Source organism: Pinus tabuliformis, chromosome 3_1 (assembly GCF_031772625.1).
Source record: "Pinus tabuliformis cultivar Carrire ecotype Pingquan chromosome 3_1, CPIR1, whole genome shotgun sequence".
In the NCBI taxonomy this organism is placed as follows: domain Eukaryota; kingdom Viridiplantae; phylum Streptophyta; class Pinopsida; order Pinales; family Pinaceae; genus Pinus; species Pinus tabuliformis.
In genome coordinates this window covers 64,792,910-64,937,088 of record NC_142301.1, presented here as the reverse complement: position 1 = coordinate 64,937,088, position 144,179 = coordinate 64,792,910, and the positions used below count along the sequence as shown (strand labels likewise).

Here is a 144,179-nt window from a genome sequence, read left to right as displayed (position 1 = left end):
CAATTCCCAAGCAACTCCTCCTCAAGCCTTTGAATTTGTGTCCACTCCCCTCAGCCTAGTCATTATTTGTATTCCCACATTATTTTACATGAATTACAATTCATAATGACATTTACAAGAGGGGTAGCAAAAGAGATGTCACATTAGCAATCCAAATATTCGTTATTCCCACATTGATAAGTTGACTTTGGCGATCATTCTTGCTATCCAATAGCTAGGAAATTACATACTCTTATGAAATACTACTATAATCACTGACTCCAACCCCATGAAACAAATTCTTAGTTGTCAGATCATTGGGGGCAAATACTCAAAGTGGATTGTTATTCTTTAAGAGTTCGATTTGGTGTTTGTGGTTGCTAAATCCAAGAAATCCTTAGCGCTTGCTAAGTTAATGTCTGAGTTACCTCGATTTGATGAAGAAATTGTGGTTGAGGACTTGTTTCCTAATAAATCCTTATTCCTCATTAACTACTCTAATACATGGCATGGAGATGTTTTGATTTATCTCCAAACTCAACATTTTCGGTCTAAATTGTCTCACGATGAATGTCAACATATACGCCATCAAGCTAGGAAATATGTCATTATCATTGATACGCTTTATCATCTTGGAGTTGATGTGGTGTTACGTCGATGGCTCACTCATGATGAAGTCGAACAAGTCTTGAATGGTTGTCATGCCATAGCATGTGGCAATAATTTTTTTCGCTTGTCACTGCTCAAAAAATCTTGCACACTGGTTATTCTTGGCCTTCGATCTTTGAGGATTGTATCACTGTGATCCAAAAATGTCACCCATGTCAAATATTTGCTAAGAAGATTCGCGCTCACCTTGCTCCACTTCACCCTGTGGTTGTTGTCAAACCCTTCGCTATGTGGGTCATTGACTTTATGTAGTGTAACCCCACATAGGCCAAAGGACACCACTACATCATTGTAGCAGTGGACTACTTTATTAAGTGGGTTGACGCTAATGCCTACCTTCTATAAAGATGGCGCCATTGCGACATTATTCATATTGAACCACATTATTACTAGGTTTGGGTTACCCAACACTAACATAAATGATCACTGTTAACATTTTTGCAATCAAGCCCCTAGGTGTCCAGTTACATTCTCCCAAGGGATAGAAAAAGCCTATAAAAACTGACCTTATTAAGAGGAGAGGGGAGTTAAAAGAGAGAGAGATAACTCAGTCACACTACCAATTTTCCATTAGACTTCCATTTCATGCGAGATCAAGCCTGTCTTGTTGTATTTAGGAAGTTGTTAGGCCAAGGATTGAGGAGTAACAAGGAACACCTGAGGTAAAAGATGTATCAATGCTTTGATTTAATAAATATATGTGTTTTTCTTTCCTATGTATGTTTTTTGATTTAATAGAAGTATATATGTGTTTTTCCTTCCTATGTATGTTTCTTGATTAGTATATGCATATGGTTTGTGCTTTTTATTATGCATGCTAACTCCCCCTCTGGGGAGGAGGAACAATTGTCTTCTCTATTGACAACTATGCGTAAGAGGTTAAATCTAAGAGTGAGAGAAGGATCTTCAAATAGGAGCAAGATTTCTAAGATCTCTTTTAGATCTACTCCATTAGCTTGTGAGGGATTAGGTGCACGCTTATTACTCTATGATATACACTTGGTTAGCATGTGTTTGTATTAAGCCTTACAAATTCACATAAGTTACACCCATTGTCTCGGTGATCAGAAGGCTAGATCTGCGAGGCAACAACTACTCGTCTCGATAGATTTCCTTGAATAATACAATCCCCCTTTATGGCCAATGATCTCATTTCCCAAAGGGCACACCAAAGGCATAAGGGGTCTACACAATATGTAATTGAATATGTTAATAGAATGTCGTTAATTTACAGAATAAACAAACAAAAAAAAAATCAAAATTGGAAAAAATTGTGAATACAAAAAATTGCTACTAAGAGCTGAGCATACAAAAAGTTTGTTATTAAACATCGTAATTTTTTATTGTTTAAAATGATTTTTTGAATATATAAATAGATTCAGCACCCTAAAAAAACTCTTAAACACTCAAATTATACAGATTACACAATCCCTACTAAGTAAAATCAACCCAAAAATAAAAACATAAATTAATTAAAATAAATTGTTAATATTATTATAGTATCATGATATTGCCAGTATAAAACAAGTGTTACATTGTAGGTAGGTACACCTACGCTTAGGTTAAATATAGCTAAATTAAAGTAAAAATATTGTTTGGTAGAATCCAGTTAATTTAGGTTCGTTGATTGATAAGCTGAGGTATTTTATTAATTGTAATTATACATTAATAAAGGTGGAAAATCCAATCCTACCGAGTAACAATAATAATGTCTCATTGTAGAGATAATATTTTTGTTGAGAAAGTTGTCTAGAAAGTTCTATATTAAGGGAGTAGTCTACGGAGGCAGTAGAATGGCCCCTTTTCCGGCACCGGCCGGAAAATCGTCCGGCTCCGGCTGCCGGAAATCTCCCCCTCTTCCGCCACCATCGCTCCTCCCGTTCTCCGCCAACCTCCCGGTCCGCCCTGACATTCCTGACCGATCGCCGATCGCCCTGACATTCCTGACCGATCGCCGATCGCCTGACATCCTTCCTGCACAAGGGAATGCGCTGGCCGATCCGGGAGTAATTCATTCATGGGCGATCTTTCCCTCCATTCGAATTCAACACCCGCGCGCTGTGCTCCCCTACCCTTACTCTGGAGCCATTCTACTGCCGCCATTGTGGTTTCGCTGTGCTCTGATCCTCTGCGAACTCCTTCGGCCACGTACTAATACAAAATGTAGTTCTCCTTAATCAAATTCATCATTGAAAATAGGCGCGAGGGATGCTTTAATTAATGCTTCATGAGATCCTGCCAAAGCCAGGCCAGTTATGGAACACAGTTATATCGATCCTCCCACTCTATATTAAAGCTCCGGTTTATACCACAGAAAAAGTCACTTCCAAGAATTGTTTACGGTGAGTAGCAGATAAGTGCATGCAGCAGCAACCATGAAGAATGGAAAGGTTCCAGGGATTGCACCTTTGGATTTGAAAGGATGCAAAATAATGAAAAATCTGTCTATTAAAGGAAGCGCAGTTGAAGAAAATCACGATGTTTCGTTGCAGATCGAAAAGATTGAAGAAGGCGGCAGTTTTGTGAAACGACTTTTAAGCCGAGAAGAAGATATCGGTCAATCTTCTTGCAGTTACTATAGGGCTCCGGTTCAGGGAAGAGTCCCTTTCGATTGGGAAGCAGAGCCGGGGAAGCCTAAGACGAACGTCAAGAAGGAGGGTGAATCAGGTCGCAGAGTTCTGCCGTTGAGTCCTCCACCGATTCTTAGAGGCAGAAACGCTGACAATTTAGGCAAGTCTTGTAGCTGCAGGAGAAAGGTAGGGTTGTTTCAGAAGATCAAAGATTTCCTGCAGGGAAAACCCCTAGCGAAATCAAGAAAGTTGCGGCAGAAACGGCGTTCAACATTGGGGGATTTAATGAGGCATCCAGAGCAAGGTTGTAAAGATAAGTTGCGGAGTGCTAGCGTTGCAGTCGATAGGACTAGGGCATCGTCAGGAGGTTCAGATTGGGAGATCTATGGAGATACAGAAGATGAGAGTGATTTCGTTGCATTTCGATACAGTGTAGGTTAGAAATGCATTTGAATGCTAGACTGAGTCTGATTTTAAGTTGCATACTGTTCAGAAATTCAAAGTTTTTGTAATGGCGTTTGTAAATGTATTTCTACTTGTAAGGCAAATGCTTTCGTTATTCTCTGATTAATTCCACTGCTGAAGATCCGTTCCCTTCTGCAACTTTCTTTAATTTTCACAGTGTTTCAATTCAGGTTTGTGGTAACATAGTTTTTTTGAATTCAACTTGGCGGTCACAGATTTGGGGTCGTTTTGTGCGTATATGTTCATATGTTGAGTTACAAAGTTCAGAATTACAGCAGATAAGTTTTTAAATGAGTAAATCAATTTAATATTACCCTATTGTGTTTTCTCCCTTGTCCAAAAATAGTTTTAAATTTTTTACAATAGTGATTATTAATACTTTTGTTTTATACATCAATATCATTCGTATTCCATATGTCCTTATTTCTTGAATTTGTTTATAGAATAATTATTTTTATTATATAAGTTTTTTTTAATAACCGTTTTTGTTTGTAATTTTTTTCCCTCTTTATATTATAAATAAAACAATTAAATATATACACATTCTCAATTTTACCATTTATTATAATTTGTAATTTAATAATATAACAAACGTTAATTTTGAAAATATAATTGGTTATTTTTCTTTTTATTAATAAAAATAGTCCCTGGAGCTAGGTAGTTGGAACCCTAGCCACTTGGCCATAAAACAATTAAATATATACACATTCTCAATTTTACCATTTATTATAATTTCTAATTTAATAATATAACAAACGTTAATTTTGAAAATATAATTGGTTATTTTTCTTTTTATTAATAAAAATAGTCCTTGGAGCTAGGTAGTTGGAACCCTAGCCACTTGGCCCCTTGGTTCATGCCTTTGTCACATTCCCTTTGGTTGGGTTTTTCAACATTTGTAGGTGTTGTTGACATTGGCTTTTGTGGGTGGGCTCATTGCGAATGTTTTGGATGATTTGTTATTATCTTCAGTGCGTACTCGGGTGCATTGATGTGTCTTTCCACACTTTTGTCAAGGTCCCCTCTCTAATATTGCAATGTGCTTTTTGGTCAGGGTTTGGGATCTACTCAGGATTCAATTGGATGTCATCATCCAGTTTTTATGTCGCTTCTACTTGTGCCCCTTCTTCGGTGTTATTGAGTTGTTGCTTGCTATGTTGTGGCCACTGGGTTTTTGCTAGGCTTTGTCACCTAATTTTTTTATGTATGATGCTGACAAAGCCTAGCAAAAACCCAGTGGAATACGAATGATATTGATGTATAAAACAAAAGTATTAATAATCACTATTGTAAAAAATTTAAAACTATTTTTGGACAAGGGAGAAAACACAATAGGGTAATATTAAATTGATTTACTCATTTAAAAACTTATCTGCTGTAATTCTGAACTTTGTAACTCAACATATGAACATATACGCACAAAACGACCCAAATCTGTGACCGCCAAGTTGAATTCAAAAAAACTATGTTACCACAAACCTGAATTGAAACACTGTGAAAATTAAAGAAAGTTGCAGAAGGGAACGGATCTTCAACAGTGGAATTAATCAGAGAATAACGAAAGCATTTGCCTTACAAGTAGAAATACATTTACAAACGCCATTACAAAAACTTTGAATTTCTGAACAGTATGCAACTTAAAATCAGACTCAGTCTAGCATTCAAATGCATTTCTAACCTACACTGTATCGAAATGCAACGAAATCACTCTCATCTTCTGTATCTCCATAGATCTCCCAATCTGAACCTCCTGACGATGCCCTAGTCCTATCGACTGCAACGCTAGCACTCCGCAACTTATCTTTACAACCTTGCTCTGGATGCCTCATTAAATCCCCCAATGTTGAACGCCGTTTCTGCCGCAGCTTTCTTGATTTCGCTAGGGGTTTTCCCTGCAGGAAATCTTTGATCTTCTGAAACAACCCTACCTTTCTCCTGCAGCTACAAGACTTGCCTAAATTGTCAGCGTTTCTGCCTCTAAGAATCGGTGGAGGACTCAACGGCAGAACTCTGCGACCTGATTCACCCTCCTTCTTGACGTTCGTCTTAGGCTTCCCCGGCTCTGCTTCCCAATCGAAAGGGACTCTTCCCTGAACCGGAGCCCTATAGTAACTGCAAGAAGATTGACCGATATCTTCTTCTCGGCTTAAAAGTCGTTTCACAAAACTGCCGCCTTCTTCAATCTTTTCGATCTGCAACGAAACATCGTGATTTTCTTCAACTGCGCTTCCTTTAATAGACAGATTTTTCATTATTTTGCATCCTTTCAAATCCAAAGGTGCAATCCCTGGAACCTTTCCATTCTTCATGGTTGCTGCTGCATGCACTTATCTGCTACTCACCGTAAACAATTCTTGGAAGTGACTTTTTCTGTGGTATAAACCGGAGCTTTAATATAGAGTGGGAGGATCGATATAACTGTGTTCCATAACTGGCCTGGCTTTGGCAGGATCTCATGAAGCATTAATTAAAGCATCCCTCGCGCCTATTTTCAATGATGAATTTGATTAAGGAGAACTACATTTTGTATTAGTACGTGGCCGAAGGAGTTCGCAGAGGATCAGAGCACAGCGAAACCACAATGGCGGCAGTAGAATGGCTCCAGAGTAAGGGTAGGGGAGCACAGCGCGCGGGTGTTGAATTCGAATGGAGGGAAAGATCGCCCATGAATGAATTACTCCCGGATCGGCCAGCGCATTCCCTTGTGCAGGAAGGATGTCAGGCGATCGGCGATCGGTCAGGAATGTCAGGGCGGACCGGGAGGTTGGCGGAGAACGGGAGGAGCGATGGTGGCGGAAGAGGGGGAGATTTCCGGCAGCCGGAGCCGGACGATTTTCCGGCCGGTGCCGGAAAAGGGGCCATTCTACTGCCTCCGTAGACTACTCCTTTTTTATATGAAGTATAGATAGATATATTTTAAAGGGTAGTTGTAATTGTTTTGTGAAAGATTGATTTAATATATTTTTTAACAAAAATATAAATATTAAAAATGGAGTTGTTTTATTTACTTAATTAATGTTTTTGTTGAGAAGGTTGTCTAGAAAGTTTTATATTTTTTGTATAAAGTATATATTTTTTGTATAAAGTATAGATAGATATATTTTAAAAGGTAGTTGTAGTTGTTGTGTGAAACATAGATTTAATATATTTCTTAACAAAAATATAAATATTAAAAATGGAGTTGTTTTATTTCCATAATTATTTATTGTTTGGATTGATAACCATTTTAATTTATTATTAATATTTTTTTACTGATTTATTTTTTTTGGTAAGCTTCGGAGGACTACATCTTCATCATGTAATATGGTAAGCTTCGAAGGACTACATCTTCATCATGTCCAATATATCACCCCAGACATGGAATTGAACCAGTGACTTCACATCAAGGAGAGAACTACATCTTCATCATGTCCAATATATTACCCCAGGCATGTAATTGAACCAACGACTTCACATCAAGGATTTCTTATTAATATCAAGTAAAATTATATATATTTTTACTATTAATTTAATTTATTTGTTAAAATTCATTTCATTTTCATACATTTAACCCAAAATTTATAACAAACAATAAAGATGACGGCTAGAAGATCAATAGATGTTGGATCCTGCCCTTTCGTCTTAATCTTTCTTTTCTCCCCCCCCTCTCATCTTTTTCGCTCTGGACACCTTATAATCGTAACTAATATATATATATATATATATATATATATATATATATATATATATTATTTTTATTTATTTATATTTTTGAATTTATTTTATTTTAACTTTTGTTGTTTATTTATTTATTTTTATTTTTATTTTTTTTGAACCTTTACAACGTTCTTAATTGAATTTATTTATTTTACTCTATATTTATTTATGTGTTTTTATTTATTTATTTATATATTTTTATTTTTATTTTTATTTTTTATTTTTGTTACTTATTTATTTTTATTTTTATTTTTTTTCTTGTTCCATTATATAATTCTTCTAACTAATTATCATCTTGAAATTACCATATATATATATATATATATATATATATAAAAGTTAGGTCTTCAATTTAACTAATTCTTATTTAAATTACAATTTTTAAATATTAAATTATACCTTTTTAACTTAAATAATAATGTAAACACCATTTAAAATTATTTCATGTATATAATTTTTTATATATATTTTAAGGTATGGTCACCTATGATAACTAACTTCCTTTATATTATCAAATTGACTTTTTGACTCTGGTTCCAAGTCAAAATTAGCCGTTGGTCAAGATAGCCGTTGGAGGCTCTGCTCACACTATTTAACATCTATTTCTTCAACTTGTCCTAACGATGATGATGAACCACAAAGGTTGGTTCGAAACACGTCGACAAAAGTCTTTCTATATGTGATTTACCCCGAAGTTCTACTTATAACTATTATGGATCACAGAAGCCTCAATTCAACAAATTAAACAATAAAGACCTAAGTAATATAAATAAATGGTTTTTGTTTTTAAAATAATTAATTTAAGTGTTTTAGGTATATTTAATATATATTAAATAAAAATTTATGATTTGGATCAATTTTCACTTAATGAATTTATCCCATTGTATTTTAATCACAAATTGATATATGAAACTGAAAAATTAATTGTTTTATAAGGGACAAAGACTTACATAAATTTTGATGGGTAGTAACCATTAAAAAAGTATGCATGTTTACCATTTTTACCAATCATTTTTCACTCTACTTAAAGTGTTAAAGAAAAGCATAAATAATTGAAGTATTAAAGAAAGCATAAATAATAGTCTGTATCTATTTACATCTTGTTACAAATAATTGCATAAATTATAGATAGTAATTGCTGGTAAATATGGCAGAAAAATCTTAAACTACATGGCATTGTATTGTGCAAAAAAAATGCAATAGCATAATCATTACAGAATAAAACTAAACCAATTAATTATATTATTGCTGAGAAATAATTTTAAATATTAATAATAAAATAATAAAATTCATTTTAAATATTAATGCTGAACTATAAAGATCTTTTAATTTTTTTTATTAAAAATAAAACAATATATCATCAAAATAATATCATGCCTGCCACAGCTTACAAAGAAAACAAAAATTTAGTGGCTTTCAAATTTGTCAAATTATTGGTGGGAACTCATGTTTATGATAATTTATGGTTTTGTTCATAATAGCGATATGGAATATAATTATTTGAAGTCAGAAAGTAAACACAGAATGACTTCAGGTAAAGTGAGTTTGGTAAGCAATGAAACCCCACTCACACCAATAAAATTCCACTAAAACTGTCTGCAGTTTCCTTGATATTATGTAATTCTAAGAGATCCCAAGGTGTAAACAGTATACAAGGGTCTATAAATTTCTCATTTCAGTATATTTTTACTTTTGAGAAAAATGCTATATATAAAACCAGAGAGTAAGATGTTGGAGAGTCTAACATGTACCATAGTCCGATATGGAAACTGATAAATAGTTCCATAGTCAGATATGGAAAATGATAAATAGTTTCATGTGATGCAAAGCTACTAAACTATTCCCCTAATTTAAAGAGACACATGTTTGCATTATTTCCAGATGTGCATTAGTAACACCCCCCCCCCCATCAATATCACCGACTCAAAACTCCCCTCTGAAAAGTTACCATACATTCAGTTTTCAACCCTGCTAAGTTACCATACATTTTTTTCAAAGAAATTCATGAACTTTCAAGCATACCCTAAATCTGCACAAATAACCTAAAATAGACAAACCCTACCCTGAATCTGCACAAATAACCTAAAAGAGACAAACCCTACATCTGTAAAAGAAACCCTACATGTCTATGATTCCACGGCCAGAGCAGTCAGCTAAATCCAAGATAGTCAAAAACAAATTAAAGATCCATGATTTACTAAATGGCGAAACAATGGATTCAGAAATCCGTCTGAACATACAAAAATACTCTGGCCGTCGACCAGAAATGAATATATAAAGAATGCCATAGATTACATAAAATAAGAAAATAACAGCCGGATCTCCATGATCCTAAGAGAGGGGCTAAAGATCACCCATAATACACTTCAGTTGAAGAGCAGAGAAGACAAGAATGGGATGAAAGACGCGATTAGAGCGGCAAGCAGGGAAGGAACGAAATCCATTGAAGCTGTGCCTGTCTCCATTGCTGGACTGGGGGCAGCTGCCTTCACCTCATCGGCTGCTACTGTGCCCAGCATTATCATGAAAACGACAAAGAAAGCTGCAGATGCAAATTTAACTAAGCCTGCCATTCTTGCTCAGTCACAAGAAACCTGGTGCTACGGAAGATAATGGGAAATATCAAGCACAGCTCTTGCCAAACAAGCCTGAGTCTCAAACCAAGCACCGCTTGTAGGTATAATCTTCTTCCCGAGACTCGAACTCTCAACCAGTGAGACCGAGAGATATGAGTCACAAAATTTACAGACGAAAAGGTGGAGAGGTGCGCGTATTAATGAAGCTCTTCTCTGCCTCCAAGGGTCCCACTCTCAACGGGCAATTAACGCGTGTCTGAGAAATATAAAAATAAAAAATCTTGGTCCGTGCATCTAGAAAAAGTAGGGTTGTGAATAAATTGTAACGGATAGTGACAGGCACGATGACAGTCTGCGCGCCAGGCTGGTCTGCGTGGCTTCCAATGGTTGGTGGCCACTGCTAGATACTCTGTTGTGGGTTATTTCGTTTTGCGCGTTATGACAGCAGGGCAGGGCAGGACAGTACCATTCCAAAACAAACAAAGCATACGGCCTGCATTTCATTTTCCTTGAGGCGGTAGTGCCAATTCAACCCCCCACTTGAGTAAAGCTAAATTTCCTTTTTTTCCTTGTAGTTGTTTATTTGTCCCTTTTTATTAAATTAGAGGCAGCACGATACACTTTGCAAGGAAAGAGCTAACCAGCGATATATTGGGTATATTGGGTATTGAATGCCCTCAGAGTAGCACGCGACTTAACGCGATAACACGAGAGCGAGCAAATTCAGCGTTAAATAATATTTGCCCGCTCCCGTGTTATCGGGCTAAGTAGCGTGCTGCTCTGAGAGCATTAAATACCCAATATATAGCTGGTTAGCTCCAGCGCACTTTGCAGTGCGGTAAACAAAATTTAAAATTTACAATATTTGTAGAATTTCTTTATTGTTTGAATTAAAAATAATTAATTATTGTAAAAAAAAATCAAACGAGTAGTTTTTAAATATGATATTTTGGAAAGTTTTTCATTGTCTTTTCCATTTAATTTGTTTAAAATATGACACGGATTCATTGAAATCACAAGTTTGATATCATTTATAAGTGTTTGGGAAATTAGGCATACCTTTTATAGGGTCCAGAAAGAGAAATTCTTCTCAACCCTTGCACTGCACTCTACTTGAAGAAATTATACCCATAGCGTTTCTCATTGAAATGTGTGCTATTTGTTTTTATTTCTACATTTAGGTAGGTTGCATCTCCCACCATCTCATTTGTTGTCTTCTTACACCTTTCAAATGGATCCATCATCCACACCATACATCAGTTATGCTGATGATGTGAGTCGCTTCTCTAGGAATCTAGCCTCGGTAGCTTGGGCCATTTTTACCCCTTTGCATTCATTAGTCTACTCCAATGACGTCTGCATCAAATCTGCCACCAATAATCATGACGAAAATAATGCAGTGTGTTGTAGCTACACCCTCCAAAATTTTGGCTTACCCTCAATTTCAAAGCCTTCCTTGGTCTTTTACATGTTGTTGCAAACACTAGAGCTCATTTCATGAACTCTTTTGCAGTGCTTTGGTTCCTTTTGCATGTTGGGTTAATTGTCGTCTTTTGGCATGTTTGGTTATCGTGCAATGTTTGCAAGCCTATTCTTATGGTTTCGAAAGTCGATCTTTGTGTATACGAGTTGTCCTAACCATGTAAACATATGTCGCATCCATATACATAGTCTTGAGCATTGTCACATGTTGTAGGTCCAACCCAAGAATATTATAGATCAGATACAAAAATATAAGATAATGCAAATAAACCCAGAAATAATATGAAATGATTCTTTATTGATCAAACCCTTAAGGTAGGGCAACACCATACATTCACTCCTTAAGGAAGGAGAACACTCCACAAGCCATATGCTTGTTCATATAATAATCCTTCACTATATTCCTTGACTTGGAGTCTCTAGCCTCTATATAGGCCTCATACATACAATACCATGGGTCATTACCATGGTTCCCTCATACCATCAAACTAATACCATGGGCCCATTACATTATTACTAACTACTTGTGGTCCCTTACATGATATGGGTTAACCACCTTATTTATTACTATGGCCCATCCCCTTATTACATTATTACCTTGGGTACCTCACTTGGTACCCCATATTATCCCCCCTAGGTATATAACATCACACAAGTGTCATCACTATCGTCCTAAAGCCTATCTTAAGTGTCGCACTTGTTGTATCTTGTATTGAGGCAGTCACACAAAGGGAAATGTTTTGTTCATGTGTTTGTATGATCTATGTTGTCGTGTTGTCAAAATATGTTAAGTGTATGATCATAGTCAAGGTTCATCACTGATCCAACTCTTAGCCATTTTCGGAAAATCTTTCGAACAGAGCAACTTAGCTTTGTCGGGCCCAACCTGAACTGTGCACTGCGCAGTCTCAGCCCTCTAAGTTGTGGCCTTACTACTTGGAACTGTGCTTGCGCAGACCCTATATCCCAAGGTTGTTGCACTACTCAATTCTTGTGTCCGACTACCCGATCTTAAGCCCCAAAATTGTGCCTACCTTGAACTACGCACTTCGCATCTTCAACCCTCAAGCTCTTCCACTGGTTGTTGGAACTGTGTAATGCATAGATGCCCAACCTCCTTTGACATCCAAAATTGCGCAGTTGGCTTTCCTAGTATCCATTCCCTCAACCAGACCCCATTGTTAACTGCGCAGTCTTATCCTTTATGCCTCCCTAAGTTGCACACTGTGCAGTCTAAGAGCTAAATCTCTCCCCCCTGACTGCTGGAACTATGAAATGTGCAGTCACTGAGCCCCTTTCCCCAGCCTGTCACTTGTTCTGGGCTCAATCAATGGATCAGAATGCATCATCTTAGATTAGGGTGTTTTCAGATTGATGTCGTCTCGTCATGAGTGAATTGTAGGAACAGGTACACTATCATGTCATGGCAAGATGATGGAGAAGGAGAAGAAGGAGGGAAGCATGCCTAAAGACTCTCTTGTATTTGAACTCACAAGTGGATCAATCGAGAGAAAGTGAAGGGACACAAGTTTGCAACCACCATCAAAGACTAAAGATCATTAAAGATTCTGCATCACCAAGCCATGCGGAGGTGAAGAGAAAGCATATCCAAGAAGACATCCAACACTTAGCAGCAACAGTGACTTGACATTACCACATCATTAAGCAGTCCATGTCAGCAGTGTCATGTCATGTCATGACATGAGTGGTCATATGCCACATCACTATTGTGGACCATGTATATTGTATTCAAATGTATTGTAAAGTGGAAGTCCAAAGGACACACATGGAATGTAAAGAGTCATGTAAGTTGAAAATTCATAGGAAATCAAACAATCATGGGATAGTCAAAGAGCCATCCTTGGTTATATATACTCCCTCATTATATGAGCAAAATACTTTTCACCTTGGCTCCTCCCGTAAGGCATTAAAGAGATCAACTAGTTCTTTGAGGAGAAAGGAGTGGCTCCAATGTCCCACTACTGGGGCTAGTGATCTAAATTGTAAACATGTGTCTTGGAACTTTTACTTAATAACAAAAGTCTTTGGCCAACATGTTCTTCATGCATGGACTATGAATGTTTGTAAGACTATTTTGTGGATGTTTGTATTTCATGTTTTCTTTCACATGTGCTACGAATGGTTGAACTATTTTGGTTATTTTAGTGCTTATATTATTGAGAATGTGTTGTAATGGTTGTTATTGTTGTCCCATCCCTGTGGACTATTATGCGGGATACTAGAAAAACATTTCTTCATTTATTGGTTGTAACGACCATCGCATCCGTTGTGGACTATTACGCTAGATGTTAGACATGTTTTTCTGGTTCATGTGTGTCTCTTCTTGGGTGTTACTATTACCTCTAGAGGCTCATTTTTCTTCCCCTCTGCAGTAGAAGAACCTCAACACAGTTGCAACTGAACACTCACCAAGCACACCCCCTTGCTTTTCAAGGATACCTTTGCACCCGTCCCTCTTGCTGTCAGTTAGAGTTAAGGAAAATATTTAAGAATTCGTCAACCGAGCCTTTATTCCAGATGAGACTCTTACACCAAATGGTGCGAGGTCTAATTGGGATTTCACATTGGGGGGATCCCCTAATGTTGGCGGGTCCAGCACCGTTAACATAGTGATAGGTTTTTTAGCCAATGCCCTTGATCATCGCATCCTTCATCTCCATGTTCGTCTTGATTCCTTGCTACTTGTCATGCAATTGAATGACTTTTATCATGTGCGTAAGACTATCCTCTTTAGAAAGTATCTATGAATTAAACTTTTGGCGTGTGAATTTGAATCCATTTCATTCAATCATGTTCCTAGAGCACAAAATAACTATGTAGATTCCATTGAAAACAATATTCTAGACTGGCATTTATCATATGCATACACAATAAGACATCCATAAAAGAAACAAATGACGAACCACATCGTTAAAAAAAGATACATAACCATATTATGTATCCAAATATCCATCATATAATGTTTGCATTCCACTACTCTAAATACATCTGGCATTCCCATAACATGTTATCAGCATACATACAAAAATGGGGGCACGTATGCCCCTACACCTAATCACTATCCTCTGGCAAGTCTCGTGCCAATAGGTCTATTCCCTAAGCTCATAAATCTCAAACTAACTCACTGGATATCACTATGTGCCTCGTTATAGCTCACCACTCAAAGAGAAGACTAGTACACACATCTGTATACTGCTCTTCTAGCTTGTTCCACACACGCTCTATCACCCTGGTCAACAGTAAGTCGAACCTACGACGAAGATCCTCTAGTAATACATGACTATCTGATCTTTGTTATGAAGTCGACCCCCTCTGATTTGTAGCCTTAGGTGCTGCAGCTCGCCCCACATATTTTATCGGCCTCACCGATGCTATATTTGCATGTCACAAGTTTGAAAATCAGTGCCACATACATATATTTTCTAAACTATACATGTGACCAAATATAACAACTATCACTTACCATCTAGTCCCTATGCTTGTCCCGGTGATAGTGGCAGATTAGGATCCCCCTCGAAGTTCATTCCATTATATGGATAATCATCTATATAGAGTGGCATCTGATCCCAATGAGAAAAGAACTCAGGTTAGAACACCTCTGACTCCCCCCCCTCTAGCCCATCGCAATAGCTACCCCAGCGACGCATCCTGGGCTCCTGTGGGCCCCCATCACAAATCTGTATATGTGGTCAGATGGTAGGGATCTTCTCGAAGAAGAATGAGAACAAAATTATCCCAAATTAACAATTGTGATTGACCTACTACTTGCATAGACCCAATTGACGTTTCAATGATGTCAGCAACATTTGGGCCCACCTATAGTAGGTCCCTCCTAGTACACTCTCCACCAGCATCATCTTCCCTCCAAAAATGCAGTGGAAGACATGACTACCCAAGATCTGAACCACTATTGCGATTGTAGCTCATGTCTCAAGCTTCTCCAAGTCATGTACTTGAATGCTTGTGTCATTTACCCAAGTACCACGTATGCAATGACAATCCACAAACTCTCCAATATGCCTCCCACAAGGTAGCATTGGATGGATCTCACCCACCACCCCTAAGGCTAGAAACCCTGTCAAAAAGTATATGTCCAATATCATGGTCTCAATCATATGTCCCTATATCATGAACACCCATGATCCAATTCCTAATAGCTCACAATCTAGGATAAAAGTGGCTCACCAACCCTCATCAATGTGTTCTCCAAAAACTTAAGCAACCCAAACTGTGTCAGAGCCCCTTTGATAGCTTGATTCCTCTGAATCTTAGTGCGAAGATCATCAAAGTCTCGTTCTTGCTATACCAGTTTTAACTCTGCAATACATGCAAAATACCATTATATTTTTTCAATTCATAGTCATAACATCGATTTTCATACCTCAACTTCATCTTCTAGGAGACCCCTAGAATAGTTTCTCCCTCGGGTTTTGGGCATAGTTTTTCCCATAAAAATTACACTGGACACACATTTCAGTGCCTTTTTTACACCCTGGGGCGCAGAAAATGACCCAACAAGTGTGTTGTTATTGTGACGAAGAGCAAGGGTTTCCCCTAGTCAGCTGAGGCCCTAATATGAAAACTTAATCCACTGAAATTGATGAGTGGGATTAGGTTACCTACCTAAAAGTCGCAGATCTGAATTCCGGTGGTCAGTTTGTCTACGAGCTCACCAAGATTTAGGGCTTTTTCCTCCTCTCCAAATTCTCCAACAGCTCAATGTGAAAATGAATTGGATTTGGGGGCAAAAAATCCCTTTTATAAGAAAAACCATATTTTTTCGTCAACCATTACGAGCGAACTGTAGCTCGGTTTGAAGAACTGCCATCGCCATTAGAAAGCTCTCACCGAGCTTTATAATGGATCTTTTTTTTATTTTGGGTATTTTGAAACTTTGTCAGGAAGCCAATTTTTCCATGAAGTCTCACTTTGTTTCCTACCAAAATTGAATTTCTTCATATGAGTCGATTGTACTCCAGTACCACTTTACCTTTGCACTTGTTGACTCATGTGTCAATTCTTTTCATGAGTAACCATTGTTTACTCATGTTTTTATGGTCCCCTTTGGGCCTCCCACATGTGGTAGCATCATCGATTCACCCTTGTTCAGAGCATCAAAGATGAGTCACCCTTGCATCCATGGAGTCTGTTCAGAGTCCCACTGAGTCTTGTTACAGTGCATTATCCATATTTGTGTTGTATTCATCCCATTTTGCTCACATTTGGTCTCCAGCTATACCGACCTATCTTTGAAAAGGCTCTGTCTGAGTAATTGATCATCCCTTTTCGAATCAAGTCAGTCGTTGTCAGGTCAACCATTCATATTATGCTTTGACAAGGGAAGTGATCAGTCCACCACTTATCTCATTCATCCATCATCATCCCTGGTGTCAGTCTATCAGTTGCATTACTATATTCTCCGTGCCTTTGTTGAGGAATCATCATTGCCTCAACTTTGGCGAGCCTTCTTCTATCGACTTCAACACATTCATTCCAGTTGAGAGGTCTAAAGGGCAGTGTACCTTGGTTCTAGCTCTCATCATTGTTTAGTGCCTCTAATCAAGCAAAGGGAGTCATCATTGTCCGTTGCCTAGGTTGGTTCTCACGTGCTCGACTCCAGCTCATTGTCACATAATTGAGAATTGTACACTTGATGGTCTAGTGATCCAACAGATTGTACCAGCATTTCTTGTGTGTGTGTGAGAGATGTTCTAGACCTCATGAGGGGGTGGCCTTCAGGTAGCCCCCCACATGCCCTAATGTCAGCAACTCATGATCCAGCCTCAGATGTAGTTCTGTCAATTTGACTGGTTCGGTCCCCATCGATTACAACGCTCATCGAATGGATGTATCCTTTAGATGATCCATTCATATCTTCAAAGCCCTTTCCTTTTCAGCATGGCTTCTTTGGTTGCAATCTCCCCTCACCTTGCAGCTTGAGGGGAATTATGTCTCATGTACTAAGATCAACATATGTTATTGTATTCAATATCGACCATTGTTTTCTAGGCACATTATGTATGTGGGACTCATTGTATCATTGTATCACTTTCTGGCCCATTGATTCCAACATATCATGCATCATGTACTTTGTTGCTCAGACCCACATTGCTGGCACACCATTATTATTTGTAATGATTTATCTCGATAGGTATGGGTATGCCTTCCCTACCTCATTTGAGATTATATACTTACCAATAAAAGGAGACTTATATCAGCTAAGTAGGTCTCGCCCCCTCCATTTTCAATCCTTCCTTGCCTTGCTCTCTCTCTCTCTCTATGACTCCCCTTAGGTGTCTCGTGAAAGTGAAACCTATAATGTATTTCGATCATATGATTTTCTCGTGACACTCTTACGTTCAAGGGCAATCTGTTGTCACCCAAAACATGTTCACCTAGTCATTTTTTATTAGGTGGACCGAAATACACCATGTAGGATTAATTTTACCATGGTAAACTCCACTTTCACCAAAAGAAATAATTTCGTAAACCATTTTTCTAAATGATTTTTCATTAAAATCTAAAAAAGTCCATGAGAATAATTAATTAAACCATTATTTATTTAATATTCTCTAAAAATAATTATTAAACCATTATTTGATGATTATTTTTCATCACTTTTGACTTAATCCCCTTGGAATAATTAAATCATTATATTTATATTATTCCTTATTTTCCTTTTGAGATAATTGTTAAATCGTTATTTAATAATTATTTCAAATTCACATTTTTCTTAATTCTCACAAAATGATTAATAAATCATTTTTATTTGTTACTTGCTTCAACCACTTTCTAAATAAATATATTTGACCATTTGAATATATATTTCCCTCTCAAAAAATATAATAAAGTATTCACAATGCTAGATTTTGATTTAGTCAATAATATTTTATTATTTTCTAATTCCTAATTTAGCTCAATATTTTGTTATAAATAGAGGGTTTTCTATTCATTCTTCACCATGATCATTTTCATCGTCAACATTATCATCTCATAGCATTTGAGCTCCCACTTGAGTTCAAACATTTTTTTGGTTATTCTTGCCCATTGCAAATTGAAAGAGAGAAACACATTGCTGAAGCACAAGGACAAGAAAAAGACCCATCCCACGGAGGGGGAACTACAGACCCATGTTGTAATTTCTCCTCACCAGGTGTATTCATTAATAAAATTATCATTTATTCAAGTCCTCCATTGGGTTATTACACTTTAATTTTTTGTTGTTATATGTTTCTATTTGCATGATCTATTTTGTTGCAGGGTTTTCTCTCATGTTTTATTACAGATCTGAAGCATAGAAGCAACCATCTTTTGTTGTTAGGGTTATAAGTCACATATAAATTAAGTAAGAGATTTTCACTCACTTGCAGAAAAACTTTTCACTAACAAGGACATAAAATCTTGTCCCTTTTCTTGTGTATTGTGCTCCGTGACACTAAGATGACATCATGTTGATGTCATCCTACCCACATGGTCTCCTCCAGGAGCATCACGTGCCACCTATTTTTGGACCTCTTGGCCCAACCAAAAGGCCATTGACACATGCCATGTGGAAGCCCTTTTGGATGCCATGCCACCACTAATTCCATATCATCAAACCACATGACGTGGGCCCCCACTAGGTCTCTGAACCTTACGCAAAATCAAATTTCCCATTATAAGAAATTTGGTGTTTTATTGGTTTACCAACTCCTATGCCTAAGAAGACAATCTTCATCATTGTTTAACAAACTTATCCTTTATCTCAACCTACGTCTCTCACTCGAAACTCTTTATGCATGCCATAAAAAACTCTCGAGGTCCCTTTCATCTGATAATTGTAGTGATCCAAGGCATCCAATGGCCAAGATTAGAACGAGGTGTTGGCATTATGATACAGGTGTTGTCCTTGATGGCAACTCACACAGATGACAGTTCACAGTGCAACAGGTTAACAACAAAGGATTACAGATCAGACTCCAGAGATTGAAGAAAGAGAGTGGTTTAAGAAGTATACGCTAGTTCACTTTGTCCAAGCAGCGTATACACGTCAGTTAACAAAACAAAAGGAGCGTATATGTATACACGCACTTTCACAAAAGGAAAAGCGTGTATGGGATGGAAAATCAAGGTTTTGGTCCAAGGTATTGGTTCGAGGTATTTGGTCCAAGGTATTGGTCCTAAGTGGTTTTGGTTTGAGGCATTAAGAAAGGCCTAAAACTATATAAGGAGGAGAAGATCATTAGGCCAATGTGTGCAAACAATGAATATCTAATGAAAAGTGAGATAAAAAACAAATATGCATATTATGGGTTTTTGGTGCTTTGCTTGATCTGATCTAAGGATGAACCTTAGCGATTGATCAGGGATGAGATTTAATGATGGATCAGGATCAGGAGACCTAAAATGAATTATTATTATATGGTTTGATCATGGATAGTCTAGATCTGAATGCTAACGAATGATTTACACTGTAGATGTTCTGATCTGGGTATGACTGAAGTCTGGAATAGTTGTGATGTTTAAGTTAAACAACGTAAAATTTGAAATGAGAACTGATATTGTTACCTGTTTCGTAGAGATAGCAAAAAAGTGACCCGATTTTGAAAAGGGACAATGTAGAACACAATATTTTTTTAGAGCATAGTTTTTGACACTTTAAATAACTGATACAATTAACCGTTTCGTAGAAGTAGCAAAAAAGTGACCCGATTTTGAAAAGTGGTGATGCTGAATACACTTCTTTTTTTTCGGAGCATATTTTTGACACTTTAAATTTTCTTATGTATGAAATATAAATATTTGTTTTTTAATGTTAGTGATTTTCATGTTGATTTTGAAACGTGTTGATGCAACATACCTTTTTATTTAATGTTGATTACTTAAAAAGACAAATATAAAAATATATATAAAAAAAGGACCAAAAAACATAAAAAATGTTAAAAAAAAAATTATATAGTAGAGTTTAGGCTTCTGTGATCCATATCAAGTTTACAAAAAAAATTTCGGCGAAGATCACATGAGACATCATTTGTCGACGCGTTTCGAACCAACCAGTGTGGTTCATCGTTAGGACAAGTTGAAGAAACAGATCCAGCTTAGCAGTCTAAATAGACAGAGCAAAGCCCCCAACGGTTAAAAAGACTAACAGCTACTTTTGACTAGGTACCTTAAAAAATGCTACCCAGGGGGACCAGTTGATAAAAATATTAAAAATAATTAAAAAATATATAATAGTTATGTTCAATTATTACCTAAAAATAATTCATGTTAATAGTTAGTTAAAGACAAATAATTAAAAATCATAACTAAGGGGAAACACTTACCCTAGAGGGGGACAGTCCCTCAAATAATAATAATAAATAATTAAAAAAATTTAAAAATAAATAAACAATTGTGTTTAATTAGTAAAAATAATTTATAAAAATAGTTAGTTAGAGATAAATAATTAAAAAATTATATCTAAGGGAAAAAATATTTCTCATAGAGGGACCAATCCCTTAGAATAAATAAAATAATTATGTGAAAACTTTTTTTTTTTTAAATAAAACTTATATGATAATAGTTAGTAATGATAATAGTTAAATAAACATAAATAATCAAAATTATATTGAATTAAATTATCTCGTAAACCATAAAAGAAATTGAAAAAAAAACCAAAATCTAAAAAAACTATAAAATTAAGTGAGTAAAAATAGAAAAAAAAAAAAAAAAAACATTAAAAAAAAAACAAAAAAAAACTAGATTAGAAAAAAATAGAAAATTAACCCAAAAAAACGACTAAAATTAAGATTTAAAGCATTAAAAATAAAATAAAATAACAAAAATATACTCAAATTAAACAAAAAAAAAAACCAAAACAAATGAAAATTTAAAAAATATATATATTTTCTAATTAAAAAAAAAAAAAACGTTTAAAATTTAAAAACAAATATGTATTTTTAATTTTTTCAAAAAAAAAAAAAAAACCAAAAAAACTTTTAATTTTTTTAATTAAACCCTATATGTTTTCTTTAAAAACAAAAAAATTAAAAATTAAATATGTGTGTGTATGTTTGATTTTAAAAAGAAAATAAGCATTTCAATTTTTATAATAAATAAATATTTTTTATTTAAAAAAAATATGTGCATTTTTTTTTTTAAACAAACATTTCAGTTTTGTTTTTTTAAATAGATTTTTTTATTTTAAACACTTCAAACTTAAAAAAAATAAAAAATAAAAAATTAAAGTTTACATAATCTATACACTTTTTTTTATTTTTTAAAAATAAACTTAAAAACTATTTTATTTTTTTCAAAAAACAAAAAAAACAAAATTGACTTACGCCTCTGCCTCCTGTTCCCCTGTGGCGGAGGGGTTGCATGTAGCCTCCTCTGCCCAGGGCCATGCCACCTCGGGTGGCAAGGCGACGGCAGATTGATTCCTGGAATCGACCCGCCGCTGCCTGGCCGTCCGTGGTGGCACGGCCCTGGGCGGAGGATGCTACATGCAGCGCCTCCCCCCAGGGTCGCGCCACCATGGGCAGCGAAGCGGTGGCAGGTCGATTCCGGGAATCAACATGCCGCTGCCCGTGGTGGCATGACCTTGGGCAGAGGGGCTGCATGCAGCCTCCTCCACCCAGGGCCACGCCACCATTGATTCCTGGAATCGATCCGCCGCCGCCTAGCTGCCCGTGGTGGCACGACCCTGGGCGGAGGAGGCTGCATGCAGCCCCTCCGCCCAAGGCCACGCCACCACAGGCGCTTGCAGGTCGATTCCGGGAATCAACCCATGGGCGGCCAGGCGGCCGCGGATCGATTCCGAGAATCAACCCGCCGGTGCCAGTGGTGGTACAATCCTAGGTGGAGGGGGCCCAAGGCCGCGCCACCACGAGCGACAGGGAGGCGGAGGGCGTGAGTCCATTTTTTTTTTTTTTTGTAAATTGTATTTAAATATTATTTAAATTTGTTTTTTAAGTTTATTTAAAAAAAACTATTAATTTTTTAATTTCATTTTAAATTATATATATATATATATATATATATATATATATATATAGTTTTGAGATGTTTTTTTTTTAAATAAAATTTTAATTTTTTTTTGTTTTTTCTAATAAAAGAATATAGATTTTGTTTCAAATTTAAATGTTTTTGTTTTTTTTTAAATACATATATATATTTTTAAATTTTAATTGTTTTTTGGTTTTTTTTTTTGTTTTTTAATTGAGTATATTTTTGTTTTTTTTTAAGTTTTTTTTAAATGTTTTTAATCTTAATTTTAGTAGTTTTTTTTTGGTTAATTTTCTATTTTTCTTTTTAAATTTAGTTTGTTTTCAATTTTCATTTTTTTTTTAGTTTTTTGTTAATGTTTTTTTTTAATTTCCTATTTTTACTTACTTAATTTTATAGTTTATTTTTATTTTCCATATTTTTGTTTTGTTTTTTTTTTCCAAAATTTTTTATGGTTTACAAGATAAAAAAAAAATTAAACATATTTTTCTTATTATTTATTTGTTTATGTTTTAAATTTTTTTTAATCCTTATCTTTTGTAGGTTAATTTTGTTTTTATTTTACATTTTTATGAATGATTGATTTTTTTTTTTTTATTTCTTTTGTTTTTGTTTCTTTTTTTTTTATTTTATGTTTTGTTTTTAGTATATATTTTAATTTATGTTTTGTTATTTTTTTGAACTTTTTTTGTTTTGTGCTTTTTCATTGTTTTAATTTTTTTATTTTTTTTGAAATTTTAATGTTTTTTGGAGTCATGATAAAACCTTTTATGCTATTATTTCGAAATGTTGAAAATTTGCCTTTGAAAAAATAAATTGTTATCCCAACATCAGCATTTTTTGTTTTGAGGGTGTTTTTTGCACAAAATTTACCATTGAAAAAAATTGTTATTCGAACATCAACATTTTTCGTTTTGAGGGTGCTTTTTAGAGAATTTTTGCACAAAAAATTGGTTTTCACCACCATTTTTAAAACATGTTGAAAATTTACCCTAGAAAAAAAAACGTTATTCCAACATCAACACTTTTCATTTTCAGCATTGTTTTTCATATTTTTTTGGGGTTTTTTGGCTAGAGTTCCCATTTTGAATTTATAGTTCTCGTTTCAAAGTTTACATTGTTGTTAGCATTTGCAGATCTGTACGCTGGTTCGCTTTGGTAAAAGCGCGTATACACGTTGGTTCAACGAATCAAATTAGCGTATACATTATGAAATATGATGTTTGAAGTTGCAATTGGTTCTAGTTGTTGTTGCAAAGTTCTGGGTTCTTATTTGTGTTCTGGTGACTATATTCTGGTGATAGTATTCTGAATGTTCAGATTAATTGATTGTGATTTGCTTCAGTGATGATGGGTTTTCAGTGATTGATTCAGTTGTGGTTGATTTAGAGATTGATGATTGAGTTTCCATGATTGGTTGATGCAAATGTATTTGATGGTTGTATTGTAGTGGTGATTGATTCTGAGCTTCAATGTTACTGATGGGTCCAGTATGAAAATTTGATGAAACGAGGCCTTCATGTGTATTGTTGTGTACCAAGAGCATCCAGTCTGAAAATTTATGAAACGTGGTCCCTAGAGGAAGAGAGAAGGTCGTAGCTTTCTGTAGGTCGGCGCCTACGTACTGGTAAACATATTGGCTAGTACAAGAGCCAGGGGGTTGGAGCTCCCTTTTAGTAGTAGCTGGAAAACGAGTGAAGGTTGGAGCCTTCTATAGATTGGCGCCTATGTACTAGTAAATGGATCGGCTAGTACAAGAGCTAAGGGGTTGGAGCTCCCTTCTAGTAGCAGCTAGAAAACAAGTGAAGGTTGGAGCCCTGTCTAGGCTGGCGCCTATGTATTAGTAAACAGATCGGCTAGTACAAGAGCTAGGGGGATGTAGCTCCCTTCCAGTAGAAGTTGGAGAATGAGAGAAGGTTGTAGCCTTTTGCAGGTGGGTGTCTGCAAACTGGTATGAGTCTGCACTAGTACAAGATTGTAAATAGTTTTTTCTTATATTAAAAGAAGACAGCAGCAGGTGGTTTTTGTCCTGCATTGAGTTTCCACCTTAAATCTTGGTGTTCTAGTGTGAGGTTTATTCTATTATTACTGCACATAGTTACTATTTATATGATTAATGAAGTACTGATGCACTGATTAAAGATCAACATATGATGAATTAACTGAATCATAAGTTTGTTGGATATATGTTGGTTGCTTTAAAGACAGTTGCGTGTACACGTGAGTTCCTTCACTAAAGTAGCGTCTATAAATTTGATTATGAAAAGAAAAATTTATTGAGTTGATAAATACTGATTCACCACCCTCTCCCCCCCCTTCTCAGTATTATTTTCAACAATTGGTATCAAAGGAGTTCATTTGGCATAAGCTTGATCGCTTGAAGGAGATCCGTAGAAACAATGTGTTAGAAAATTATATATTACAGAGCAATGGAACACATAATATATTGCAGAAATATAAACACAGAAAACACATAAAACAAGAGAGACACAGATATATGTGGTTCATCCAGTTTGGGCTACATCCACGTAAAAACAACCAGTCCTTCTTTTATTATATTATCCAGCAAACTGAAGAGATACAACCTACAACCGATCCGTTGTAAATCCCTCTTCGCTCTCAATCTCCTCTCTCTCTCTTTCACTCAGAATACAAATCTACATAGACACAATACAATTCCCTCATATATAGTGAGAGGTTGTCTTCTAGGGCAAAAAACCCTAATTTAAACATAACTTCTACCGTCAAATCTCTGCCTAATGAACGACCCAGATTGACCTTGGACCCCCCCTCAAACTGGGGTCCAATGCGGCGATACCTTTGAATATAGAAGATAATCAAGCTCCACACCCAACACAATGGGAAAGAAGCTGAAGAAGAAAGCACCTCAAAAGAAGAAAAAATCTCAAAAGAACAATGACAACAAGAGAGACAATTGGCCATTAGGTGGAAGCAAGTATACAGATTCAGAATCACCTCATATTGAAAATGAACAAACAAAAGAAGTATTGGGTACAAATTTTTGGTCTTCTAGTGATACTTTTCTCTGTTCAAGCAATGTTGAAGATATTGAAAGTGATCGTGAAAGAAACATAGAGGCAGAAGTTAAAAGACTTGCAGATAAAATCAGAGATCAACAATATCTATTTAACAAAAGGAAGTGTGCCTTCAGAGAAGAAGTTACCAGATTAAAAACTCAGTACAAGGAAAAGGAAGATCAATGTCAAAAGATGCAGGATGAAATGACATCATTAAGACATGAAATAAATAAAAAGAGTACAACAATCAAGAGACTTAAAGATAGATCCAGTTACTATGAAAGTCTTGAAGCTAAGATCCTCTCTCTAAAAGAAGATCTTGAAAAATCAAATAAGCAGAATGAAGAACTATCTCAAGTAGATGAAGAACAAGAAAATTAAATTCTCAAATTAAGGCAACAAGTGGAAAAAGGAAGAAATGCTGAAGAAATCATGAAGAAGCAATATCTTGAAAATGAAGAACAATATCAGGTTGAGGTAAATATCTTAAAATGTAAATTAGAATAAAATGATAAACTGTTACGATTTCAAGATAGTACTAAGATTTTGGATAATATTCTTAATAGTCAAAGGTCTCCTACCATCAAAACTGGTCTTGGTTTTCATAAATCTGTTGAAGGTGAATCTAGCTCTCAAGATGTGGCAAGAAACTCTAATGCAAAATCTGAAATGCTCAACAAGATGAGAATTCAACCCCATCAACAACCAAGGGAAGAAAGTCTTCAAAGAAAATCTTTTACTCCTAACTATGGAAGTGATCTTCGGTTATTTCCTCCGATGAATAATGTTGAATGTTTTATATGTCATAATTTTGGACATGTTGCAGCAAGATGCAAAAGTAGAATGGTTCAAGACCATCACACAAAAAGATCATCAGCTTCCAGGTACTTTAAGGGATATTGTTTTTCTTGCGATATGTTTGGTCACAAAGCCATTGATTGCTATATAAGGAATATGAAACATGTAAGATGTTATGCATGTAACAAATTTGGACATATAGCAAAGGAATGTAGGAGCAAATTTCGAGCACCATACCAAAATGAGAAAACATCATCACACTCGAAGATATGGAAGAAGAAGGAAGTACAGTCAGAAAGATGTGGCATAGCATGGTGTACAGATATAACAGACTTAGGGGGATTTGAAAGTGTGAAAATTTAGTGTTCTAAATCTCATACGCAATTTTCATGAAGACAAGTCATGTATATACGTGAGTTCGAAGCTGCACAGTCACATATGTTGGTTTGTGGAAAAAGCAGTGGGACAGACTCAGAAAAAAGGGGTCTGATATGGTTCAGTCAATTATCAAATATTTGCTATGTTCTCATTGATGATGATTACAATCTGTCGATAATATGTAGAAGTGCTCTTGGCCCTCATAATTTTTTGATGACTTGACATATGTCTGGTTGATGATAATGCCTTGATGATTCTCACTGATATTTGCAATGATCAGATCTAACAGTGAACAACTAGCACAGCTTCAGGGGGAGCATATGCTTCTAATAATGCATTTTTGGCATTATGGTACATGAAGAAAACTATATTGCTTGATCCACATAGTTATTTGATTCAGGTGACTCATTTGATGATGAACAAATACACGTTGTTGATCTTGATGTTTCTAACAGATGTTGATGGTGTGGATCATATATGGTGTATGATAGTTGCTGATGACTATCGTGGTCTTGTTTATATTGTTGGCCCTTGTTATAAATTTCATGTATATAATTTGATGTAAAGGTCATGAAAAGACTTAATTTGTAACTCCAATATGCATGGGAAGGATGATGTAATAATTTCTATTGCAGTCATGTATAAACATTTGGTATATCCCCACTTGGTTGGGTGGATGAGTCAAAATTGGTGTATCCCCACTTGGTTGGGAGATTGATGTATGTATGAGTCATTGGTGATAGGAAGGTCATACTCACTTAGTTGAGTTATAGAGTCATGTTATTCTTTTGAAAAATATCTTTGCAGACTCTGCATGTGCTCAGGGGGAGCATGGACGGTTTAGTGCATCTCAACATGTACAAAGGGGGAACTTAATCAGAGAACTCAATATGTACTTAGGAGGAGCATGGACAACATAATTTATATCAAAGGGGGAGAATATCTTGGTCTGCCCTTTGCTCTTGATGTCAAAGGGGGAGAGTGTCTTGGTGTTGTTGTTGCCATCAAGTCCAAAGGGGGGGATTGTTGTCATTATGATACAGGTGTTGTCCTTGATGGAAACTCACGCAGATCACAGTTCACAGTGCAATAGGTTAACAACAAAGGATTATAGATCAGACTCCAGATATTGAAGAAAGAAAATGGTTTAAAAAGTATATGCTGGTTCACTTTGTCCAAGCAGCGTATACATGCTTGTTAACAGAACAAATGGAGTGTATATGTATACACGCACTTTCATAGAAGGAAAAGCACGTGTGGGATGGAAAATCAAGGTTTTGGTCCAAGGTATTTGGTCTAAGGTATTTTGGTCCAAGGTATTGGTTCGAGGTATTTGGTTCAAGGTATTGGTCCTAAGTGGTTTTGGTCTGAGGTATTTAGAAAGGCCTAAAACTATATAAGGAGGAGAAGGTCATTAGGTCAATGTGTGCAAGCAATGAATATTTGATGAAGAGTGAGATAAAAAAACAAATATGCATGTTATGGGTTTATGGTGCTTTGCTTGATCTGAACTAAGGATGAACCTTAGCGGTTAATGAAGGATGAGATCTAATGATGGATCAGGATCAGGAGACCTAAAATGAATTATTATTATATGGTTTGATGATGGATAGTCTAGATTTGAATGCTAATGCATTATTTACACTGTAAATTTTCTGTCTGGGTACGACTAAAGTCTAGAATAGTTGTGATGTTTAAGTTAGCATTTGTAGATCTATACGTTGGTTCGCTTTGGTAAAAACGCGTATACATGTTGGTTCGGCACATCAAAGTAGCGTATACATGATGAAATATGATGTTTGAAGTTGCAGTTGGTTCTAGTTGTTGTTGCAGAGTTCCGTATTCTTCTTTGTCTTTTGGTGACTCTATTCTGGTGACAGTGTTCTGAATGTTCAGATTAATTGATTGTGATTTGCTTCAGTGATGATGGGTTTTCAGTGATTGGTTCAGTGGTGGTTGATTCAGAGATTGATGATTGAGTTTCAGTGATTGGTTGATACAGATGTATTTGATGGTTATATTGCAGTGGTGATTGATTCTGAGCTTCAATGTTACTGATGGGTCCAGTATGAAAATTTGAGGAAACGAGGCCTTCATGTGTATTGTTGTGTACTAGGAGCATCCAGTCTGAAAATTTATGAAACGCGGTCCCTGGAGGAAGAGAAAAATTCGTAGCCTTTTGTAGGTCGGTGCCTACGTACTGGTAAACATATCGGCTAATACAAGATCCAAGGAGTTGGAGCTCCCCTCTAGTAGCAGCTCAAAACGAGTGAAGGTTGGAGCCTTCTGTAGGTTGGCGCCTATGTACTAGTAAGTGGATCAACTAGTACAAGAGTTAGGGGGTTGGAGCTCCCTTCCAGTAGCAGCTGGAAAATGAGTGAAGGTTGGAGCCCTTTGTAGGCCGACGCCTACGTACTAGTAAACGGATTGGCTAGTATAAGAGCTAGGGGGTTGTAGAGTTGGAGAATGAGAGAAGATTGTAGCCTTCTACAGGTGGGTGCCTGTGTACTGGTATGAGTTTGCACCAATACAATATTGTAAGCAAGTTTTTCTTATATTAAAAGAAGACAACAGCAGGTGGTTTTTGTCCCGCATTGGGTTTCCACCTTAAATCTTGGTGTTCATGTGTGTTGCTTATGTGTGATGGTTTATTCTGTTATTACTGCACATGGTTATTTTTTATATGATTAATGAAGTACGGATGCACTAATTAAAGATCAACATATGATAAATTAACTGAATCATAAGTTTGTTGGATATACGTTGGTTGCATTAAAGAGAGTTGCATGTACACGCGAGCTACCTTCACTGAAGTAGCATATATAAATTTGATTATGAAAAGAAAAAGTTATTGAGTTGATATATACTGATTCCCCTCCTCCTCTCAGTATTATTTCCAACAATTGGTATCAGAGGAGGTCCTTTGTGATGTAGGAGCAATCAGCTCAACAATATCATTGTATTTTACTAAGGCGTAAGGGATCTTGTGTTTCCAAGGAAGTTGGTTTCCTAATTGTGAATTAATGTAATTATTCAGGGTTTTGAGTGATTTTAATGAGAATAGGATTTAATTGAATATTGTGAGACATATTTGTAAATATTCGCGAATATAGGAGAATATGAGAGATTTAGGATAGTTGAGAGATTGAGAGATTTGAGAATTAATTGTAAATCTTAGATTAGGAGTTAGTTCATGATTTTGAGGATTAGAGAGGATCCTTAGGGATGAGGAAGAGATTTTAGGATTTTGTTGAGAGGCTTATGGATCTAAATCAGGAATTGGTTTTAGAATCCCTTTGTATAAATGTAAGCCTAAAAGACAAAGTCAGAGGTTTGATAGGTTAACTAGTTAGAGTGTGACTATAATCCTACGGATAGATTGTAAAACAAAGGCCACTGACATTAGAAGATCAGGCCCGAGAGAGGAATTGTGTAAATGTATGTTTATATATACAGAGATTAATTCAAAACTGTATGAGTGTCCAATCCAAATATGGAATGATAAATTCTGTGTGTATTAGAGATTCTGTATAAAATATGTATGCAGGAAGAGTTTGACAAACATAGAGAGGAGAATGAGACAGCGGATCGTAATGGACCTTTGAAACCATTCGAGGAACCAAAGTAATGTTCTGGAGGGACTGTGTTAAATAACATGCAAAGTTAAGCTCAGGAGGGAGTTACACAACGGAACAACGGAAGGATGGGAACCATTGAAGAAACCCGAAAACCACAGAAACATTGAAGAAATGGCGTAAATCCAAGTAAAAAGCAAGAACGGAGGAGTGGAGCCTTAATGCACAGGGGCCATTGGATCTAACAGATCAACAAACGAGATCAAGTCACATGGAACATAACTATTAATATCGCATCACAACTTATCACGTGAATGAATGAATTGGCCTTAAGGGAATTGCGATTGCGATATGCAAGACTGTTACTGACCGTTGGATCGAGTGATTGGATCAATGGTGGAGGATCGCTATTGAATCTCGCATCGCAACATTACAATGGGAGGAATTAACCTTGGGCCATAAGTCTTGCGATATGCGATTTCGATGTCTGATGCGATCGACGATTAGATCGCATCACAAATGTCCATGGGAGATGTACCTTGGTCCATAGAAACTGCGATGAGCGGTATTACGACATTGAAATGAGCGACGTTGAGTGGGCCGAGAGGACTTGTGATATACGATATAGAACGGACCCGAGAAGGTAATGAATGCAGTTTATTCGATTTGAAGTCCGACTATGTTATCACATCTCAGATGCGATAAAGAGTCATGTGTTAGTATGACCCATGAAGAATTGCGATTGCAATAAGGGAGAATCAGGTAATGTGCAGAGTTTGTGGAAAGCGCGGAAAAGGTATGGTTATGTATGCTTTGTGAATATTTCTATTATAAAAGGATTATAATAGATATAACACTGATAGAAGGTTGTGAGGTTTAAGTCCGTGAATAACCAAAGAATAAGAGTGGGAATTGGATATATGTGCGGCGTTAAGGTTTAATAAAATTTTAATGGAAGTGGATGTATAAAGAGTGCCGATAGAAAGGATGGATAAAAGGACAGACTAGGTTAATTAATAAATTGTTTCAGGAGAGATTTAATAAAAGGGGCCTTAAACCATTAAGTAAGGAAGATTTGACTCGGTAGAGAGTTAATATTCCTGGTGTAAAACAGATATATGCATTTTGACATGCATACTATGGGTATACGCGAGTTTTCTTGTGTCACTTTGGCAGAATCTTGATCACTTGAAGGAGATCCATAGGAACAATGGGAAAGAGCTGAAGAAGAAAGCATCTCAGAAGAAGAAGAAATCTCAAAGGAACAGTGACAGTGGGGGATACAATTGGCCATTAGGTGGAAGCAAGTATTCAGAGTCAGAATCACTTTAGATTGAAGATGAACAAACAAAAGAAGTATCAGGTACAAATTTTTGGTCTTCTAGTGATACTTTTCTCTTTTCAAGCAATGTTGAAATATTGAAAGTGATTGTGAAAGAAAAATAGAGGCAGAAGTTAAAAGACTCATAGATAAAATCATAGATCAACAATATCTATTCAACAAAATGGAGTGTGCCTTTAGAGAAGAAGTTACCAAATTAGAAAGTTAAGTACAAGGAAAACGAAGATCAATGTCAAAAGCTGCAAGATGAAATGACATCATTAAAACATGAAATAAATAAAAAGAGTACAACAATCAAGAGACTTAAAGATAGATCTAGTTACTATGAAAGTCTTGAAGCTAAGATTCTCCCTCTAAAATAAGATCTTGAAAAATCAAATAAGCAGAAGGAAGAACTACCTCAAGTAGACGAAGAACAAGAAAATGAGATTCTCAAATTAAGGCAACAAGTGAAAGAAGGAAGAGAGGCTGAAGAAATCATGAAAAACAAATATCTTGAAAAGGAAGAACAATATCAGGTTGAGGTAAATAGCTTAAAAGGTAAATTAGAAGAAAAGGATAAATTGTTACGATTTCAAGATAGTATTAAGATTTTGGATAATATTCTTAGTGATCAAAGGTCTCCTACCATCAAAACTGGTCTTGGTTTTCATGAATATGTTGAAGGTGAATCTAGCTCTCAAGATGAGGCAAGGAACTTTAATGCAAAATTTGAAATGCTTAATAAGGTGAGAAGTCAACCCCATCAATAACCAAGGAAAGAAAGTCTTCAAAGAAAATCTTTTACTCCTAACTATGGAAGTGATAGTCCATCATTTCCTCCGATGAATAATGTTGAATGTTTTACATGTCATAATTTTGGACATGTTGCAGCGAGATGTAGAAGTAGAATGGTTCAAGATTGTCACACAAAAAGATCATCAGCTTCGAGGGACTTTAATGGATATTGTTTTTCTTGCAATAATGTTTAGTCACAAAGCCATTGACTGTTATAGAAGGAATATGAAACATGTAAGATGTTACGCATGTAACAAATTTGGACATATAGCAAAGGAATGCAAGAGCAAATTTCGGGCACCACACCAAAAGGAGAAAACGTCATCACACTCGAAGATATGGAAGAAGAAGGAAGTACAGTCATAAAGATGTGGCATAACATAGTGTACAGACATAACAGACTCAGGGGAAGCTGAAAGTGTGAAACTTCAGTGTTCTAAATCTCATACGCAATTTTCATGAAGACAAGTTGCATATATACGCGAGCTTGAAGATGCACAATTGCGTATATGTTGGTTTGAGGAAAATGCAGTGGGACAGACTCAGAAAAAAGGGATCTGATATGGTTCAGTTAATTACCAAATATCTGCCATGTTTTAATTGATGATGATTACAGTTTGCTAATAATATGTAGAAGTGCTCTTGGCCCTCCTAAGTTGTTGATGACTTGACATATATCTGATTGATGATGATGCCTTGATGATTCTTATTGATATTTGCAATGATCAGATTTGACAACGAACAATTGGCACAGGTTCAGGGGGAGCATATGTTTCTAATAATGCATTGTTGGCATTATGGTACATGAAGATAATTATATTGCTTGATCCACATAGTTGTTTGATTCAGGTGACTCATTTGATGATGGACATATACAGGCTATTGATCTTGATGTTGTTGACAGATGCTGATGGTGCAGATCATATATGGTGTATGATAGTTGTTGATGACTATCATGGTCTTGTTTAGATTGTTGGTCCTTGTTATAAATGTCATGTATATCATTTGATGTAAAGGTCATGAAAAGACCTAATTTGTAACCCCATTATTCATGGGAATGATGATGTAATAATTTCTATTTCAGTCATGTATAAACATTTGGTATATCCCCACTTGGTTGGGTGGATGAGTCAAAATTGGTGTATCCCCACTTGATTGGGAGATTGATGTATGTATGAGTCATTGGTGATAGGAAGGTCATACTCACTTAGTTGAGTTATAGAGTCATGTTATTCTTTTGAAAAATAGTTTTGCAGACTCTGCATGTGCTTAGGAGGAGCATGGATGGTTTAGTGTATCTCAGCATGTACAAAGAGGGAGCTTAATCAAAGAATTCAACATGTACTCAGGGGGAGCATGGATAACATAATGTATATCAAAGGGGGAGAATATCTTGGTCCATCCTTTGCCCTTGATGTCAAAGGGGGAGAGTGTCTTGGTGTTGTTGTTGCCATCAAGTCCAAAGGGGGAGATTGTTGGCATTATGATACAATTGTTGTCCTTGATGGCAACTCACACAGATGATAGTTCACAGTGCAACAGGTTAACAACAAAGGATTACAGATCAGACTCCAGAGATTGAAGAAAGAGAGTGGTTTAAGAAGTATATGTTGGTTCACTTTGTCCAAGCAGCGTATACACGTGGGTTAATAGAACAAAATGAGCGTATACATATACACGCACTTTCACAGAAGGAAAAGCACATATGGGATGAAAAATTAAGGTTTTGGTCCAAGGTATTTGGTCCGAGGTATTTGGTCCAAGGTATTGGTCCTAAGTGGTTTTGGTCCGAAGTATTGAGAAAGGCCTAAAACTATATGAGGAGGAGAAGATCATTATGCTAATGTGTGCAAGCAATGAATATCTGAGGAAGAGTGAGATAAAAAGCAAATATGCATGTTATGGGTTTCTGGTGCTTTGCTTGATCTGAACTAAGGATGAACCTTAGCGGTTGATGAGGGATGAGATCTAATGATGGATTAGGATCAAAAGACCTAAAATGAAATATTATTATATGGTTTGATCATGGATAGTCTAGCTCTGAATGCTAACACATGATTTACACTGTAAATGTTCTGATCTGGGTATGACTGAAGTCAAGAATAGTTGTGATGTTTAAGTTAGCATTTGCAGATTTGTACGCTGGTTCGCTTTGGTAAAAGTGTGTATACACGCTGGTTCGACACATCAAATTAACGTATACATTATGAAATATGGTGTTTGAAGTTGCAGTTGGTTCTAGTTGTTGTTGCAAAATTTTGTGTTCTTCTTTGTGTTCTGGTGACAGTGTTCTGAATGTTCAGATTAATTTATTGTGATTTGCTTCAGTGATGATGGGTTTTCAGTGATTGATTCAGTTGTGGTTCATTCAGAGATTGATGTTTGAGTTTCAATGATTGGTTGATGCAGATGTATTTGATAGTTATATTGTAGTGGTGATTGATTCTGAGCTTCAATGTTACTGATGGGTCCAGTATGAAAATTTGATGAAACGAGGCCTTCATGTGTATTGTTGTGTACCAGGAGCATCTAGTTTGAAAATTTATGAAACGTGGTCCCTGGAGGAAGAGAGAAGGTTGTAGCCTTCTGTAGGATAGCGCTTACGTACAGGTAAACATATAGACTAGTACAAGAGCCAGGGGGTTGGAGCTCCCTTTCAATAGCAACTAAAAAATGAGTGAAGGTTGGAGCCTTTTGTAGGCTGGCGTCTACGTACTAGTAAATGGATCGGCTAGTATAAGAGTCAGGGAGTTAGAGTTCCCTTCCAATAGCAGCTGGAAAACGAGTGAAGGTTGGACCCTTTTGTAGGCCGGTGCCTACGTACTAGTAAACGAATCGACTAGTACAACAGCGAGGGGATTGTAGCTCCCTTCCAGTAGACGCTGGAGAATGAGAGACGGTTGTAGCCTTCTGCAGGTGGGTGCCTGCGTACTGGTATGGGTCTGCACCAGTAGAAGATTGTAAACATGTTTTTCTTATATTAAAAGAAGACAACAACGAGTGGTTTTTGTCCCGCATTGGGTTTCCACCTTAAATCTTGGTGTTCATGTGTGTTGCTTATGTGTGATGGTTTATTCTATTATTACTGCACATGGTTACTATTTATATGATTAATGAAGTACTGATGCAGTAATTAAAGATCAAAATATGATAAATTAACTGAATCATAAGTTTGTTGGATATACGCTGGTTGCTTTAAAGACAATTGCATGTACACGCGAGTTACCTTCACTGAAGTAGCATATATAAATTTGACTATGAAAAGAAAAAGTTATTGAGGTTATAAATATTGATTCACCCTCCCCCTTGCCGCCCCCCGCCCTCTCAGTATGATTTCCAACACGAGGATCCCCCCTCGTGACATCACGACCGGGGGGGGAGTCCTCACTTGTGGTTCCGATCATTGTGTTCCATGCTATTAAATCAGCAACAAACATTCCTCCATTTCAAATTGACAAGGTTGTCCCTTCTGAGCTTGCTTTTGATATAAACACCATCTTTCCTGAGCTTAACGAGCACTCGGCGTGGCTCACTGATTGTTATAAATATATAAAATGTCATCTCTCCTTAGCTTAATAATGTCCGTTGTCAACACTTAGAGAGTTCAAGGGCTATCCAACCTGATCTTAGCAATATATCTATGAGCTTGTTATTAAAACTGTTAAGATACAAGAAATTTATTCAACAACAAAGATTTACCCATCTCTAATTCTGAGGCAAGTTAGACTGATTTCAGGGTCATAATAACATTGAGGTTCACATATCTCTCAGGTCAGGAAATTAATGAGATTCAAGCTCATAATACCAATATAGGAATCAACCATTCCTCATAAATCACATAGGAGTCAATATCCATATTCATACAGGAAATAACACTCCTCGACATTTATACAATAAATGATATTCATTAGCATTAGCATGAGCACTTTAACAACACAACAAATATGTACACAACATTCAAATGTAGGAAAGCATAAGTAAGCACTTATTTTATAATGTAAAGTCTGGCAACTGAGATTGAGACTTCAAATCTCCACCCAACTTAGTTTAGCTTGCATTGCAGTCTTTCTTGTAGCCAATCACCCCCAATCCAAATTCAAAGCTTGAGGAGGTAGTTTAGCTAAGAATTCCCAGTCGTTGATCACATATAGTGAATGAAGCCTATTTTTCTCAAGTGATATAAAAATTCCTGACTGTTACACCATAAAAGGTCGTTAATCCAATCAACATCAAAGTAGGGGGTTCTTGCAAGACATAGAGAGTTTCAGTTTAGATTATGGATATAGATTTATAAATAATAATAAAGACTTAATGAATATGTTACTATTGTAAGAGTGAGAGCACGCTTGCCTAATGACCTCTCAGTGGTGCCATGCCTGTGTTCTCAGCCTCATGCTACACCAGGGGTTATCAACTCAACTAGTTCTAGAGTGCCTCATCCCACCAATAGCTCTCAACCAACTAGTTCCCAATGGTTTTATGAGCCCTGGAAGCAAGCCATTGCTCTGATTCTCAGTGAGCAAGCCCTCTTGGATTTCTTAGTCAAGTTACCACTAGAGCGATCTCTTCCCTCTAAATTCTTTGTGTTCCTCCCCTCTTCCGTGTCTTTTGCATCGTTGCCACTGCCTCCTCCACTGTGTATTATACCTTTCTCTTCCCACGTCTATTACCACCATTGTAACTGTATGATCATGGCGTGGTCGTACGTCCTGCTCTTGGTCAGTGTTCAACCAATGGTTTTATTTTTCATTTCATGTGGTCATGGGGGTGTTTTCATGCTAGCTTCCCACGCCACTCTCTTCCAACACCGTCCACTCCTTCATTTATTTTTTGTCCCTTTTGCTTATGGACTTGTCCAAAGGAGTATGGTCTGTTCCTCTCCCTTCATAATTGTGCAGTCAACCAAATTTCAATGCCCACCAATTAGCCCATGACTAGTATTAATAACTGCATCATCTAACTTCCCAAGCAACCTCCTCACAAAGACCTGGAATCTGTGTCCTAATATCTCAACCAGTTAATTACAACAATTATGATTATATTATTTACAATAGGGGATTAGCCCAAAGGGGTTGTCACAACATACATGGCTTTGTTGATGCCATCATCTAACTTCCCAAGCAACCTCCTCACAAAGACCTGGAATCTGTGTCCTAATATCTCAACCAGTTAATTACAGCAATTATGATTATATTATTTACAATAGGGGATTAGCCCAAAGGGGTTGTCACAACATACATGGCTTTGTTGATGCAGATTGGGTTAGAGATTTGGATAATAGAAGATATACAGGTGGGTGTGTGTTTAATCTATTTGGAGGAATTATTAGTTGGATGAAAAAGGGAGTCTACAGTGGCACTTTCAACTATAAAGGTTGAGTACATGGTAGCCACTCATCCAAGCAAGGAAGCAATTATGAAAATTGTTCGAGTATGGGGTTGGTACACAAGCTATAAGGATATATTGTGACAACCAAAGTGCAATTTTCTTGGCGAAGAACCCTTCTTATCATTCAAAGACAAAGCATATCGATGTTCAATATCACTTTGTAAGGGATATGATTGAAGGGAAGAAGGTGTTGTTGGAAAATGTGGACACTTTGAAGAATGTGCAGATGCATTAACAAAATTTGTGAGCATTGAAAAGTTCCCTTGGTGTATAGAAACAATGGGCATCACTACCTTGAATTATTAACTGTGTACTCATGTGCTCTCTGTATGCAAAGAAAACAAGTGGGAGAATGTTGGGTATGTGTTATATTGTTTACACGACTTACATGCACCACGAACAAAGGAGGGTTTTAGAGAGTATGTAGGCTACGGGAGCCCTCCTACACAAGGTTCAAGGCAGTGCCCCATGAAAAATATTTGGACTTTTTTTTGCATTCATTTTTGGCATGTTTTGGACCACAATTTTTCTAAAAGTGGTTTTTTGTTGTATGGTGGCTTTTCCCATGGTTTTGTAGTTTCAATTGTGGAACTAAAGTTGGATTGATGGTTTATATGCAATGGGATGTATATTGTATTGTATACTGTACAAAAAATATAATGAAAAGAATGTTGTTGGTTTTCACGGGTTTAGAGTTAAAACCTACACTTTCTTTATTAACATCCTTATACTATATGATATGCCCTGTTGTAGAAGTTGTCTTCATGCAACCTAGATAAGTTATCATAAAATGCTAAAAAAAAATGAAGGTCAAACATAGATGCCTTGGTTTCTACCCAATGCCTCAATACTCATTAACAACTATGGATGAATTTCTTAAACTTAATCAAACATGCCCTGTAAGAAAATCCATCGTTTAGCAGACTAGACATAGTTTGGTATATGTGCATGCTACATATGACTTCAATTGAAGCATTTCAAGATCATGGCCTTGTTTAGTGACGACTTTGCATCATTTTATAGTTTCAACCTCCTCTTCCTTTATGATTATTTTGATGGCCCTTTTTTGTTGTGGTAGCTAGCCTTTCTAAAAAATATGTAAAAGTGTTGGATCGAATATTGTAGTTTTTAGTGGTGACCACAGTGGGATACCCATAATCCTCACATCATTTTGAGTGCATATTCATGGAAATTTGTAATAGGCTTTGCATCCACTTCAATTGACACATAGTTTGCTCTTTTTGAGGGCTTGAAAGAGGTTGCACCATCTTAGTTGATTTAATTCTCATGTTATTCTTCATTCAAGATGAAAGTATAGTAGTGAAATGATCTTTAATAGCAATAACAAAGCCTTCACCTAGTGACCCTATGACATAGCATGTGCATTCATGGGATATTCAAAAATACCTCTAATTTCACTAAATATTAATTATTGACTTAATACTTCACAATTTTAAAACCTACTTTATCAATTAATATGAGAAGTATTGGAAAACAATGTGAAGCCCCCGTGATATCAATTTGACAATAATTATTGCTTTATAAAATGGTTGCATGAGGAAACCAAATTTGTAATCCATTTCCACTATCAAAAACATAACTCAAACACAGTTAATGCAAGTTTTTTTGAAATTTTTTTACCTAGATTCCAACCACTTTTGACTATCTAACCAATTCCTCCCCTATAGACACTTCCTTTCTCAATCAATCATGGATTCGTATATGATTCTTATATGTGAGGAAATAATCCTTCTCAGTTTTGTATTTGTTCGCATGTTATTCTAATTGGTGACGAATTCCTCATCAATTGTGTAATATCGCGGATAGTGCGCAACTATTCTATTTCTTTTTTCAGGAGGCAATTAGACACAGGCTGTAGCAGAATGCTAGTTTCCTGGATTATCCATGGTCATATGTATTATTATAATCCATACTAATATCACCCTGTTCACTTCTTGTAAAGCACTGCGGCATCTTTGTATGCTATGAACAAATCTATTATATAGATCAAGAACCATATTGAAGGTAGGTTAGTAAATTTCCCATTTCAGTATGTTTTGGACCGAGAGAAGAGAATATATATACATATCAGTGACTAAGAACTGGGAGACTATAACATGTCTCATGACCTGGTATGCTTTCATACTCTACTGAACTTATTAATCCACCTTACAAATTACCCTAATTAGAAGAAACACATGTTTGCTCAGAGAAATTCTTGACGCGTAAAACAGCAACACACAATAATAACAGAGACTTTAAATCTGCACAAATAACATAACCTAAAACACTGAATCAAACCCTAGATCTATATAATTCCATGGCCAGTGCAAACAGCTAAATCCAAGATTGTCGTCGAAAATAAATTATTACTTCAAAACATACAGTAGTAAGGACCATAAAGATCCATGATTTCCTCAAATGGCGAAACAATCGAGTAAGAATTCTATCACATATACAATATACTCTGGTTGTCGACCAGGAATGAATAGCCTCGTACATAAAACCATCTATACATAAAGAATATTAGACATATCAAAAGAAGATAATAACAGCCAGGTCTCCCTGAATATAAAAGTACAGGGTAAAGATCACACATAATACATCTCAGTTGAAGAGGAGATAGGCCAAGAAGGGTATGAAGGAGGCCATGAAAGCGGCGAAAAGAGAGGGAAGGAAGAGTATTGAAGCAGCGCCTGCCTCCATTGTTGGACTGGGGGCAGCTGCCTTCATCTCTGATGCTTCTGCTGCTCCAGCTCCCATTATAATCATCACAACGGCCAAGATCACTGCAGATGTATACTTACCTGTGCCTGCCATTGTTGCTTACAGTCGCAAGAAACTTGCTGCACTTACAGGATCCTCAAAATTCCAAACCCTAACCACAAAAAAATCTGAATTTAAGACAGACCAACGAAATTCCAAACCCTAAGCACAACCCTAAGTAGCAATCTTTTCCCGTGAGACTAGAATTCAGGGATGTGAGCCACAAAATTTGGGATGGAAAGTGATTGAGAGAGGCGAATGTTAAATATCCCCTTCTCCGCCTTCCAGGTTCCCACTACCAACGAGAAATTGACGCGTGTCCAACCAACAAATAAAAAATCTTTGTTGCCGTGTATGAATGATTGGTAAATGGGTTGTAGCGAGTAAAAAATTATAACGGATAGTGACAGACAGGATGATAGTCTGGCCGCCAGACTGGTGTGTGTGGCCATTGCCAGTTACTTTGTGGCAGGAATTGCGTTTGCAGGACATTGGCCGGTGACGTCTTTATCAGAATAAAACAAAATATACGTCGGTTTTTCAAGTTGTATTGTTGGAATTTTAAATGTTTTTTGTTGGGTTTTCAACCACCTAAAAATATTATATTTTAGTTGTCAAATTTGTAGTGTTCACACTTATATTTAGCAACTATCCGTGTACGGTAGCTTTATTGTTATTCAAAGAATATCACATTAGTTAGAATGTTTTGTTGGTGGTTTATAAGGGGCGGGGTTTCACTCCTCCCAAATGTCTCTAGTTTTGGGTCATTAACCTATGTGTGAATGCAGGTCGCTTCATTATTGTTATTCAAAGAAAATCACATCACCTAGAATGCTCTGTTGGTGGTTCATAAGGGGGCAGAGTTTCACTCACGTCTTTGGGTTTTGGGCCATTAACCTATTTCCTTAGGTCCAAGAGAAACAAGCTCTTAGCCAAACAGACCCATTTTTAGAACATATTCCAGACCCATAAAATTTGAAATATTTTTTTTTGTAAATAATAATGTTTTATATATCATTCCAAAAGCCGCAAATTACAAAGGTAGCTTGGCATGGCTGCCATCTAAACTTGAATCACTCAAAAATCCCTAGCTAACAGTAAACAACACCCTAGGAACAGAGAACTACTCCAACATTGGAGCAAAACACCATCAAAGATTTCAAGTGTTCAGTGAAAATAAAACACCTTCTACAATTGAGTGATACCTAACCGTGCTTCATCGAGACAAAAGCACAAAAAGAGAAAGATATGCACGTGAGCACTAAAGTGTCATACAACCAGACATCCAAAACCAACTTGATAAGTTGAAGAGAGCCACCACCATCAACACAAGACAATACATTGAAATCATGTGCCAAAAGCATCTTCAAAACAACAAACCCGACGCTCCACCACAACTAAGGTCCACCATGTAAAAGAGAATGCGATGAAGTAGTTTCATCGCAAAACCATAGAGCCAATAACCATTCCTTCACGTTGTACCAAGGAGGCACCAAAAAAAACATTGGCCCATAAGAGTCGTCCAGGACTATCCGAGGAAAAGGCAACAAAATTATCATCCAAAGTGCCACCCAGAAAACAAAGTACCACCTAGAGACCAGACCAGAAAACCAAGTGCCACTATCAAAATCCAAAACCATTTTACTCCTCATGTTCTGAGGAGATCATAGTAGGAGTCTGAACACCATCGTCAGTTGGAGGGTCATCAAATCGCCTAGCGCAAAATCACTAATAAAGAAGCCCTTTACCTTTGCCCGACGAGAATCAACATTATCCAGAGAAAATCTCATATTATGAAGCATTCACTTGATATATTTCAAGGGAGAAAAGACATTATAATTCTCAACCTGTTTATCTTTGAAGATGAGGCGCAACAAAATCGTCATCTGTTGATTAAGGGCCAAAGAACTTAGGAGCTGCAACCTCCTTCTCCAAAATCTACTAGGAGTTGGTAACCATTTAGCATCCTCACCCATTAACTCTAAATTTGAAAAATAAAGACGATCTCTTGTTTCCTTGTTCCCCAGGACTAGGATCTCTCTCCTAACTTCGAGGGGGACAACGTCAAAAGCATAGGCCACAATGTCATAAGCAAAAGGGTGAACCTTTTTAAGCCCAAAGTTACTAACACCTCCCCTCTGACTCACCATCCTCTTTCTCAAAGGCATAAGCGCTACAACAAATAGACACAAGACAATGATTTGACAGATCACGACCAATGGAATTGAACGAGGAATGAAATGGGAACCCTTATAACCCAAACCTGAAGAAAATAAGGTTGTCCTCTACAGACAAAGTAAGAGGCCCAAGACTGAGGAGGTTGTCCAATTCCCCACAATTGAGATTCATAACCCACAATGAGATTCGACTAATCAATATAACACCCCAACTAAACTGGAAACAACTATAACATAATTGGGATGTGGAAATTTCCCAAATTAGCAGAGCAAACCACACAGAAGCAACTACTAGTAGTATACTCCCTCTCAATGGACTCAGAAACTTAACAATAAAAGTTAGACCTAGAACCTCAGACCTCAGATACACAGTAGAAAGAACCCAAATTAACTCAATTAACCTGACCCAATACACAGATAATACCAAAGACTAGTGAGCAACAATACGAGCATGTAAATACCTAGAATACTAGGGGCTTGACAAAACGCACAAACCCAACTAGACTAAATTAGAAAATAAACACCATTGATTCTAGCGTGAGATTAGAGGTATCAAAAAACTCACCAGATACCCATTGGCTAAAAGCCAAAGAAATAACCAATAAAATGAACAACAACCTCCACCACCAAAAACTTACAAATACCCTAACAAATTGCTTCTAAATATACATATTCAAACCAATAATCATAAATTAACCAGAAAACCCACATAACACTCACAAACACAAACACATAAATACACACAATACACCCATAAAACCATGTGCCACCTCTACCAAAACTACCAACAATGGAGAACGAGGAAGTATCCTTGCCTCCTCTCTCGAATAATCTCCTACCACCATAGTCTCCCATCTCCGTAACCTTGGAAGATAAATACACCTCACGACACACTTTTATAGGTACCGGGAGCCAAACAAGTGTTCAATTGGCTCTTTGTCCGATGGTACCATAAGAACACCCTCATCGGGGTACAAATGAGGGATTTTGTCAATTAAATAAGTTTAATGTTTATTACGTTTTAAAAAAATAAAAAAATTTAAATATTAGGTTAAATGTTAAATAATTCAAATTCCATTTCTGGGTAAAGTCACCACCTTATCTTAAGTAAAAGTACGTTGTTCAATTCTTAGAATTATATATATGGTATTGATCTGGTTTTCAGTACGTGTATTTTGATCTGCATGAATTTGGTTATATGAAGATGATGATGATGATGGTTAACGTCAACTGAGACCAAACTTTGGTCTATCAGACCTAAAGAAACGAATTATTTAGTTTGATTTATGATTTTATTTCTATGCTAAAAAAGATTGGAGAGAAGCCTCCCAAGCTCACTGTAATTTTGACATCGTAAAAGGCTAGGAAGGTCAGTATTGCAACAAAGGTTTTGAAACTGAGATCTAATGTGGTTTACGCGAGACACTCTAAGAGGAAGTGATTTTCATCCTCGATGTTTGTATTCTCACATAAATGGAAAAACCTTTCCATCCATGGTGTATATATATATATATATATATCTATGGGGACAAAATCTATTCTCCTCAAATAGAATTAATTTAGTTTCTATTAAAAGATTGTCAAAAATATTATTAAATTTTTAATATTAAATATTAAATAATTTAGTTTCTGTGTTGATATTTTTAAAAATATTATTAAATTTTTAATAATATTAGTTAATTTTTTTATAAATTCACTTTGAATTTTCATAATTAAATTTTTATAATTATTATTATAAAATGAAATATCATACGTAATATATTTGTTTAAACAAAAGAGTATGAATTTGATTTTGTTTAATATTACAAATGATAGCAAAAAATGAATCTACACATTATTATTACATGAATTTATAATAATAATAGTGAGTCATTTTTTAGAACACCATGTTCTTCATCATTGTTTAGGTTTTACTGCTTTCTAAGAGATAGTATTATTAGAGCCTCTCATCATAACTAGTTGTAGATTTAAAGTTGTAAAATCAACAACGAATTATGTGGTTAGGACCTTTGACAACCCGAATCTACAATCAAGTTAAGGATGACCTTATTAGAATTCAAACCTTTAAGAGACCATCATTAATTTTCTCAATCTCCTTATGTTGGGATCACTACTTTGTTCACCATCATGCTTAATTCAAACCTCAAAGCCTTTAAAGGTGATGAAGTAAAATTCCTAGTGCACCCTTGTTGCACTCTACTACAACTTATCTCGATATCATCAATTAATATCATCATTATTCATACAAGAAATTGAATTATCTCTAGTGTTTCCAAATTCATATTAATTGTTATTGTTAGCAAATTCTATACAAATAAGTAGAACTCCATGCGAGAAGCACACCCTATAATCCTTCTAGAGTTAAGTTAAACTCAACTAATAATTTTGATCCCTCTCACTTTCAGTACTTTGTTTTAAAATATTGTCTCAAATTTTCACTCTACACAAAATTGGAAGAGTTTGCATTATTACCATTACCAAGTATAAAGTAGGCCAAGTAATATGCCCCTTTGTTAGAATGTTGATACATTTTTATAGTTATCTAAATTATTTACTTCACCCTCACCCTCCTAGATCTTTAGAGTGACTCCATCCTTTTGTTCCTTCCATAGGTTATCTCTTGTCAATGACATGATATGAGTCATTATAGAGATTTTTTATAGTATTAGAGTCTATTATATCGAAATATTTTATCTTTATGCTATCTCTATTTACCAACATGATACAAGTAGCAAGGCCTATTAGACTATGACTCCCTATACAATCATGAAGTCCTACACCACCTTTATGTATTTCACATCAGAGGATCTAGTTTTTATCCTAAATGTGTACAAGATCAAAATTTTCCTCCTCCTAACCTTATTTCTTAATGAGACATCCATTTGAGAATAAATCTAGTGCACAAGACGCTTACATTCATGTACTATAATTTTTTATCATCAAAATGAATATTGGAAGAATGAGAATATTTATTAAACCTTTTCCACCAAGTTCTTTGTCTTATTTGTGTTTTAGTTCTTAACATAATATTATAACTCTTGTGTTCTTAAGGAATTGCTAGATCCATAGTGGAATTAAAGGCATGACAATACCATGATAGTATGATTCTATGGGAGGGAATTAAAGAACCATGGGAGGTTGTAATGTTTCATTTATTCTTATGTGATTCAACAAGTTCATAATAAAGTGATTCATGTGGCATCTCTAGTTGATATTATGAGAAGGTAAGCCATCGTTTAAAAGTGGCAAGTTCATTGAATATCTACATATTTCAAAACAAGATTTTGTATAGTTAGTCTTGAATTCTTAATTATAGATCACATCATATCACTCTCAATGTTTGCAAATGAATGTTTTAGCTCTAAATTCTAATGTATTTATGGAAGTATTTTGTGACACATTTGAAATTGAATACCATTTGTGTACATGTATTCAATAGAGGTTATGATCAATTTTCTTATTTTAGAAACACATAAATTTGTCTAGAGAATCGCAACAAGAGCCTTGATTTTGACTTGCACACATGACTGCAAAATATGAACGAGCTCTAGGGCTAGCACATCCACCAAGCTTCAAATATGAGTAACCTCATTTCAATTTAATATGGGTGGCCTCATTCCAATCTAGTACAACTTCAATTTTGGAAAATCATATGTTATTTCATTTATGTGTTGTCATGCGAGATCATTATAGGAATTGATCCCTTAGTCCTCATCAAATGAATTTCACTATTTGTGATGAACATTGTCTCCTTCAAGAAAAAAATACTTTTATCCTTCTAAATATTTTTTTACACTCATTGTGATAATAAGTCATGTTGGTTCCTTCATGGGATGGTAATTCCATTCCATCGAACTTAAGTACATGTATAAAGAATTTGGTTCTCAAGTAGTTGGCGGTACATTATGCATCTTGTAGAAGTGTTGGTATTTGTTATGTGGAGTAAGAACAATCCACCATTAGAATCTCTCAAGGCCTATCTCAATAAGGCCACACATTTCAAAGAAAAGAATAATCACAAACTTGACTTTAATTTTGACTTGAATGAGCTGGAAACTCTTTTTGTTGCCATCATTCCATAGAATTGTTCCTTTATAGATCTATTTAGTGCATATACCAAATATACAACAAAATAGTCATGGATCTATCGCACTAATAACATGCCACTTATCAGAGTATGAAATATTCTTAGGGACAATGCTACAAATTTCATGATATAACCTTGGAAATATCTTGTCCATGGATTGGATCAAGATGCCTAAACATTTCCAATACACCATTCTCCTCAAGCCATGGTAGAAGGAAACACCAAGGCCCAAATTCTTTAAATAATTAGGTGATTTTAATTTTATAAAATAAGAAAATTCATATTTAATATCTAGCTAGGCTAAATCCTGAGTCATAAGCACAATTGAATCATGAGTTTGGATTTCCAAAACAAGTGATTATCACAAGGTTGCAATTCTTGTTGATGTGTTACAAAGAGTGAAGATCATGAATAAAAACTAGATGTTTCCTTCAACAAGGAAGAGAACAAGATATTCCCAAGCAATGAGAACACCCACAAAGCATCCAATTTGCACTTCTCGAGTGATAATCAAGAGAAAATGAGGTAAACCATTTTTTTTTTATTAACAATCTTTATCTAGCATGGGCAAGGTCATAATATAACCCACTCTTTAGTTTGAAACTTGTCCATCTTATTTACCCAATCACAAGGGATAAAACAATGAGTACCTAATTGATAGAATATCATAATGATGATCTATGTCTATTTCTCAATTAAAATATTTGGCATTATTTTAATGCAACACCAAATTTTTATATGAAACATAGTGGGAGACTTGGGCACTTTAATAACATAAGTCTCCTATTGAAGGCAAAGCCTTCACATGTAAACAAGAATGAGCTACATTGTGAATACCAACAATAACTCACACATATACACACGAGAAGAAGTAATGAGAATTAATTCCAACCGTCCTCGCATTGAAATCTTCATGTCCATCAACATCTCCCCCACCCTTAGTTCCTTGCTCATCCGAAGCAAGTTTGGAGCAAAAATATTATGTAATTCTTCCTACTTAGCCTTCACCTTCAATCTGGTAGGTGTTTATGTAGTTAATGAGTCTTTATAGCACCCATTTACTACTCACCCAACAAGGTCATATTGACCCTCTTGCTACACCACCATGTTTATCGAGCAATGCACAACTCATCCTATGCTCATCTTGCACCTGCACACACCCATTAGAGAAATTTTAAGTTCAAAAATCGATATCAAGACAAAAATGTACAACAAAAATAAACTTTATAAGAACCAATAGGATTCATTATGATGATTTCAACCATGGGGGATGATTCACTATTTTTGGATTAAAAAGGTAAAAAGATAATAAAAAAAGAAAAACTACTTTTTCAACCCGTATTTTCAACTTATCTCCCTACGATTTTACTCAAATTTCGAGCAGGAGCACTCGTTGGATGCATAATTTAATTTCACATCCAAGGAGTACCATTTTGTCTACTTTTTATGGACCATACTATACGGAAAATGTGAAATACATGAAAAAACGTGATTGTAATCACGTTTTTTTTTTATGTATTTCACATTTTTCGTGTAACAGGATCCATTGAATGTATGCAACATGGGTACTCTTTGGATGAAAAATTAAATTTAGCACCCAATTAATGCTCCCATTTGAAATTTGAGTAAAATAATTGGGAGATAAGTTGAAAATACGAGTTGCAACAGTAGTTTTTTTTCCTCCCTCCAAAACCTAATGAAGTAATATAATCTTATTTTATTATTTCCACTATTATTTTATAATATTCCTTAGGAGGTCCATTTTAGACCTCAAAATTTCTCTAATGTTATGGAGGAGCTCATTCCTTAGCCAACCTACCATTTAACCACTTTTTGGCTTCTAAGGTCATAACCCAAAGAACTATTTTGCCTCTCTTATACCAAGGGGATTAATCAATTCAATTTTCTGCTGTCATCATCTTGTATGTTCAGCTCTTTGTGTATTTGTTCAACTTGTCTGGTCTCGTTCTTCCCTGTTTTCTTTTCTCATCACACGTTGTAAGTATTTTTTCCAAGAGTTTATGTTGCTTTTCTTGGATTCTCTATCAACTCTATTTCAATCAATGTGGTTTCTTGAATGTTTTCTATTGATAATGACTACTCATGTTTGGCTACATAATCAAGTCTGTTTTCTCTACTGCTTGTTGGATTCTTTGAAGTTTCTTATCATGTATGGACTCTGCATTCTAATTTAATGAAGGATACTTTTAACTGACTTTACTAATAAAGCTAATTTTTTTTGCGGTACTAGGATTTTACAAATAGTGCCAATTTGATATCAACATATGTCAAAAAGAAGCTGAACAACTTACAATTTTACTTAATTGACTAAAATTTTACAATGATTTTAACTTAACATCATTTGTCTTCTTACTCAACTGTAGACTAGACTAAATTCTATCCTTTATATAATTATCTTGTACAAATTCCAAATCTAACATGAACAATATAGTGCAATAGATGAAGCACTAATTCATATGCCAACCCTAAGATTCAAATCTTTATATATGATGGATGTTGACCATTTTCCTTGAGACCTCAACTGGCTTGGCAATCGACCAACGTCCCTAGTTGACCAATGAAACTTTCGTTCAACTAACACATCAACCAAGTCAACCAGGACTCGGGTGATTCTTCCTCATTCTTGATTAGTATACATTGTAATATAAGTGATCCACTCTTGCTATGTTGTAAATATTTTCCAAATATAGTATCACTCTATAGTCTTTCTTCGCATATTACAGTAGTTGACATGGTCTAGCAAATCACAAGAAGGAGCACATCATAGAATAATGTTGATAGCTTTAAACAATCTCACTTTCTCTTCACATAGGAATAAAATCCTACACACCTTAAGTGGTTAACTTCAATAATTCATATATCTACCAACGGTCTAGCAAAGATCGACCAAATCGACTTGGTCATCTAGTCAACCAGGTCAACTAATTCTTTGTCGACATTTACTTCACTACAAGTTAATGCAATGTTGATTGTTTCAACATCAACTCTTAAACATTTTGTCATTCTTGCTATGGCTGGATGTCGAATTATTGCTATGATTATCACACGTTGAAAGGAATTAATGCATCATAATGCATTAGTGCATCTGTTGCACTGAAGGAATAAACTCTGTTGATAGTATGTGATATGCACTCAAGCCCTTGAGGAAACTTATTAAAACACATCACACAAGAACATATATGTCGTAGTGATTAATTACAATTGCGCATAGAAGATAGTACCCTTAATTCAACCTTGAATGGGAAATCCAACTCTTGGAAAATATTGACACAGACATGCATTTGATCTAGCTTAAGTGACACCGATGGTGGGAACTTTTGATAATGCATTCACTCAAAAGTTGTTAATGATATAAAATTTCCAAAATAATGCTACAAATTTGCAACTAAAACCTCTTCTTTTTTAAGTATAACAGTTTGATGTATACAAAACTAACAAGATTGATACTAGGGCCCATCAATGTGTAGCCTTAGGTATCACAGTAGTTTGTCTAGGCCAAGCACCAAACAATGTTAGTTAACTATATATATAAATCTTGGAATACAATTTACAAGAATGTTGCAAGAAGAGTTTATGAGCAATGTCTCAACAAAGGTTGCTTCTTCAGATTCCTCCACTTGAGGGAATGTGTTAATAATAACACTACATTGATTTCATCAATCAATAAACAATACAAATTAGACTGTCATGTGTTAGACCATCACAAACTTTATTCATTTCCATTGATATGCTTAAGTCAATGCTCAATTGCCTATACCACGGTTTGAAAAAATTGGAAAGTCAGGTAGTGAGCATAGTACTAAAGGATGGTGAGCAAGAGAAGCACCAATGTTAGGGTGCTTGCATGAGACAAGAGTGGCATTGCTACTTCAGAGCTCTCCAACATTGTAGATGGTAAAAATAAAATTTATGGTTGGGAGTTTTTTTTATTTAACCCTCCTTTGATACATTATTATAACCGCACTGGTGCAGAAGATATCTAAGAGCATTAAGGTTTTTTTTTTTTTTTTTTTTAAATTAAAAAATATATAATAATTCTTTTGTTAAGACGCCCCAAGGTGTTCTAATACAGGTACCGCACCAGTGCTTTGTTTGACTATAGCACTGCTCTTTTAAAAAATTAAAAACTGCATAGCGATGCTCTTTAGAAGACGCCCCAGGGCGTTTTAGTACATTTACCACACTGATGCATCGTTGGAAAATAGCACCACATTTTTTTGAAATTTAAAAACTATAGTGGTGCTCCTTCTTGGTATGCACCGGGGCATTTTACTACATGAAGGGCATTGGTGTTGCGGGTGTATATAGCATCGACAATTTTTAAAAGTTAACCTTTTTCTGGTGCTATCGATTATTCAAGCACCAGTGTGTTGTGTTATTTAGCACACCGTGTTTTTTTTATTTTTTTAAAATAAATTTTCCATAGTGCACCATGTGCTATACAACACTGGTGCTTGTTTGAATAGTAAAGCACTGGTGCATTTGTAGATTGTAGACATAGCATCCAAAAAACATCTGCTAAAACATTCGCCCACCCACCTCTGCTAGTAACCTACGCTACAAATGGATTTTTGGGCTATTTTGATAGGGGCTTCTGTAAAAACCTTCACTAGAAGGTATTTTCTTTATAGTGAGTGAACACTCTGATCTAGTTTCAGGTGGAACCAAGACATGATCATTTGATTACAGTCATGGGGGCTTCACTTGGGGAGCAATACCATATCACATGGGTTCATATTGGGGAATATATATTGAGGAAAAAATGACATAATATATTGGGTGATATATAGGGGGTACAGATTTTTTATATTGGAAGGTATAAAAAATGGAGTTCAAAGTTAATGAAAAAATATAAAGGGGTATAAAAAATGTTAATGAAAAAATGGATACCTTCAATATCTAGTGAAAGTAAGGGTTTTTTAAATTGGGAAGGCTTATTGGGTTTGTATTGGTAGGGGGTTAAATAATGTGATTTTTAGAGATATTTTCCAATATGTAGTCAAATTAAGGTATTGTTCAATATGTCATGAACACACATGATATGTCAGAGGTTCATTGAGTGAAGCCCTCGTGATTGCAGCAAAGTATATATTGATATATGGACGTGGTATAACTAACTATGGTTTGAGATACATCTCAAATAGTGATATATAGCTATAGGGATATACAGATTCAGGTTTGGTAGGGTGTGTAGAAGAAAGAAAGAGTACATTTGAAGGTTGCTCCAGTTTGGGCTCTGTTATGATTTTGTGGATGAGAAGGAAGCAAACATCTGTTGCACTAAGTGCTACCAAGGCTAAGTATATTGCAGTCAGTTTAGCGAGTTTTGAAGTAGTGTGGCTTTAGAATCTACTCGCGAGACTATTTTAACAGGTTTTAGAACTGACTGTGATATACTGTGGCAATCAAAGTTATGTGAAGCTTTTAGATAATCCAATTTTCCTTGAAAGTTTGAAGCACATCAAGATCAAGTACCATTGTATCCATGACATGGTGCAGAAGGAAGCAGTAAGTATCCAATACTTCTCTATAGATGAGCAGATAGTTGACATCCTCACAGAGCCTCTATCCAGAGAAAAGTTTTTATGCTTCAGGGACAAGCTTGGACTTGTTGAAAATACATCCCTCAGTGAGATGGAGTGTTGATGTGATATCATTAGGGACATACATTCTCCCTAGGTAAATTATGATTGAAAAATATTAGGGAGAATGGTTTGGAAGAGGATATGCATTCTTTCTAAGTCAAGAATGTTGATCAGGATTAGGAAGAATGGTCCTAGAGGAGCAAAATTACTCAACCATAAAGCTGAGTAGATGCCTTTCAACATTATGCTCATATTAATCTCTAGATAGGTTGAGTGAGCTCATTCAAAATCATGGCCTAGAGTGAGGCCTTTGGATTTGGGACCAGAGTACTCAAATGGATTAAGCATGTCCCTAGGGTTTCACCACAAGTCAAAGAGATTCACCAGGATGATGGTGAACCAAGACTATTCAGTATACCATGGGTAAGAGGAACTGACCAAAATCATGGTTATTAGTTGATGTTAATGATGTACCATAGGTCATAGATGCTGACCAGAATTATGGTAGCTAGTTGATGTTGTAGATTTTACCATAGGTCAAATATGTTGGCTAGGATTATGGTGATTAGATGATGTTTATGTTGATGATAAATGATGAACCTTTTCTTAGACAAATTTGTCAACAAGATAACATTTGGTTAGTCATTATGAATACATCCCTAGCTAAGGGGAGTGTAAAATTTTGTAGATATGGCCAGTCTTCATAATTAATATTTTATCCCTTGAAATATATATGATGAAAAATTAAGACATGTTCTTCATGTAATTTTATTTTAGGCCTTAAAATGATTAATATAAGACATGTTATTCATGTCAGTTTCAAAATAGAAAATTTTGAATTTTGAATTTTGAATTTTTGGCTCCAAAGTTGTCAAGTCTATCCTCCCTCAAGGAAAGTCAACCCCAGTTGAAGAGACACCCATTTAGTCTGTCCAAAACACTATATATAAGGAACTCGACCTCCTCCTTCAAGACAATTCGATCTCTCACATAACAAGATATATTTTGGGAATCCAAGCGAAGGAGAAGAAAACAAGAAGACAAGAAGGACAAAGATTTTTCTATCTCTATCTCTTTGACCTCACATGTGTGGTTCTCTCTTAAAACCCCCTCCTCCCACATCTACCCAAGTAACCGGACAACCAGGGTAAACATGTGATGACAAGTTACTATGATATGATTCGACTCCTTATGTGTCAGTTAAGGAAGTGGAACCGATGGAACACATCACACAGAACTTACACCTCAGCAACAAAACTCCCAGGAGTCATCCCAACCACTCAGGTAACCAACCCCTGAGACCAATTGAATTTTTAGTGCATCAAACCCTTGGACTCTCCCTTTATATGGACAAGGGTGCATTTAGGAGGATCTAGAATCTCTCACAACAAGGGCAAGGGAGCTTCCAGGGACTTTTTACCAATTGTTGTGCCTACAACTTAGGGATTTGTGCCACTTTTTTAGGCCTAGAGCTCAGGTCACTTCCCAAAACCCAATGGAACTTCTAGAAATGAAAGATAACAATAGAATAATGGTACAAATATAATTACTTGAACAAGGACTTGACTGGACCCCTACTAGCCATGATAGGCATTTCGTCAAAAGTGTCACAAAGATGCAATCTATAGGTTTAAACAACATATTTGAGCATAGGGGTCTCATACTTATTTGAGAATCACTAAGAATCATTGATATTTCCATCTATTAAGCCATATATTCATTGTACATTCAATGATTAACCAAAACATGATGAGAGCCATACATTTCCATTGTCATAAAACTCATTCATAACTAACATATAAACAAAAAAATGTCAAGGATATAGCATCCATATAAACCTCATATAAACAAGTATATTTATCCATAACATACCAAGGATAAAGAGAGCTCTTAATAATGATTGCATAGGATGACCAAGTATGGAACTTCCATGAATCACCCGGTTGTAGACTAGGTTGAACTAAATCTTTCTTTCAGTGAGTCACCCCCGTGCCATATTCCAACCACGAATGTGGGATCTCATGGAACAATCCATCAAAACCGAACCAAGGCTTCTAGAGGCCAAACCACCTCAATCCATCAAACAATGATTCCACCTCATGGTTGGACATCACAAACCATCACCAGATTGGTATCTACCGAAGCCTTCTAGGGCTCTAGAGCGTTTGTTCCAACCAAGGATGTCAGTACTAGTAACTCAACCCACAGCTGCCTCTGAGATCCAGAGTGTTTGTCCAACCAAGGCTCTAGGACTAGTAACTCAACCCACCAAGGGCTCCAGAGTGTTTGTCCAACCAAGGCTCCAAGACTAGTAACTCAACCCAAGTTGTTACAGGGCTCCAGAGCATTTGTCCAACCAAGGCTCCAGGAACTAGTAACTCAACCCACAACTAAAGGAACATGAGAACCAACCAGAAAACAAAAGGAAAATGAACCCACAACACCATGGCTATCCAAGAAATGGCAAGGCTAGGAAAATCCATTGTCAATCTAAGAAATCCTCCATGCCAATGATAGATCATAACCAAGAAACCACATGCATATGCCATGCATGCCAAAACTAGTGAGGAAAACATACATGCAACTCAGTACCTGCAAGAAAAACATGTTGTAGCTGCTGATCCTGATGTTCTCTTGCACTTTCCTGCTCTTCCTTTGACTTCTTGCTCCAAGCATCCAAGTATGCCACACTCTCCAAGAGTGATATAAGAAAACTCTAAGTGTCCAAGAGTGAGAGAGAGAGAGAGAGAGAATAATGAGAGAGCTCCAAAACTGAACTGACAAAACGTTACATTGACCAATCTTGCCCACTAATCCTCAGAAGCCTTTTTATCAATGAGGCCTCTATTTTCTTCAATTTCCATTATTTTCCTTTCTTTTCCTCCTCACATGTAACCTGTGACCTTTCACCTTCCTTTTCTCCTAATTTCCATTATTTTCATAAATAAGTGCCAAAAATGTCAGTTTTCCTTTCCAAAGCCTTTGCCATTGCCTTTGCCAATTTCTTTTAGCCATAATAACCGAAATGAACGCCCATTAGGATGTTTTTCCCACCATTCAACTTGGAATACATGTCCCATGACCTTGATCTTATTTTTTCCTTTATTAACTTTTACATGGAATTTTGATCAGGATTGTTACATCTCTCCTCCTGCAGCTTCACACATGTGAACTTCTGGGAAAATTCTAGCAACGGGTTCGAATTTATGCACAACAGATTCTAGGTAGCAAGTTTGAATTTCTGGGTAGTAGTTTCTAGACAAGAAGGTCAAGTTTATGGGTAGTTTTTGGGAGGCCAAATTTTTCCCTAGGAAGATCAAGCAATGTTGAGTTTGTTGGGTAGAAGATTGACTTGATAAGAGGGAATTTTGACTAGGTTTGACCATTGTATTGTTGGTCAATTTAGCCATCATATTTGACTAACATAATTAGGTGTATCTCTTGTTGAATTGAATAATTACTTTAAGGAAAATGTTGTTGGATTTTGCCCCCAAATGGGTTTTCCCAGGGTAAATCTTGTGTTATCTTTGTGCATTAATATATCTATTGTCCTTATGCATTTATGGTTGAATTTATAAAGTGTAATTGCTTAATAATAAATTGGAAGTGCTAAAAGAATATCTACATCATTAGAAGTAATTATCACTTTTTCAGAAATTAGTGCTTATATCTATTGCATTGAAAATCAATATTCCATTCATCCTTGTATTGAATCATTTGTGAGGTTGTAATAATCCAATAGCAATCCTCTTAGTCATCTTATGAAGACAATGTACTTATAACTTATGCGTTTATGGTTGAATTTCTGAAGTGTATTTGCTTAATATTAATCTGAAAGTGCTAAAAGAATATATACATCATTTGAAGTAATTACTGATTTTTTCAAAAATTAGTGCTTATATCTATTGCACTTGAAAAATCAACATTAAATTCATCCTTGTATTCATTAGAGAGGTTGTAGTAATCCTCGTAATCATCTTATGAAGACAATGTACTTAGACCTTCCTCTCTTTGTCCCAATTATGTAGTTCATGAATTTTCTTAATTATTTTTATCTAGTGAGGCATTGTAGCATTGTTCTTCCTATTTCATGCATCTTTGTCTTTGTGCTCTTAATTTAAGATTTTACATGATAATTAATTTCCTCAACTACCATATGGATATTCCCCTAATTTATGAAGTTCCTTGTGTATCATTTCAGTACACAAAAGTCCAGTCATATACTAGAGAGGTTTAAATAATTAGAGTCATGTGATACTATTAGAATTTGCAAGGACATGGAGATTTGTTAAATTCCATGTAGAAAGTTGTGGTGTTGTTGTGGCATTATAAAGAATATTTTTTTGACATGTTATGAATGAAGAATAATCTAATATATTGATACAATATAAGGTCTACTGCAATCAAGAAAATTTGAGACTCAATTGCAACAAGCACTCTTACATGGGATTTTGTTAGGCCAAAAGAAAGGTTTAAGTTAACTAGTTTGCAATAGTAAAGTGAAAAATTAATTTAGATATTGAAAAATAAATTAATATATTAAACATGTAATTTCTCAAATACTAACAAGAATTCCATCATGAAAGTGATGATTCTCTTTCAATTCTAACAAGTAGCATGCAAAATGGTAGAATAAAAGGAGCATGGACATCAACGCATCTAATCTCATAATTTTGACTCTTTAAAATTATTGTAGCAACTAAAAGGTAAAAAAGTTATGAGAGGAATTGTTAAGCCCTATGTTAACCCAAAAACTCCTTATTAAGCACTAGATATTGAGTGATTGTATTTCTATTGTTATATTGTTATGTACGCTAGAACCCCTCATGGTCCCATTTTATTGATGATGATGATGATCGTTAACGTCCACTGAGACCAAATTTTGGTCTGTCAGACCTAAATAAACGAATTATTTAGTTTGATTTAAGATTTTATTCCTATGCTCAAAAATCTTGGAGAGAAGCCTTTCGAGCTCACTGTAATTTTGACATCGTAAAAGGCTAGGAAGGTCAGTATTGCAACAGAGACTTTGAAACTGAGATCTAATGTGGTTGTACATTTTATTTTACACACTAAGGAGACCAAGTCTTAAGATAATCAAATATCATATTGTACATTGTATTCTTTGTAAAAGGAAGTTTCTCACTCAAAGAGGACTATAATTACTGGTTTCTTATCATTTAAGGCACAATGATGATAACATTTAGTTTCAGAGATCATAATCATAGAGTTTTGTTACTTCAAATACGTCATCATGGGATTTTCACTATAATTTTTTTTTTGGGAGACTTCAGATGGTTGAACTTGGAGAAAATTGAGAAGAAATCATAGGGTCCTAAAATCTATCACAAACAAGTGAGTTCAAAATTTTCACTATAATTTTTTTTATGTAAAGAATCAAAACTTGAAACTTGGACCATGTTGAGTACAAAATCATGGTGAACATCTATTTCAAGTTACAGATCTTGGTTCATTATATTTTGGAGATATGACCCAAGGAAGTTAGGTTTTTGTATGCTTCAAAAATTAGTATCAAACATACCAGTTTGGAGTGTTTTCTAAAATTTATTTTCTATAAGGCTTCAGTGAGTAAAAATTGGACCATATTAAAGAGAAATATTAGGGAATATATGGTTCATGTTTCATAATTTGGTTTACCCTATGGAAGTTAGGGTTTGTGAAAAGTCATGAGATAAATTTTAAACAGGTCATCTTGGTATTTTTGCTATATCTTCCTGTTTGGGAATTTTTAGAATGTGGAATATTTAAGGATTTCAAGAGAAATATAGTAGTACATCAAGTACAAGTTTCAAAATTATATTCGAATAATTGGACACGTGACACACTATATAAGTTTTCTTGTGGGAAGAGGCCATAGAATCAACAATTTTTGGGAAAGTTGTTGTAACTTTCACTTGGCACATCAAATTTAGTTTACACTTGTGGAATTGCATAAAATACGTATCATATTATTACGAAAAAAGAAAATTAAACATATAAGGGCTCGAATTTTAGAGATATATCAATAAAACTTCAACCATTTTGATATTATCTAAATTAAGGTACGTAACTTGCTAGTGACCCAACTGTTGATTAGAAGATCATTTTTTTTGCAACTAAGAGTATTAATAAGTAAGAATGTTATTATTATATTTTCCAATACGCCTCTAAAGAAAGCTACCACACCAATTAGATCTGTTGAAGCCTCATATTTTATTCATGAAGAAAGGGAAGGCTTAGAATTTAGTCTATTTCAGTTAGAGAAGAAAGGAAACGAAATGGATGGTAGTATGTTAAAGAAGGTGGAATTCTTAGGTTCTCAAGAAAATATTAAAAGAGAAATGGAAAAGAAGATGAATTAAAATAGGGAAGGAATAGAAAATAAGATGAATGAAAATAAGGAAGAAATAGAAAAGAAGATAAATGAAAATAAGGAAGAAATACAACATGTAATATTGACTTATATGTTGATTATGGGTATGCCTCCCTCAACAATGATATCATGATGATAATGTGTATTGTAATAGATGATGATATCAACCTATTTTTTCTTGTTCCAGACTTGTCACAAGGTAAAGAACTTCAGTCCTCAGCCATTTCTTTTGACTTTGTACTTTAGGGGGGAATTTTTTATAGGGCATTTTGTCACATCAGCCCAAAAGGCTTGAAAACTAGATCAATCAACATTCTTGAACACTTTGTCATAATCCATTTGCAAAGCCCTAAGAATCAACTCTCCAAAAAGTCTAATTTTCTGGTTCTATCTGCTAAAAAACCATGTTTTTAGCCCAAGCGCACCATGTATGCCTATCCCCATGCATTGGGTTCAAGTTGCATAAGTGAGTATCTACGCTGATCAGGGCAAGTTTCTCCATTCTATAGGTGCGTTGATTCTAGAATTTTGGGAAAATTAAAAATTATTTTTGAATCTTCCTCGTCAAAATTCTAAGATGGTTTTAATTGTTTACCATGGATAGAGATCTCGAATTCCCATATGATATTACCTTGATGGTTTTATCTCTTATCCCTAGATCTTATCCTCCCTTGTAAGTGGATCTCAAGGCTATATTGGTAAATCCTAAACTACCATGTTTAGCCTATAAATTTACTACCTGCCATGGAGTCTGGGTTGTCTTTTGGAGATTTCTAGTGCCCTCATGCTGCTGCTTTGAGCTTAAGGACTCATATTCCATTTGCATTACGGTTGAGTGTGAAGTTTTTCTTTGTGGCAAGGAAGGACAAGACAAGTTGGGAGACATCTACAAAGTCAACTTCTATATATGGTTGTAACTCTCTCCTTTATTTATTAATACAACAAGCACTATGTTTTCCTGTACTTGTGTCATGTTGATGCTTATGTATTTTAATTCCATGTTGACTCATTGAATAGAGATATTGGATTATGCTATGTGGATATTGTAGTTCATTTACTTGTTTTAGTCATTGTTGCAAGTTCCATTTATAACGTGTGGAGCTAGGATTGTAGCTTATAAGCAAAGAGAAGAGGAGAAATTACTACAAATTCCAGGTAGGTATCTTTTCTGTATTCTAATTTCTCTAAGGAAAACTTAGATCTTTTTGTCCTTTATTGTTCTAGATTAGTCCACTATATTTAGGGAGTTCATTTTTTCCACATAAGTGAATTTTCCATATAAATGCACATATCCTCATGTAATGAGACCTTGCAAAAGGTCAAGTTGTCATACTACTTTACTAAGAGTTTTGTCGTTTATTTGATTGTCATAGATGGTTCTATTTTTGTTGTCCATATATTCCCTCATGAATGAAAACACTATGTGTAACATCAACTTTTGGAATTGTTGAATGTGATATGTAACTAGACCTTTTTGTCAAATATTTACCAACTGAATAAAAAAATTGATGTTTTTAATATCCTCATAATGTGCGATCAATTACTCTATAAAAATGGACCAAGTTATAACAAAATCCTTTTTTATTTCACAAATCCATTGATACCATACATGTTGGTATTGTTCTAAAAACATGGATGAAATATTTACCTTTTGTAATGATGCCACTTGGTGCAGATCAAAGTGTTGCTCCATCTAAAATATCCATGTTATAGGATCTTTACCATCAAACTTCCTCATATCGATCTTCGAAATGTAGTAGTTCCTTGGTGCCAACTTGAAGTCCTAATGATGTAGATCTTGTATTGAAAATTCATGATTATGGTTCTGTGATTCTAAATTTGTTCTCTCCAATTGTGATGGCATATTGCCCATATGAGATTGATTCTCAACAACATGCTTCTCCTTATGTTCATGATTTCCTTGGATGTCCATATCTCTTTTAGGAAGCCTCACCAAAAGAATATTTTCCATGACAATCATGGATTTTTGTATTTCTTCCTTATTTTCATTCATCTTCTTTTCTATTTCTCTTTTAATCTTTTCTTGAAAACCTAATAAATCAACCTTCTTTAACACACTTCCATCCATTTCATTAACTTTCTTCTCTAATTGAAATAGACTAAATTATAAGTCTTCACTTTATTCATTAGTTAAGGATGAGCCTTCGGTAGATTTAATTGGTGTAGTAGCTTTCTTTATTACAATTTTTAGTCACAAGAAAAGGGATCTTCTAATCAACAGTTGAGTCACTAGCAAGTTACGTACCTTAATTTGAATAATATCAGAATGGCTGAAATTTTATTGATATATATTTGAGATTTTAGCCCTTATAGGTTGAATTTTACTTTTTGTAATAATATGATATGTATTTTATGCAATTCCACGAGTGTAAACTAAATTTGATGTGTGCAGTGAAATTTATGGTAACTTTCCCAAAACTTTTTGATTTTATGGCCTCATCCCAAAAACAAACTTGTATAGCGTGCCGTGTGTTGTAGGGAAAAGTATCCGACTCGGATGACCCTATCCCACTCTAAGGGTGATAGTACCTCAGCAACAACTGTAAAGAAAACTACTTAAGGTTTACTTCTTTATGAAAGCAAAAGAGAATGAAGAAATGCACTAACCGTTGCCTTGCGCTTAATGTCGAATCCAAACTCTTCTCTTTGCTTGCTTGCTCCCAGCTCCTTGCTCTTTTGCTGGCCCAGCTACTATGAGATCCTGCAAAATAACAAAGAAGGAAACTACAAGAAGCATGCAATCATAACTGATTCAAGGATTAGCATAAATCAAATATACAATCATCACAACATAACATTGAAACAAGTGCATATAGAAGAACCTCAATAGCTTTTATTAATGGAAGAAGTAAAGTTCTGAGAGTGTTACAACCATTGAAGGCTCCAATCCAGCAACACCTCCCAGCAGAAAGAATTTCTCCTCTTCACCCCCTTCAAGCAATCACCCAATAGCTCTATAGTGAAACCAACAGCATATCATTACTTTGCACAAAATTCCAGCCTCCTGAGCTCATAGGAGAGAGCTCAATATATAGATGAATTGAGAAAGGATGAGTCAGCTTGCAACTGATGTGTAGCTACCTTGTGTCCTCTCTCTCTTCAGTTGATCTTCAGTTCTTGAGTCCACTTGGAGAACCTTGCTTCCACTTGGAGAAACAGAGCCTCTGACTCATCACAAGGTGAAATCCCTGATCCAAGTGTCATTTTTGGAAGATTCCAGAGCAATGACTCAGTGTGCCACTTGTCCCATCTCGCTCATCGCAGGTGGCCTTTGTTCCACTTGCTTTGCAACGCAGGTACACCATGGAGCAGCTGAGTTTCAGCGCAGAAGCCTAGTGGAGCACCTGCTTTGATTTCAAGATTGCTTGTTTTTGAGTGTTTTCAGGTGGAGAACTGATCTGAGAGCTGTTGGCTTGCTGACCTTGTTCCTCTAGGGGTAGGAACATCATGTTTAGGGAATTTGGGTCCCTTGGATTATTGACAATTCATGCTTGATGCTACAAGGCACAAATTTGTCTATAACACCGTGTGTCCAATTCATGGTTTTTAAATTTATATATGATATCATTGACAAATCCAATTGAGCATGACATTCAACTACTACTAGAGTAATCATTACTAAATATTGGTCTATATCAAACTTCTCTTATGAAAAGGGCTGATATAAAGAGGCAAATAGAAGAATTTTTGGATCAAGCGGTTATCAACCCTTGTGTGTTCCCGTATGGATATATTTTTGTTTGTTTCCAACTATGGGACTTGGTGGATGTGTGTCAATTCTAGGGCACCCAACAAGATCAAAATCATGAAGTGTTACCCACTTGCAAGAATTGATGATTTGTTGGACTATTTGCAAGGAGCAAAACATTTTTTAAGTTCAACCTTAATGTAGGATATCATTATGTAAAAATTAAAGAAGATGAAACATGGAAGACTAATTTTAAATAAAGTAAGGCTTATTTGAATGGATATAAATTCCATTTCAGTTGATTAATACACTGGGGACATTTATGAGGTTGATCAATGAAATTCTTAAACCCTTGATTGAATAATTTGTAGTTGTATATTTGTATATAGGAAAATAGAAGAATTGTTGCATCAAGAAGTTATCAAGCCTTGTGTGTTCCCTTATGGATATCTATTTGTGTTGTTTCCAAATATGGGACTTAGTGGATATTTGTCAATTTTAGGACACCCAATAAGATCACCATCAAGAATTGTTACTCATTTACAAAAATTGATGATTTGCTAAACTAGTTGCAAGGAGTAGAGGAGTTTTTTAAGTTGAACCTTAAGTTAGGATATCATGATGTGAGAATTAAAAAAGATGAAACATGGGAGACTACTTTTAAAGTGAGGGTTATTTGAATGGACTGAAATTCCATTTGAATTGATTAATACATTAGGCACATTTATGAGGTTGATCAATGAAATCCTTAAACCCTTGATTGAATCATTTGTAGTTGTATGTTTGGATGATATTTGTTTACAATAGTACTTGGTAATAACATTTGAACCACTTGAGGGATGTGATAGAAACTCGTGAGGAAAATAAGTTGTAGATAAATATGAAGAAGTGAAACTTTTCCATACATACATTTCTTTATATAATATTCACAATGGGTGAAGATGGATTGAGAATTGACTATTCATGATTATGGTTTTGTGATTCTAAATTTGTGCTCTCCAATTGCGATAGCATATTATCCCTATGAGATTGATTCTCAACAACATGCTTCTCCTTATGTTCATGATTTCCTTGGATATCCACATCCCTTTTAGAAATCCTTTCCAATGTTCTTATGGGGAGAAGCATCATTGATAGTTGTATATATTCAAAATAGAAGTACTCATCGAATTATGGAAGATATGAACATTGAAGAAGTGTTCTCTAGATGAAAGCTAGAGGTTGGACATATGAGAATATTTGGTTTCCTTGTCTGAATTCATGTTCCTAAGGATAAAAGGAACAAGCTTTAAGGATTCAGAAAATAAATGCATAATTGTTGGTTATAGTAAATAATCAGAGGCCTATAGAGTTTACATTCTAGAACAACAATAGAGTGAGGTCAATGGGGATACCACATTCGATAATAAAGTTGCATATTGGAAGTCTAAGGAAGTCTCCATGGATTCCTGTGATGAATTAAATCAGGAGGCTTCAAAGGAAGAGCATTGAAGTTCTACATAATGTCCTGTTGCGAAGGAAAATCCCCTCTGTGGACAGAGGCGATCTCTCTAGCTCAATGAGTGGGTCTAGCAACAAAGTAAACAAACTAACATACACTTTCCTAGCTTATGTTTAACAAATGCAGAGGGAGTGACCTACCTTGCTCTGATGCTAATCGCTCAATCATTTGGAGATGACTTTAATTCATTTGCTTCCAGGCTCGCTCATTACTTGTTATTCACGTTCAAGTACCTACACAAAAGATGAAAGAGAAATATAAGGTATAAGAGTGTATATGACATACATCAAACATAAACTACTTAATAGATCAAGGAGTATTAATCTAAAAGCATAAACATTTACACAATTATGGAAAGTGAACATCATATGTATATATTAATGAGCTAAAAAGGGAAGCATACAACCTATGCCTTAATATTGGAGACCTCCTTTTGGTTGATGTCCAAGTCCAAGCAAAGACTCTTCAAGCACTCCTTCTCGAAGTTAGAATGGGCAACAATTGGGCATAATCTTAGTATAGGAATGCAGGAAATCAATGACCAACCATTTGGGGATTGAAGGAGTTGATTTATTGGAAGGGAGAGGGAGTTAGTATGAGACACTCTTATATCTTGGTTTTTGGCTCGCACAGGTATGAGGCTCGCTGTGGTGAAGTAAAATTATAAGTGCGGACACGAACGAATTCCTCTAGCCCGATAATGGGTCTAGCCACAACATATACATTCTATGGAAGATTTCCTTAGATTAGAATCAATTAAGAGGGCCTACCTCTTGGTCGCTTATCTTGCATGATGATGTCCTCGCTTGCTCGCTCCAGCAATCTCTCGCTTCCTTCTTTAAGCTCTTGAAGCAAGTAAACAACAACAACACACAAACATAATAATAGTCAAATTGAAATTCAACCTACTTAATGAGTCAAGAAGCATCAAGACACGAATATGTAATATTACAGAACATGTAGGAAATCAATCGATAGTTTCATATATTAATATCAAAGAGAGATTACAACCATTCGTCTTGACATCGCGGTCTTCCTCTGACAAGACCAGGTTCCCACACACTTCTGCTAGCATTCCATGATGGCTTCAAACAACAATAGTTTAAAGGCTCTTCCCTTTAGACTTCACTCCAAACCAAACACACTTCTCCCTCACACAACTAGATGGCTACAACTAGTAATAGCTTGCTTGTCTAATCAAAATAGTATACTCACACTTAGCCAACACTCTAACTAGCTTGTGCTTGGGAAGAAGGGAGGTTTATATAGGAAATATGGATGGGAGATGGATCCTCTTCTCATGGGAGAAGGACTTATCCCTTGAGGTAGTTCCATCATTATAGGGGAAAGGAGCCCAAACTGTCATCCTCGACCCCATCTGGCCAAACCATTTACCAGACTTCCGTTACGAAGCTTCTAGAGCTGGAAGCTTCGACTCTAATTTAAAAAACTTTCCATAATAGGACCGACGTGATTGGAACACAACTCAGTCGCACCAATCGGCGCAGGGAATAGTGCTAATCTCTGCACATTAGTGTGGGGGAGACAAAGGTCATTAGCACCAGCCTTGTAAACTGGGAAAACAGAAGTTTCAGGGGAAATGGTGCAAAAGGGAAATGATCTGCTCATGAAGAGGGACATAATGGGAGTTTCTTCATGAAGGAAAAGCATGCGGGGTTCACTGTAGAGGTCCTCCATGATCAAGGAACAAGGAGTACAGGGACAGTGAAAATATGCTGCGTAACAGATGCCCCCTAAAGCGTGAAGGCTGAGCTGGAGTGAGTGATGAAATGCTTTATAAATCAGTGCGGGAAACTGGTCTGCTGTCGAAAAACCTGCAAGCAAGTACATATACATATACATAAACTGATACCTTTGTCAAATGATACATGAATCATGGCGTGGACACAACCATCCAGAGAATGATCACGTAAATGGATCCAGGTATGGGCGCAACCATCCATCAAAGAGGATCATATTTGATAACTCATGGTCTGGTCGTAGCCACCCATCCAAAAGAGACATGCATATCATCATAACCATGTCACATTGCTTCGCAACTTGGACTTTTGTGATCTAAGTCCAACGTCTTACGCTCCAACACGACTCGATCAAAGTACAGATCCTAGCATGCAAATAGATGTGTTGATGTCGAACATGCTAGAAAGTCACTTGATTACCAGTCAATGATGTAAACTGTTAACAAGTGCAAGAGAAACCACCAATAATGACGATGGCCCTCAAGGTACTATCAGCACAATTCACAGAATGTGAATATAAGAACTGAAGTTGAACACCTGTGAAATCACTCGATCGAAAGCCAATGATGTGAACTTGTCATTGAGTGTGAAGAAATTGCCATTAGGGCATGCAAGCTCTAAGGTATTGGAAGGGAGTCTCTCAGTCAACTTCCCGGATAATGAGTTGAAGTCGACAGAAAGCGACCGTCTCGAAGGAGGGCCATAATGAATCCCACATCATCGAAATGAAACGAGAGGATGTAAAATGATTTTGGATGATACAGAGAATCAGAGGTGTTATGCCCCTATACCAATAGGTGTCATATATCATGATTGACTTGATGAGCTATGTAATATGTCCATACCTTTACTTGTTGCAAAGGTTTTCCATATTTGTAAAAAATCAAAAAAATTAAAAAATGTAAAAAGGGTGTACCCTAAAAGAAAAATCAAAGGGTAAAAAGAATTAAAAGATGGTCAAAAAAGGAAAGAAAATGAACCCCAAAAAAAAGAAAAGACCATGAAAGTGTGCAAGTCTAAATGCCACTACTTTTTTACTTTTGTATAATAAAAAATTGTGTGTAGCTTGTCATTTATGCCACAATTCATGAATAGTCAAACAGTTTAAACTTGGCTAGTTCATATTTCAATTTCATGTTATAGAAATAGAGAATAAAGATCTGACCAAACAGTGTAATCTTGGCAGATAAGTAGATAGGTAGAGTGAAAAAGGAGCTCAAAAGTTTAATCTGAGCCCTTGGATGCAATAAGTGTAGACTTAGATAGGCATTACCATGTAAAAAGAAAAGAAAGTTTGATAAGGGTTTTCCAGTCTAAGTGCACCCTAATAAAGAAAAAAATGCCAGGTTAAGTAGGTAGGGTAAGTAGATGATGGTTGCAGAATAATATGTGGTGAATGATGAGTTCAAATGTGTAAATATTTTTACTTTCATCACAAGGCAAAGGCATGGAGTACATGAAAGACATATCAAGCAAACAAAGTCAAAATAATTAACTCCCCTCATTTCCCTAAAGTTTCACTAATTTCCCCTAAGTGCTAAGGTTTTTATTAAATTTGAGGGGCTTGGAGCATTTCTCTGACTTCTGGAGGGACTGGACCCTCGGCCCAATAATTTATAATGCCTAAGTACTTAAGACCATTCATTAATCATCTCACTCCTTCATAAATCATTCATTCCTTTGATAAAACTTTTCCTAAGTAAAATCCTATTTTACTTAGGAAAATTACAATATTTTCCATAAAAAACCCCTTTTTTCACTTTAGCCTAAGTTTAAATACACACACCAAATGTTTTATACTTAGCACATTTTCATTTCAATATCATATTAACTATTAACTTATTAATATATAAATCCCCTATGAAAATTTACCCATTCTCGTATTACTTTAAACTATGCAAAAATCCCGAAATACTATATATCCCGCCCCTTTGGTTAAGATATAACCATAATACGTTTATAAATAGGGATTAATTAGTTAATCAATAACTAATTAACAGCCCTAACCCCCGCCACATTAAAAAGGGATTAATTAACCCTCACGGTTAATTAATAGCCTTCCCAACCAATCCCGTCACTCCCGATACGATTAAATAATCATTAATTACATTGGGCCCGCCTTCATTAAACTCCCATCACTTCGCATCCCCGATAGCCGTCCGATCACACTGCCCAGATCCAACGGCTATCATGCATATCGCACGACCCTTTGCAACCATACGTTAGCGCGCGATCACAAAGCGGTTTTGTGTACAGTGCCTTCGCCACGCGTCAATCATTCTATGGAATCGCTGGCTCAAGCCCAAATACCGCCTCCCCTCCATAAGCGGTGCGATATAAATCGCTTACCGCCTCCCACTAAACGACAAAACATCATGTCGTTTTTCCGCTGACATCACCCGTCCAAATCCCGAAACCCGCCAATTCTTGACTTTGTATATAAAACAAAATAAATCATTTTTGTTGTTTATTCTGCGAACCTATACATCCATGCAAACTTAAATGACGAGGTCAACCTGCCCGTGCTCCCAGCCGCCAACCTACTTCAAAATTTGCAGTCGACACAGCCCAGAGCCATCCAGTCACACCCAGTACTTGCATTCCATTGCCTGCCCCCAATAACAGGTATTTATCAATTTCCCGACAAGAAAACCCTGCAAATACTTGTTTTCCACTGCAAATTGATATAAAAAGCCAAAATTCACCATAATTCTGTTACTACTTTTGTAATTCAAGTCCCCCAGACCCTTGGTTTCACCAATTTTACAAAGAAAACCTCAGTTTCCTTTCTGAATCCACAAGAACCAGAATGGAAACCCCGGTAGCCCTAAACGTTGCTCCCATTACCACCCCTCATCATGATTTAGACTATCTACCTCTGGCAGATAAAGACTTTCAAATAAAAGACCTAATCACTGATAAAAACCATCTGAAAGTCTTTTGCCAATGCCGAGATAACCATTTGAATGGCTATGATGCCATGGGACTGTGGGAATCCAATCTCCCAATGTACTTTCTCCCCTCTATGCATGTTTTCCCTGACATAATCCGTCAGTGCCATGCAAATTATGACCCAATCCACAGAGCAGTCATGTCTCCCAACCAAACAGTCCTATTCACAATAACTGTAGAATCAATCAATGAGATGCTGCAATTTCATCCTAGTCAGGCCCTCACCCCCATTTCCATCGGAAATTTACTTGAGAAATCAACTAAATTATCCCAATCTAAACTTAATCGCCTCTGTCAGACTTTCATATTGCAAAAGTATCAGCCTAAAGATCCCCCTCCTTATATGTCAGTTTTCTTCACAGATACAGGTAAAATCATAGTTGACATGATAGCTGCAGTCATGGGATTCAACACTAGTGAATATGTAGATGAATTGACCCTAGTGTTGATGTCTATCTTTACCCCTGGCCAGCCCCCTGCTGTCAAGTACGATTATGCTGCATATATTGCTGATGAAATTCATGACTAGTTCATGAGACTGGAGAATGAAAGGGTTTTCAAGTTTTCCACCTTCATATATCACCTCATCCTCTACCATCAATCAGACAAATTCCCATTTTTTGTCAAGAAACTTGATACTAAGGGTAATCCAAGGTCTGTCATCTTTTGGACTTCCATCTTCCATAGATCTTTTGATTGCCCTTATTCATATAATGAGTTCATTGATCAGTTTGTCCACCTAGCTACTACCTTGCTGACAGGGAATTCCCCTCCTAGGATTAGTGATGATATCAAAAGGATCCTTCAGCTCTCCAAACAGTACAGAGTAGGTGATTGGCCAGCGACTACCTTGCTGTCAGGGAATTCCCCTCCCAGGATTAGTGATGATATCAAAAGGATCCTTCAGCTCTCCAAACAGTACAGAGTAGGTGATTGGTATTTATACCAAAATCACACAGAAATCAGAGTATATGAGTGTGAGCTTTCCCCATTCAAACTACCTAGATATGTCCCAATGAGACTGTTTGCATTGGAGTATTATAGGTAGATGATAAACTCAGATTTGATTCATTTTACTAAGTCCAAGAAGAAAGCACAACTCAGAATCAAGGATCACTTAGGCCCATTTGTCTGCAACACTAGGGAAGCATGGAAAGTAGCAGAATGAATTCTAGAAGACGAGCTGAAATTAAACAAAAGTTTTAGTTGGACTCCATATGACCCCCATAGTTTCATCTGTGATAGAAGGATGAAAAATAGACTATCACCATACTTTCATCACAGAATTCCAGAGATTGAACGATTTGCTAATATGTATGAATGGAGGGAAGGAACCCTAGTAGAAACAGATAGTGAGCAGGTCAACATAGAAAATGTAATGAAGGATCTTGAAAAGACACTTGACCTAGATTCTTTTGGATAGGTGCAATTTGAGACTTCTCAAAAGTCAGCATCAGGGATTAGTGCTTCAACAACTGATACCTCTCAAAGGCACTCACAGGAGACCAGTGCACCATCTACAGAAACATCACAGGGAAGAGAAAAAGAGACCAGCACTCAGGCAACAAAACAATCAACAATGTCAAAGCAGCCTGAAACTTCTCAGAAGCAGGCTCAAACACAGGCCCACCCAACTCAAGTCAACATTAGAGAGCCTCCAATTCTACAGACTCCTCTGAATGAGGAAAAGAACAAAAAGAGAGATAGGGAATTAGCTACCCCTGCCAGTGGTCCATCAGATCAGCCTGGTGCTAAGAGGAATTTTTTGAGGAAACTACAGAGAGCCAGAGGAAAGAAGGAGCAGACAGTTAGAAGACTTTCTCAGCAAGTGGGACACCTTCTAGCTCAGAGAGACAGGAACTGGAAAGGCAACAAAGTGCTGAAGTGTCATCTTTCAAGCCTCCAGGAAATGAGAATCTAGATATTAAAAAGAAATTCAAAGAAATAAAGGCTAAGAACGAACCATTAAGAGCCCAAGTCTATGATCAGTATTTGAAAATGGCCCCCACAAATCAAACTAGGTTGATGTCAGCCTATGACATCAAAGAAGGCAAGATGCAAATGAGCTTCTTCAAGCCTAAAGTACAACAACCTCAATCAATTGCAGACTATCTCAAAACTGATTTTGAGGTCATGGCCAAGGAAATTCACCCCTTAGATCAGATTGAACTACACAAGCAGACAGGGGAAATGGTGTATTCTACATTAACCAGCAAAGCTATGATGGCCCAAAGATTAGAAAATTCTTTGAATAATACAACTACTCAATTACAGCTGGAAAGAGCCTCCTCACAGGCTAAAGATAATAGAATTAAATCATTGGAGGAGTTGGTTATTGGATTGGGTCATAACCCAAAGGATGTAAAGGCAACAGAGGCCTTGATAAAGAAAAAAGATGAAGACATAGCTGCCTTGAGAAAGCAGTTAAAGTTGCCACCATCAAGACATCCACAAACTACAGAAGTTGTTCAAAAGAAGTCTGAAGAAGAGCTTATGGACTTAGTCCTTAAGCTAAATGAACAGTTGAAGGAAACTGAACAAGAATTAGAAAAGTCATTGAAAAGCAGGCAGGGAGAGTCAACCTCTCAGCCTAAAAATGTGATACTAGTGGTCTCCACAGCAGTGCCTTCAACACTTGGAACAGCTCTGGAACCAAATGTCCCTTTGGTCACAGCAAAAGTAATTACAGGTACATCTACATGTGCAAGCTCAGGAACAACACCAGCAGGAACTTCAAGATTGAGTACAGAGGAGTTGATAAAATCCATGGAGGAGATGAAACTCCAGGTCACTGAATTACAGAAGGTAAAAGAAAACTTTGTTACCTTAGAATAGAAATATGATCTTTCAAAAATAAATTTTGCTGAAAAGGTAAGAGAGAATAAAGGGTTAGCTCAGCAGGTGAAAGCACTGGAGAAGGACCTCACCTTTGATAAGCCCTTAAAAGACATTAGGAAGATTCTTTGGACCAACATCACTCAGTCAATAAATGATGCTTGGCCACCAATAAAAATAATTTTTGAACATATTGACTTGGTAAAAGTAGCTCTTGAAGAAATCCAAATAACTAAAGAAGAGCTAGGAGGAAAGCCTAAGGAAGCTATCAGACTAATAAATTTTTTGAACAACAGAAATAAGCATCAGCTCGAAGAACTAGGTATTGAGGACAAAACTGGGACTATCCTGGAAATTAAGAAGGTATTAACCAAGAGGTCTCTGATGCAGAATTTGGAAAGAAAATGCCAAAACATGCAAGAAGACATTGATGATTCCATGGGCAAGTTTGGCATTTTGCAAAGCAAAGGACTTCCCATTCCTTTAGTTATTAATGATAAATTGATGAGGCATATAGACTATGTTGACAAATTGGCTCAATATGCAAATAATCAAGTTGGTTCATCAACTAGTGCATCTGCACCAAAGGCACTACCTACAGGCATAGTTCTCTATGACAGTCTAGAGAACCTTTTCTATGTTGAACATGAAATAAAACATTTGTTTCCAGTTCAGCCTAATTTTGTCAAATACATTGAGGCTGATGAAATCTTCAGGAAGCTTCAAAGGACCAGAATACCAAAGGAATATTGGTGGACGGATATGACATAAATTTTGTAATTTGCCTTGGTAAAAAGATAAATTTTCAGTATTTACCATAGTCAATTGTGGTAAAAGAGGGTGAACAAGGATCAAACAGGTAAAGAGTATCAAACAGGTAAAGAGTATCAGAACAGGTCAAAGAGTATCAATAAGAAGATGAAAAGTAGAACAGCCAGCACAGAATTACAAAGAAGACAACAAGATGCTCAATCATAGGGCCTGCCTCCAGCTCATTCACAAAAACAGGGACAGCAAGCCATCAGTTTACTTTATCTTCTATCTTCTAGACCATCTATCTCTACTTTTATGTAAAATATAGTTAGTCATCCTAGATTATATCTCTCTTTGTTATGAGATATTTTATTGTAAAATTTTGTATAAATACTCCCTCATTTGGAGTATTGAGTGTGGATTCTTAGACATTTCTATAGACTTATTATTTTGGAAAAGAAAAGCTGTTGATCAACTCTTGTATGGCTGGCTGGATGAAGAAATAAAGCAAGGGAATTTTTACAGGATTCATGTGTCAAACATTGGACAAATAAGTATTCTGTACCTCATGTGTTATTGTTATCTGGTTTAATATTTCATTTATGTTCCATGTCTGAATAAGAAATGAAAAGTATATTTCAGAAAGTGCTTAATTGCAATCTGTCTTCAAAATCATTTTTATTCTAAATGTTTTCTTCTAAACTATCATAGGCAAGGAATTCTTAACTGCTCTTTGCTTCTTAGTTTACCATTGTGGTCATTTAATAAGAAATTCTTAATTGCTTTTATTAGTGATCATTCACTTTCCTTCATCTTAAAACTTGTTGAAGGATTCTTAATTGCCCTTCTTCCCTTTTAAGACCATTCCACCCTTTCAAGTTACCATTTGTCCCTATTTAGTTATCTTGCCCTGTGAAGCCCTCCTTTGTTGAATCATCCAAATCCAGTTTAGCCATCTTTAGTTGACTCCATAGCCCAATGGCCTGAGATACTCTGTTCTATCCATCTGTTCCTGAATTCCACCACCAAACTCAATCAAAACCCCTAAGCTTTCCTAACTAGCCTAATATCCTATAAAACAAAGCTAAATCTTAAAGAGAGAGCTCTCTCTGAGTACAGATTGGCTAGATTATGTACTTAAAAGTTGGTTTGTGGTTACCTCGGACCCCTTTCCCTCTTCTTACAACTTCACGGAAAATCTGAGTGATAACAAGAGGTAAGTGTAATTGCAGAAGGACAACTCTTGAACATATTGGCGACACAACTGGAAGTTTGGCAGCTTTTGGATCCATGGGATCAGTGGTGATAATGACATGGTAGAGATCAAATGGAAGGCAAAAAATGAACAGCCCAAACCCAAGAAGGTCAACGGTGCAAAGGAGGATGTCCCAACCCGACACGAAGCACAGAGTGTCATGTTCAAGAGTAAGCTGCCAACATGACTCGATAGATTTCCAAATTTTCCCCCACCATTTCTGGCGAGTACCCCAATTATTTTTTAATCTCAAGCTTGAAGGGGATAGCATATGCTTGCACTGTAATTTCATCCTTTGGACGAATCTGACCTAGTAAGTTTAACGAGCCATAGGAAGGAGAATCTCGTGTTCGTCATGGTGACGAATCCAATGTTGTTTAATATTTTAACGAGTTCGACAAAGGTGTAACTCGATATCTTTTTCATGTTTATAGAGTTTGAAAAAGACACATAAAAGAAAACTCCTCATGGTCCCTTTTCGTACATTTGCGTCTGTCGAGCCCGAAAAGGTAGAAAACAATACTTGAGAGAACCGCTTGACCATTTCAGTCAAGGAGTACCTTTTTCGTAAATAGTGCCTCCCAGCCTGAAAAAGGGGTAAACTTATACTGGGTGCACGACATTTCGCATCCATTAACGAGTTCGAAACAACAAGGGCTCGACCATCTTTTCGCTTTTAAAGGGTTAGAAAAGAGCTGAAAGCGGACCCCCCATTTTTATTCTCTTTAATGAGTCAAAAAGGGAAAAATACTTGGCAATATTTTCATATGAGTTTAACGAGTCGAGAAAAGAGATGAAATGTGACTCATTGTCATCGTCGAACATCCATCACCTGTCACTGCACAAGCAAGGCAAAGTGTATTATCGAGTCCTTGAGGAAAAATAGGTCAAAAATATTTACAAAACCTGATATTTTCATGAAAAATGAATAAAAAAGGGGAAAAGTAAATATATTTTTACCATTTACCATTTCACCTTTGCAGTGAAGACTTTTTACCCACTTTTTCCCTAGTTTTCTCGGAGCAGATTACCGGAGATCCGGGAGGTCAATCGACGAGCCATCAGTTCCAGGTAACAACCGAAGCCCCGAGCTCCATTTTATGCCATTCGTTTCCGTTTTTAGCCATTTTTTAGGATATTTAGGGAGGTTTTTGAGAAAAATTTTCGCCCTCGGTCAGCGCAATTTCCGGGCACGGGATTGCCCCAGCTGAGGGTTATTTGCATAACCATCCGCACCGACCAGTGTGACTATTTCTAAAACAGGCACGTTGCCATCGTGGATAGGGAAAAATCATCTTTCTTCAAAAACTAACCGTTAGAACTTGAATTTTATGTGCCAAAATTGATGATTGACTCAAATAAATGGCTTTTGCAGGAGAGAAATTGCCAAAAATGGTGGATTGGAAGGAAAGAGAACACGAAGATGTTGACACCTAGGCATTGAATGATCCAAATTTCCTGGAGGCTTTGAGGGCTTGTGGGCTCCTCAAATTTTTCCTTACACCAGGGATGTGGGCCCAGCCCGAGTTGCTTCGATACTTGATAAGCCTTTGGGACATCAATCGTGATATTTTTGTCATTGGGGACCAGGAGCTGGAGTTGACAACTTCATATATCTACTTCATCACTGGACTATCTCGCAGAGGTGAGCCAGTGAACTTGTATGGGTCACGTCCAGTTGGGGTAAGCATATCTTCCCTGCTTGCCGAACATTGTCCTAAGGCCCTGAAATCCAAGAGTGGGAAGATAGAAATTTCCAGTGTGTGGGATTTGACACTGAGGGTGCTTCTATTGACTATCAACAGAGTGGTGGGGTCCCAGGTGGAACATGAGACTAACAAGTCAAAGTTCCTTTATGCTATTGACTACACAGCTCCTATGGTCTTCAACTGGGCAGAGGCCATGAAGATGAATATTAAGTGCCAGTTGTCCAAGGCCAAGGCGGGGAAATTGAAGCAATTTGGCTTCGGATCAGTACTTGTGACTTTCTTCCTAGAACGAGTGCCACTGTTCCAGTATCAGTTGACTGAGGTTGATCCTCCTGTGCCATGCAATCCGCGAATGGCTCGTTGGAGTCGTTTGATGCCCAGGATCACTGGGGGTCAGCATATGTACTACCGACCAACATTCTTCTCATGGCTACGACGACAAAAGATCGTCGTGGAGGACTAAACGTACAGCAACACTGATTTCCGTGGAGACCCAGATATGCCCTTACCAGATGGAGAGGACTTCGATGATGAAGGTTCAAATCAAATTTTTGATTTTGATGTTTTTTTTTTTGGTATATGCATGCTTATAACATTTTTCTTGTCTATGCAGATGTTGGACCAGAGCAGCTAGCCGGATGTCCTCGATAGCCAGGCGCGTCCCTCATCCTATTGATGTTGTCGCCCCTTATCAAGAAGGGAGCGATAACGAGGAGGAGATCGCGCGGAACCTCGAGGGGTTGACTCATGGTATCCCGGAGGATGCTCAGATAGGAGACATGCCTCAGAAGTACCAGAGGCACACAGTGGGGGTCTCAGATCGGATTCGTCGATTATAGAGTCGTGTTGCACGAGCTGTCTCATGCTATCATGACCACCATGCTGAGTAGTTCCTAGGTCCAATACTTACATATTTTTTGAGGCCTGCGTGCCATGGATGTATGAGGCCTTCGAGCCGCTGATGTTATTATAGACACACATATTTTTGGGTTCTGATGTATCAAACATTCTTACACACACACACACACACACATATATATATGTTGTATTTTCCTGTCTATTATGGTACAAATGGTTTGTCTTATCTTTCACATGTTTCGTAAATGTCTATCCAACATGTAATTAGCTAATGCATCTGTCAATGTATTCATGCGTCTAGGAATATGATGATATGTAATATAATCAAAATGTCTTTCCAATAGACGGATACGGAGATACATTTAATATTTGAGGTTTCCAGATAGAATATTGTTCGTTGAGTTGAAGGATGACAAGTTGTGAATCCAGGTTGACAACCAATTCTCTGATGCCCAGAGTGATGGCTTCTGACAACAGTTTGATGACCGCACTGTATTCAGCGATGTTGTTGGTTATACGACCTAGGTAGATACCTTGAAGTTCATTCAACTCACCGTTAGGGTTGTAGATAGCCCATGCCGCAGATGATAGGTTCCGGGTACTTCGGCAAGCACCATCGGTGAAACCAACGTGAGGAGTTGGAGACATCTGCAAAGCAAGAAAAGCATAGTAAACAGGAAAGCTGTTCGAAAACTACCACACAAAACCACGCCGTACAAAAATGAATCACACGCTAATCTACATAAGTAACCATGCAAGATGTCCTAAGCATAGTACTTTTTGAGGTAAAGCCCGTTTCGGGGCTTATCTAGAGGGTTTCCTTCATAATCAATAAGCGCATAGGCTCCTTTCTGTAAATGTGTTTTACAATATAGTGCCCATGCCACATAGGTTCAAAATTGCCTGCCCCCAGCTTATCGTTAGCTTGGTCGTATAACAGGACCAAATCACCCTTAGAGAAAGCGCAAGGGGAGACCGACTGATCGAAATGGGATTTGACCCATTTCTTTTGTGCTTCGATGACCAAGGTAGTGAAACGGCGAGTCTTGTCTAGTCGTTCTAAATATAAGAGGCGTTCCTCTTGAGGTGATGTTTCGGGGAGGAGTTCAACAGCTAACTTGAGCGAAGGAATCTCACATTTGATCGGCAATGTTGCTTCCAAACCATAGACCAGCTGGAATGGTGTGAACCTAGTTGCGTCTTTGGTTGAAGTTCGGTAGGCCCACAGAGCTGAAAAAAGCATGAGATGCCAATTTGACTTGTGCATCCCAATAGTACGCTGAAGCATGGTGACCAAAACCTTGTTCACGACTTCAACTTGGCCATTGGCCTGAGGGTAATATGGGGTCGAGCCATCGTGGCACAAGCCCAATGCAGATGTCAGCTCTGCCATCATGTAATCTCTAAAATGGGAGCCATGGTCTGTGACAATGGCTTGGGGTACACCGAACCTAGAAATAACATGGTTAAAAAGGAATTGAGCCGCCGTCTTACCATCTGCCGAATATGTAGGCATCGCTTTGGCCCATTTGGTGAAATAATCCACAACGATGATAATATAGCCATGCCCCCCGGCCAAACGAGGGTTACATGTCATATAATCGATGCCCCATTTGGCAAAGGGACCAACAGTAATGACGGGGTGTAGGTGAGCGGGTGGGGTGTGCATCTTGCGTTGGTAAATTTGGCATTCGTGGCACTTGCGGACAACAAGAATGCAGTCTTTGGAGATAGACAAATAGAAATAACCAACGCAAACGATTTTACGAGTTGTAGCATAACCAGACATATGACCACCACATGCCCCCGAGTGGCAATCATTGAGAGCTCTTTCAACTTCCCCGATCGTGAGGCATCGACGAAGGACGGAAATGACACCGACATGGTATAAAGTATCTAATACGGTAGAGTTTGGAATGATACTGAATCCTTCGATGATCATCCTTGGTCAACGCGGACCAGAACGTGGAGGTTTGGAGATACATGATGATATCACCATACCTGGATCAAAGGGTGCTAATCAGGAAAAGGGTCTCATCTGGGAGTTCTTCATCTACACCAGCAGGGAGAGATTTGGAGGGAAGGGAACAAATCAATTCAGCGAAAACAAGTGACTTCTTAGATTTGGCCGTAGTGAAGACCAAATCGAATTCTTGCAGGATAATGATCCATTTAGAATACTTGCCGCCTAGCCACTGACGAGTCAGGATATAGGTCATAGGGTTGCATTCATAAATCACTGTAGTCGTATGTAAAAGAATATAGTGCCGAAAATGTTGAACAACCTGAACGACATCCAAAGCTAACTTCTCGACATGTGCATAATGCGTTTCAGGATCAAGGAGATTCTGACTAAGGTAGTAGATCACATGTTCGCCACTTTCGTCGTTGTCTTGAACCAACACCATAGCGATGGTGCTAGGGGTTGTGGCTAGGTAAAGGAAGTAATCTCGATAATAGTCTGGTGGATGCAAAAAAGGAGCATTTATGAGGATGGCCTTAAGATCATCAAAAGATTTTTGGGCCACCTCGTCCCATGCAAAGGGCGTTCCTTGTTTGAGCAATCGGGTAAATCTTGTAGCTAGCCCAATGTAGTTGGGTATAAAACGACAGAGAAAGTTGGCCTTTCCTTGCAGGCTCTGGAGTTGGTGTAGTGAAGATGGAGGGGGTAAATTTACAATGGCCTCGACTTTTAATGGATCCAGGCGAATTCCGTCCTTGGAGATAATAAAGCCGAGGAGTCGTCCTGATTCCACACAGAAAACACATTTGTGTGGATTTAACCGAATGTTATAGTGTCTACAGCGTAGAAAAATCTGCCGAAGATGGTCTGGGTGGTCTTGGCACTTATGAGAATGGGCAGGAAGGTCATCCAAGTAAGGCTGGACAATGTTGCGAATATCATGAAACGCATAGGACATTGCCCGTTGAAATGTGGCTCCAACATTTTTGAGGCCGAAAGGGAGCTTCTTGTACGCGAATGTACCCCATGGGCAGATAAAGGCTGTCTTCTCTTGGTTGGCCAGTGCGATATTGATCTGGTTATAACCAGAAAAACCATCCATAAAGGAAAAGATCTCGCTCCCGACACATTCATCAATGATTTGATCAATGAAGGGAGTAGGATAGTTGTCTTTAGGATAGGCACGATTAAGATCTCGATAATCCATGCAAACGTGGATCATGCCTTGTTTTTTAGTCACCGGGACAATATTGGACACCCAGTCTGTAAGGGGGATGGGATAGATGAACCCAGCTTTGAGAAGCTTTTCAACTTCACCCTTAATAGCAGCGGCCTTCCTAGGGTGCACCGGGCGAAGTCGTTGGCGAACGGGCTTCGCATGCAGATACGTTGGTATTTCATGCACCACAATGCTAGGATTGATGCCAGGCATTTCTTCGTAAGACCATGCAAACACATCACAGAATTCCTGAAATAGACGAGTATATGTCTTGATCTCATCCAGAGAACAAGATACCCCAATATGAACATGTTCAACGACACCGGGTTTGATAGAAATGTCAATCGGTATTGTTTGGGTAATATTACCCAAATTTCCTTTCGACCATACTTCATGAGTAACAGTCGGTGGTGGAAATGGAGAAGAGGACTCTTCAAAAGTAGTAGACATGACTGCCGGGTGAGGCAGGAATGAGGAGCGATGATGGGTATTGATCCATGGTGGTTCCTCGAGAGACATGACTTCCATGATACCTTCATCGGCGAGGAACGTCTCGGCTAAGGGATCGGATGATTCCAAAGTGCCAAGCCAGGGGGATTGAGAATACATATCGAGAGAGGTCTTCGGCATATGAGAATCAGAGGATGCAGAGTTCAAAGCCGAAACAATTTCCACGTAATTGACTTCGACAGGACTAAGCGGCATGACCTCGCCCCAAGCATCAATAAGATCTAGTGCATATATGACCCAGGGATCAAATTTGACCAAGACCATGTTGACAAAGGCAACATGAGGAGGTGGGAGAGGAAAATTTCCCATTAAGGCAGAATCTTTGAAGAGTCCTACCCCCACACTCTCATAGGGAGCACCAGAGTGCTTGACGTACGGAATGTTGCCATCCGAGGAGGAAGAAGCAAAGAAAGACAGCTGATCGACAGTGACAATCTTCCCTTGATGGGGAAAACGGATCATGCGAAACAAAGAGGAGGCCATGGCATGCATGGCATGAGTCCAACTTCGACCGAGTAGAAGATTATAATTGAGATTGGCGTCAACAATCTCTACTTCGACTTGCACTGTCTTACCTTCCAAGGTGATGGCAAGGTTAGGTAAGACATCGAAGGGTCGCGAGTTGTGCCCATTGAAAGCTTCCAAAGTGTTCGGAGATTGGTTCAGTGCAGGGGAACCAATAGCCTTCCAGCATGCAATTGACATGATGCAGGTGGAAGCACCTTCATCTATGACAGTGCGGTGGATGGTCTTCTCGTTAATGATTACTTGAATAAGAAAGGCAATCTAATGAGGGAGCCACGGAACATGGTTCTCCAGATCGAAACAGATCAAATTAGAATTGGTGGGATCGATGCCCCCAATAGTTGACATCAAAGATTTCCGTTGTGATGGGAAGCTTTGGAGTACCTCGAGAGCCGACATGGCTAACAGCGCTTGAGCCAAATCCTCAACAATATTATAGTGCTGAGCAGCTCGGGCGTTGGGATTATACGAGGATTTCTACAACACATCTCGAGAGGGTGGCCGTGTAGCGGAATCAGGGTTAGGGCGCTCGATTTACAGAGGGCCAGAGCTCGAGGTGGAAGAAGGAGTAGCTTCTTTTTCTTTCCCAGCTATCGGAGCTAGAGTTTGATAATCTTTCGATCGGGTAGCCACATTAATGGGCGTGCTCATCATGAACACTTGAGATCCGGAGGAAGCAGATCGGGGTTGGTCTACCATTTGAGTCTGCTGAGACGGAAATGTCTCTTTAAGGATAGCAGGGGTCCTTTTGAGCAAGCAACTAACTTCGGATCATCGTGGACAATCCTTAGTATAGTGATCCTCCTCGCAAATGAGGCAAAGATACTTAGGTTTCTGTTGCGAAGATTCGACAGCAGACGATTTGGGAGGACCCTGTTTCGGGGCATTGGCTTTAGCTTTGCCTTTGCCTTTCTTTTTTACTTTCAAGGATTTGTCCACTGTGGTAGACTGGATAGTGTGGACATCTGAGGTTTTACCAGGGCCTGGTGGATTTTGAGATGAATTATTATGAGCAGCATTTGAGACTGACTTTTGTTTGGAAGAAGTTTTAGTGGGGGTTTGGGATACTGAACCAATAACTCCATCAAATCAACGGGAGGAACAACTAGTGACTTTGATGCTACAGGATCGGATGATGGTTGCGGAGCATTGGGTAACAATTCATATAAGGTGCCAGATTGAGAGTAAACCAAATCCAAGTACTGGGCATGGGCAATGGCTTGCTCTTCAGTGACACATCCACCCATAGCTATATCGCGAGCAATTGGGGCTACGAATGATTTGGTAAACCATTCAGTGAGCAACTGATTAGCTATCTCGAACTTGATCAAGTGATGTCTACATCTCCATTCATGGATATGATCAGAGATGTGCGTTGCAGTGTCTTGCTTAAGCGATGTGAGCAAATAGGTGCCAGTTTCATAATGAACCGGTAGCTGAAAATGCATGAGGAAAGCCATGGCTAATGAATTGAAGTCATGGAAAGTACTTCGAGGTAGCTCGATGTACCATTTCACTGCGGCACTTGTGAGGGTTCGTTGGAAAAGATGAAGATGAATGGAATCGTCCACATATGAGTTCGACGAGCACCAGAGGTGATATGTCATCACATGGGCCTAAGGATCTTCTTTAGCTTTTCCATCGAACTTTGGGCAATCACTTGGTATCTTGGATGACACTGGAGGCCAGTATGGTGAATGAAGGATCGGATCATTCGTAAGACGCGATATGTCTGGCAACTCAAGTGTAGCCAAGAAAGGTAATTGAGTGTTAAAAGGCATAGGAGGTCGATAAGTGGGCCCATAGGGAGGAGCCCATCCCTGCTGGTAAGGGTTTTGGCCCCACAGTGGGGGATTTTGGCCATATGGCATCTGAGGTTGCCCCCATTGCGGATTACCTTGACCAAAGGGAGGATTCAGACCTTGAATACCTTGAAACTATCCATGCACAGGTTGTTGATAGGCAACGTATGGGTTAAAAGGCTGCTGACCCTATTGACCCTGGACATATGGGTATGGGACATGTTGTCCTGGAACATAGGGCTGTTGGGCCTGTAGTCCTTGGGCATAAGGTTGATACACTTGTTGCGCTTGGACATAGGGGTTTTTTATCTGGTGCCCTTGGTCGACAAGATTCTGAACCTGTTGACCTAGGATAAGAGGATTCTACGCTTGTTGCTGCAGGACATGACCTTGACCCTGTCCCTGCAAAGGTTGACCTTGTTGATATGTATACAAGGGTTGCTGCTGCCCCGGTTGGTTTTACTGTTGCAAGGGCTGACCTTGCGGTTGAAAAATTTGTCCCTGGGGCTATAGAGGTTGGCCCTGCGAGGGTATGGGTTGAGAGGTATGCAGAGCATATTGCATCTGCTGCTGCGCGGCCTACTGCAACTGTTGAAAGGACTGACCTTGCGGTTGTTGCAAGTGACCTTGCTGTGGGATAATCTGCCCTTACTGTTGCGTGGAAAGCCCTTGCTACAACAAAGGTTGCCCTTGCAGTAACAAAGGCTACCCTGGTTGGTGCAAAAGTTGTCCTTGTTGTTGCAAGGGTACTTGAACAGTGCCCGAGAAATTACCGAACTGAATCTGGCCGTAGCCAGGCTAGATGTACTGCCTAGGTTGGAGGGTGTAAGGTTGATTAACCAATCCTTGAGAACCATATGGAACATAAGGATTTTGGTATTGGACTTGAGCCCCATAGGGCTGCTGATACTGAACATTGCTCGATCCAAACGAACCACCAGGATTCTGAACCTGTTGGTATTGGACATTGCTTGATCCAGTAGGGTTAGCAGGGTTGTAAATAATACCAGAAGAGGGTTGGTTTATACCAAGCATGTGAGCTTGTGAGCCACTCACATTAGTGGCACCTGACACCATAGAGACATTTAGGTTCTACCCCCCAGGTGGTGGCACAATCTGGCCACTGACTAATGGGACAAAAGAACTGGTAGAGACAATATTTGAAACCACCAGTTGTGACTGACGTGTAACTGGGATCGATGATACAAGAGTGTTCGAGACGGTGGGTTTCACCGGGACTGAAGTAACAACTGGTTGGGAAGTCATGTTCGTGACGAACAAACCTGACACCTGACGCCTAAACAGAATTATGGTAGAGTTATGAGGCACTAGGTGTGCCTGAAACTAAGTGTCCCAAAGACACATAGCCGGGTGGAAAATTGGCAGGAATACCTTCTGAATAAGGGAAACCCTCGGGAGGGAACTGCAACTGCAATTCTTCCCCCTCAACAGTGTGTGGAGTAGAAACTTCAGACTCATCTGGAGAAGTGACTAGGGCATCACCTTCGGGTTCCATGTCTGAAAACAAACGATGACGAATGGTCGAACATGTACTAGGGGATAGTTCCAAAGGAACACCCGGTTGGTTGTATGGACTGTAAGGACACTGCGGTGGTATCTCAACAACATTAAACAAAGGGTTCGGAGGATAGATAACTAGTCCAAGCTGACCGTCAGTGGTCGACGAGTTCTATGGAGTTCGAACAGGATTATCCGGAGATTCCTACGCAAGATCAGCAAATGACCCTGAATCAAAAGTAGGCGGAGGACGAGATGACAATGGTTGAACACTCAAAACAATTGTGAGTTTAACATTTTGGTCCTCAAGTGACTCTGGTAACTCAGGAAACAACTCCTTAGATAATGCTTTAGACGGAGGAGAGGAACAGGAATTGGGTGAACCAGATGGTTCAGCCACGATGACCTTGTCTTAGTCAACAAAACAACTTCAAGGCTTTAAAAAATGTCCTTTTAAGGGAACTCACGATTTGGTCAAAAAGACTAACAGGATGTTTTGGATCATGGGCAATCAATTATTAAGATGCATAAAAGACTGATGTTCTTTGATTTTTAAAGAGTCGAGAAAGAAACAAAGACGACTATATCAATTTTGGTTGGAAACGAGCTCGAAAGGACAATTGCTCGAATGATCTTTCAAGTTTAATGAGTAAAAAAGATCAAATGACTACTCTAGATGATCTAGGTAAACAGGATTACCAGGCAACTATGAACTGCAGAATACCTCCTGGCGAACCAAGAAGTACGAGCAGGCAATCTCCCCGAATGCTTTGTTCGGTGTATCATGCTCGCAAGGCGACCGACTCAGCTTCCTAAGGATAAAAGGAGTGCAGCCTAGTGGGGTCTCCCATTATATGTTTGACGGTATGGGGAGCACAAATCCGTGCTAGCGCTATCTAATGCCGAAGCTAATGAAATCTGCTAGGTTTACAGACATCGAAACACGTCTCTAGCCTAGACCTTCTAGATATGATCGTTAATGTCAATTGCGCCTTAGGTTAATTGAATTCATTTTAGAGTTGATATTGAGTTAAGTTTCAGTTTTCAGGTCTTAGCGATGCTACTCAAAAAACCTAAAATGCAACTAAATGGGACAAGACCCTTTCAATTCGATGAAATTCCTACACTAGAGAGGGTAGAAACTACTCAATCAAATGCAAACAATCAAGCAACTGAAAACGAAATGATCTTTCACTACAATTTTTCAAAAAATAAACTAATGAAAAATGCATTCCAATTCCTAATTTCCTAACAAGCACTTATCTATCAGTCCTTTCGAAATGAAAAAATTTCTCTTCCTTTTTCAAACGCTGATGCAATTCTAGTTTTTTAAGAGATGCAAATCATAATGATGCAACAAACTAGAATTTCATATTTTCTCATGAAACAACGAAACAAAATTTTCGCATACAATCTTTCAATGAATTTTTTTTCAAGACTATGAGCTCTTCAAGCAGATGAAAACATGAAAAGAGAAGTTCATTCAAATCAATGAAACATCGACTTTACCAAACACAAGACCGACAATGTAATCTATGCTGGAAAAATACGTTCAAACTAGTAAACAAAACTTTTTCAAACTTGTGCAAAAAGAGGTCAAAGTCATAAGAGGGACCAAAAGCAAATGCAAGGAGCAAACACACCCACAACCGGACTTGATGAGTCCACAAGCTGCTGAATGGGCGACTAGCTAGATGTCCTAGTGTCGCTAGCCATTCAATGACTCGATCAATCAAACAGCAAGATGACAAGCCAACAAGCAAGCAAAACCAAATGAAAAGTAGCTTCCTAATTAGGGAGAAAACAATCAAAAGGGCTCAAGAGGTCAAAAACACAAGAGCAGAACACACTAGCCAAGATTTGGGTCTAACCCTAATCTTCACTTATAGAGATTGGCGTGACTGCCTAACTGACAACAAGCACCAGAGGCGGGTCGGCGTGACTGTTCCTTCACAATTCGCGCTGGTTGGCGCAATTATTAGCCGATTAAACGCGCTGCTCGAGGGAACTAAGGAAAAAAAAAACAATTCAAAATAGGGACCAGATCTCTTACTATGAATTTTAGACTTAGGCCTGTAAGTAGGAGAAAAGAAACAGAACCAAAGGGAAAACATGAAACTAGCAAAGTTCTCACGAAATCATGAAATCCAAAACAAACAAAAGATGGGATCTCCCCAACGAAGTCGCCAATTTGTGGTGAAGTAAAATTATAAGTGCGGACACGAACGAATTCCTCTAGCCCGATAATGGGTCTAGCCACAATAGATACATTCTATGGAAGATTTCCTTAGATTAGAATCAATCAAGAGGGCCTACCTCTTGGTCGCTTATCCTGCTTGATGATGTCCTCGCTTGCTCGCTCCAACAATCTCTCGCTTCCTTCTTCAAGCTCCTGAAACAAGTAAACAACAACAACACATGAAGATAATAATAGAAAAATTGCAATTCAACCTACTTAATGAGTCAAGAAGCATCAAGACACGAATATGTAATATTACAGAACATGTAGGAAATCAATCGATAGTTGCATATATTAATATCAAAGAGAGATTACAACCATTCGTCTTGATGTCACGGTCTTCCTCTGACAAGACCAGGTTCCCAGACACTTCTGCTAGCATTCCATGGTGACTTCAAACAACAATAGTTTAAAGGATCTTCCCTTTAGACTTCACTCCAAACCAAACACACTTCTCCCTCACACAACTAGATGGCTACAACTAGTAATAGCTTGCTTGTCTAATCAAAATAGTATACTCACACTCAGCCAACACTCTAACTAGCTTGTGCTTGGGAAGAAGAGAGGTTTATATACAAAATATGGATGGGAGATGGATCCTCTTCTCATGGGAGGACTTATCCCTTGAGGTAGTTCCATCATTATAGGGGAAAGGAGCCCAAACTGTCATCCTCGACCCCATTCGACCAAACCATTTACCAGACTTCCATTACGAAGCTTCTAGAGCTGGAAGATTTAGCTCTAATTTAAAAAACTTTCTATAACAGGTTCGGCGTGACTGGAACACATCTCAGTCACACCGATCGGTGCAGAGAATAGTGCTAATCTCTGCACATCGACGCGGGGGAGACAAAGGTCATTAGCGCTGGCCTTGTAAACTGGGCAAAATAGAAGTTTCAGGGGAAATGGTGCAAAAGGGAAATGATCTTCTCATGAAGAGGGACATAATGGGAGTTTCTTCATGAAGGCAAAGCATGCAGGGTTCACTGTAGAGGTCCTCCAGGATCAAGGAACGGGGAGTACATGGACAGTGACAAAATGCTGTGTAACACTTGCCCGCAGAGGAAAAAGTTCACTATGAGGTGAAATTGCAGGGTACAAATCTCGCATCTTTGATTTAGGATTTTGGGCCTCAGTCGCAGGCACAACACAGTAAGCCACAGTCGCTCACACAAAAACTCATCCATGAGACTGGAGCCTTCCAATTGTATGGACAACTCTCCATCCATGTGACTGGGATTTAGGGTTTTCGCAGTCCATATATGAACATAGTCACTCGCATGCCAGGATTAAGGGAGTGTCTAGGCAGATATAGTCGCTCACATAACTCCTCCTCCATGTGACCAGGACCTAAAATATGAAATCTCAATCTTCCGAAGTTTTCACGCATTGACCACAACGTTAGACAGTTGACCAAATACAGTGACAATTCATTGCAGGTTTTTGAATCAAGGTTTTGAGTATAAGAACTGTTTGGTTCATTCCATGGATGTTGTAGTTTTTTCTATGAATAGTTGCATAGATGAAGATATGGATCATTGTACTCTCTTTTGCTGAACCATTGATGACAATCTAATAAGAAGAAGAATTTGAAAGGGTTTTCTCGATTGTGGGTTTCTCCCTATTCTCGGACGAATACTGGTGTCTCTATGTGTGAATTATTTTCTTCTATTGTTCCTTTATGTTTCGCTGCATTGATGATGATTCTATTTTTCTTTCTATATAGTTGCATATGTTGTTGAATAATGATGTAAATATGAATAATGTTATGATGTTATGGGGTGAATGTAATGTGTTAATGAAGAAATGCAATTATCAAAGCAAAGAACAATATAGCACTAAGAATAATTAACACCAAGGGCTCTAGTATAGATGATACTAGGGTTATTGTGATTCTTGAAGGAAGATTGTATAGGCTCATGATTCAACCAACTCAAGCCCTTGTACATGATGAAATCAATCCAAGTGAGCTATGGTGACCTTCATTACAGAGAATTACCTAAATTAAATCAAATAGTTTTAGGCACCCTTGAATTACAGATAGATCACGAGGGTGTTTTTAAAGGTTATGCTCTTGAAAAGAACATCAAGAAAACATTTCCAAGTACTGGAAATATATCTAAATAAGTCTTATATTTGATTCACTCATATGTATGTGATCTAATGCCTATGAAAACAATTGGAGGTTCATTATATTATGTAACATTTATTGATGGCGTCTCTCAAAATACATGGGTCTATCTCATGAAGACCAGGGATGAAGTCTTCTCTAAATCGCAAGAATTGAAAGCTGAAGTGGAAAAATTGACAAGTAAAAAGATCAAGATTTTATGATTTGACAATGGAGGAGAATACACCTCAAAATAACTTGTTTATTTATATAAGAAGGTTGGGATTAAGAGGCAGTTGATTGTTCCTTACAATCCGGAACAAAATGGTGTCACAGAATGAAAGAATAGGTCCATTGAAGATTTTTTGAAGGATATGATGCGTGATCAAGATTTTCCAAGCTCCCTATTCTCGAAGTTTCTAGCATACGAAGCTTCTCCCCCATTTTGGGAAAACTTGCCAGAAGAGGTTCAACGTGGGTTTTCATATCAAAACCCACACTGGCAGCACTAGGGTAAAGCAGTGCAACATGCCATCAACACGGACAAGCAGTGGAGCAAAGCACGCTGGCCCTAAAAATTAGGGTTTTAGCCAACCTTCTTCAAAATTGACTCAGGGCATTTTTCCTTTGATTTTTCAGGGATGTTTTTGTTTGTGTATCATGAAGGATATACTTCATAGTTGTGAACATTTTGGCACTTCGGGATATGGAACAAGAAGTGAATAGGGGGTGCGACAAAATATTTTGTAACAGATTCCCCCTAAAGCATGAAGGTAGAACAAGGAGTGATGGTTAAGATGCTTTACAAGCCAAGGCAAGGACTAGAGCAAAACCATCAGGAGACATGCAAATCAAGCATATACGTATTTGACATCTCTGATAAACATGCCTAGTGATACATGAATATGCATCTAATGATACATGAATCCATGGTATGGACACAACCATCTGAATGGAAGGGATCATGTGTATGGATCCACAACATGGTCGCAACCATCTAAATAAAGAGGATCATATATGTGGATCCACAGTATGGTCACAACCATTTGTAAAGAGGAAAAAATGTGTACAATCATGAATAAATCACAACTCCACGCAACTTGGATTTTATCAAATGAAATCTAAGGTCTTGCGCTCCGTCGTGACATGATAAATGTAATAATTCTAACATTTGAATAGATGTTTCGAAGTCGAACATGATAGAAAACCACTTGATTACCAGTCAATGATGTAAACCGTTAACAGACATGAGAGAAACCACCAATAATGACAATGGCTCTCAAGGTACAATCAACACAATCCACGAATGTGAATAATGAAGCCAAAGTCAAACACCTGTGGAATCATCCGATTGAAGGTCAATGATGTAAACTTGTCGTCAAATGCGAAGAACTTGCCATTGAGGCATGCAATCTCTAACGTACTGGAAGGGAGTTTCTAGATCATCTTCTTGGATAATGAGTTGAAGTTGACAGGAAGTGATCCATCGAAGGAGGGCCATAATGAATCCCACATCATCAACACAAAACAAAGGATGTGATAGAGTAGATAAGTGTGATCCAGGATTGTGGCAGAAAGTCAGATAGTGTTATGCTCTTAACCTGCAAAATGATACCCAAATACAGAATATGCGAAGAAAAGATACCCAGAACACAGAATAGCAATGATTTTATTATTCAAAGAGTAATGTTCACTTGCCTCTTCGAGGGGGCAACCTCCAATAGAGCAGAGCTCGACTACAAAATAAGACACGATGCTCCTCGCAGGGAGTCTCTATCCTTTATATATGACTCATACATGCAATACCACGGGCCAATACCGTGGGTTTTATTAATACCATCTATCTAATACTACGGCCCATCTGCAACTAGCTGTGGTCCCGTCATTAATTGCGGGTTAACCACTTACAAATATTAATATGGGCTTTATTGACTCTTGACTATGACGTGATCCCATGACATAAATAAGGGGGTTAGGGTGGGACCCTAACAGATAGTGTATAAGTGGTGAAGAACTGCATAGGACTTCTCTTGAACATATTGGCGACACGACTCCATAGTTTGGCAGCATTTGACTCAACATAGGATCAGAGGTCTTGATGACGAAGTGGTATAATTAGAGGAGAGGTGAAATGGATTCCCCAAACCTAGGAAGGAAATTGACTAAGTGAGGATGTCCCAAACTCGACACGAGCAATGGATGAGTGTCATGTTCAAGATAAACATGCTGCCTTTACAAAATACAAGAGATGATCGCTTTCACTTTTTCCCCCGCCATTTCTAGTGAGTACCTCATTATTTTTATCGCAATCTTGAAGGGGATAACATATGCTTGCCATATAATTTCATCCTTCGGATGAATCCATCATAGCAAGTTTTACGAGTCTTGGGAAGGAGAAACTTGGTCTTTTCATGGTGACAAGTCCTACGTCGTTTAAGTTTTATGAGTCCAACAGAGGGGAAACTCGGCATAATTTTCATGTTTAGAGAGTTTGAAAAAGAAGCAGAAAAGAAAAATCCAAAGGTCCATTTTCGTAAATAATCTCTTGAATCCGAAAAGGTAGAAAAAAATATTCAAGAGAACCTCTTAGCCATGTTCAACTAAGGTATTCCTTTTTTGTAGCTAGTCTATCTCAGTTTTGAAAAAGGTTAAACTTATACTGAGTATACGTCTTTACATTTACTTTTACAAGTTCAAAAAGACAAGTGCTTGACAATCTTTTGATATTTCAAGAGTCAGAAAAGAGCTGAAAGATGACTCTGCCTAGAAGAACGAGTGGTATACAAGGATAACAACTAGTTCTGGTCATGATGGAACTGCTGAAAACCTGTAAAGTTCAAGAGGCTGGCCAATAATACCACTCGTTGTAGATGTTCCTCAGGCAAGGGTAAAACAACCAAGTGAAAGTGTATGAACGACCAAAGAGATGGTGATGATGGAAAGGAGAAAAACCAAGGCTCATCTAGCAAAAATAAGTTGATAAAGATGGCAATCACGAGAGGTAAAGTGGGAATGGTTTCATTTTTACACAAGCTTGAAACATGGGAAACTATGCTTGAGGATATTTGAAGATAGTTTCATTTTTACACAAGCTTGAAACAAAGATAAACTATGCTTGAAATGTGTTTGCATGCCCCCAACAATAATGACTCAATCTGAGGTACATGCTCCCCAAGCCTCATCTCATTCACCTAAGTAGACTACTAGTTACTAACAGGTGGATGGAATGAAGGTTCACTTATGAGATCAAGTGAAATATTCGACTAGGATTTTACGAGATCTAATCAAAGACTCGAATTGGAAGGGGATTTTTTTCATTTTTTAGCGATCTTGACACATGAAAAGAACCATGTTCATGACACCTTATTTCATTTTTTAATGAACTTGACGCAAGCAAAAGAAATCTACTCATGGAGACCTATTTCATTTTTTAAGGAGGTTGACATAGTAAAAGGACTATCCTCATGGGGACCTATTTCATTTTTTAACGAGGTGGACATAGTAAAAGAACTATCCTCATGGGAACCTAGAGCATGGACTATAAGAGACCATGGCTTTCAAGAGGTTCTCATCAAATGGGAGAACAACACTCTGGAAGGGATACATGTCCAGGGATCCAAATGAAAAATCAGCCTTCAATGCCCCCAGTACACGACGTACTACATCACCTACTACATCATCCGTAGATGTGGGAATGGAACAGGTGGCCATGTAATTAACCTGTGGCGAGGGTGATACTGCTTGCATATAAGAACCATTTAGGGATGATGGTTGATTGGGATTTTATTCGGGACCAATGAATGTAAGTTGATCAATGATCACAATTCTTCCTTCATGCGGGATACACATCACACAAAAGAGAGAAGATATAAGAGATCCCATGACATAAAAATAGTCACAGCCAAGGATTAAATTAAAATCTAAAGGGCCTTGGACAACCATCACATTAATATAGACTGTTATGAAACCAGCTCACAAAAAGATAGAAAAGAGAGATCCACGCCTTAGAATTCAGCCTCTTCGAGGGGGCAACCTCCTTTACATTACATAAATGAACAATTCTTGGATGATTCAAATGAAAAAACCTCCTTTCTATATATAGGAGTCTAAGGAGTCACAATATAATCCAGCCGACCTAACAATAATAATATAAAGCCACAAAAATAACAATAGAGGGATTCTATGGGGCACAGAAATAACAATATGGGGGTAATAGGGGCACAACAATATAAATAAGGGGTATAACTACAATAGTAATGGGGTAATCACTAGTATTATAGGGACCCAACATGCCCCTCTCCTTCAAAAAAGTGTTGTCCTCAACGCTTGAGTAGTTCTGGATACTTCTGCATAAAATTCTCATCCTCCCATGTGGAATCTTCAGCGGATAAGTTCTTCCACTTGATAAGATACTCTGAAATTGATCGATTTCGTAGCTGTCGAGTTCTTGTTTCTGTGACTGCTTCCGGTTCCAATATAATTTTTCCTTCCTCGTCAAGTTCTGGCAATATTGTTTGAATTGGGAGCTTGTCACCTATAACCTTCTTTAAACATGAAACATGGAAAACTGGGTGCAATCGAGAAGCTGCAGGAAGCTCCAATTTGTATGCCATAGTACCAATCTTTTGCAACACCTTGTACGGACCATAATACTTTGGTGATAATTTATTATCCTTCTTAGCTTGCTTTAGGGACATTTGCTTATATGGTTGTAGCCGTAGGAATACCCAATCACCTACATCAAAACTTCTTTCACTGCGATGTTGATCTGCCTGTTGTTTCATTCTATTTTGTGCCAACACGAGGTTATCCTTTAAGAGTTGGAGGACTTGTTGTTGATGTTCGATGTGATGTTCCACTGCCTGAACCTTAGAATTTTCTCTTAAATATGATGTGATGGATGGTGGTTGATACCCATAAAGTGCCATAAATGGGGTCATTTTTGTTGCTGTATGGAAGGAAGTGTTATACCACCATTCAGCCAGAGGCAACCATTTGACCCATTGTGTCTGTTTATCAGATACAAAGCAACGAAGATATCCTTCCAAACATTTGTTTACTATCTCAGTTTGCCCATCAGATTGAGGATGATAAGATGAGCTATGAGCTAACTGAGTACCAAGACAAGAAAATAATTCTGTCCAAAAATTTCCAGTGAAAATGGGATCTCTGTCACTTACAATAATCTTTGGGTTTCCATGTAGCTTTTGAACTGTTTCCATAAATGCAGTAGAAACTGTACTGGCTTTAAATGGATGTGATAATGCACAAAAGTGTGCATACTTGGTAAGTCTGTCAACTACCACCATGATGACACTCTTTCCCTCAGACTTGGGTAAACCTGTGATAAAATCCATTGAAACCTCCTCCCAACGTTGGCTTGGAATGGATAAAGGTTGTAATAGACCCGGTGTCTTAATTGTTTCAACTTTATTTTGTTGGCAAACCAAACATTCCGCCACAAACTTTTGAATATCTGATTTAAGGCCATCCCAAAAAAATTCCTTCTTAACCCTGTGGTAAGTTTTTAAAAATCCTGAGTGCCCTCCTAAGGGAGAAGTGTGCAATTCCATAAGAATCTTTTGTTTTAGCTGGGAATTCTTACAGAGGTATAAGCGATCTTTGTACCATAACGAATCATTTTTCCAGCTAAATGTATCAGAAGTACTGGAATCTTGTTGTAGCTTTCGAATAAGTGCCCACACTTCTTCGTCATTCTTCCATTCCTCCCTTGCTTCGTTTATCCAATCTGGTTGGATAATAGAAATGGCACACAACAATGCTTCCACATCCTCATCCTTTCTTGAGAGTGCATCTGCCACCACATTTTGCTTCCCTTTTTTGTAGATGATTTCAAAGTCATAACCCAACATCTTTGTGACCCACTTTTGTTGCTCTTCAGAGGATAATCTTTGTTCTAAAAAGTATTTAAGGCTATCATGATCCGTTTTTACCTTGAAGTGTCTTCCCATTAGGTAGGGTCGCCATTTCTTAAGTGCATGGAGTATTGCCAACATTTCCTTCTCATAAATAGCTTTGCTTAAAAACTTTCCCTTGATTGGACGACTTTCAAAAGCAATGGGTCTTTCATCTTGCATTAGAACAGCACCAATTCCATTTCCTGAAGCATCACATTCCACAATAAAGGTTTTTGTGAAGTCCGGTGTAGCTAAGACCGGTGCTTGGCACATTGCCTCTTTAAGATGTTCAAAGGCCTTTGTTGCTTCCGGAGTCCATGAAAATGAATCTTTCTTCAATAATGTTGTTAGAGGTGCTGCTATTCTCCCATAATTCTTAACAAACTTGCGATAATACCCTGTCAACCCAAGAAATCCTCGCAGATGCTTTATGGATGTGGGGATTTTCCATTCCTTAATGGCTTTAATTTTGCTAGGGTCTACCTTAACTCCTTCATGAGATACAATATGACCCAAATATTCCACCTCCTGGACTCCAAAGAAACATTTGGATCTTTTTGCATATAATTGTTTCTCCTCCAATAGTTGTAGCACCCTGTCAACATGTTCAACATGATCCTTCCAAGACTTGCTGTAGATTAGTATATCATCAAAAAATACTAACACAAATTTTCTAAGGAATGGTTTGAAAATTGAATTCATCAAACCTTGAAATGTTGAAGGTGCATTGGTAAGGCCAAAAGGCATGACCAAAAATTCATAATGACCCTCATGAGTTCTAAATGCTGTTTTTGGAATGTCTTCAATCTTCATTCTGATTTGATGATATCCCGAACGAAGATCCAACTTGGTGAAGTAAATTGATCCATGCAATTCATCCAGTAATTCATCAATGACAGGAATGGGGAACTTATCTTTAATAGTGAGCTTGTTGAGCTCCCTATAATCTGGACACATGCGCCATGATCCATCCTTCTTGTGCACCAATACTACTGGAGCTGAGAAAGAACTTTGACTCGGTTGAATTATACCAGCCTCTAGCATTTCTGCAACCATACGTTCAATTTCACTTTTTTGGACATAGGGATATCTGTACGGCCTGATGTTTGGAGGAACACTTCCTGGAATCAGATGAATAGCATGATCATGATCACGCATAGGTGGGAGACCTTTGGGAGTCTCAAATACCTTGGAATGATTGTCCAGGACTTTTTGGAGATCTGGAGAAATAGATGATTCCAATGTGGAAACATCTAGCGAACATAATTGTGCAATTACACCTCTTTGCTCCTTTTTTAGAAGCTTTGTCATACCATTAGAGCTGATTATCTTTCCTGGTTTCCCTGCAATACCCCTTAATTCAACTTCCTTTCCTTCCAAGAAAATTTGATGAAAAGTTCTTGAAAATTAAAAGCTATTGTACCCAAGGATTGTAGCCATTGGACTCCTAGTACAACATCAGCACCTCCCATTGGAATGGAAAGCATTGGGCTAGTCAATACATATTCTCCCATGGATAGCTTGATATTATGGCACTTTCCAGAGCAATTTATTGTTCCTCCATTTGCAATCATCACTTGACACTCTGGTGCTGGATATAGGAAGCAATTCAATTCTTTTGCTACCCTACAATGAATAAAATTGTGGGTGCTTCCTGAATCAATCAACACTATTACCTTTTTCTTCTTGATTTGTCCTTCTATCTTGATGGTTTGAGGAGTGGTAATTCCCGCCAATGCATTACAAGATATGGTCGGATTTATTTGTTCTTCATCTAGGCTTTGTTCCTGGAATATATCCTCTTCTTTTGACCTTTCTTGCTCCTTTTCTTCTTCCTCTTCACAATCTATGTAGAATAATTTCTTCTCAGCACACTTATGACCTTTTGTGTATTTGCTATCACAATTGTAACAAAGCCCTTTTGCTCTTTTTTCTTCCAATTGTTGTGGTGTCAACCTTGTAGGTTGTGGAAGACTATGGGCAACAACACTTCCGTCTTTATAGTTGTGAGTGGTATGCTTCCTAGTTGCCATAATTTTGCTTTCCATTTTTCTTGCTAACCTGAATGCCTTCTCTAATGAATCAGGTTCCCAAAGGCGAACATCATGTTGGATATTATCCTTTAAAGACCCTATGAACACATCAATCCTATGCTCCTCTGGAATATCTTTTACCCTTATGTTCAATTTTTGGAACTCCTCAATGTGCTCCATTATTGAACCCTTTTGTTTGAGACTTATCAATTGGCTAAAAAAAGTGTTGCTTTTTGTATCCTCATAATGTGCTATCAATTCTTCCGTAAAAATTGCCCAAGTGATAAATTGTTTACGAGAACAAAGCCATTGATACCATACAAACTGATTTGGTTCCAAATATAAAGTTGCCATACGTACCTTTTGTGTGTTTTGCACATTATTGAGATCGAAGAATTGCTCCATCTGTAATATCCATGTGGCGGGATCCTTGCCATCAAACTTCCTCATATCGATTTTTGGAACATGGTGAGTCTTCGATCCAACATTAGAGTCTATGGAATCATGATTAACATTTCTTTTGTTCTCATCATGAGTTTCCTTTACTACCTTTTCACCATTAGTGACCCTTTCTTGTAGCAACTTCTTCAATTCATCCATCTTATCATCCATGCCATCAATTTTAGCGTCCATGCCATTCACCTTAGCTTCCATGCCATCCATCTTAGCTTCCATGCCATCCATCTTAGCTTCCATGCCCTTTATCTTAGATTCCACGCCATTTACCTTAGATTCCACGCCATTTATCTTAGATTCCACGCCACTTATCTTAGCTTCTGTTAGCTTTTGTGAGCGTGACATTTGTTGCACTTGTTCTTGTAATTTTGATATATCATGTAGCATTTCTTCCTCTTCTTCATGAGTCATGCTAGAGCTTTCAGGTTCCTTACTAGGTGTTTGCATTTTCTTTCCTCGGGGCATCAGTTACCGATAATAATGCTTTACTATGCCCTTTGAATTCCGTTAAACCAAGCTTACACAAAAATTTAAAAAAAAACTACACACCTTTTTTCACTTTATAGAAGCCTGATATTGAATCTGATGTATCTCTGTAATTTCGGATCATCCAGTTCTGAAATTGCTACCTGTAGTAGCCTTCTGTGTCCTCTTTCCAATGCCACAAGTCTGAGCCAAATTGGATTCTCCAAGGAAGAGTTATGTGAAATCTCCCACAGTGACTTGCTTTTAGACTGGTTCAGTAGAGCGAACTTGTACGACGTGCCACGAGTCACTGTTTCAACCTTTGAATCTGAAACACACCCACAAGAAACTAAAGTCCGTCCTCTTTCTGTACCTTTTTACGAAATTTCAATCCGATCCTCAGAGAGAGAGTTATGACGATTTTCCCCAGGTCACCTGTTTTGAATGTAATTCAGGAGTCTGCAAAAAGACCAACTTCCTCAGATCATATCTCCGAAATATCGCGCGAAAAGCTCTGAAATTCGGACCCAAGGTTCAGCGCCAATTCTTCTCAAATGGGTTTTTTTTTTCGACTTCTGAAACGTCACAGAAAAAAAGTTATAGCGAAAATGCCACGATGACCTGTTTGGAGCAGCGAAACCCTAGAATCCAAAGCTCTGATACCAAATGTTATGAAACCAGCTCACAAAAAGATAGAAAAGAGAGATCCACGCCTTAGAATTCAGCCTCTTCGAGGGGGCAACCTCCTTTACATTACATAAATGAACAATTCTTGGATGATTCAAATGACAAAACCTCCTTTCTATATATAGGAGTCTAAGGAGTCACAATATAATCCAGCCGACCTAACAATAATAATATAAAGCCACAAAAATAACAATAGAGGGATTCTATGGGGCACAGAAATAACAATATGGGGGTAATAGGGGCACAACAATATAAATAAGGGGTATAACTACAATAGTAATGGGGTAATCACTAGTATTATAGGGACCCAACATAGACAGTCTTTCCTCCCAAAGTAATTAGTAACTTAGGAAGGATGCCTAACGGTTGACTGGTTCCTCTGTTAAAAGCTAACAGATTCTAGGTGATGGGGACAAGTTGAGGAGAACCTAAAGCTTTCCAAGCAGTTGAGGAAAAAATGCTAACAGATGCGTCCTCATCTATGACTGTGCTAGGTATGGCCATATTGTAAGCATGTACTATAATCTGGAAAGGAACATAAGACAAAATAAGCTATCCTGCTAGTCGACTCCAATCAAAATAAGTGACTAAACTACTCGGAGGGGGTGTCGTAGGAACGTGAGAGTTGCCCTCTTACGCTATGGGAATAGGAGAACTGCTCTTATGCACCTCAAGAATGGGAGGATTTCCCTCTAGCTCAATTGAAACTGAAAATACTAGAAGAACCTAAGCAGTAAGAGGTTCACTCTCTATTAGAAAGATACGGTTAACTGAAAGTGGAGCCAAGTCTATCATTTTATCAACCAATGGTTGGTTGAGAATGGACTCATGAGACTCACTTTCATGGAGAGCAGGGTTGACCAAAGATAAGTTTTGATCAATCACTAGAAAAACTACTAAAGGATCAGGGGAAAGCTTACGATAACCAACCAGAAAATGAGGTTGAGAAGCTGTAAGGTTTTCTAACTCTTTGGAAACTTCATCCATAAGAGGAAAAAGGTGAATGGGATGATTACCTTCACACAACTTACAGGGAAATTTGACTTTTCCCTTTTTCCCATGTGCTTTACTGTCACTAGTTTAAGTTTTATCACCAACATGAACTCCAGAGGTTGATGACAAAGGTTGATGTGAACCAGTGGACCACACTTCTAAGACCTTGGGGACACTAGGACAATTCCTAGGAAGGTGGTCACCCTTACATAGCATGTGAGGGAATTTCACTTTCCGGGGCTAATTGGAAGGTTTTCCTTCATTATTTGCATCGATAAAATTAGTTGTTTGGTTGCCCCTATGCTTATTTTGCTTCTTATTCTCCGTCTTCTTCTTCTTCTTCTTCTTAGCTTCTTAGTTACTAGAATCTAGAATTTAACTAGGTGAAGAGGAAGAACGGGATGAAGAAACAGGCGAAGAAGGTGAGGGGTCAAATTTAGGATCAACATGAGGTTGATGTTGTTCAGTTTGAGGAGAACTCAGTTGAAAAGTAGTTTGTACACTCGGAATCACCGAGGCCGAAAATAACCAAACTGGCAGACCAATGGTCAATCCAGGAAGGGACAACATTGCCATATAGGGAGCACCAACATTTCCAAAAGAATGAAAAGGACTAGGATTCCCATCTGAGGGGTTTCCTTGGTTAGTGAACTCAAGAACTGTTGCCATTAGTCTCAACCTATGATCTACTAAGGAGTATTTCCACACGAAGGATGTTTTTCCGCGGTCAATTAATTGATTTTATAAATTAACAAAACAAAATTAAAAAGGGGGTAAGTTAGGCAATAGGTTTTATCAAGTATACATGAACCGCTATATACACCTTAGCCAAAACCAAGTACTTAACATACGACGATCGATCTCCCCTAATGCTTTGTTCGATGTATCACGTCTACAAGGCGGCTGACTCGGTTACCTATCACTAAAGGATAACAACCTAGTGGGGTCTCCCAATATATACGTGATGGTATAGGGAACACAAGTCCGTGTTAGTGTTGTCTAATGCATAACCGTCTGATGAGAGCATTCCCATATACTTGTCATATGTGGAGTGCCTCTGATATACCCAACGGTATTGGAAAACGATCCTATATACTTCCGTACATGGAATAGGATTTCACCCTCGGGATACAATGCAGGCAATTAATGAAAGTTGCTAGGTTTATAGACATCAGAACACATCTCTAGCCTAGACCTCTGAATGTTTCGTTAAGTTCCAAATGCTCCTTAGGTTAATTGAGTAAATTTTAATGTTGTTCTTGAATTATGTTTCAATTTTTTGGCTAAAACGGTGTCACCTGAATCCTAAAATGCAACTATATGAGAAAATGAAAATTTTCACTTCAATAAAAGCTAACTAACAAGGGAAGAGAATTCAATCAATTAATGCATCAAACAAGAGAATGCATCAAAGAACATGCCTCCACTAACTTTTCTTTCCAAATGCAATATGCAAAAGCAAAAACAATCTTCACTATCTTATATACAATCTATCGAAAGAAAAATAATGTTTACTTGACTAAGATGGCACTTTATATAAATGATGTTCTCTTTGATTTTCAGATACTCTAATGCAATCGAAGCTTCAATTAAAGCAAAAATGAGAGTTTGATTCAAATCCTTCTAATGCAAACAATGCATCAATCAAAGAAACACCAACTCAAATCCAAAAGCACTTAAATGAAAATGTATTTCATTTTTCTCTTTTGAATGAATAAATAATGCACCCTTTTCAACTTGTAAACTAAACAACATGATCTATGTTCGATAAATAACAAAGATGATTTTTTCAAGTGCAAGATAACCTAATGCAATCGAAAAGAAACTTTGCAAAAGACAAGCCAAAATTAATGCAAATTGAATTTTTGAATGATTTTAACAGATAACTAGATCTAATCAATTGGTAAACTACATACCCAGTGATGCTTACAAGTGGAAAGTGACAATCAGATGACCTAGAAACCCTAGAATCAATCCAATTTCACTCCAAACACTTGAAAGCTCAAAATACCAGAAATTGCTAATCATATAAGATAATCAGACAAAACATTAGTAAATCCAGTCACAATGGACAAGAAAAAGGGCCTCAGGGGCTAAGACACACTGGATTTTGACAGAGAAACCTTAATTTTCACCAATCTTTGAGATCAACATGACTGTAATGGCCAAACTCATGCTGAGTAGGGGTTCAATGCGATTGTTTTAAAGGAAATTGCGCTAGTAGCGCCACTGTCTGAGTAAAAAACACGTTGGGTAAGGAATAAGACAAAACACAAAAAGGATTTTAACAAACATTGCAGACGCAACACTCTAAGGTAGTACTTAGTGACTGTGCAAACTTATATAGGCTCAAACTAACTGAGAACTCAATGGTCAGTCAAACTGATCAAGAGATCAGATTGAAAAAGAGATTGAAGAGGCTATAGCATCCCCAACGGAGTCGCCATTTTGTTGTGAAGGAAAATCCATTCTGTGGACAGAGGCAATCTCTCTAGCCCAATTAGTGGGTCTAGCAACAAAGTAAACAAACTAACATACACTTTCCTAGCTTATGTTTAAAAATGCAGAGAGAGTGTGACCTACCTCGCTCTGATGCTAATCGCTCAATCCTTTGGAGATGACTTTGATTCCTTTGCTTTCAAGCTCACTCCTTACTTGTTCTTCACTTCCGAGTACCTGCAAGAAAGATAAAAGAGAAATACAAGGTATAAGAGCATATATCACATACATCAAACATAAACTACTTAATAGATCAAGAAGTATTTAGCTAAAATCATAAACATTTACACAATTATGGAAAGTGAACATCATATGTATATATTAATGTGCTAAAGAGGGAAGCATACAACCTATGACTTGATGTTGGATACCTCCTTTTGGTTGATGCTCAATTCCGAGCAAAGAATCTTCAACCACTCCTTCTCCAAGTTAGAATGGGTAGAATTTGGGCATAATCTCGGTATAGGAATGCAGGAAATCAATGGCCAACCATTTGGGGATGGAAGATAGTTGATTTATAGGAAGGGAGAGGGAGTTAGGGATCCACAAAAGAGGGAGGAAGGTCCACATCTCAAGGGGAAAATCCATAATGATAATATCAAGAGATCCAAATGGGAGAGCTCAACCATATCTACAACAACCAATATCCAACTCGTTGTTCTTGAAGTTTATAGCATATGAAGCTTCTCCCCCATTTTGGGAAAACCCGCCAGAAGAGGTTCAGCGCGATTTTTCATATCAAAACCTGCACTGGTAGCGCTGGGGTAAAGTAGTGCAACCTACCATCAGCACGGGCAGGCAGTGGAGAAATGCACGTTGGCCCTAAAAATTAGGGTTTTAGCTAACCTTCTTTAGAATTGACTCAAGGTAGTTTTCCTTTGGTTTTTCAGGGATGTTTTTGTCTGTGTATCATGATGGATATACTTCACAGTTGTCAACATTTTGGAACTTCGGGATATGGAACAGGAAGTGAATAGGAGGTGTGACAAAATACTGCGTAACATCCCTAAAGAGACAAAAGGTCCTTTGGAACCAATGGAATTAGTTTTTGTCCCAAAGATCAGAAATAGACCATCTTGGCTTATATATATGTTGGAAGAATCAAAAGAACATGCAACTCCTGATAGAACATCCAAATAAATTAAGAAACCTAAAAGGTTTTCTAGCTATGTAGCTCTTATGACAAATCTCGTTGATTCAAAACCTTCCACTTATGAAGAAGAAACTAGCCAACTAGTATGGAAGGAGGTCATGAATGAAGAGTACCAATCCATCATGAAGAATGATATCTGGGATATTATGCCAAGGCCAGAAGGGAAGTCAGTTGTGACTTCCAAGTGGATATACAAGATAAACCATGTTGCAGACAAAAGTATTGACAAATACAAGGCGTATTTCGTGGTTATAGGTTTCTCCCATAAAGAGGGAGAATATTATGATGAGACCTTTGCTCCAGTTTCTAGGTACACCTCCATTAGATCTATTATTTCTCATGTTGCTTCGTTGGGATGGGAATTTACATCAGATGGATATGAAGGCATCCTTTCTTAATGGTGTGACTGAGGAAGAGGCGTACATAGAGAAACCTAAATGTTTTGAGGTGCATGGAAAAGAATCTCATGTTTACAGGTTAAAGAAGGCCTTGTATGGACTCAACTAAGATCCAAGAGCTTGGTATGCTCGAATTAACGACTATTTGACAAGATTGGTATCTACCAAGAGCGGTGTCAATCCAAACCTCTATTTCAAGGTCGTGAAGAATGAACCTATGATCCTAATGTTATATGTTGATGGTTTATTATTGACAGGTGTTGACTCTTGAGCCTCTCATCATGGAATGTAAGAAGTAGTTGTATTTTGAATTTGATATAGAGGATATTGGTTTGATGCATTATTACTTGGGGATGGAATTATGGCAAAAACTTGGCAAAGTCTTCCTTGGTCAAGGAAAATATGTTATTGAGATCCTTTATAAGTTTGGCATGTCGGACTATAAATCCATGGCTACTCTGATGGTGACTAACTTGAAGAGGTTAAGAGCCTCCAAATCCACATTGGTAGATCCATCTATGTACTAGCAATTTATTGGCTCATTTATGTATTTGGTTAAAACCAGGCCAAACGTTTTCTTTGTAGTGAACACATTGAGCCAATTCTAGGTGGAATCGAGACATGAACATTGGATGCAACAAAACACATTTTGAGATATCTTAATGGTATTATGAAATATGGATTGAGATATTGTTGATAGTGCTAGACCTGCCAACATTCAAAGGATCACTCCAGTATGAAGTCCCAACTAGACCTCACACCATTTGGTGTGGGAGTCCCATCTGGTATGATGGCCCGGTTGCCATTATCTTAAGGATTTTCCTCAACTCTTTATTGTCAGTACAGGAGAGTGGTCTGCTTTGTCTTCGAGAAGTGAGGTTCACGTGCCTAGTGAGTGTAAGTGTTACTTGTGTCAATGGTTCTTTCACTATAGAGGGAGAGAGGGTGAGAGTGAGCCCCAAGCTGGTTGGGAGAAGTCCCAACTCTTCTAGGAACACACAACACAACAGGATATGCACAGCTTCTGGCAGAACAGTCCACACGAATTCATCAGTCACAACACACAAGGGAAGATAACACATATAACACTCAATGGATTATTCCGCACAAGTGCAACGGTTGTTATAGCAAGTTTTATGTGAAAGACCTGTCTGATGTCCGGGAGAGTAGTCTACACGGGTGAGACATCGTTAACAGCATATACAACACATTTTCATTAACATATGTGTATTACAACAAGTGAATTAGTTCAAGTGCTAAACATAAGTTCAAGTAACATGCATTACAAGTGTTAAAGATTAGTCTTACAACATATACAATACATGTGCGAAAAAGTGTTGGCATGTTAGCAAGCTTCTGAATTAAGCGAAAGTTCCAAGACACATCGTTACACCATACATCACTAACCTTGTGTGAGGGGTGTTAGAGTGACTGCTTACTCCTCAAAGAAAAGATAACAGACTCTCTTGGCTATGTGGGAGGAGTTGAGGTGAAAAATTCCTTTGCACGTAGAAAAGTGGGGGTATTTATAACCAAGGGTGAAACTGACCCTTGTGGCTGTTTGACTACCCTCATGACTATTTGACTTCCATGACTTTTAGACTTTACATGACTCTTTGTTCAACAAGTGGGTCTCTTGGACTTCCACGTTACATTAGATTAGTTTGACAGCATGGCCCTTACTGGAGATGTGGACAACATGACTCATGACATGACTCGACATGACAGTGCTGGTACATTCGTGCTGCTGCTAGAGTGCATGTCAAGCTGCAGTGCTGCTGGGTGGTGGATGTCTTCATGGTGTGTCACAGCTTCACCTCTGCATGGCAAAGTGCACAGAGTCTTCGATGATCGTTGGTTCACTTGATGTTGCTTTGGCACGTTGCTCCTTGCTTGTATGTTGGAAGGCTTGATAGGCTCATCTGTTCGCAAAAGGTGCATGTTTGTCTGTTCGTCCATCCGTAAGCACACCTTGCATGTTTGCTCGTTCATCTGTCCATGAACACATCTTTTCGTTATCATCCATTCACGAGCACATCTCTTCGCATGCATCATTCGTTCGTCCGTTGGTGAACCTGTACTTCTGCATGTGCTCCCTTCATTCATCCCGTTCGTTGTCACGCCATGTTTGTTGGTGTACCTGTACCTTCAGTCACTCATGATGAGATGAAATCAAATTCGAAAACCACCTAGTCTACCATGACACATGATCATTTCGGATGCAAGTGACCGAGAGAGGCAGAAAGGTTGGGAGGCGGGATGATGGCTTCGGGCACTGCCGATGAAAACTACGCAAGAGACATTGGGTGATGAAGATGTGAAATTCGAGTCGACAGTGACTGCCCATGAGGTCTGGCTTGGCTGGAAGGCAAACCTACGTAGATTTTGGGAGGGATAGTCTGGGCTACAGGAAGGCAAGGCAGAAAGAATCTGCGCATTTTCTGGAACGAACAGGCAGCAAAGGAAAGGTGTAACGGTCGTCGATGTGGCGGAAAGGGATAGGCGGACGAAGGCGCGAGATCGTTGGTGGGAAGTGATAGGCAGAAGGGGCTACGTGGCAGTAGGGGAGTGGAGGTGGAGCGGAAGTGGAGGTGACGTAACCGGGAGTGCGGGTTATGGCGGGAGTGGGGAAAACCGCTTTCGGAGGGGGGTAGGAGCGATATGCAATATTAAGAGGGGTGGTGCGAAATGATGAGGGGAGGACACGTAGCAGCGGGGAAACCACTTTTCTGACTCCTCCTTCATGGGTAAAGAGAAAGATAGCGGGTGATCCAGGATGATCTCGTCAGATCATTGCACAAGTGTTCAAGTATTGTCATCAGTGTTCAGAGTCGTCGTCAATATAGTACGGTGTCGTCAGCTTCGACAATATTGATTATGGATCAAGTTGTTCAGGTAATGTTATGATTTCATGGCGTTCAGTTGATATGGGTTTGTACCTGGCTGTCGACTTATGTTCATCGACAGTTCCGCCAGGATTGGTCGACGACATGTGTTTTTTTGTTCGCCTTCGCAGGATTTGGTGTTGACATGGGTTGTGTCATCCGTTGCAGAGGTTTGATTTGTCGACAAGTTTGTCATCATGCGATAAATGTGGCTAATGTTGCTTAGTGACGGTAGATTGTAAAAGGGGTGATAAACTTCAGGTATTAAACCCTAGTCTACAATACCTAATACTATCAAACCCTAATCTACACCTAAGTCATAAGCCTATGCTAAATCCATGTATCAAACATAATATATCCTAACTCTATACATGACAATGTGTTAAAACCTATAAAAAACCTAAGTCCTAATCCATACCTATCGCATCAAATCCTAACAAAATCCAAACCATTGCTTAAAAACCTAACCTAATGCTCTCGACCTATGTTTTAAACATTAAAAAACATTACAAAACTTTAACACATTCTAAAACTGCGCTGGTGGACTAACCGCGTCGGAGGACATGTGAACACGGCATTGTTTTGATCGTCGGGGTTTTAGAACCACGTAGATTACCTCTAATCGTGGACAGGTAACATGTGAACGATGTATTGGTTAACCATTGGAGTATTAAACCACGGAGTTTCACCGCAGCATGGAAACCACCAGGTCTTCGGAAACTGCAAACGGGCATGACATGTGAATGGCAGGATTAACCGTCAGCGGGTTGGTCGCTGGAACTACCGGAGAAGACCACAAGGTGGCATTTGGTGGTTAGACCGCCGACGCTCACATGCAACAGTTCAACCTCTGCCCGGTTAACCTGACTGCCAGCAGTTGTGGAGTTTAATGTAAAGTTTATTTTGGGTTTTTTATGGTTTTTGTTGTTGAAAGTATTGCGATGACCTTAGGAACCTAGCCTAGGTGTCATGCAACAACTAGACTGATTTCTAAACCATCCAGTTTGCAAACCAGATTCATCTGCAAATCAGCCAAGGAGGTTTCAATGTACCTGCAGGCCTATAAAAGGAAGTTTTGCTTCATTGAAGAGAGGAGAGTGGTTTTTACATTTGTTTGCAGATTCTGGAGGTCATAGGCAATTTTGTTTTCAGTGTTACGGGAGCATCCAGAGTCGGAATTAGAATCTGTAAGAGGCGTTGGAAATATGGTTAAGAGGGCTATCTGATGAAAGTAATCAGAAGTGCCTGCATGCACATTAAGACTAATCAAATATCTGTGTAATCAACTCCTTCTTTTCATTCCTAATAAAAACGGTCACCCATCTTGAAAGTGGACCCAGAGACGTAGTCCATCAGGGACGAACTCCATCATCAATCTCGCTGTCTGATATCACTGTGTTTTTCATATTTTCACTTTTGTTATGCATCTATCTTGTGTTTAATCAACTGTCGTAAAGTCTTCTTCTCAAGCAGTTTTCCTCGATTTCCGCGCTTTGAGCTAACATTCAAATCATTAATGGTTAATCAATTCTACATCAGTTTTAGTTTATGATCATTTCATATCAGTGGGGGGTGGAGGCCGAAAAGGCCTTAGAGCCATAAGATGGAAATATAATGACTGCGATCGGGGGTGTGAACTTGTGCAAGGTTTACCGCCGGCGACAAAACGTCATTTCATAGGCGTATATTTTTTACAATAAGGTTCGACCTTGGACAAATAACAATATTTACAAATAGTGCTCCTTGAGATAAATTTCATTTTTCCTTAAACTAATCTAACTAAACCAATTAGGGTGCATTTAAAAGTGCAAACCCTGATTTATTTTTCCATTTTAAAGGACTAAAAACATTTATTCAAACAATAAAACTAATCTACCAACTGCATTAATCCATATTAAATTGTTGGATTAATTTATTCACCTATTCTACCTATCTAATCTTAGCCAAGATTACACTGTTTGGCTAAGTTATTCACTCTAATCTAATTGACATAAATTGAAATTTGTCTGAACATGATTACACTGTATGTTTCAAACAAAAAAGGTATTGTGGCATTTTAAAGAAGTTGCACACAATTTCATGGATTTATTCTCTAGAAAGTTATTGGATTATCAGTGGCACTTCAACTGGCATCACTTTCACATTTTTTATTTTTTTTGTGGGGTTCTTTTATCATTTCTTTTTCTTTTTCTATTTTTTCTATATATACTCTCTTTTCAATTTTTGTTTTCATTTATATATCTTTTTTTTTGGACATCATTTGCATTATGCAATATTATTTACAATTTGAAATACTGAAAGAATCATTCAATCATCATTTGATCCTATAAATTATAGGACCCTAACAGTACCAACCAGGATATGGCTACTAACATATGTTGATGGTAGATGATGATGCTAATAATGATGATGTTGATGATGATTTGATATAACCTTTTCTTTAGAGAAATTTGTCAACTTGAGAACATCTATGAAAATCATTATGAATACCTCCCTAGTTAAGAGGGAGTATTTAATTTGTAACTATGATTGGTCTTCATAATGTATATTTGGCCACTTTATATATTTATATTGATTATTGTAAAGCATATTTTAAATGCTAGAGTCAAAATAAAAATATATTTTGAGTCAAAGTCCCATTGTGACTTTTAAAAGAAGAAAAATTTAATTTTGAAATTGAAATTTTTGGCTCCAAGTTTTTCAAGTCAGCCTCCCTCCAAGTCAAGTCAACCCAGGGTAAAGGACACACCCATTTGACCCAGAAGATCATTATATAAAGGTAGATCGACCTGATTCTTACACCAGCAATTCACACTCTCTCAAGAGGACAGTTTCTAGGCATCCCAACAATGATCAAGAAGGACAAGGAGGATGAAAATAAGGATGCATTTGATCTATTTCTCTCTCTCTCTCTCAAGATTGCACATGTGAATAAAGTCTCTCTCTCTCTCTCTCTCTATAGTTCACGTATTTATGGGAAGTTTCTATTGTAGGGGCTGAAATTTCTTGGTAATTACTGGGGGCCGAAATTTTCAGATTTCAGTAGTTGTAGGAGGGCCTAAATTCTGGGTCATATCAGGCAAAGTGAATTGTTGGATCAGGTCAAGAGACTTGACTTGGATGGTTTGACTAGGTTTGACCCTAGTTCTAGGTGTGTCTCTTGTTGAACAAAAAAATTTATCTATTGAAAAGGTTATTGGGTTTTCCCAAGGTAAATCATGTCATCTGTTTGTGCATTATGATCTCCATTGTTCTATTGTTCTTGTATGGTTGAATTTCTAAAGTATAATTGTTGAATGATATTTTGGAATAATTTAAAAGAAGATCAACATCAAAAGTAATTATCATTTTTTAAAAATATTGTGTTAGTCTCTATTGCACTTAGAAAATCAACAAGTTATACGTTCAACCCTCCAATCAATGGTAAGCAATTATATGTGTGTTGTGTGTGTGGATATTTTGTTGAATATTTACTTGGCCTTTGGTGGTCATTTTGTAGAACTTTCGTCGATTTCTCACTAATTTGTAGAACATGCTTAGGAAGAGAGTTTATGTCGAATAACTAATTTGATATATGGTTTATTATAATTTTTATGGGTTTATGGTTCATTATTGATCCAAATTGAAATCCGAAAGATGTTAGGTGATAAGGGCTCAGAGACGGATGCATCTAGAAAGGTTTGAAAATGTTTTGACTCATGTTTGATGACTAGAAGATCTTGTATGTGTTTGTAAAAGCTATGAGCATGTTGCGGGTGTTTTTGATACATGAAGTAAACAAGTGAAAGGCAAGTGTTTGAGTGACCAGATTGCAGTTACAGTTGGAACAGAGTTTTGGGATAGTAATATGAAAGCCAACAACAACCATTACAATATATTATATAATGATAGTGGTTGCAATGCTTAGAGTGAGATCAGTTGTAGGTTGTATGGCACTGGTTGCAGGTTGCATGACATTGTAATGGTTGCGGGTTGTTGTAGTTGTAGATATAATGGTAGTAAATATATGTATTGACTGCATATTAGAACATTAATCATGATTTAGTGATATATGATGACCGTGGATCCAATTTGAAAATGTGATGAAATAGATATCCCCAAGGAAGCAGAAGAAAAAGGTTGGAGCCTAGAGTAGCTTAGAGCCTTAATCAGGTTGGAGCCTATAGAAGGTTGTATTCTACCCATTGCTAAGGTTGGTGCTTTAATCAGGTTGTAGTCTACAGTGAGAATTTGCTTGCATTTTCAAGGTTGATGTCTCATTCAGGTTGTAGCCTACTGTAAGTGGAAGCTTGCATATTTTAGGGGTATTTGAATCCCACGGGTTGGGAACTGTAAACTGTTGTAAAAGAATTGAAGATTGAGCAAAACAAGAGTTGGTGGCTTTCTCCCAGTTGGGTTTCCACCTAAAAATTTGTGTCTCCTTGTGATGTGATGCTTTCTTGTATTGTTTATGCTTATGTTGCTTATGTGATGATGCATTGTGATAACTAATGCGATACTGTTTATAATCATTGTTAAATTAATTAAGGGTTAATTAAGATTGTGAAATTGTGAAATTGGCTTCGCATCGATTCACCCCCCTCTTAGTGTGAAAGTTGGGCCAACAATTGAGTCTCAGACTAAAGAATATTTTAGAGGATCATTTGAAATTAGGCCTATTTATGGGAAATTTAAAGGAAAGCATACAAATAGAGGTGTATCTCATAGAACCTAAATCTCTAGAGCATGCTTTCATTATGGCAAGGAAAGTTGAAATTGAAAATATGACCACCAGAAAATTGATCACTAATAACTATAGAAAAAACCATGCTCCCTTTTCTAAACCTATAAGGTTGAATCCTCAACAAATGGATGCAAGAAGAGAAAAGGGACTATGTTTCAACTGTGACAACAAGTATATTAAAGAGCATAAATTTAGTGAGAAGAAATTATTCTACATAGATTGTGGAGATATGAAAGATCAAAAGGTGGAAACTTGACAAGATATAAAGCTAGAGGAGACTACTCCAACAATATCATGTCATGCATTGGCCATCATCAATACTCCATGTACCCTCAATATTGAAGGATATATCGAAATCCAAAATGTAACAATATTGTTTGATTTAGGTAGTACCCATAACTTCATCAATTACAAATTGGAAAAACTTCTCAATTTCTTTGTATTTCTAGCACTAGAATTTCAAGTGATGATTGCATATGGAGGTACCATAAATTGTTTAGGGAAGTGCCATAATATTAAGCTAAATATGGGCGAGAATCTATTGGTTAGTCCCATGATTGCAATCCAAATGGCTGGTGTTGATGTTGTATTAGGGATCCAATGGTTACAATCATTGAGAATAATAGATCTTAATTTTCATGGTCTTTGCATAAGATTTTTCTCATAAGGAGAGGAAATTGAGATTAGAGGTATTCAAGGGAAACCCAATAAAGTGATAAGTTCTATGAAAAAATTACTAAAAAAGGTACACCAAGGTGTAGTTTCACAATTGTGTTTATTAAATGTTTAAACATTTATATCCTCTGGATCTCCAAAAATAAAAATCACACTAAGGTATTTGGATAAATGCCTAAGGGTCTTCCACCTATCTAAGATCGCGACCATGCTATTCATTTGCAACGTAGAAGTGTAAAACATAACATTAGGCCCTATGGATATCCACATACAGAAAAAAGTTTTATTTGTTATGTGGTGCAAGAAATGTTAGAGGAAGGCATCATTCAATCTAGCCAGAGCGCTTTATCTTCACCAGTGGTGATGGTTATCAAAAAGAAGGGTTCATGGTGTATGTGTCAGTATTACAGACAACTCAACAAAAACACAATCAAAGATAAGTTTCATATTCCTACCATTGATGAATTATTAGATGAATTACGTGGGGAAATCTTCTTTACTAAGTTGGACCTTTGTTTTGGCTATCATCAAATAAGAATGAGGCAAGAAGAAATTCCCAAAAAAACATTTAGAACACATGAAGGTCATTATGAGTTTTTAGTTATGGCATTTGGACTTGCAAATGCACCTTCAACATTTCAAAGCTTGATGAAGTTTGTTTTCAAACCCTTAAAAAATGTGTGCTATTATTTTTTTATGACATACTAATCTACAAAAATATCTTTCGAAAAGGATGTAAAACATGTTGAAAGGGTCTTGACATTGTTGGAAGAGAAACACTATTATGCAGAGCCTTCCAAGTGTGCCTTTGGAGTTAAAGAAGTAGAATATTTGGGTAATATTGCATCACATGATGTTATCAAGGTGGATCCTAATAAAATCAAAGCTATGAGGGAATGGCGAATCCACAATACCTTGAAGAAACTTAGACAATTTTTAGGATTTACAAGATATTACCACAAGTTTTTCAAGCATTATGGTCAAGTAGAAACACTTCTAAAAATATTATTTGAGAAGGAAGCATTTTCTTGGATTAAATATGCAACCATGTCTTTTGAAGAACTTAAAGAGCTATGTGTTAAACTCTCGTCTTGGTGATACCTGACTTCACAAAATATTCATTGTTGAGTGTGATGCCTCAAGCCATGGCATTGGTGCAGTTTTGATGTAAAATGGAAGGTGTAGTGTTGTTTTAATCAATCCTAATTGACTGAGACTGCAACATTTAATTATCAACCTAGGGTAGGTCTTGTTGTTTCAATGGAGTTCGCACTGTTTGTGCCGATACACTACAACCAAGAATGAAAAATAGAAAGAACAGTAAAAGATGTCGCTGAATCAATTGCAAAAATCAAATCATTCATGTAGAAATTAAAACACTCCACAAAATTGAAATCACACTTCACAATTACTAGAGTAAGGGTGCGCCACACAGTAAACTAATGACTACACCAGCTGGTCACTATCATTATGTTTAATCAAACCAGTGTAACAACATAATATAATCTAGAATAGAAGCGGATGTATTTCACAATTTGTACAACAACAACAGAAAACCATATGACAATAAAAGAAACAATAATGTACACTACTTCTACCACTGCAGTCCTTGCTAAAGAGGAGGGCCCTTCCTCCCTAGCAGGGGCACAGGAATAACATGAGATTAGTTAACGAATCAAATGAAGAGTAGTAACAACATCACCATAGTGATTTTAATATTAAAAATAATTTAGAGTTACAAGAGCAGAGTAACAATGATTTTCTATATGCTGTCCTTGTACATAGGAAATCGAGTTTCTTTTATAATTATTACATGCCCGAAATTAGGAATAGATCAATCATGAGAATCTCACGATTCTCATGCTGATAAAAAATAAAAGTAGTTACAACCTATTTCTAAATACAAATACTTCTCAGATACATTGGTTAAGATTGCAACCACTTGGGTCTGTTGCTTCTAAAATAAACAATTCCTAACACCTGACAACTATTATGTGGAATAGTACCCACAACTTGCCATCTCCGATGCAACAGCATCCTGGAAGTGAATAGCGGTTTGGGATATGTTAGCGCTCAAATCTGCCTCAGGTTGAGGAAGGAAAAACTCGAGGCAACATCAAACCAAGCTCAGCCTCGTAGCTAGCCCTACGAGGACAGGAGAGGGCTCTCTCCGGGTCTATCTCGGAAAAAGGTAATCAAAGAAGCTCGAGATGACTGAATTGATGACTAATTTTAGGCTAGGTATGAAGTACAAGGACTATGGAATTGATTTTTTGAAGTTTTGTTGAATTCAAGGGAAAGGCAATTTTGGGTGCGGGGATGAGGCACAACTTTTGCAGAGGTCTACTTGGGGCAAGATAGGCGATTGTTTTGATGCCTTTAAAGTGATTGAATGAATAGACCTGACAGGTGAGGAGCTAAGGAGAGCAAGGAAGTCTCTGGGATTCTCCTTAAACTGAAGAAAACATGGAAAATTAAACAAACTTAAAGGCAGAGCATAGCAAATTTATGGATTCTACCTTAACACTTCATCTGTTTAATTGCATAAGATTAAATAAGGAAAGTGGTACACATACACAACTTACAAGTACTGAGAGAAACACACCATCAACACATAAGGCCACATGAATCCCAAATAGTGCTGCAAAACCCTGGTCTATCCTTTGCCAAAATTGCAGAGAAAATATGTGCAATAGTGTATCAAGCTATTCCCAAGAGTCCAACCATGAAAATGACTAAGAAAATACATAATATAGGCAAGCTAACACATTCCCTTGCCTCTAGGGGTCGAGCTCATCATCCTAGGAGCTGTTTCAACCAATTCTAAACAAAGCACTACAATCTAGGCAGTCAAAACAACTTGCCTCTATAAGCTAGGAAACCAATTCATTCATTAAATTTTTGCTATTTTATGAATGAATCATCTAGAATAGGTAAATAAGTGTCAAGTCAACATAAAGTTCCATTAATTACATCAAGGAGGGTGAAAAATCCCATCACAAGTCAAAACTGGTCAAAACTGGGCGAATTCCTGAGCTGGAAGGTGACAAATGTGCAAAAAATCCTGATGCGTAGCGCGCCTGAGCCCTACGCGTAGCGCGCCTTTCCACCTACTTTTGGGGCACTTCCTGGCATCCAAATTGAGCTTAGGTTGGCTTGTTGGAAAGCCCTGGATGTCTACTTTCCAACCCAAGTGGAATTTTCCAATTTGGTGTCCATTTACCCCTCCAAAAGTGCATTCTCCCAAGGCTGCTACCTGTGTGTCCAAAAAGGGGCAGTGAGGTCATTTTTTGCATGTTTTTTGACCTTTTGGGGACCCAAACCTTGATGAAATGTCTTGGCAGTGGCTGAGCAGGTGTATTTTATCATGACAAATCCAAAAATGCAAACCTTTCGTGATTTGGACCTCCCAATTTTAAGGGTAGCGCGCGGCGCGCTACGCGTTGAGCCCAAAAACCTGTTTTTTAACCAAAAATTTCAAAATTGACAAAATTTTCTCCAAATTTTTTGAAATTTGGGCTGAAGGTGCCTCATCAAGTGACATGCTCAGCCAAAGAGGCTTCGGCCAAGATTCGGAGTCTATCCTCCCTTTTCGACATTTTAGTGCCCTCCCGGTGCATGCAATTCTGTTGTAGAGTCGTTGTCTTGGTCATATGATGTATTGGTGCCCGCCTCCATGGTATTGAAAGTCTATGCCAAGTGTATGTCAGATTTGTTGAAAATGAGGAATGAAGGCTTGATGTCTTTGTCTTCAAGTGCCAAATATGCCAAAGGGAAACGAGGAAGAATACAACCTTGGTAACACACTGTTTTCAAACCCTACAACACTTTTTATATTGACAAAAGGAGTGCTTCAAACTTGGATATCCACGGAAAACTTTTCATGAACCCATTACATTTATCTTTCAAAAGCCAAGCACAAGTGGTGGATGTGAGCCTACCTGCAAATTTGTACGGAGAGGAGGCGATTTGAGTGTGTTTCAGGCAAAGTTCTGGGCATAAACTCCAATGCGTAGCGCGCCTCACCCAACGCGCCGCGCACTCCTGATGTGTAGCACCCGTGCAAAATAACACTGCAAATTGTGGCCTGATGCGTAGCGCGCCCCTGGTGCGTAGCGCGCCCACCCTGATGCGTAGCGCGCACCCAGCTACATAGTGCATTTTGCAGGAGGCTTTTGGAGGCCTTCCTGGTGTCAAAATCGGGCGCAGGATAGCGCGTTGGAAAGGTATTTGAGTCTACGTTCCAACCCAACTGGAATTTTTCAATTTGCAGTTCATTTTCCTTGTCAAAAATCAAATCTCCCAAGACTGGTCAAAATGTGCCAAATGAGGCTGCCTCAAGGCAGAGTGCTGTTGCAGTCAACTTTTGAATGCCTTCCTCAACTCCAAATTGAGCTCATGATAGCTCATTAGAAATATCCTTGTGTCTAGTTATCATTTGACTCATCAAGAAAGTTATTTGGCCAACCAAGCTAGGAGCAAACCGGATTTTCCCAACGTCACTTCAAAGGTGCATTCGATTCTCCTGAGGCAACGATAGTTTTGACATTTCTCTAAAACCATGACACTTGTGTAAACAGTGAAGGAGGTTTTTCTTCCTTGGCATTTTTTGAACAAAAACCTCTCTCATGTTTCCAAAATTCATCTTTTATTTCTCTGAAACATCATTTGAGTGAAACTTATCCCGATGTGTGGAACAAGGGATTTTGTCGAAATGAAGCGAAATGAAGGGGATAGGGGGCTTCTAAATTCTTGAGAAAATTTTTGGAAGTAGGGAGGGATGTTAGGAAGTAGGGGAAAGTGGAATCTCAGAGATCGAGTGAGGGGAAGGGGTCCAAAAGGGCAAAACACAGGCCCAACCTAGAAAATTGCCAGGTTGTAGCAAGAAACTAGGGTTTGTGGAAAAATGAGGAATTTGGGGGATCTCAGAGATGGGAAGTGTTTGATAAGGTACATGAAGGATAGGGGAAGGTGTATGAACATCTGGATACAAGTTTTTCTAATGATTTGACCATCCAAGAGAAATTGCCTTCAAAACCCTAGGAGAGGGAAATGAACCTTGCCTAGGCGCAACTGAAGCATGAACAAGGTGTAAAATGACCTAATGGAACTTGACATGATGATGACAACCCTATGAATGATGATAGACTCAGCTGAATAGTGAAATAGATTGACATTTGGGCAATTTTGAAAGGAGTGAAAGCAAACCCTATACCTAATGCCTAGTGACCAAATTTTGCTTGAAGACTCACTGAAATGACAAAATTTGACCTTGACACTCTGGGACCACTTTGTAAGAGCATATTTGATCACTAGAGGAAGGCTGGAAAGACTGACACTAACAGGATATAACTACAATCACTAGCGACAGCACCCTTGGTGTAACAACGGTCCTCTGTATCAGCACGTAGTGTAACAACAACTTGTAAAAACATTCAGTGTGTAACGGTAACCTGTAACAACATACAAGGTGTAACAATGAACTACTCTACCTTGCTCTGAAATCGATCAGAGCTGCCTGTTTACTCCATAACCTTGTTCCCACAAGAAACACTTGAAAAAGAGAAGAGCTTCCAAAATACTCCTCCAATTCTCACCCTAGTTAGCCACAAAAAGGAATATAGTATCATATTATTCAACAAAACATGGAAAAATAACATGACAGTGGAATAGGTTGTATAAATGAGAAAAATGGTGATTAATCATGTAAAGTTTCATGGGCACGGAGGATAAGAGGATTAAAACTGGGGAAAGAAGGTGTAGAAAACAAGTAAAAAGTCACACCCAGCATCTCCCCCCAATTGAAGCAATTGCATGTCCCCATGCAAAACCTCAACTTCTCCTGTTATACCCCCAATGCAAGTCTGTAAAACTGTAAGCACCAACAGTGTCTTCACCCGGAGCTCTGTACCCCTAAGTGGCCATCAACTATCGTGGCTAGGATTCTTCTTCATAATCACATAGGTGGTAATTCAGCTGATACTCTTCTACTAGTAACCAAATCAAAGGAAATTTAAATCTGAGCTTGATCCAGAATACCCCCAATGTTTGCACGATCCGAGCATACTCGGGCACCTGTGTAACAATAGCCACAAAATTTCTGTATTCAAAAGGATCCCCTTCTTGCAACTCAGCGCTATAGGCTTCGGTGTGTTTAAGGCATCCTTCTAGTGCTCGACTTTTCATCTGTGCATGCAAATTGAGGCAAATCCTCACAATCCTCTTCCTATAGATGGCTCACTGTTACTTGATCTCTAGGGCGCTTAGGAATAGCTTCAACTCACGCCTGAGTTCATAAACTATCCCTGGTTTTGCTTTGACCCATAATGTTGTCCTTTCTTCATTAGTTTCAGTTGATTTCATGGTCAAATGTCATTCAAGGTGGTTTCTCATAAACAAAAGAAAAGCCCGCAACTGCAAATCTCCCATATAGGAGAAGACACTTTCTACTATATTTGTGTTGACATAATCACACATTATGTTATGCAAAAATAGCTCGTAAATCAAGCTCTGTTCATCAAAATCGCAATTGCGAAAAATATCAAGAAAAGTTCAGGTAGAAGAACCCAAATAAGACTTATTCTCAAAAACTACTTTTAACTAAAATAAATAATATCGCTCCCAAAGGAACACTGGATACAATGGGGATGGTCGCCTGCATGCTAGCAGTTTCATGGAAAGATCATGAAGCTTTGTATTGTCATTTGTCAGATCCAAGACCTGCCGCTGTAACAGCTGCAATTTTTCACCCTTTTTCTTCATGGCTTCCTTATGTCTCCGTGCTTCCCATTCTCTCTCCCATTCTTCCTTTAACCACTTTTCCCTGAGGGAATCCATCATCCTTTTGTGTGCCTTGAGTGAGATCACCCCCTCTTGTAGAGAGAGCGCCTGCTGCTTCCATTTCTGTAGCTCTGGTAACAACAACATCTTTTCAGAACACCATCCTTCATCAGGACCCGGTGTTCTCCCACATGCACTAACAATCGAGGGTGTAACAACCTCTTGAGGGTGAAACTGCTCCATTTCGGCTGCTAGTTCTTGTGTAACAACAACATCATCAATGGATTTTTGTGTAACAGTTTCCTTCTCTCCCTAATCAACTTCCATTCCCACTACTGGTTCTTATGTAACAATAGTGTCATCCACAGGTTTTTGTGTATCATTTTTCCCTTGGTAGGATTCTGTCTCCACTATTGGTTCTTGTGTAACAATAATGTCAATCACAGGCTCATGGATATCATCTTCTTCTTCCTTTCCTTGGTTGACTTCTGTCTCCACTGCTGGTTCTTGTGTAACAACAATGTCAACCAAGGGCTCCTGTGTATCCACTACCAAATTAATTTTTGTGGACTGCACCATCTTAGTTGTTGGTTCTTGTGTAACAACAGTGTCTTCAATGGGTTTTTTTGTTTCGGCCTCCCAGGATTCAGTTTTTGTTTCCCTTGAAATGGTGTCCTTTGCACAAACTCTAAACCCTGCTATCACTAGCTTCTCAGCACAGGCTGTGCACACAACACTCGGGACATCTCCCTTCCTGGCCCTGTCTATGGCCTTGGCCAAAGTGTCTAACCCCGAGGCTCTTGCCTCTACCTTCCCCTCTACTAGTTGTTCCCTTAGCTCTCTATTCTCTTTTTCTAAATTTTCAATTTTTAACAACAAGGATTGAGTTTCGCTCTTACCAGGTGAGGAAGGTTCCTCCAGCTGAGCCTGCTCCTTGTCCTTCTGCTCTACTACCTCCTTGTTCTTCTTAGACATGGATGGGGACTCTGGGTGCCCACTAACCCTTATTCTCTGCTTTGGCCGCCTATCACCAATTGGTTTGTCGACTGGCCTCTTACCAACCCTTACTTTCGAAGGCTGGGGCTGCTCCTTTGTCGCCGTTGGAGCTTCCTCAGACATCCTAGTTTGTTTCCTGCAGGTAGTTTTGGCCTTCTTCCTCATGAATTCCTCCCAACTCCTGCCCTGGCAGCTTAGGGCATCCAGCACAATGAGCTTGATGAGGCCATGGTTGGTGATGCATGTTTCTAGATGCGCAACTGTTTTTACGGCTGTAGCCATATGCTTGATGTTTCCTAGCAAGAAGTAGGGAAGATTTATCGACTATCGATGTCGAAGGTGGTTTAGCAACAGAAAGTGGTAATTGAACACGATTGTTGCCCCTCCCTCATAGGTGATGTACTTGATGAGGTAACAACTTCCAAGAGCGGTTGGTTTTCATATGTTACACTTATTGAAAAATTAGAATTTTGGCAGCACAGGGGGGCTTTCCCCTGTTCCTATAATCTGAAGATCCGAATTTGCGACAATGTTGATGAATGAATCCCTTGAAGTAGGTTTGTGATACAACCGAAGACGGTGCCCATTTGTAAGAAATGGTGTCCTCACGGTATCAATGGTAACCAAATTTACAGTCCCATTGTCAAAGATTGCATCTACCTCATAGGGACCTAACCATCTCGTGCAGAGCTTACCCTTGAAGTCTTTAAATCTTCAGTCATATAAGAGAGCCCAATCTCCTTTCTGGAACTTCTTCTTCTTTATGAATCTATCATGCCACTTAGCTCTCTGCTACTGGACAATCTCTATTTGCTGGATAGCAGCTAATCGTTCCTAAGGATTAATTGGTCCCACAAAATCTAGGGCCCATTTCTCAAAAGGTTCTAAGATGATTTGGGGCTGTAGCGACATCTCATCTGATTGCAGTCATTGGCCCATCCTTTGGCAACTATCACATCCTTTCACAAACTTCTTGGCATCCTAAAATATTGCTGGCCAATAATACCCTGTCGAAAGGACTTTGTACCCAGTTCGCTTTTCTGTGAAGTGCCCTCCACAAGGTTCCTCATGATAGGCCTTAAGGATGTTAAAGATCTCATCTTCTCTAACACAATGTCTGATTTGGAAATTTGGTCCAGTGTGATAGAGATTCCCATCTATCCAGGTATAGGTAGCACTTTGCTGTATGATCTTTCTTTTCTCCTTGGAGGACAAATACTGTGGAAACTTCCCTGCAGCAAGATAATTGGCTATATCTGCATACCAAGGTGAGTAAGTAGAAATAGCAAAGAGATATTCATCAGGGAAAGAATCCTCAGTAGGAATGCAATTGTCATCAATAGTTAACCTAGAAAGGAAATCAGCTACTACATTATCTTTTCCAGGTTTATCGACAATTGTGATATCAAATTCTTGTAACAACAATAACCAGTGTGTAATTCTACCATTGGTAATTGGCTTATTCATTAAGAAACGAATGGTAGAGTGGTCAGTGTGTACAAATACTTGATACCCGGTGATATAATGTCGGAATTTATTGATGGCATGCATGACTGCTAAGAATTCCTTCTCGGTCACTGTGTAGTTGAGCTCAGCCGGAGTTAGATTTTTTCTTATGTAGTAAATATCATAAGGTTTCCTGTCCTCCAGTTGGCCCAAAACAACACCTACAACAATATCAGATGCATCTGTAGCTATGTGAAACGACAGTTCCCAATTAGGTCCTCATAAAACCGGAGCTACTGATACACAAAATTTCAGCTTCAAAAAGGCCTGCTCACACTTTCTTGTCCACAAAAAGTCGACATCCTTCATGAGAAAAGAAAATAATGGTGATGCAATTTTTGAAAAAAATTCTATAAATCTCCTGTAATACCCTGCATGCCCCAAGAAACTATGTACCTCTTTTTGCGTCTTGGGGGTTGGAATTTTCAAAATTACCTCTATTTTTGCAGGGTCTACCTTGATCCCGTCAGCGGAAATGTAGTGTCCTAGCATGATCCCTTCAATCATCATCATGTGACATTTTTTAGTGCTCAAAGCAACATTAGTCTGTACACAATGTTCCAACACTTTTTCCAGATTAGTTAATGATGTTTCAAAAGAATCTCCATAAGGTGTAAAATCATCCATGAAGATTTCAAGGCAGTCATTCAATAAATCAGAAGAAAAAAAATTCCCAGTATTTCCCTCTGAAAGGTTGTTGGTGCATTGCAGAGTCCAAAAGGGAGTACTATGTATGCGAAAGTTCCCCAAGGGAAAGTAAAGGTCATTTTATCTTGATCCTCTATGGAAATCTGTATCTGGTTGTAGCCACTAAACCCGTCTAGAAATGAAAAGATTTTTTTTTTAGAAAGGGTGTCAAGGACCTGATCTATAAATGGTAAAGGAAAATGGTCCTTTTGAGTGGCCTTATTGAGTTCTCTGTAATCCACACAGACTCTCCACTTGCCATTCTTCTTAGGAATGATGACAAGCAGAGACACCCACTGACTGTCAGATATCAGATAAATAAAATTAGCACTTAAGAGTTTTTGTAATTCTTCCTTCACCACCTCCTTCAATGTAGGGTTCATGTGGCATTGCAGTTGTCTGACTAGTTTTCAGCCATCCTTCAAATAAATACGGTGAGTGCATAGGTTAGGGTGGATCCCTTTCATATCCGTATAGTCCCATGCAAATGAATTTTTGTATTTTTGTAACAGATGTAATAGTAGTTGGCTTTGCTTAGCAGTCAGGTTGGGGTTAATGTTCAGAAACTTTCCTAGTTCTATTTCAATTGGACTACTATCAGTATTCGAAGTGGTTCTCATTTGTTCAAAATCTATATCTTCTACCTCCTCTTCTTCATTCTAATTTTTAGTGGAAATGATAGAAAGCGAGTTACTAATGAAACCATTAATGATGTCATCTTTTGTCTCATCCTTGAAGTACTGGGCTTTCCCTAGAGTGAGGAGCGGTAGGGAAAGATCTGATTCATGCTCAAACTCATCCCACCAAGGGTTATATAAATCCACATTTGGTTTTGGGGGGTAAAGATTAAGATTCTTTGTAGCCTGGCCATCCGAGATCACCATAGATCCAGATATGCAGCCTATAAATGCATCTGCAGTGGCTAGCCAAGGTCTCCCTAAGATCAAAGAATGTCCCTCCACAATGGATTTGGGCTGTAAGATAAGAAAGTCAGCTAATACCTCCAGGAAGCTATTGTAATTACTATGTCCTCTAACACCCCCTCGGGTTTAACACAGGATCTGTCTGCTAATTCAAGTACAATAGGAGTATGTCTAAGCCCCTGTAGCCCTAGGGTGGTAAAGAGGTCCTTTGTCATCACATTAATGGCAACCCCAAGATCGATCAATGTGTTAGTTATGGGCTGATCATTAATGTAGACAGTAACCGTAGGGTTTCCTGGATCATTATACTTAGTTAGAAGAGGCTGAGCATACATTAATTCAGATAATTTCCCCATCACATGTATGGTAGCAGGGTCTTTAGGCTTCCTCCCAGGTTTCTTGATGCACAAGTCTTGTACTATTTTAGCATAAATAGGTACTTCTTTAAGGGCTTGCAGCAGAGGAATTCGTACATGCAAATTTTGCAACTCCCTAAGAAAATCAGATTCGGGCTATGAGGTCATTCTAGGTTCAAACAATCTCTGAGGATAAGGAGGATTTTGAGTTATAGCAGTTGAGTCATCTGTTACCGATGTATCAGCCTCTCCCGAGTTGGTTGTTACAAGAGTAACAGTCCTTCGCAGGTTGGTTGTTACAAACGTAACAATTTTCTCTGTATCGGCTATTATAGGTGCAACAACCGCCTCAGAGCCTACGATATCTCCTTTGGAAGGTTCAAATTCCTCCTCAATAATGATACGGGAGTGATTTGGTTTAATTACCTTACCCGATCGTAATTTAATTTCATTAAGCCCCACGGGATTAATACAGTAGGTCTGGAAGATAGTCAGAGTCTCTATGCCCTAAGCTGCTTTATTGTTCGGGTTTGGGTTAGGTTGCATAGGTAGTTGGCATCGCATAGGCGGTGTAGGAGCAAGAGTTTGGAAAGGAGGTAATTGTAGTTTTTGCTGCATTGGTAATCCAGGTAAAGCTGTATTCTAGGCATTTCCTCTCTAATTCTAGTTCCAAGGGTATGGTTGAGATGGAGGATATTGGATAGAGGGAGATGGAGACCACTAGTTCCAGGGTGAAGGAAACTGTGCTAAAGAAGGAGTAGGATATTGCCATGGATATTGTTGAGTATTATATGCATTGTTCCACGAATTGAAAGAGGAAAAATCTTGACACATACCTGGAGGTCGTGGCTGCCATGGCCTCCTTGGTGCGATGAAATAAGAGGACTGCACCTCCTCGCTTGACTCTCTAAGTACTGCCTTCAATCTAGGAAGCTCCAAACATTGACCTGTCGAATGTTCCAACTCGCAAATATTGCACAAGTTGATGTTGTTCAATTCGCATTCCCTCAAGGGATGTTTCTTCCGGCAATTCGGACAGAACACAACTAGAGGTGTATCAACTTCTTCTTGTGTCTTCTTGATCTGTGTTGTCATTATCTGGGTAGATAGAGTACTGAGGATATCGGTCTTGAAATTTTCGAACAAATTCCCGATCTCTGCTCTGGTTACTCCTCCTCCTACAGATTTTTGTATTCGGGTAGAGGCATCTCGAATTGTGCTTCTCCCCTTAGACAATCCTCTAGAGAATCTTAGATAGAGCTTTACAATTTCAGCGAATGGAACCTATGATATATCCCCTTTCCTTAGTAGGTTCATGGTGTCAAGGTAGTCGTCCCTAATTCCTCTGATAAATATGGCCTTCAAGATCTCATAGTCTAAATCGTTGTGTTTAGACCTCTGCATATTATAATGGAAGCGCTCTACATAGTCTTTTAGGCTCTCATCTTCCTTTTGTGTCATTCTGAATACTTCCTCCCTTACATCCCTGATTCCGCAATAGTCTTGGTACTTTGATAATAATGTCTCCTTCATATCGCTCCATGTTCGAATAGAAGCGGAGCCCAATCCCATGAACCATCTCAAGGCTACCCCTTTCAAAGTAGCAAGAAATAATTTCAGTTTCTGAGCATCTAAGATATAGTCATAACTCCTGCATAAGACATCAAATTCAAATAAGGTGTCTGGGTCTTCCACAGTCATCCCTTGGAAGGATGGTAAGGATGATAGAGGAATATTTTTCATAGGAGCTTCGCCTCTGATATCCTCGATTGGGAACTCAAAGGTGGTAACAGTAGCATCTATTTTAGTGTTTTTTTCATTGTTGTTCCCCATGGATAATCCTTCTAACCCTTTCTGTAACAAACATTCTTCAAACTACTCTTGTGATGGTCTTGCAGGTGTAATTGATGGCTCAGGTAACTCCAGGGCTAGTTGTTTCATTGCACTACCTGAATCTGGATATTGATAAACCAATAGGTGCTCTCCCGTTTCAGGTGTTTGATGTCCCCCCTTAGTTTCCCCCTGTCCCTCAGTCCTAAAGTTCTGGCTACTAGCTTCACCCTACTGTTCCTGAATTGGATGCTTAATCTTGGGAGTGTGAGTGCTAGCTTTAGAATGATATGGCTGAGAGGTTTCTGCCCTTGTTATGGGAGTGACAACTTTTTGTGGCCCTGTTTTCCTTGCGTCTCTTTGAGAGCTTGATTGTTCTTTTTCTTCCTTAGAGATTAGTTCTTGGATAAATGTTTTCCTTCCCAAATCTACACTCTTCCTTTCCTTTTTATGACCCGTTTTTCCTATGACTAATTAGAGTGGGGGTAGTTTTGGTATTTCTATAGTTCCTACAGTTGCACACATGGACCCTATGTGTATTGATTCACACTCTAAGTGTCTCAGTCTTTGACAGTGGTGAGCCCGCTCAGGTATGTTAGAGCGATGCGCAGGTTCTTACCTCTCGTCTTACCGCCCAACAACTAAAGAGATGAAGACATGCTAAACAAAACACCAAAATGCCACACCCTAAGTGACCTAGTGATCACAACGGTGACCTTGCCCAAGTATGCTAGAGATATGCGCAAGTTCTTACCTCTCGTCTTACTACCCGATGATTGTGGACTAGGAACACTCTATCATCAAACAAACAAATTTGCTGACTATATCATCAACTGCCATCCCCAGCAATGACGCCAAAATGTAGTGTTGTTTTAATCAATCCTAATTGAACGAGACTACAACATTTAATTGTCAACCTAGGGTAGGTCTTGCTGTTTCAATGGAGTTCACACTGTTTGTGCTGATACACTACAACCAAGAATGAAAAATAGAAAGAACAATAAAAGATGTCATTGAATCAATTGCAAAACTAAAATCATTCATGTAGAAATTAAAACACTCCACATAATTGAAATCACACTTCGCAATTACCAGATTAAGGGCACACCACACGGTAAATTAATGACTGCACCAGCTGGTCACTATCATTCTGTTTAATCAAACCCATGTAACAACATAATATAATCTGGAACAGAAGCGAATGTCTTTCACAATTTGTACAACAACAGTAGAAAACCATATGACAATAAAAGAAATAATAATGTAAATTACTTCTATCGTTTTAGTCGCTACTAAAGAGGATGGCCCTTCCTCCCTAGCAGGGGCGCAGGAATAACACAAGATTAGTTAACGAATCAGATGAAGAGAAGCAAAAACATCACCGTAGTGATTTTAATATTAAAAGTAATTCAGTTACAAGAGCAGAGTAACAATGCTTTTCTATATGTCATCCTTGTACATAGGAAATCGAGTTTCTTTTATAATTATTACATGCTCGAAATTAGGAATAGATCAATCATGAAAATCTCACAATTCTCATGCTGATAAAAAATAAAAGTAGTTACAACCTATTTCTAAATACAAATACTTCTTAGATACATTGGTTAAGATTGCAACCACTTGGGTCTGTTGCTTCTAAAATAAACAATTCCTAACACCCGATAGTTGTTATGTGGAATAGTACCCACAACTTTCTAGCTCCGGTGCAACAACATCCTGTGAGTGAATAGTGGTTCGGGATGTAACGACAATCATTGGCGACATCACCCTTGGTGTAACATTGGTCCTCTGTATCAGCACGTAGTGTAACAACAACTTGTAACAACATTCAGTGTGTAACAACAACCTGTAACAACATACAGGGTGTAACAGTGAACTGCTCTACCCTGCTCTGAAATCGATCAACGCTACCTGTTTACTCCATAACCTTGTTCCCGCGAGAAACACCTAAAAAAGAGAAGAGCTTCCAAAATACTCCTCCAATGCTCACCCCAGTTAGCCACAAAAAGGAATATAGTATCGTATTATTCAACAAAACATGGCAAAATAACATGACAATGGAACAGGTTGTATAAATGAGAAAAATGGTGATTAATCATGTAAAGTTTCATGGGCCTGGAGGATAAGAGGATCAAAACTGGGGAAAGAAGGTGCAGAAAATAGGTAAAAAGTCACACCCAATAGAAGGCCCATTACCTTTGAAAGTAGCGAAATTAAAGGAAAGAACTTGCCCAAACCCATGTATGAAAAAAATGTTGGCCATACTACATGCAGGTAAGAAATGGTGTACATACCTAATAGGAAGACACTTCAAAATAAAAACAAATCATGATAGTTTGAATTACTTCTTGGAGCAAAGACTATCTTCAGAAGAGCAACAAAAATGGGTCACAAATATGTTGGGTTATGACTTTGAAATTATCTAAAAAAGGGAAAATAAAATATCGTGGTAGATGCACTCTTAAGGAAAGAGGGATACACAAATGGTTTACTATGTTATTTCCATTCCATAATATAATTGGGTGCAAAAAGAAAGGATATAATTGAAGCAAGATGAGAAGATATGCAAGATCATTCAATAGCTAAAGGAGGACCCCGATGCCTTAGAAAAAATTATGTGGAAAATGATTTGTTATGGTATCAATATCTCTTATACTTATGTAATAATTCTAAACTCAAATAGAAGGTCCTTTTAGAATTACATGCTTTTCATGTAGGAGGATATTTAGGGTCCTTGAAGCCATACCATAGGATCAAGGAAGATTTTTTTTTGAAGGTATTAAGGATGTGTAAAATTTTGTAGCAGAATGTGCAGTATGCCAACAAAATAAAGGAGAGACTATCAAGACCTCCAGACTCCTTCAACCATTAGCCATACAAAACCAACATAGGGAAGAAGTTTCAATGGATTTTATTATAGGTTTACCCAAATATGAAGGAAAGAGTGTTATTATGGTAGTGGTAGATCGAATGACAAAGTATGCTCAATTTTGATCTATTTATCATCATTTTTAAAGAAAGTACTATGATAGAATCATTCTTGGAAATATTCCAAAAGATACATGGAATACCAAAGATAATTGTAAGTGACAAAGATCCAATTTTCACTAGAAAATTTTGGACTGAATTAGTTTCTTGTTTGGGTACTCAATTGGCTCACAACTCATCTTATCATCCTCAATTTGATGGGAAACATGAGATAGTTGTAGTGCTGTTTTTATCAACCTTAATTGACTCAGACTGCAACATTAATTATCAACCCAGGGTAGGTATTTTTGTTTCAATGGAGTTCGCACTATATGTGCTGATACACTCCAGCCAAGCATAAGAAAGTGCGGAAGAACTGTAAAAGATGTCATTGCTCTAAATTACTGAATCAATCATGTATGCAGATATAAAAACAATCACAGAATTAAATCACAACTCGCAGCTATTGAAATAAAGACGAGCCACACATAGAACTAACATCTATCCCAGCTGGTTACTATTCCTCTGTTGTTTAACTCTGTGTAACAACATAAGATAAATGGAAACAACAACGAATGCAATCCATGATGTGTGCAACAACAACGAGAAACTATAAATCAATAAAAAGAACTGAAATGTACACTACCTAATCACTGCAATCCCTGCCAAAGAGGAGGGCCCTTCCTCCTCAGCAGGGCGCAGGAAGAACATACAAAGTGATTAACGGATCAGTTGAAAAGCAATAACAACATCATCGTGCCAATTGATATTAAAATAAGTTCAGGAATTACAGAAACAGAGTAACGGTAGTCTTCTATATGCGCGTGTTTGATACATAAAAAGCCAAGTCTTTTATAACTATTACATCCCGAAAACTAGAAAACAAATTAGCCATGAGAATCTCTGATTCTACCCACATTTCCAGCTTCGGTGCAACAGTATTGAGCAAATGATGGTTCGGGTTGACGCGGCAATCTGAAGACAACACTGTTGGTGTAACGGCAGATCCACGTGAGGTGTAACAACACCCAATGTGTAACAACAACCTGTAACAACACCGATGTGTAGCAACAACCTGTAATAACACCGATGTGTAGCAGCAACCTATAACATCAACCACCTGTAATAGCACCTAGTATGTAGCAGCGATATGTAACAGCACTTAGGGTGTAACAGTGAACTATTCTACCCTTTCCTGCAGTTAAGTCTTGTTGCCTGTCTGCTTCTGTGAGCCAACACCTGAAAAAGATAAACTTCCTGGCATGCTCCTTCAATGCTCATCCAGTTAGCCTCAAAAAGAAATAAAGCCTCGCATTTATTCGGTAAAATGCAGTAAAGTAACATGACAATAAAATGGATTAAAAAGGTACAAAAACAGGGAGTTTGGTCATATAAGGGCACAAGTCTGAAGGACATAAAGGTCAAAACAAGGGAAAGAAGGTGTGGAAAATGGGTGAAAAACCACACCCAACATATCCCCCCGACTGAAGCCACTGCATGTCCCCATGCAAAATCTCAGACCCTCCTATTGTGCCCCTGATGGAAATCTATAAAATTGTATGTAGCAGTAGTGTCATCGCCTAGAGCTCTGAATCCTTGATCGACCATTAACTCACGTGGCCAGGATTCTTCTTCGTAATCACATAACTGATAATCGGGTTGGTATTCCTCCAATGGCAACCAGATCAGAGGGAATCTAAACCTGAGGCCAATCCAGGACGCCCCTAGCGTCAACACAATTTGGGTGTATTTTGGCACCCGTGAAATAGCAGCCACAAAGTTCTTATACTCAAAGGGGTCCCCTTCTTGCAATTCTGCACTGCAAGCCTCCGTGCACTTGAGACATCTGACCAACGCTTGGCTTCTCATGGTTGCAAATAAGTTGAGGCAGACCCTCATGATCTTTCTTTTGTAGATGGCCGACTGATCTCTCCTTTCTGGAGTGCTCAGGAACTGCCTAAAATCTCACCAAAGTTCATAGGCCATTCCTGGTTCAGCCCAAACCCATAGTGTTGTCCTTTCCTCGTTTGTCTCTCTTGTCTTCTTAGCCAACTGCCACTCAATCTAGTTCCTCATAAATAAGAGGAATGCCCACAACTACAAATCTCCCATGAAAGAGAGGATAGTCACCACCATCTTTTTGCTCACGTATTTGCACATCATGTTGTGCAAGAACAACTCGCACAACAAATTCTGATCATCAAAATCACAGGACTAAAAATTTTCCAAAAAGGTGCAAGTAAAAGAACCCAAATAGGACCTTTTCTCATAAACTTCCCTCAACTGAAATAAATAGTAACGTTCCCACAGGAACACAGGGTATGACGGGGATGGTCGCTTGCATGCTAGTAGGTTTAGAGTGAGGTCATGGAGTTTGGTCTTATCAAACGTTAGGTCAGAGACCTCTCGATGCAGTTGATACAGTTGTTCATCATTTTCCTTCATCATTTTTTATGCCTCTGTGCCTCCTCTTTTCTTTCCCATTCTTCCTTCAACCATTTCTCTTGCAAGGAATCCATCATATTCTTATGCACATTGAGTGGAATCACTCCCTCCTGTAGAGAGAGTGCCAGCTGCTTCCACTTTTGTAGCTCTACCAATAACAACAATTTCTCAGAATGCCATCCTTCAACAGGACCCGACATTCTTCCACATGCATCATCAACTAAAGGTGTAGCATCCTCTCAAGGGTGAAATTGTCCCACCTCAGCTGTTGGTTCTTGTGTAACAACAGCTTCCTCAGTGGGTTTGATCACAGTTTCTTTCTTTTCCTGGTCAACCTCCACTCTTACTGTTAGTTCTCGTGTAGCAGCAGTAATATCCACAGGTTTTTTCTCATCGTTTACCTTCGGACTAGCTTCGGTCTCTGCTATTGGTTCTTGTGTAACAACAGTAGTGACCATCGGCTCATGGATATTATCTTTTTCTTCCTCCACTTGGCTGATTTCCTCCTCCACTGTTGTTCTTGGTGAAACAACAGTGTCAGCAAAGGGTTCTTGCGTATCCATTGCTTGATCACTCTCTATGGATTGTGTTGTCTCGGTTGCTAGTTCTTGTGTATCAATAACGTCCTCGATAGGTTCTGGTGTAACAGCTTCCCAGTTTTCGGTTTGAGTCTCCCTCAAGGTAGTATTTTCTACATAGACTTTGAATCCGGCTTCCACCAACTTCCCAGCACAGGATATACATAGAGTTCCTAGGATTTATCCCCTTCTAGGCCTATCCACAGCCTTCGCCAAAGTATCTAGCCCTGGGGCTCTTGGCTCTGCCTTCCCTACTGCTAGTTGTTCCCTTAATTTTTCAATATCTTTTTCTAAAATTTCAATTTTCGATAACAAGGACTGGGTTTCACTCTTACCAGGTGAAGGAGGTTTTTCTGGCTGAGCTTGCTCCTCGTCCTTCCATCTGACTGCTTCCTTGTTCTTTCTTGACGTAGATGGGGACTTTGGGTGTCCGCTGACCCTTATCCTCTGCTTCGGCCTTCTGTCGCCAATTGGTTTGTCAACCGACTTCTTGCTGATCCTCACTGTCGAGGGCTGCAGTTGCTCCTTTGTTACCTCTGGAGTTTCCCCAGCCGTCTCTGTTTGCCTTTTGCGAGTACTCCTGGGCCTTTTCCACATGAATTCCTCCCAATTTTTTCCCTGTTGGCTCAAGGCATCCAGCACGATGAGTTTAATAAGGCCGTGGTTTGTAACACACGTTTCTAGATCTGCAGCCGTTTTTACAACTGTGGTCATGTGTCTAATATTACCTAGCAAGAAATACGGCAGGTTAATCCGTTGTTGATGGCGGAGATGGTTCAACAATGGGAAATGGTAATTAAACACGATTGTTTCTCTTCTCTCACAAGTAATATACTTAATGAGGAAGAGAGCAACGTCTGCCCATGGCTGGGGGAGTGACAGCCTATCAACTCCCCTGCCCTTCTTAACCAACAACTCGCTTTCCTGAAGAAAATCCCCTTTTAGCAAGGGGTCATTTACCTTCCTCGTAAACCATCTCTTCCCTTCTACCTACAATCCTGTCACTTTGGCAATAACTCCTTCCGTGACCTCCAGTTTTAGTCCTCTAACTTTCGTCTAGTTCCTTTCTAGGTTCTTTGCGAATTCCATGGCCACACCATTGTCTGACCCTTCCAATTTCTGGAAGAATTCGAACCAGCCTGTGCCTTTGAAGACCTAGCACGCTTCAGGACATCCTTCCAAGGCCTCTGTAGTTCCTGGTTCGTGTCGTATCGCTGCTGCACCCATTACTTCTGCAATTCAAATGTTGTTTCACCTGCTTATCTTCCCTCCGGCTCACACTCTAGCTGTTTCAACCTGCACTGCTACCTTCCTTCTCTCCAAACACTCTGAATAGGGATTCAGTGCTTCCAGCAGGGGTAAATGATAGGGTGGATGGGTGGCGCATGTGTGGATTTAGATTAATATTTGGCATGCATGGTTCGTACATCTTAATGCATTTTTCTTTAATGGTGAGTTGTGGGGAGGTCTCGTCAATAGTGCCCTTACCCTTTTTGGTATGATTTGGTATGAAGTAACAATAACTCCCAGGTCGCGTGCCTTAATTGTTGGATTTTCCCAATAATTACAAATCATGTGACAGTCATGTCGCAACATGATTCGATCCCCTGCCAACTTAATTATGACAGTTGTCCTCAGCCGTCAATTTAGTCATGCTAACTTACCATAATTACAAAATAAATCGAATGCAATATTACATTTTTGATGACGTACCTGGGTGACGTGGGGCATGGTGATGGGCGGCACAACATTGAATCATACTCGGGCAGTGAGACACATGAACTTAGATCTGCTGATGAGGCTCACGGTGATGTTTTTCTTGTTTATTACAATAAAATATTTTGTTTTATTCCTAAAAAGTCGTCATCTGTTACAGGTGTAATAGCCAAGATGACTGATATATATTAATTTAATTTTTACAAAAAGATAAAAAACAAAAGATCGTGTAACAACACTTATCATATGATACACTTTGAAATAACAAATGCTGTTGCAGAGGGTGTAACAGCTGCCACCAAGTGGTTTTCAACTGCTACAAACAATGTCTGTCTGCGCCTACAAAAGGTTTTCACAACCGGATTATTATTATTATTATTATTATTTTTTGAAAAACGGTGTAAGAGCTGCCACCAGGTGGTTTTCAAGTGTTACATTTATTGGAAAAGTTGAAATTTTTGCAGCACAGGGGGGCTTTCCCCTGTTCCCATAACCTATAGATCTAAATTTGTGACAATGTTGACAAATGAACCCTTCAAGGTAGGTTTGTGATACAACTGGAGACGGTGTCCATTTTCAAGTAATGATGTCCTTGCACTGTCAATGGTTACCAAATTTATAGTCCCATTGTCAAAGACTGCATCTACCTCATAAGGGCCTAGCCATCTGGTGTAGAGATTACCCTTGAAGTCCTTAAACCTTGAGTCATATAAGAGAGCCCAATCTCCTTTCTGGAATTGTTTCTTCTTTATAAATATGTCATGCCACTTAGCTCTCTGCTACTGGATAATCTTTGTTTGCTAGATAGAAGCCAACCATTTCTCCTCCAATTCATTGAGCTGGTTCAATCTCTGCCTTTGTGTTGTAGTCAAATCCAAATTGACCTGCAATGTTGTCCTTAGTGTCTTGATTTCAAATTCAATGGGGAATAAAGGGTTCTTGCCATACACAAGTTCATATGGTGAGAATCCAGTGGTGTTCCTCCATGTAGTCTTGTATGCCCATAACACTTCCGGAAGTTTGTCAGCCCAATTTCTTCGATGACTGGCCACAGTCTTAGTAAGGATCCCCTCAATGACTTTATTAGTGCTTTCCACCTGGCCATTCTCCTGTGGATGGTAAGGTGTTGTGATTTTGTGATGGATTTTATGTTTCTCAACCAATTCCCAGATCTTATGAGATGTCAACTGCGGCCCTCCATCTGTGACTATCTCCCTGGGTATGCCAAACTAGACGAAGATGTTTTCGAACAGAAAATCTGAGACAGCCTGCTCCATGGCTCTAGTTAGTGCCTTTGCCTCGACCCATTTCGTGACATAGTCAGTACAGACCAAAATGTAGGATCTCTGTCTAGATGAAGGATTGATTGGTCCCACAAAATCCAGAGCCCACTTCTCAAAAGGTTCTATGACAATCTGGGGCTGTAATGGCATCTCATCCGATTGCAGTGGTTGGCCCATCCTTTGACAACTATCACATCCCTTCAAAAACTTCTTGGCATCCTGAAATATTGTTGGCCAGTAATACCTTGTTGAAAGGACTTTGTATCCTGTCCGTTTATCTGCGAAGTGTCCTCTGCAAGGTTCCTCATGATAGGCTTTAATGATATCAAATACCTCGTCCTCTCTAACACATCGCCTGATATGGAAATCGGGTCCAGTATGGTAGAGGTTCCCATCTATCCAGGTATATGTAGCACTTTGTTGTATGATTTTCTTTTTCTCCCTGAAGGACAAATACTGGGGAAACTTCCCTGTAGCAAGATAATTGTCTATGTCTGCATACCAAGGTGGGTAAGTAGAAATAGCAAAAAGATATTCATCAGGGAAAGAATCTTCAGTAGGAGTGCAACTGTCATCAATAGTTAGCCTAGAAAGAAAGTCAGCTACTAAATTGTCTTTTCCAAGCTTATCTACAATAGTGATATCAAATTCCTGTAACAGAAATAAACAATGTGTAATCCTACCATTTGTAATTGGCTTATTCATTAAGAAACGAATGGCAGAATGGTAAGTGTGTACAAATACTTGATATTCGGTGATGTAATGTCAGAATTTATTGATGGCGTGCACAACTGCTAAGAACTCCTTCTCGGTCACTGTGTAGTTGAGCTCAGCTAGAGTTAGATTTTTACTTATGTAGTAAATGGCATAAGGTTTCTTATCCTCCAGCTGGCCCAGAACAACACCTACAACAATATCTGATGCATCCGTAGCTATGTGAAACGGAAGTTCCCAATTAGGTCCTCGCAACACCGGGGTTGCTGATACACAACCTTTCAGCTTTAAGAAGGCCTGCTCACACTTCCTTGTCCACAAGAAATCCACATCCTTCATGAGCAAGGAAAATAATGGCGATGCAATTCTTGAAAAAATTTCTATAAATCTTCTGTAATACCCTGCATGCCCCAAGAAACTACGTACCTCTTTCTGCGTTTTGGGGGTTGGAATTTTTAGGATTACCTCTATTTTTGCAAGGTCTACCTTGATTCCATCAGCAGAAATGTAATGTCCAAGCACGATCCCTTCAGCCATCATCATGTGACAATTTTCCATACTCAAGGCAACATTAGTCTGTACGCATCGTTCTAACACTTTTTCTAGATTGACTAATGCTGCTTCAAAAACATCTCCATAAGATGTGAAATCGTCCATGAAGATTTCTAGACAATCATTCAATAAGTTGGAGAAAATTCCCAGAATTGCCCTTTGAAAGGTTGTTGGTGCATTACAGAGCCCAAAAGGTAGCACTCTGTAATCGTAGGTTCCCCAAGGAAAAGTAAAGGTTTTTTTATCCTGGTCTTCCGTGGCGATCTGTATCTGATTGTAGCCACTGAATCCATCCAAAAATGAAAAGGATTTCTTTCCAGAGAGAGTATCAAGGACCTGATCTATAAATGGTAATGGAAAATGGTCCTTCTGAGTGGCCTTGTTGAGTTCTCTATATTCGAAACAAACCCTCCACTTGCCATTCTTTTTAGGAATGATGACAAGTGGTGACACCCACTGACTGTCAGATATTGGACAAATCAAATTAGCACTCAGGAGCTTTTGTAATTCCTCTTTCACCACCTCCTTTAGTGCAGGGTTCATGCAACACTGTGGTTGTCTGACTGGTTTGCATCCATCCTTCAAATAAATACGGTGAGTGCATATGTTAGAACTTAGGGTGGATCCCTTTCATATCCGTATAATCCCATGCAAATGCCTTTTTATACTTCTGCAACAGTTGTAACAGCCATTGATTCTGTTCAGCAGTCAAATTGGGGTTAACATTCAAAAACTTTCCAGCCTCAATCTTAATTAGGTTGCTAGCAATATTCAGAGCTGACCTCTTCCTCCTCATTTTCGTTTTCAACAGAAGCAACAAACAGGGAATTACTAATAAAACCTTCATAACATCATCTTCTGTTTCGTATTTAAAATACTGGGCTTTCCCCAGAGTGAGGAGTGGTAGGGAAAGATCCGACTCAGGCTCAAACGCATCCCACCAAGGGTTGTACAGATCCACATTTGGTTTTGGGGGGTAAAGATTAAGGTTCTGGGTTACCTAGCCGTCCGAGATCACTATGGATCCTCCCCTGCAGCCTATAAATGCATTCAAATTGGCCAACCAAGGTCTTACTAGGATCAAAGGATGCCCCCGCAAATTGGATTTGGGCTATAAAATAAGGAAATTAGCCGGGTATCTCCAGGAAGCTACCGTAATCACTATATCTTCTAACATCCCCTTGGGTTTAACACGGGACCTATCTGCCAATTCTAGCACAGTAGGGGTGTGTCTAAGTCCTTGTAACCTGAGAGTGATGAAGAGATCTTTCGTCATTACATTAGTGGTAGACCCAAGATCAATTAATGTATTGGCTATGGGTTGATCATTAATGTAGAAGGTGACTGTAGGCTTTCTTGGATCATTGTGCTTGCTAAGGAGAGGTTGAGAAGACATTAAGTCAGATAACTCTCCCATCACATGTATGGTGGCAAGGTCTTTAGGCTTTCTTCCAGGTCTCTTGATGCACAAATCCCTCATTGTCTTGGCAGATAGGTACTTCCTTAAGGGCTTGTAGCAAAGGGATTCGTACATACAATTTTTTCAACTCCCTAAGGAAATCAGATTTAGGCTGGGAAGTCATCCTAGGTTCAGCCAGTCTCTGAGGATACGAGGGTTCCTGCGTAACAGCAGTTGAATATGTTGTTACAGGTGTATCAGCCTTCCCTGAAGTAGCTGTTACATATGTAACAATTCTTCTTGGGTTGGTTGTTACAAATGTAACAGCTTCCTCTATATCAGCTGTTGTAGGCACAGTAACTCCCTCAGAGTCTTCGACTTCTCCCCTGGATGGTTCATAGTCTTCCTCCGTAATGATAGGGGAGTGACTGGGGTTAATTATCGTGCCCGATCGTAATTGTATTTCATTAAATTCCACGGGGGTAATAAGGTAAGTCTGGAAGGTCGTAGGAGCCTCTATGCCCTGAGCTGCTTTATTGTTTGGGTTTGGGTTAGGTTGCACAAGTAGTTGAGGTCATACAGGTGGCGGAGGAGCAGAAGCTTGGAAAGGAGGTAACTACAGCTGCTGTTGCATGGGTGGTGCAAGAAAAGATGAATTCTGGGCATTTCCTCTCTAGTTCTGGTTCCATGGGTATGGTTGGGGTTGAGGATATTGGACAGGAGGAGATGGATACCATTGGTTCCAGGGCGAAGGGAACTGAGCTGAAGGAGGGGCAGAATATTGCCATGGATATGGTTGATTATTATATGCATTGTTCCATGAATTGAAAGAGGAAAAATCTTGAGACATACCTGGAGGTCGTGGTGGCCATGACCTCCGTGGTGCAATGAAATAAGAGGACTGCACCTCTTCGCTTGATTCTCTAAGTGCTGCCTTTAGTCTAGGAAGCTCTAGACACTTCTCTGTTGAATGTTCCAGCTCACAGATGTTGTAGAGGCTGATGTTGTTCAGTTCGCATTCCCTGTAAGGATGTTTCTTTCGACAAGTTGGACAGAACACCGCTAGGGGTGTATCAGCTTCTGGTTGTGCCTTTTTGATCTGTGTTGTTTTTATCTGGCTAAGAGAGTACTAAGGATATCAGTCTTGAAATTTTTGAACAAATTTCTAATCTCTGCTTTGGTTACTCCTCCACCTGCAGATTTTTGTATGCGAACAGAGGCATCCTGAATTGTACTTCTTCCTCTAGATGATCCTCGAGAGAATCGTAGGCAGAGCTTGATAATTTCTGCAAATGGATCTTGTGATATATCCCCCTTTCCTAATAGGTTCAAGGTATCAAGGCAGTCATCCCTCATTCCTTTAATGAATATAGTCTTCAAGATTTCCAGGTCTAAATCATTGTGTTTAGACCTCTGCAAGTTGTAGTGGAACCGTTCCACATAATCTTCCAGGATTTCGTTCTCCTTCTGTCATTCTAAATATCTCTTCTCTTAAGTCCCTGGTCCTACAATAGTCTTGGTAATTTGACAAGAACCTCTCCTTCATATCATTCCATGTTGAAATGGAAGCAGGACCTAATCCCATGAACCATCTCAAGGCTGCTCCTTTTAAGGTGGCAGGGAATAGCTTTAACTTTTGAGCATCTGTTGTATAATCAAAACTTCTACACAAGACATCAAACTCAAATAGAAATGTATCTGGATCTTCCACAGTCATCCCCTGAAAGGATGGTAAGGATGATAGAGGAATATTCTTCATAGGAGCTTCACCCCTGAGAGTCCCAATTGGGAATTAAAAAGTGGTAGTGGTGGTGTCTATTTTAGCATTATTATCATTGTTGTCCCCCATGATTAATTCTTCTAATCCTCCCTGTAGCAGACGTTCTTCCAACTGCATTTGTGATGGCCCTGCAAATGCAACTAATGCCTCAGATACTCCTGGAGTTGGCTGTTTCACTACACTACCTGTATCCGGATATTGATAAGTCTCTAAGTGCTTCTCCTTCTCAGGTGTCCGATGTTCCCCCTTAGTTTCCCCTTGGCCCTCGGTCAACAAATTCTAGCTACTCACTTCCCTTTCCTGCTCATGAATCAAATCCTTGATCTTGAAGGTATGAGTGCTGGCCTTAGAGTGATATGGTCCCGAGATGGAGGGATTGGAGGTTTCTGCTTTCGCTATGGGAGTAACAACCTTCTGTGGCCCTGTCTTCCTTGCATTCCTTTGAGAACTGGACTATTCTTTTTCTGTCTTGGAGATTAATTCCTGGATAAATGTCTTCCTTCCCAAATCTTCACCCTTTGTTTCCTTTTTACGACCCATCGTTCCTCTGACTTATTAGAGTGGGGGTGGTTTCAGTATCTCTGTAAGTTCTAAAAAGTACACACATGGACCCTATGTGTATCAAATCAAACTCTAAGTATCTCAGCCTTCAACAGTGGTGAGCCCGCCCAGGTATGTTAGAGTGATGCACAGGTTCTTACCTCTCATCTTACCACCCAGCAACTGAAGAGCTAAAGACACACTAATCAAAGCATAAAAATGTCATAAGTGTCTTAGTGATCACAATGGTGAGCCTGCCCAGGTATGTTAGAGTGATGCGCAGGTTCTTACCTCTCGTCTTACCACCCAACAACCGTGGACTAGGAGCACTCTATATTAAACAAACGACTTAGCTGATTGTATCGTCAACTTGCCATCCTCGACAACCACGTCAAAATGTAGTGCTATTTTTATCAACCTTAATTGACTCAGACTGCAACATTAATTATCAACCCATGGTAGGTCTTGCTGTTTCAATGGAGTTCGCACTATCTGTGCTGATACACTCCCGCCAAGCATAAGAAAGTGCAGAAAAACTATAAAAGATGTCGATGATCTAAATTACTGAACCAATCATGTATGCAGATATAAAAGCAATCCACAAAATTAAATCACAACTCATAGCTATTGAAATAAAGGCGCACCACACCTAGAACTAACATCTATCCCAGCTGGTTACTATTCCTCTATTGTTTAATTCTGTGTAACGGCATAAGATAAATAGAAACAACAACGAATGCAATCCACGATATGTGCAGCAACAACGAGAAACTATAAATGAATAAACTGAATTGAAATGTACACTACCTAATCACTGCAATCCCTGCCAAAGAGGAGGGCCCTTCCTCCTCAGCAGGGTGCAGGAAGAACACATAAAGTGATTAATGGATCAATTGAAAAGCAATAACAACATCACCATGCCAATTGATATTAAAATAAGTTTAGGAATTACAGAAACAGAGTAACGATACTCTTCTATATGCGCATGTTTGATACATAAAAAGTCGAGTCTTTTATAACTATTACATCCTGAAAATTAGAAAACAGATCAGCCATGAGAATCTCTGATTCTCATGCTGATCCAAAAATAAAGAAGTTGCAACCTACTGCTAAATAAATATACATTAGTTACAACTGCTTGAATCTTGTTGCCTCAAAAATAAACAATCTACTGCCGACAACTGTTATGTGGAATAGTACCCACATTTCCAGCTTCGGTGCAACAGTATTGAGCAAATGATGGTTCGAGCTGATGCGGAAATAACTGAAGACAACACTGTTGGTGTAACAACGGATCCACGCTAGGTGTAACAACACCCGATGTGTAACAACAACCTGTAACAGCACCGATGTGTAGTAACAACCTGTAACAACACCGATGTGTAGCAGCAACCTGTAACAGCAGCCACTTGTAACAACACCTAGTATGTAGCAGTGATATGTAACAACACTCAGGGTGTAACAACGAATTGTTCTACCCTTTCTTGCAGTTAAGTCCTGCTTCTTGTCTGCTTCCGCGAGCCAACACTTGAAAAAGATAAACTTCCCAGCATGCTGCTTCAATGCTTGTCCAGTTAGCCTAAAAAAGAAATAAAGCCTTGCATTTATCAGAAAAATACAGTAAAGTAACATGACAGTAAAATGGATTAAAAAGGTACAAAAACAGGGAGTTTAGTCATATAAGGACACAGGTCTGAAGGACATAAAGGTAAAAACAAGGGAAAGAAGGTGCGGAAAATGGGTGAAAAAACACACCCAACAATAGTGAATAAATGCTTAGAAGGATATCTACATTGCTTTGCATTTTACATACAAACACAATGGGTCAAATGATTTCCCTTGGAAAAATGGTGGTACAACACATACTTCCATACTTCATAAAAAATGTCACCATTTATGGCACTTTATGTATATCATTACGTATATCGTCCTCCAACCATCACATCACCCATGAAAGGGACTATAAAGGATCAAGCAGTAGAGGATCACATACAACACCAACAAGAGGTTCTCAAACTATTGAAATATAACTTGGTTATGGCAAAAAATAGGATGAAACAATAAGTAGATCAACATTGCAGTAAAATGGAATTTGAAGTGTGGGATTTGGTATTTGTCGGACTACAACCATATAAACACATGCCCCTCAAGTAATAAAAGAAGGACAATAAATTAGCTCCTAGTTATTATGGCCCCTATAAAGCATTACAGAGGATTGGAAGTATGGCTTACAAATTGTATTTTCCTCTATCTTCACGTGTACATCCAGTCTTCCATGTTTCTTGCTTAAGAAGGTAATTTATGACAAGATCCCAGTCCAAACTATTCTACCATAGATTAATGAAGAAGGGAAAATAATACTAGAACCATAAACAATTTTGGAAATAAAGACTAAGCAGCTGAGAAATTGAACAATTACTAAGTATCTCATCAAATGGAAGAACCTACCAGTGGAAGAAGCAACATGGGAATATGATTTTTTCATACAAAAACACCCACAGATAGTCAAGCATTGAGGAAAACACTTATTTGAATGGGAGGGGCATGTTAATCACCGTGTTAACCCAAAATCCCATTATTAATCCATAGATATCGAGTGATTACATTTTTACTATTATATAGTTATGTAGGCTAGAATCGCTCATGATCTCATTTAATTATAATTGTACCCTTTGTCTCCTACATATACACTAAGGAGATATAGTCTTAGAAGCATAAAATATTATTTTTTGCGTTGTATTCTTTGTAAAATGAGGATTCCCCCTTGAAGAGGACTATAATTATTGGTTTCTTATCATTTTAAGATGCAAGGATCATAACCGGAACCACTTTGATCATTCCAAATTATTGGAAATTAAATTACTAAGAAAAAGAATAATAATTTAAATAAGTTAAACTAAGAAACAATAAAATGATAACAAAGCGAAAAAATTCTTTCATTTCATCATGATCCTACACCAACTTAAATAAAATAAAATGTTGAAAAAGAATAGAAAATCCCTATTTTAATGCTTCCAAACCCCTAAGACATAAAACATCTTTATTCCTATTTTCCTTGTTGTTTTTTATGTCAACTAAGGCTTTTGATGCACAACCTTAAGAAAATTTTAAAATCCTTATATTATGCATTGACTTCTTTCAATTAAGTTAACCTAGTTCCACCATGGTTGACAAGTGGGGTTGAAGAGTAGTGTTGTAAAACTTCAACAATATTTGGCACATATAACACCATGCATGCCAAGTCCCAACATATGTATACACACATCAACAAACATGAGTTCACACACCTCTTATGTCTGCCCACAACCACAACTTGGAAGCCCAACTTATATGCTCATATTCTTAGTTCTCCTTACTAGTCTATCTAAAATAAATAATTATGCCAAAAGAATTACAAACATATTTTCACCATGTGCATCTAATAAAATTTAGTTGCCTACCCATGAGTTATGAAATGTTGCATTTCGGATTATCACTCTTGATTAACAAGTAAAATTTATGATGCTAGTGAATATCAACATTTTGGAATTTGGAATTCTCCATTCCATTATCTATAACTTCACATCTTGATTTCCTATACCTGCACTTCATACCGTTCTCAAATGTATTCCAAAAATTAGCTTTTCACTCAACCACAAAGTGATTGTGAAAACTAACTACCGGACATGTATATGTTCTCTGTATTGATGAGAATTCCTTCTGACCAAACATGGAGATTTATCCCAAAATTTGACCACGCACAAAAGGAAAGTGGTATCCTCTTAGGAAATTACAAATTACTGACAATGTACCCTCTTCACTTAACTATTGGATGCTATTCTATCTACCATTCAACATGTAAGATGAAGAGGGCATGCTACCAATGATTGGTAGTGTTCCATCTGGATATCACTCACCATGCACTAACATTGATAGAATTTTAACGTAGTAATAGAACACTATTTCATTTTATTTTTCATTTGTACCATCTTGTTCATTATTTGTTTCATTCATTTTTCATGCTTTCACACTTATAACATAATCAATCCAATTTCTTCCTATTTTCCTTCAATTTTCATCTTGGAGTTGAATCAATGTGAATTACGAGTAAGGTCAATTAGGATAAGAAATAACTAAAAAAATGATTTAAAAGATAACTAAAAATTATCAAATACTTTAAAATGTTTGAACCTTATTCATTAATGCAATGTGACTATCAATTCTTATATAAAGTCACTTAATTGTTTAATATTAACACCTACTAAAGGCAATGATATGATGATTAGACTATGTTAACTATATTAGCTTTCCATATTGGTCTATCTAAATTAAACAGTTATGCCAAAAAATTTAAAAACTTATTTTAACCAAGTGTATCCAAGAAGATTGTGTTTCCTACCCATGAGTTGTGAAATGATGCATTCCATAATATTACTCTTGATTAACAGGTAAAATTTATGAAGTTAGTGAATATAAACATTTTGGAAAATGGAATTCTTCGTTTTGTTATCTATAACTTCAAATCTTGATGTTCTCTACATGTATTTCATAAGGCTTCTCAAATGTACTCCAAAAATAGCTTTTCACTCAACAACAAAGTGATTGAGAAAGATGATTTCCTGATGTGTATATGTTATGTTTATTGATCAACATTCCTTCAAACCAAACATGGAAATTTATCCCAAAATTTGACCATCCACAAAAGGAAAGTGGTATCCAACTAGCACATTACAAATCACTGAAAATGTACCCTCTTCACCTGACTATTAGATACCATACCATCTACCATTCAACATGTAAGGCGAAGAGGGAAAGTGGTATCCACCTAGCACATCACAAATCATTAATCATGTACCTTCCTCATTTGACTATTGGGTGCTATACTATCTACCATTTAACATGTAAGGTAAATAGGGAACACCACCAATGATTGGTAGTGTGCCATGTGGATATCACTCACCATGCACTAATATTAATATAACTTTAACGTAGTAATAGAACACTATTTCATTTTATTGTTCTTTATGTACCATCTTTTTCATTATTTTCTTCATTGATTTTCATGATTTCATGCTTATAATATAATCAATCCAGTTTCTTTCTATTTTTCTTCAATTTGCATCTTGGATTTGAATCAATGTGAATTGCGAGTAAGGTCAATTAGGATAAGAAATAACTAAAAAAATGAGTTAAAAAATACCAATTTTTTTTTATATACTTTAATATGTTTGAACCTTATTCATTAATGCAATGTGACTTTATTAATTCTTATTTCAAGTCATTTAATTGTTTAATATTAACACCTACTAAAGGAAATGATATGACGATTAGGCTATGCTAACTTTATTAGCTTTCCTTATTGTCTATCTAAATTAAACAATTAAGCCAAAAAATTGACAAACTTATTTGCGTCATGTATCTAAGAATATTTATGATGCCTACCCATGAGTTGTGAAATTATGCATTCTATAATAACACCCTTGATTAAAAACTAAAATTTATGATGTTACTGAATATCAACATTTTGGAATTTGGAATTCTCCATTTCGTTCTCTATAACTTCACATCTTGATGTTCTTTGCATGTATTTCATATCCTTCTCAAATGTACTCCAAAATTTAGCTTTTCACTCAACCACAAAGTGATTGAGAAAAATAACTACCTGGTGATCCAGGTGGGTATTGGTGGCCACCCACCTATTCCACTTAGCCCTCCAGTCGGTTTCATCACTTTCCTTGTTTATTTCAGCATTTACTATTTTTAGCAGTTTTTCAGGTCCTGAACTTCCAAAGCAGTTTTGACCCCCCTAAACGGTGTTTTTTTGAGGTCCCCTATAGGCCTGTACCCACTACTGGCATGCCAAAAATACTGTAGTACTCGGAGATACCTTTCCAACAAGGTATCGTACGCGCCAAACGAAGATAATATGACCAAGTTACGACCCTAGGAAGTTCGCTGCCCAACTAACCCTAACGGGGCCCATAAAATCTTGGTGTTACATCTCACGGGGTTAGGGTTTTGGTTGTTTAGGGTTTTCTCTTGTTATTCAATAATAAATATACCCTTGAGCCTCATTGTACACAATTTAGAGGCATATAGCCGCCACATCTCTTCTCAGAGATAAGTTACCATCTCTCGAGTTAGTTTATTGCCATTCTGTTTGTAAGCATATTTCAGTATTATGATATTAATGAAATGAAGTGTTATTTCTGTTGCATCTTTGTATTTATGGCTATATCTGTAATTTGTTGTGTTCCTGTTTAAGTTTGGATCACCTGGCATGTATATGTTATCATTATTGATCAACATTCCTT

The 144,179-nt window shown here is 38.0% G+C and overlaps 1 protein-coding gene across 1 annotated transcript; it reads right to left on the bottom strand.

The window, feature by feature from the left end:
• Positions 1-9,610: 9,610 nt before the first annotated feature.
• On the bottom strand, positions 9,611-10,140 carry LOC149185800 (uncharacterized). The gene has a single exon (XM_089412488.1). The coding sequence runs from the start codon at positions 9,950-9,952 to the stop codon at positions 9,746-9,748; it is 207 nt and encodes a 68-aa protein (XP_089268614.1). The 5' UTR covers positions 9,953-10,140; the 3' UTR covers positions 9,611-9,745.
• Positions 10,141-144,179: the final 134,039 nt, after the last annotated feature.

Excerpts from the sequence above, each read along its gene's own strand:
- LOC149185800 (XM_089412488.1), bottom strand. The coding sequence starts at position 9,952 with ATGGCAGGCTTAGTTAAATTTGCATCTGCAGCTTTCTTTGTCGTTTTC.